General features: G+C 32.1%; 1 protein-coding gene across 1 annotated transcript; it reads right to left on the bottom strand.

Annotated features, from left to right (window-relative positions):
* Positions 1-34,082: 34,082 nt before the first annotated feature.
* On the bottom strand, positions 34,083-95,677 carry LOC139484432 (uncharacterized). Its single transcript, XM_071268165.1, has 14 exons — positions 95,538-95,677; positions 73,014-73,072; positions 69,548-69,625; positions 67,346-67,535; positions 64,334-64,636; positions 54,829-54,889; positions 53,996-54,033; positions 52,937-53,008; positions 48,097-48,132; positions 45,767-45,821; positions 44,422-44,633; positions 35,462-35,751; positions 34,563-34,703; positions 34,083-34,097 (listed from the first exon to the last, which is right to left on the bottom strand). Exons 3-14 carry the CDS (start codon positions 69,614-69,616, stop codon positions 34,083-34,085), a joined length of 1,482 nt encoding a protein of 493 aa, XP_071124266.1. The 5' UTR covers positions 69,617-69,625; positions 73,014-73,072; positions 95,538-95,677.
* Between the last annotated feature and the right edge of the window lie 48,502 nt (positions 95,678-144,179).

The raw sequence follows: 144,179 nt of genomic DNA, 5'->3' as shown, positions 1-144,179 counted from the left end.
GCTATAAAGGGCCCGAAAATTACTAGTGTAAAATCATTCAAACTGGAAAACCAACGGTCTAATCTATATTAAAAAAAACGAGAAACACGTATAAATCACATAAACAAACGACAACTATCTTACATCAGATTCATTTCTCAGGACAGGTGCAAACATTTGCAGCGGGATTAAACGTTTTAATGATACCAAACCTTCTCTCTTTTTCTAAAACAATTGCATAACATCACAACATAGAAAAAACACACGATAAAATATCAATTGACAGGCCTAACTCAATTAAAAACGTAAATTAGTACACTATGAACGACTAAATTTGATCTGCGATATCTGAATGCAAATGCACAGTTAATAAAATATTAGGGACAAACATTCAAGGGTACAAACAAAGCATGGCAAGACACCACTGCGAAATATTTAACCCTTCGAAAATTATCACTTTTGAAAAAAAAAACAAAGAAAAAAAGGTTTTAATGATACAGATAAACCTTGAAGTTTGTACAAATGTAGTAAGTGAAAATTAGAAGATATTCCAAATAATCAAAGTTGGTATATAGACAAGATCCATATTAATATAAAATAACATAAAAAGCATTCTAAACAGTATCAACAGGTCGAATTAACAAGAAAATACGATTTGAGAGTACTCGCAGTAACTGACAGCTAGGTAAAAGCCAAAACCAATTAATAATACAAAAATCCTGCATCAGAAACTAAAATCAACTAAAACACATCCCAGGGATTTAGTATTTTAACGTCATGGTTATATTGCTGGTCAATAGCTCAACAAACTTTATCTGATAATCTAAAAATATTTTTTATGTATTTTGTGATTTACATACACTAAAATTAAACTTATTGCAGAATGCCAAGACGGTTTCAAATCAGAACAAAGCGAACCATATTATCAATGTCCTGAAGGAACATACGGGCGAAAATGTGGTGACACATGTTATTGTGAAGACAATTAAAGGTGCGTTAAAATATTTCTTTTTTTCTTCTTCTTCTTTTTTCTATCTTCCTTATATTATTCGACACTCTGGTTGATTGAAAGTGGCCATAGATATAAACATTTCATAGATAACAGGATTGAATATATACGCCAGACGCGCGTTTCGTCTACTAAAGACTCGTCAGTGACGATCGAATAAAAAATGTTTTAAAAGCCCAAATACAAGTACGAAGTTGAAGATCAATTACTTTTCGTTTATTAGTTCTGTATCGCAATTTTGTTGTTTTTATTTTTAGACATTTGAGGAAAAAAATCTTTTGTATTCTTTTATTATATGATTCTATGAAACATCTTGAGAATCAACGTATGGTAGAAACAATGCTTGTTTTCAACCACAAAAATAAAACATTGCCTTACTAAAACCTCCATCCGTTTATTTTGTGATTTTCAGATGTCATCATGTTATTGGAAGTCTCAATTACATGTGATGATGGACTTTCTGATTGGATTTTCCTCTTAGTTCAGTATTTTTATGAGTTTACTTTTTACACTACAGATCTGACTGTGCAATTTTCAACTGAACTTGCTATAGGTAATCTAACCCAAATGAAATTACAATGTAAATGACAACACGAAAACGAAATATGATATAACAGTACATTTACGGCGTCAAATACGTTTAATAGAATATTTACTGTAAGAACCTGTTGAGATTGCAAACTAATAACGGGAGTGTCCTTATTACTACATTAATTTTTTAGAGTATAAACATATTTTACATATCCGATAATGTATGTATATGCATATAATCTGTTTAATCTTGATCCCTTGTCCTTAATCCTTGGTGTGAAAAGCAACATTTTTCAATTGAATGATGGATAACTGTAGGTTGCATAATTTCGATTTCAAAAACAGATTACTAACAAATAATTACATTAGATGTATGTTTCATTATAATACGTTATTCTGATTGGCGAACTGCACATCACGTGTTGTTCCTTCAGCAATTGCATTACACAATAAAACTTATCATTCATGATAACACGTGGTCCCACAATAAAGTGCTCAGGTAAATTAAATAAAAAAATGATAAAATTCGTGTTTTCGTGATCCAAGCTAAAAAATGTTATTATAAGTATTGAATGCTTCTTTTTGTAACTTCATAGGGTTGTAAAAGTGTTGACCGTGTGCCCATTTTAAGAACGAAGCGCTTCCGCGCTTCATACAAAATGTACTTCGGTCAACGCTTTTACACACCAAAGAAGTTACAAAAAGAAGCATTCAATTCTTAAGGGGGTTCGCGGGTCTAAATCATTTATATAGGATTTCTCTATATTTTTCTATAAATGAACTTTATCTTATAGTTAATAGAAAATTAAAATAAAAAAGTGGGGTCACCGTTCATTTGCGCTCACAATCTGCTTTCGAAAGAAGCATACATTTTTGTAAAGGTGGTTGAAGTAATAGGAAAAATATAGGTAATATCGAAATAAAAAAAGAAATTTATTACAGAAATCGCTCAAATTTTACAATAATTTAGTTTAAGTACAGCTTATATGGAAATTATATTAAAAAATATATGTCACCGATGAGTTAAAAAAGATATTTCAATTTTAAAGCCAAAAAAGGGCATTTTTCCACCAAAGGGAGATAATTTGGAACTTTTTCAATGATGTACACATTTTAAATGTCATCTGGGGCCAACACGAATTGATTGTTTCGAATGATTTTTGTACCATATGATAAAGTAACAACTACAAAAGGTAATAAATAAAATTTGTAGTGAAAAACAAATGTTTAATTTTTTCTGAAATTTTTATACCCTCGAGCCTCCTTAAATACAATTAGAGAGTACTGTAGTTAAGGCCGTCAAAGATAAAGGTCGGAAAGTCTAAACTGCCCCTTAAAAAAATAGGTTAAAGGATAGGAAGAGAACATTTGACCTCCAACAGGCAACAACCCTTAATGACCTGTTTCAAATTTGTGGGTTTTGAATGTGCAGTGAGTTTGGTAATCTTCTTACTTGAAGCATCGTTTTTGACAACCACATTCTAACTTGGCTAGGCTATGAACTGGTACAATCCGTTTAGCCAAATTAAAGGGTAAACACATATTTATTTCCCAGTCCGGGAATGGGGAAGTAAGTCAATTAAAAATGGAAACGTTAATGAATTGGTAAAACTAAAATGACCGTAAATATCTTCTTTGATATCTACAATGAAGCAGGAAAGCTTCCCCTTCCGGAGCACCTGAAATCACCCTAGTTTTTATTGGGTTAGTGTTGTTCAGTCCTAAGTTTTTTGGTGTTTTTTGTACTGATATTTGTCTCTTTGTTCTTTTCTTTTTTACCCAGGCGTTGTAAGTTTATTTTTGATTTTGAGTTTGAATGTTGCTTTGGCATTTTTCTACACCCTCTGCTAACTACTGCTTTCTTAATCTTCATAATTTTAACAAGTTTAAAGTACATTTGTTTTCGAATTTTTTTCATTTCGAAGAAGGTAATCGATAGGATAGTACAGAGATATCTTTAAAAAAATTTGAACAAGTTAAGTACAAAGATGCGGTATTTGAAAAAAATACATAGCTTAGGCCATGTTCCCATTGACGTAAACTCAGTGTGTTGTTAGCGTATTTTACACATAAACTTAACACACTTACGTTCCCATTGAAAAAAACTCAATGTTTATATGTAGTTTAAATCATGCATTGTACACGCAGTCGATAGTCAATGTAGGCTTTGTGTGGGTTAAGGGTAAACAAAAGAAGGTTTAGTTTTAGATGCATGATATTTTTATAAGTTGTTAATCGCTTTGAACTAGCTGTCAGATAACTGCAAGTACTCTCAGATCTGTTCCTAGTGTCTTTTTGTTGTCGAGATGTACAAGTACCCGGCCACGTCCATTTGTATTTTTGTCAATCTGATGAGCTAAGCCTTTTCCAACTGATTTTTATAGTTCGTTCCTATGTTTGTACTGTTTTACCACTGTCCCAGGATAGGGGAGGGTTTTGATCCAAATAACATGTTTAACCCCGCCACATAATTTATGTATGTGTCTGTCCCAAGTCAGGAACCTGCAGTTCAGTGTTTGTCGGGTTTTTTTTATGTGTTACATATTTGTTTTTCGTTCATTATTTATAAAAACTTGATAAATGAGGCCGTTAGATTTCTGGTTTGAATTTGTTTTACATTGTCATATCGGGGTCTTTTATAGCTGACTATGCGGTATGGGCTTTCCTCATTGTTGAAGGCAGTACGGTGACCTATAGTTGTTAATGTCTGTGTCATTTTGGTCTCTTTTGGACAGTTGTTTTATTGGCAATCATACCACATTTTCTTTTTATATATATGCATGTCGAACATAAATTTTGCACTGTATATTTCAAGAAGAAACGTTTTTTGAATGAAGTTGATTTTTGTAACAATTATTAATTAAGTTCGTTACCAAATTATTTGTCTAAACTCGATATATTGCTTTGTTATAAAATAACTAAAGGTAGCTTTATTAACCCCTTATCAGAAATCAAACTCGTGACTGTTTTATTCAAGCAAAACAAATGAATAGCGAAAAACGCAAATATGTTTCAACAAATCATAAACTCGCTTTGATAAAGCGTCTTTGTGTAACTTTCCCCGCCTACATATGTAAATGTAGTTATCCTAAACATATCAATCCTTCTCCTTCGTCTGTTTGCACACTGCTGCAGCCCATGTGTTTTAGTGGTGGCTCCGGGAGTCGAGGTTCTAAGCGTTGGGTCCCCTTTTTTGAACGATCAATGCATTTGAATGGGAACAAGGTTAGAAATCTCCAACCCCCTTATTCTGAGTTTGGAACCCCTTTTTAAAAATGCCTGGATCCGCCCTGGTAATCGAGACATCTTTTGTATCTTTAAAGTACTGCAAATCATCAAAATGGATTTCATATCTGCTAGATAAATTGTCCAATTAATAATAGATGTGAACTAATAAATTTGAAAACAGTGTACATTACATTTAACTAATTGTAAACATGTTTACTGTACATGACATTTGGTGAAAACACGGCCTTTGTTTTAATTGTTTGTTTTAAGGTAAATAAGTAACTACCGGATAAAACTTAAGCTTGTTTATAAGAAATAAACGAAAATATGAAAATAATGTTTATGTTACATTCCATTTATTTAGAATGTATTTAATTCTCAATTGCCAGGTAGTTGCATCCATCATAATAACAAATTCCGATTTCAGTATGTGTAAGAGAATGGTTGCAGAATAGATTGTAAAACAGATACGCAAACATGCGATTTTAGAAATGTAAGTCTAAGATGCATGATTTTGTTGTATTAGTTGTTAGTGGCTTTGCACTAGCTGTCTGTAACTGCGAGTACTTTTCAACTGACTATTATAATTCGTTCCAATGTTGTACTCTCTGTTACACCACTGTCACAAGTCAAGGGGAGGGTATAGATTCCGCTTAAATGTTTAACCCCGCAACATGCTGTATGTTTCTGTCTGTTGCAAGTCATCAGGACCCTGTTATTCAGTGGTTGACGTCTGTTGATGTGTTACATATTTGTTCTTTGTTCCTTTTTGTACATAAGTTAAGCTGTTAGTTTTCTAGTTTGAATCATTGTTACATCTACCATTTCGAGGCCTATTAAAGCTGATTATGCGGTATGTGCTTTACTTATTGTTGATGACCTATAGTTGTTAATTTATGTGATATGAGCTTTTGTGAAGAATTGTCCCATTGGCAATTTTAACACATTTTCTTTTTTTTATATTACATATACTTACTTAAAAGACACAACTTCTTATGCGTTTAGTGTCTGCGTTTTGAGTATATCAATCATATATCAGAGCTTTTTTTTCTATAAGTATTTCCTAGATAGTGGACATCGAAGCTAGTAAATAAGGAGTCTTAGCACTGACATTGAGTTCATCCGTTTGTAAATTTCAGGGGTTTTTTTTCTCACAAGGAAGCTATTACATTTGTAAAGCAAGATCGAGTTCAAAATATATATCAGATGAGGCGAAGCCGAACTATTTATGAATTGTATTAACAGGATAAAAAGGACGACTGAACACTGTGTTGTGAATTCATCCGGATTTTGTTATCTCACCATTTATTTATAGTTTAAAATATAGTTTTAATATAATAGTGTTTTAAGCATAAATCATTAGACCCTATTAACCAAATGTAAGAAAACTTTATTCAGAATATGATCTAAAACTGTACAAAATGAAAAATATTAGGTCTCTTTTTTTGTTTGTTCGATTGTAAAAGGGAGGAAATTCGAATTAAATTAATTCAAAATTGGACTGACAATTATAAAGACAATATCAGCTAATCAAATTGTGAGAAATTACAATAAATCATGAACTGTGTCTAACAAATTGGTGTGATAAGATATGAGCCGAAGGTTTGTTAAAAAAAAGGTGTGTGAATATGAAATGTATTTGAAAACAATTGTTAAATTTGGTAATTTTTTTTTTTTATTTTTTTTTTTTTAACTCAAATCAATCTGTAATGTCCATAAATATGTACCGATAAACATTTTTGGCACAATCATGACATTACCTTACTGCATTATTGTTTCGGGAATGTATCACTTATGCTAAAGGATTGCCGGTAAGACGATTTGAAAAACACATATAAATTTTGCAATTATAGTTTACAACAACAAGATAACCGGAAACATTACAACAGGCCGCAACAACAAAATATTACATGCTCTTGGGAGAGGCAGAATATTGCAATGTTAACTTGTGTATTATCATTCAACCTTTGCCAAACATCGACCATTGGTGCAACACAACAACACAACTTCAAATTCTAAAACAAATCACTTGAAAATGTCTTTACTCAAGGAAACCAATGGAACACAAGTTTGGGAATGTCGTATCAATTGGAAGATATATACTCCGTATGCAAGAGCTGTTTTCTCCAATTAGTTCAACAGACAAAAGCACCTCAATAAAAATGCATGCTTCTTTCGAAGGCAGATTGTAAGCTTAAATGGAAGGTGACCCAATATTTTAATTCATTTAATTAGCAAACCCCATACTTCGTACTCAGCTATAAAAGGCCCATAAATGATAAATTTAAAACAATGGAAACGAGAATGTGGTGGGGTTAAAAATGTTAGCAGGATCCACACGGTATCCTTACCTGAGATAGTGGTGGACAACATAAGGACTAATTATAACAAACAATTGAATAGGGCTAAACTAATCAGATGGATACAAAGAAAAATACTACGCAGAGTGGACGTGGGCTGATATTTGTATACCCCATCAGCAAAGAAACACAAAGTACACATCTGATAGAACTGAAAGTTACTGCTAGCGCCTAATAACTAATAAAAACATGCATATAAGACTAAATTGTTAATAAGTACACATCCAATATTCAATGGAATAAGTGTAAAGACGTCATAAACAGTGATAGAGAAAACATGACCTTGTACAATGCTAAGATACAGATATCGACAGATTGTAGATTCATGAATGTGTATATGTATTTAACAATAATATTTAGTTCTTTTTTAATTTACTAATAACCTAATAATAAAACAATAGTACATTATCTGATGGAATTTTTACTGAATAACTCAACAAATTTAACACTTTTACAATATTTATTTTTTTAAATACATACTGTTGTATTAGTCGATAAAATGATGTACACAATGGATACTTTCTGTTCCTTTTACAATGGTTCCCTTATTGATTATTTAACTACTACAAGCATTCTCGTGTCTTTAGCAAAATAACTAAGATGATGCTAGTTTATATATCACTTATCAGTTATCGTTTTTATCTAGAGATATTTTATTCTAAGTTCGTACTTTTAACTGATTAACTTTTTAGCTAGATTATATAAATAGGGCATGAAAACGTCAAGTAACTTATGTAACTGTGAAAATGTGTTGGGACACTTTATTGACTCAAATCGATAACGTTTAGAACGTATTAACGATATATACAGGGGATGTTGGTCTGCTTGAGTGATTTGCCTTACAAAAAAGGCGGACACGTTAAAAATGGACTTAATACCAGTTTGATTTCGTTCAATTAGAGACATACACAATGTATCATTCGTTTGACGTAGCGTAACCATATTTTGAAAACAACCTAAATAACCACAAGGGAAAGTTTGACTGATATAACAATGATTTGAAATGGTTTAAAATTTAAAATAAACGGCTTTATTGTTTGTCCATCAAATGTAATATTCGGTTATCTTTTTCAAACAGGTTATTACCTTTTTGGCCGATCGATCAAAATTCTGTTTACTAGTGGAAGAGAATGTTAACAAGCTATAAATCTGTAATGAATCTCTCAATATAAAAATGCTTCCATTCTATTCAGGAAACGTGGATTAAAAACAGGAGATAATGATTGTATGGAACGAACGGACGATTGAAAACAAATCAACTTTTTTCATGATAAAATGTACATACTGATGAGTGTTGGTGACACTATTCATATCTTATGACGCTGTCCAATAAGTATATAGTATGGGGTACGCAATGCTTTTTTTTGTTCGGAGTTTCGTAACATTTGTTCTTCTCGTTTTAGTTTAAAACTTAATTAAATAACGTAGTATGTTCTAATTAAGACCACAGATATTTTCACAAACAAAATTGCAGTTCTTACAAATGGCACAAAATAAAAAATAAAAAATATTATTAGTACATCTTGAATGCACTGTGTTTGCACAGACTCAATCTAAATGTGTTTGTATTGGACATAATATTTTCGAGTTTGTTTCTACTTGTGCAAATTGTCGAACAAACCAATGATAAGTTGTAATTGATGCAACTCTCTCTTTTTCATTTTAAGATTCTTCGTTATTTCGTCAATCGTCTGCATACTTCCATTCATTTCATTTGGCATGTTGTCGAAAATACTGTCAATGGCGTTGGCGTATTGTTTGCCAAAGGAGTCTTCAATAATTTTTTGTATATCTGCCTCTGAAAATACTTCTATCATAGTTGTGAATCGCTTTCCGGCCGTTTTTAGACGAAACTTTTTCCCAAATATCAGATTTTTGAATGAATCAGACAGAGAGGCTCTATAATTTTCAAAAAATAATATTAATTGGATAATAGCGGGACCTTTAAACACAGATACTGATGTCGACTTGTTGTAGTTTGCTTTTGGTAACTGTAGTTTTAATCGTTCCATGCTGATTTCACTTTCCGACAGAATTTCATTGCGAGTCGAACTCAATTTTGCATGTGCCTCTTTTATTTTTTCTTCCATAGCAGTGTCGTTTAACCACTTCGCAATAACAAGATTAAGCCGAGACCAGAGAACAGTTTTTTGCTCTTCCAGTTTAACCTTAGCTATAGACTTTTCTCCTTCTGGATTGAAAACCTCTTCTTGTGCTTCCTTTGAGTGCAAATATTCGCGTAACAATTTAGATAACTCGATTACTGCCTCATGTTTGTGGTTTTGTAAATCTTTTTTCTGAAAAAAAGACATTAAACATCTGGAATAATATAATGGATGATTTTGTTGAAAACAATCTACAAAAGGAATGATTTATGCAGCTAACGATAATCAAAGCACAAATCATTACTTGGTTATTTCACATGACTCATATCTACAGTTTTAATAGGGTGAATTTTCAAAATTACTATATCAAAATAAAGTTTGAAAAAAATAGAAATAATACAATCTGAATCGATACACTATTCTCTAATTTTATTTTAAATTCATAAATTTGAACATGAATTTCTTACATACCGGAGTGTAAACGACTTACTTCTTGATATATTAGACCAGAATATTGACTAACGTAGCTACTAAAGCGAAACTTGACGAATCGCACGAAACGGGAGTTGTTGTTTGTGATGTAGACATCTTTTAACATAAACACGCTACTTGACGTTTAGTAATTCGCATCGTCTGCATGTAGATTAAAGAAGAAACTACCTGTACATGTATCTGTGTTTTACTCCTCACACAAATAATGCAACGTTTTTTACAGCATGTACAATAATAGCAAATGGTGCAGACAACATTCAAAATTCTACCTTCAAAAATTAATGTTCAAAAAGATGTTTTGAATGAGTTTCAGGGTACGAAAATGGTGATTGCATTTACATTGAAGTTGACTATCTTTATACTACTGGTGATCATTTTATTATAATTAAGTAAAATCGTTTCAATATTTCAAATTAACCTTAGTTTTGTCATTTGGGACTTTTTTTCACTTTTATTTGGCCGGTGAGTAACATTTTGAAAAAGGGAGGCCCATGTCACCCTAAACTAGACACAATTTTGAAGTGGAATCTGTTATATTAATAGGCTATATTTACAATGAATATATCTCCAAAAGGGGGACCGGGCACCAAAACTGTCAAGTCCCAACCTTGAAGAAGAAAAATAAGCTTAAAAAACTTCCAACGTTCAACCCCATCAGCCCAAAACACGTTTCAATACATTAAGTATTCACAACAAATAAACGAATGTTTACAATTTATATTTTTATTGTACTCATTATTCAATAAAAACCCGATTCTCCATTTGAACTTAGCAAAAGTGAAAGACAATATGTCAGAATTCTAAAATAAACAAAAGTTGTTTTACAAGTACCACCATCGAAATGATCTTATTAATCAAATTGTTAGCTTTCTGAGTATTTTGTGAAATCAATGATTCTTTAAATATATAGATCGGTTAAACGTATTTCAACAATCTACGCAATTGAATGTGTACTAAAAAATATGGAGACGAACTTTGTTTCGGTCCATAAATGTTCCCAAAGTAGCGGGTCTATGAACTTAATAATTGTCATCATATTCAGTATGCACTTAATCATTGTCTCTCCTCTGACATGGTTTTGTATCCATACTAAAATGTGCTTTTTTCAGTATAGATAACAAAATAAGAAGTTGCAACAGAGTTAGCAATTTCACTTGAAATAATTTGAGGTATACGGTAATGATATATCAGTGGTATAAACGTAGAACATTTAATATTTTAAGTAAGAAATAATTAATGGAAACCATACATTTCTTAAATTTACACCAAATCTTTGCCTTCCATGAACTATTTCTATTCTAATAGGACAAATACGGTAATAAAAAAACTGAAGCGAGGGTGTGTATGGGGTGTGTGTGGCTGTTCTTTATTACTCCCTATTAGATTAAGCTAAAGCATTCTAATATATATGTAGATTGCATGACTTATTTCGTAAATAACCGATAGGAAACATATATAACGGAATCTGATGAGACTGTCATTAAAGTGAAAGGGTTAGTGCATTAAAACCAGGTTTAATCTACCATTTTCAACATTTGAAAATGCCTGTACCAAGTCAGGAATATAACAGTTCTTGTCCATTCGTTTTTTATGTGTTTTGTTATTTGATTTTGCTATCTGATTATGGACTTTCCGAAGTGGTTTTCCTCTAAGTTCAGTATTTTTGTGATTTTACTTTTTAATTCTTTTTATTCACAAACCCAAAATTTGCAATTTGTAATTTACATGCTTTTCTCGTTGGCAAACGTCAAATTCAAAGTTGACATTTCGTAATTAGGAGCTGCCATGTTGACTCGCTGATAATAGTAAATATAAGAATAATGCAAGTTATAGAAAATAAAACAAACCCTACCTCAAAAATCTATTTTAAAGCAATATGATATGAGTTTCGATTGTTTACTTAACGGAAAAACCTGCTGCTTTAGAGTCTTCATTTGCAGACGTCATGCTTTACAATTACTAAAATGCGTCAAAAAAGTTAACAGACTTTCGAGGAATTTTATTATATTTTAAATTTGTAGATTTCTCCAAGTTCTTCTTCATAAATTCTTTGTGTTATTCAGCTGAATGAGAACACAAATTCTGCAGTCTTTTCTAAACTGCAATTTTTAAAATAATAAAATCGGCATAGCGTTTACAAATGGGGTTCCATGCATGTGGATTTACGTAGGAGGTATACTGTAACATCCATTATTATGTAGTGATAATTTTATAAATTATTTCAAATCATCAAAGTTCTGCATTAATATTTGTTTCACATTGCAAAAGTAGTCGCTTGACTCGAATATTCTTATATGTACTGTACAATTCATTATGCATTCAACAATATTGTATCGTAAAATAAGTAGCCCCTTCGTAATCATTTGAACGTCTGTCGTTTATATTATGAAAACCTTTTTGGAGTTAAATATGTTTCATATACTTGAACGGCTAAATGTTACTCTTAAAAGTGAACGTGAACTCTTTTATTTAAAGAAAATGCTTTATATTATTAAAAGCTTCGTAAATGAACCGATATTGAATTATTGTATTCCTAGATATTAATTCGCCATCTCTCTGAAAGTAAATAGAAATAATAAATTCTTAAAGATAAAATTGAATACAACACGATATTTAACAGTTGTTATGGAACTTTTTTTTAGCAAATGGGAAGACATGAAAAATATAAAATCAAATGTCATGGGTCTTTCAATTACTTATCTTTGACGCTTTCTACGTGCTTTGTTTTAATTGTTTATCAATGTCACGAGCTGGTAAACTTCGTCAACTCGAAAATTAAGTAATTTATGACCAATAACTACTGAATAAAATTGTGTTTGTTGGAAATACACAATAGATCTAGATGGGTAATGAATATGAAAAAAAAACTTGCATGCAAGACGTAGTTTAGTATATATGCATGCATTGGTTCGATAAATTTAAGATTTCAAGAAACTGGTTTGGTATGAGTTGAGCAATGCGTGATTGCTATCAAATATACTTTAAACATGAAAATATCTTTTCAGTTTCAAGTACGTTTGTAAACATACAATTTCCGCTCCTAATACGTTCGTTCGTCAATATTCTTTTCATCTCTAGTTATAAATATGCATCAATCTGAAAACAATTTGTCATCTATTGCCAGAATTCGTCAGGATGCATTTTCAAGAGAAAGATAAATATTACCCTTTACGTTATACTTATGTTTTTCTTTGCCATTCGTTTAATTGATGTGTTCCAGGTGAGAAATGCATGAGCCATTCAAGTTCATGACGCATTAGTGGTATGGGTATTACTTAATATGAAGACGTCTGAAACAGACATGTTTTGATTATTTGCTTGCAATTTAAGTAGGACTCGTTTAAGATGTGTAAGAAAATATGGGCAATAATGCAGCATTGATATCATAATAACATAACGATCCAAAAGCTTTTAGTTTTAACTTTTTAGAATGATTTTAGTTACATGGGTTTACCCGGATCGTACCTAAGTTAGTGGGCTCGGTATACAAAAGCATAGCAAAAAAAAATATGCTATCACGTTTATGCAAAGTTTTCTACAGTAACAGCTAACTGCCAAACTAAAAACTGTGAATCCATGATGAATTTAGTAAAGAATTTTTAAATGATTTGTGGTAACAAAACTTTGACTTTTTATGTTTATTATTTGTACATAGATAAGAATTACAAACTTATTCTTTATGAAAGCATTACATTAAGGGTATCCAATACAGTTTCAAAGGAGTTAACTCTTGGCGCGTCGTTAAGCGTTCGAATTCCCCAAAACGTCACTTTTTGCGGGACGTAATGCGTGTAATGTTCCGTAATAAGAAACGTAATGTGGAATTTTTATGCTCCAATTTCTGCTCCAATTTCTGTTTCTTTCTCCTGCATGCTAACTTCTACGCCATTAATACAAGTGCATTCGATTCTAACAGGATAACAGTCTTATAACATTATAAGAAATAACACAAATTACTGTTTCTTTGAGATCTTCAACAAAATATCGTATAGTGAGCAATCTCAAGACGACTGACCCTTTTGTTGCATATCAATTATCATTTTTATTATCATTTATCATCCATGATTGACATTTTATTACATCACAAGAAACCAATGATATTTTAAAACTAATACGGAAAATGTAGGTAAACGCCGCTAATATAAACAATGACACACACTTTTATAAAAGAACAAAGTTCTTATTTCTTCCACGTTGCACGTATTTTATCTAACAAAAGGCAACAATATGTTTATACATCCGTAAATATTTTGACGGGACATATTATGGTATACAAATGCCCGCGTCCGTCTGTCCGTCGTAAACATGGTACAGCATATCATTCAAAATCATAAGACGACGGGCGTATCATGCGCTCGTAGCGCAACTGTTTATTTTGGTTTTTTTTAATATTTTTTATAAATATATTAGAGAAATGACGGAATGACAGCAAATACAATGCAATTTCCAATATAATCAATATTTCCGAATGGCATAACTCTTTTAAAGAATAGTTGATATGCACTGATTTTCGAGCGTGTCTATACGATATCAGTTTTATAGAATATTACAAAGAATTGTACACTTGAAAAATGTGATAACCAGAAGGACTGGAAGGACAGACAGAGGAATGGACGTGCGATATTATATGTACGCGGTATATGGTGAAAAAAATATATATTTATTGACCAACGCTATGAGAGAAGGATTTTAATCGCAACTAATCGAATCGTATTTGCCAAATAAAAAAAAATCAAAGTTATAGTTTCATTGTTTGGACAAACGCATTCTTTAGCAAATTGAAGACTTCTCCTTTATAAGATTTTGCTTTTGTTTTCTGACCACATAAAACAGAAGATGTGATAGAATTGCTAATGATACAACTCTCAGCAAGAGACAAAGATGACACAGAAATTAATAAATATAGGTCACCGTATGGTCTTCAACAATGAGCAAATCCCGTATCCTATAGTCAGCTATAAAAGATCACGAAATGGCAATGTAAAACAATTCAAAGGAGAAAAGTAACGGCCTAATTTATGTGCTACAATTTATGTACAAAAAAAGAAGTTCCGTTTGCAGGATAATGCTGAGTTCACACGTAATTGGAATTCGGTTTGCATTACATTCAACTAATTCGAATTAGTTTAATTCGCATTCAAAATGTTTTACGTACTAACGTAAATTCTAATTCGCGTTTATTTTGATTTACTGTCCAAACAACGTTAATTTTTTATTCGTATCAACAAAACCGGATTTCTCAGTGATTCAAACGTGAATAAAAGGATTTAAAGGATTATTTGTAATGAAACAGCAGCCCACCAAACAAAACAAAATAAATCTAGAGGTCGACATACGGTATGAAATAATATACGAGTGTGTACAGTAAATGTACCTGTATGTCAAGTTCTAAATTGCCGAATATTTAATTTTAAAAGCCGTAAAAATTATCAACAGTCCGTAATAACTTTTCTTGAGATGTTTATTTCTCACTTAGACCACAAGCAGAGAGAGGGATTTGTTATTCACATGATTTTATTGCCGGAAACAATATTACCAATTTATAGATAGTAATTTACACATCTTACAAGCAATATTTATACATCTGAAAAATGTCTCCGGTCATTTGCAGAGATAACGTCGAAATTGTCTTCCAGCGACGTCGTGCACTTTAGCACTAACGTTGAGGTTACAAAGGGGGGACGCAATTTTTAGGATAAATCACGTTTATCATGGAATCAAGCACGGTGACCTATATTTTGTATTTGGGATTTGGAGAAATAATGACAAAATGCAATTTGTGCACAAAAATCATAAAAATGACATTTTCAGGTTTAAAAAAATACCACTTTGAGCATCTGGTCCGCAATTACAAGCACGGATTGAATAATTGTATAGTTATTCATGTAGTGATTTATTTTTTTTCCTTTTTGTCACTTATCACAGCTTCAGATTGAACTCGATCTTAATAATTTACGACGAAACATATCTGCTCCAAAATTTTTTTAACATTGCCTAATTTTTTTACAAAATTTCACAAATCCCAAATTTTTAGCCTCAATTTTCTCGAAAACAAGCACGGTGACCTATGTTTTATTTTGTGTTTTATTTTATATCTCTCCAAGGCCTACAACATATTACAAATTTATAAAAATGACATGTAATCGAGAAACTGTATCGGATGCCCTTAAACAAGCCCAATACATTTATTTCAAATTTTTTTTGAAACCAGGCGTTTTATTTATAAAACTTAAGAATCATTGACCATAATTTGCCACTAGTAGCCATATTAAAGTCTGAAACTGTCATTTTGGTCTGATCAAGCATTAATCGAATTAATTTACCGTCAGGGAAAAACGTTAAGACCTGTTCAGACACTTAGACTATTTCTAAATATATCGTGTTCAGTGAGATCAGTCGTGTCAAGATAAGCACTTTTTTTTTACACTTTATAACCTGGTGTTCTTAACGAAAAAAGATGAGAAAACATACCGGAAAGATGAAGAATATAGATATATATATAAGAAAAAAATTAAAGCTGAAACCCTGAATTTCAGCTTTATTTTTTCTTATTTTGTGCACAGCGGGAACAAAATTTAAAAACTTTTCAATATATATATATATATATATATAAAAAATGTATGTATAACAAGTCTTAATTGAAAACAACGTTCAAACCTATAATTGCGTTGGATAAAAACCGCAATTTTCATACGTGTGCATGTAAAATAAATGTCATCGTGGAGAAGTCTAAATACAGCATACATAAAATTTTCAAAAAGACCAAAAAAAGTAAAAGAATATTTTAACAAAATACATTTGACTTGGTGTTTTTGAACCTTGCTGACTGCCACTGACGATTGCCAAATAAAATGATCAGAAAATGTAACAAATAGAAATAGAAAACAATAAACTTGTGGCAAAGATTGTAAACCACCAAGCTATATGTATACACAATTATAAATTGACAACAATGTTCAAACCATAATATTACAGAGCTCCAGATAAGCTGCGTATTTGCGTGATCACGAAATACAAATAAAAAAAAACCAATGCAATTGCCCATTGCAGGGTTCAATAACCCAATTATTTCAAAGGAAAACCCAATTATATGCCAAAAATCATGAGTTCTCAACCCTTTTATTGGCTACCGTTTGCCTTATTTACCCTTATCTGTTTACAGTCTTCGCGTAAATCTATTTTTATCATATTTATAATTGGAAATGTCCTTTCGTTCTAAAAATAGATTCCTGTATCAAGTAGCAGAAATGGGTCCCTTTTGGAATTTTTTGTTGCTCAAAAGGTACATGTGTTTTTGAAAACATTTCAATTTTCTTGGGGTTTATCCAATTAGCGTATGTCAAGATGTCATAGTTTTTCGAATTGCTCGGGATTTATCATAACATACATTGAATTAAAACGAAAGTGAATGTCCGGTAAAAATATTGAATAGAAGCATGTTTTCAGCTTCTTTTGAATAGCTGAGGGAAAGTTATGATGATAGCAAGACTCAGCCAGTGTTTTTAGGAAGCGTCCTTTGAACGCACAGGCGTGTTTGTGTACCTTATCGAGAACATTGCTAATAAACACTTGGTTTTGTCGTCAAAAACGAAACCAGTTGGAAAAAGTGAAAGGCCAAATCAATTATGACATGATATGTAGTTGGAAAGCATCAGAAACCAAAAGTTCCAATGAGGGACAGCTTTCCCAGATTTATGTAAATTGAATAAAACAAAAAATTCAAGTATAATTAGACTAAGAGTTTATATCATTTTTTTTTCTTCATTTAACGGTTAATGTGTGAAAACACACAGAGGCACTATACTCAGGATTTTTTATATACTTGTAAAGGTATATAGGAAAGAAAATATGAGACGAGTGCCTGTGAATACACATATCCGTTTTTTCAGTTTATATAAGTTGTGAGAACATCCAAAACTGGAAGACGTTTGAAACAGGAAACAAATTAAACCAGTGAAATAACCAAATAAAACAGCTAGCACATATACAAAGAAAGAAACATATATAAGATGGAAAAACATCCGGGGTTGATATTGCCTAAATATTCAATATTGTGTGGATGAAAAAAAAAACAATATATTAAGGAGCTTGGTGGCGAAAAACCCAATTTGATATTAACTTGAGGGGTGAATTGGAATTGATAATGCAATTAAAAACTGTATCACCTAATTACATGAGAAAATAGTGGGTAAAAACCCCAATTTGTGAATTCTTATCTGGACCTCTGAAACCATTGACTGCGTTGGATAAAAAAACGCATTTTTTATATATGTGCATGCAAAATTTCGTGGTAGAGAGGTCTTAATACAGCACACACAACATTTTCCAAAAGACCCCAAAAGTGGAAAAGTATATTTTAACAAAACGCATTTGACAAGCATGTCGAACAACGGCTGTTCTAAAACACTGTTTACTGCCAAAACAAATAAATGGATCGCCAGATGTAACAAAATGAATCTTAATTATCAATTCAATACAAAAGAGAAAACAACAAACTTGCGGAAAAATATGGTAAACCGCAAACACGACATGCATGAGATGCACAACTTGGTACACCATATCCAGATTTAATAATTAATGTCTCTTTAGTAAGAAATCAAAAACAGTATTTCGAAGGCCAGATATTTTACCTCAATTTTTGAAGAGTCGAAATAGATAATCAGATCATATAAAGCCGAAGGCAAATATAACGCAAGCAACTACGAAAAAATATAAACACGTCATAATTGAAAACAACGTTCAAACCTATGATTTCGTTGGATAAAAACCTCCATTATAGTACTGGTGCATGCACAACCAACATTTTTCAAATAAAAGAAAAAGTATATTTTAACAAAACCCATTTAACAAGCAGGTTGAACAACTGATGTTCTTATGCCCCACTGACTGCAAACGCGATTTTCAAATAAACGGATCACCAGATGTATCAAAAAGAATCTTAAGTAAAAATTTAGTACCAAACAGAAAAAAAAAAATAAACCTGCGGTAAATATGGTTTATCGCAAACATGAAGTGCAAATATTGGTACACCATATCTGGATTTTTACACTTAATGTCTATTTAGTGATGTTAGGAATCGAGACGGTAATTGGAAGGAATTAACATTTAGCTCAAGGTAGGATAAACTCTGAAATTATGCAGAGTCGACATATAATGAATGGATATATATCGATAAATAAGAGCCCTTGGTACAGAAAATTAAAAAAAAACACAAATCATACCATTATAAATCGAACATTGTTTCTGTTAGCGCTTTCGCTGGATCTCCTACGGTTTATCAGACAGAATTTTTATCGTCAATAGTAGCAAACTGTGGCGTAACCTTAAAGTAACGTATGGCGGTGATTTGTATAGCATAATCCAACAAAGTTAGAAGCACGATTGAAGGTGACACATAATTAGTTACCATTACAAAAATAATGAATTATATTCTTTGTAGACATCAGGCATCAAAACAGAATATTTTTGTTCATGTGCCAACATTTTTTTACAGATGTGTATGCTTTTGACATATAGTGAACAACCAGAAGGGAAATAACGTTCGTTAAAACTAAATGCTTTTTTTCAAAATAATCAAAATATTTTTTTTTATTTTTTTCTTCCTTTACAATTTTAAATCTTCCCTTTTGGCAAAAATACATAGATGTTTAAGAAAACGTAACCATGAATCTTTCATCCTACGTGACTTAAGTAAAATTTACCCTGTTGTCACTTTCGATTTTATTCAAATTTCGTCTTATCGATTGCTCAGTATCTTCTATTTCTTTCTGAAGCGTTATGGTAAGTGCAGCTGTGAAGCAATTAACCTCTTTTGTAAAATTGTGTAGAAAGCTGCAATAAGAGTTGAAATGATTAACAAAATACTGGTAATTATCCTAACCAATTTGTACTCATCGAAGATTTTTCTTTGATAAGGTAAATTGTACAGAAAACCTGCACGGGATGAATACATTTATCTTAAGAAATATTTATTAACTTTCGAAGATAGGTTGCTTACGCGTGATGATTTCATCTATCAAAATCATAATTTTCGTTCACTTTAATGATTATTTCTTTCCAAAAATAGACAAATCTTTCTTTCAGATATATATTGTACAATTTGGAGTTTAGTATGGCGTCCATTGAACTAGTATATATATATTTGTTTCGGGGCTAGATGAAGGGCGCCTCCGGGTGCAGGAATTTCTCGCTGCATTGCAGACCTGTTGGTGACTGTCTGCTGTTGTCTGCTCTATGGCCAAGTTGTTGTCTCTTTGACGCATTGCTGGTTTCCATTCTCAATTTTAGAATTATTAATAATGTATTAATCATGGAGCAATGGTTAAGTAAACATAACAATTATTCCTTTTGGGGATTTTTTTTCTACGCGGTTTGTTGAATACATTTGTTTTAACCTCAATACGAAACAAGTCTTTCAATGTAAGCATTTTAGATATAACAAATCTGATAACTTCTCCAAAAAATATAAAGGAAAAGATTACTAAGTGAAGTTTTATGCTATTCACCATGGAATTACCAATTGAAAACAATGTTTGATTGGGGTAAGATAGAATACAGTAAGACAAGTGTTCCTGTATCCATTATAGTAGCTGTAGTTTCGGTTTTATGCGATATTCAAATGTAGTTTCAAAGTGTGCGTACATAAACACAAAAAAATCGACTGAAAAACAATAATTTCTGTTTTGCTGAACAAATTCAAGGTTTAAAAAATAAACGTATCTTAATTGATAAATAAGGCTATCAAATTAACCATTTATTTGTGATAATCCATTTTATAGCAAAGCTAAATATTAAAAAATGGATTTACAAACATCTTTTTAATTAGTGTAAGAGCACATTCTATATATACTAGTCAACAAAAAAAAAAGATACACGACTTTTTTTCATATTTAAGATGAAGTTTTTCGTTTATAGGACCAATATTGAAGGTAGTAATACTTGATGACCATGGAAATATAAATCGTTTAAAAAAAAAGTTTTGTTTTGCTTTCATCATTGTTCATGACGTCATTTGGCGAAATTTTACTTTTTTGACAAAATTTACATAAAACGACAATTTTAAAAACAGAATTTCCAACAAATGATGCCAACCTCTACTTTAAAGGTGAAGATAATGTTTGCCATTAATTCTTTTTTAAAAATTATACAGTTTCTTCGTTTATTTGTAAAGCAATGTTCGGCCCAACAAAAAAAATCATTAAAATTTATACATTATCATTTGATTTACCATAGACAGTATGTGAAAAGTGAATAAAACCCGGTAACATCTTTAAAACTTATTCGAAAGGTTCCACCCTTACAGTGAGTTGTTTTCATATCTAAAGCATTGATGTGAGACGAAGACATTTTTTTATTTTTTTTTTTTGCATTTTGTGAGATTTAATACTTTTTGATAAATTTTATTTCAAAGTCGTGTATCGTTTCTTTTGTTGACTACTATAATAAAAATGATATCATTACAATCTTTCGTTGACTGATCATGCTGGATACAGTGTGTTTTTTTTCGAAATCAAATTCCAATAATGAATGTATGTTCAAATTCGTTTCTTTATAACATGTACTAGTTCGAGCTCACATGACAATGATGATTTGATTATATATTAAAATGAAACTATGCATAACTATCAACACAAACAATCACGTTCATCAATACAAACAAGCTAATAACATACCCTCTAAAACACAAGAAAATATTTCAAACTTCTTTACTGCTTTCATTTATATTGACACTAGTGAAGACTGTTACAAATGTACATTCAACATACGGTTGAGAAAATATGTATCGGTGACGCATTAATATTGCTGATACAAAATTATTGGTCTGTTACTTCGAGTAAAGTATGTTAATTGTCTAATGAAGAATATTACTCTTTTAAAATTAAAAAAGAAATATCGACCGTAGTTCTAACATTTGTATATTACAACTTCCAGTATATTCGACAAAAATTAACAAATTATAATTTTTGCCTATGAATAATATGTGTTTCAAATACAGTGACAGTTTAAAAATGTACATACAAAAAAAGATAAGATATGCAAAGAGGACATTACGAACTCACAATTAGTAGGGAAAAGGACAACTCACTTTTGCGAGCAAAGAAGACACTCTATCGCCGGCGAGGAATATTGCAGAGTTGAACTCATTCCCACGAAGTGAATCACGATTCGGTGATAAACAAAACTTAACAGAAAACAGATTTTATACAACACAACTACAAGAAAACACTCTTAATAAATAGAATAATAGACAACATCACTTCATTATTTTTCCAACAGCTGAATTACGTGTCCATTTTTTTTCCACTAAATATCCACGCAAACTTGATGTACGTAATCTGTAGATATAGTACCAATATGTTCTTTACTTAAAGTTGGTTAATTTAATTTAAAAAAGACTGCATACAGTACCGCAAATAATAATGCCGGAAGATAATATACAATGTTGTGCAAAACAATAACCATACAATGTCTTTCAATTATCATTTAGCGAAATGATGTTTATTCTTAATTGCACATGACAATTTCAGAAACTGTATCGTTATTGACGGGAAACAAAAAAAAACATTTATATAATATCCAAACATACTTGCCAGTATTGTATTCATCTTAGAAAAGAAATATCCTCAAATCTAACATATGTTATATCAAGAAGAATCCACATACACAAATATATATACGCGCATCCCTGAGTAGTATAAAAGAGCTCCAGATAAGCTGCGTATTTGCGTGATCACGAAATACAAATAAAAAAAACTCAATGCAATTACCCATTGCAGGGTTCAATAACCCAGTTAATTCAAAGGAAAACCCAATTATATGCCAAAACCATGAGTTCTCAACCCTTTTATTTGCTACCGTTTGCGTTATTTACCCTTATATGTTTACAGTCTTCGCGTAAATCTATTTTTATAATATTTATAATTGGAAATGTCCTTTCGTTCTAAAAATAGATCCCTGTATCAAGTAACAGAAATGGGTCCCTTTAGGAATTTTTCGTTGCTCAAAAGGTAAATGTGTTTTTGAAAACATTTCGATTTTCTTGGGGTTTATTCAATTAGCGTATGTCATGATGTCATAGTTTTTCAAATTGCTCGGGATTTATCATAACATACATTGAATTAAAACGAAAGTGAATGTCCGGTAAAAATATTGAATAGAAGCAGGTTTTCAGCTTCTTTTAAATAGCTGAGGGAAACTTATGATGATAGCAAGACTCAGCAAGTGTTTTTAGGAAGCGTCCGTTGAACGCACAGGCGTGTTTGTGTACCTTATCAAGAACATTGCTAATAAACACTTGTGTCGTCAAAAACGAAACCAGTTGGAAAAAGTGAAAGGCCGAATCAATTATGACATGATATGTAGTTGGGAAGCATCAGAAACCAAAAGTTCCAATGAGGGACAGCTTAACCAAGATTTACGTAAATTGAATAAAGCAAAAAAATCCAGTATAATTAGACTAAGAGTTTATATCATATTTTTTTTCTTCATTTAACGGTTAATGTGTGAAAACACACAGAGGCCCTCTACTCAAAATTTTTCATATACTTGTAAAGGTATATAGGAAAGAAACAAATCTGAGACGAGTGCCTGTAAATACACATATCCGTTTTTTTACAGTTTATATAAGTTGTGAGAAAATCCAAAACTGGCAGACGTTTGAAACAGACACAAAATAAACCAGTGAAATAACCTTATAAAACAGCTAGCACATATACAAAGAAAGAAACATATATAAGATGGAAAAACATCTGGGGTTGATATTGCCTAATATTCAATATTGTGTGGATGAAAAAACCCAATATATTAAGGAGCTTGATGGCGAAAAACCCAATTTGATATTAACTTGAGGGGTGAATTGGAATTGATGATGCAATTAAAAACTTTATCACCCAATTACATGAGAAAATAGTGGGTGAAAACACCAATTTGTGAATTCTTATCTGGAGCTCTGGTATACTATTAATATACCTATAATAAACATTATTAAACGTTATATCTGTGTCGTAGCTTGTGGTCTGAAAAGAGTGCGATTACTGCACCTTTAAATAGTATAATTGTCTTTAGTTATAAATATACTCGTAATTTTCATCTTATTTTTAATGGCACTAGCTACAATTCTGTTTTGTATACCATATAGTTCTAACAAGTTTTGTAACACAAGGATTTATATCCCTTTTGCAGAAAATGTTGACTTGTAAAAGAAGTGAATAAATGAAAGAAATATAACACAATTACCAAACTCCAAGGAAAATTTGAAAAGGGCAAATCCATAAGAACGGACAAAGGCAACAACTTTAATCAACGCGCGTATAGTAATATTTTCTTCTATGCTTCTATTCCAAGTCAGGGATATGCCAGTTGTTTTCATACATTTGATGTGTTCAAGCTTTTGATTTTGCATTTTATAAAGGACTTTTCGTTTTGAATTTCCCTTGGAGGTCGGTAATTTTTTTCTTTTAATTTTTTCACTCATATTACCTGGAATAGAACTCGTCTCGCTTAATTCTATTTCTTTTAATGGTTTCGGTCACACTCGATCCGATTCTCTTGAAGTCGTTAGTGTAAAGAACCTTGGAGACACCCTATGTTGAATATACAAAAAGTAAACTGTTTTACTGCAATGTGCAAAGCTACATAATTTTCATTTTTTTTTTAAACTGTTGCGTCAAACTAGTTTACTTTAAACTCAGTTTCTCACGGGGACATCAAATGAAAAGTATACGACAGAAGTGACTTTTTATTGTTTACTATTATCTATTCTTACTTGTATGATACTGTTGATTTTGCCCCTTCTCATGATGCTATTTTGACAAAATGTACCCATTTGTTTAACATGTCCGTGTCTATAGTAATCAATGTAAAAAAAACGTAAAATATGTTTAATTTATGAATTATTAAGTCATGGATTGCGTTACCAAACTTGACTTCAAAATATAACATACAAGTGAATCTTTATTTCCAGTCATATTGATAATTATTCATTTTGCTTTACCGGAAAATTCTTTAAAAATGATTAATTACGTCCTAATTATTACGAAATGTACGATGATCTGTATAAAGCACGGTAACTCAAATATAAACAACGCAAATCCATAGTTCCATTGTCAATAACAACAGCTATAATATGTTTCGATATATATATTCAGGTACAAATTGTCCCTGATAATGAAATATATTATTGCGTAATGAAAACTAAATTAATAAATTACATAGCAAAACTATTCTTGCCAAGAAAGTAACACCTTCATGAGCACTACAATTTATTACAAATAAAGTGATCAACTAAAATTGGCCCTTTATCTTTTTTATTCTATTGTCACTGCACTGATAAGTCTAATGTAGAATGAACGCATGTCGGCGTACAAAATGTTAATTTAGGCTTAGAAATATATGGTTATAAAGGATTATTTATAACTAAAAAACTTAACTAATTTAAAATTGCTGGAAAATATAACTAACAGATTTAAACTTTTTTTTATAGAAATCTGCCAAAATTATCAATTTTTTGGCATTACATGGTCAAAATGAGCATTTCAAAGTTATTTTTCAATTTTGATGCATAAGTGGCATTCTGACTTTCTATGTGACAGGTTTTCGTGTGTCAATATTTGTGCTTCTATGCTTCAAACAAGTTGTATAACTTATTTGTGAACTCTGAATCTGCAAAATGTGTTGTTTCAATTACCCTCATCTTACACCCTTTTTAGATCAAGTTAAATGTGAGGAGTTTGTTATACAAAGGTAAAGACTATGATAAAGATTTCCCTAAAATGTTTATAAAAAACCCACTTTATAATGTCTTTTTAACTGTCTCATTTCACATAATATCTCTATTTTCTTTTGTAGGATAGCAAGTGGTTCAAGTATAAGCCTGTTTGGGCTAAAATTGCATGCAAGTTTTTCAATAAAAATTGATTAAATCTTTGTATTTGAACATACTGTCTGCAAAAATAGTTGAATTCAAGAGTCCCGTTGTGTTTAGATGAATTGTATCATGTAACCTGATTATAAAAATGATGAAATAGACACACATTTTTATTCCCTTTAGCTTCAGTGTGCATTTTTAAATGTAAATATGTGCTACAGCCTAAATTGACCCTAGACTATTTTAAACTAATATGGTATGCTATTTGCAATTTTTCTTTCCATTTAAATTACATTAGATTCATATGTAAGGATTATTTATAACCAAAAAACTTCACCAATTTAAAATTGGTGGAAAATATTACATCTTCCTGTAAGGTCCCGTTTCATTGGAAAAACTTCATTTTTATGCAAAGGCTCATATAAATTTGACTTTTGAATAATTATACAAAAAAAATGAAATGAGTATTCTATGTTTTTTAATACATCAAATATTATATATGAAGGCATTTAAACACGCAACGATGAATATAGAAATTTTTCATAAAGTCTATAATATATAATTTTAAAGTAAAGTAGTGATTTAGTCCAGGTGAAAAAGATTAAAAGTTAGGATTTCGAAAGGTGTCAAAAGATTTCAAGACACCCTTCACATAAAATTGTCAATATTTTCAGTTAGAACCGATGAATTTTGCTATAAATTTGATACAATTTTCCTAAAAGTAGTACAACATACTGTGAACATATTATTAAGAAAGTACAGGTGGGATTTTTCTATTCCATTTATTGTCTAAAAGAAATGCATTACGAAATAACTGTACTTGGACCATGATTGAAAACCTTCCGAGACATTAGAAAAGGCATTATATTGAGTGTCATTATGTAGGAATTCATGCTTTAAATTTTTGTGTTGATTTTCTATGGCAAACATCGTAGTTTGGACAATATCAACTATTTACCTGCTTCCATCTTCTGAAAAATCTCTTGTCATCTTCATCGCCAGTCGACAGTGCATATCGTCTTGTAGACGATTCTTTAGCAATTTTAGATACTATTGAATTCAACTTCAAACCTTTCTTACTTGTATCGTTTTCAAACATTTCGTTATCTCGGTGTTGTTTAATGGTATCCCATTGATTTGTTAGGAAAAATAAATCCCACGGCTCAAAACATGGCATATTTTCGATATTTCTTAAAATATTATTAAGAAATTGTGACACCTAAAAAGATATGGAATTGTGTTAGCATTATTTCGAATGTAAAGAGTTTATAAGGATCAAATAAGAGAATATCTATATAAGATTAAATTAAAATGTTGTCTTCATTACAATATGAACTGTAGTCGTGATAGCGACATGTAAGGGCGACTCTAAAAGGCTTCTAAATATTCGGCATTATACACGTATGCCTTATTCCTTAACGGTTGAGGATAAGATTAGTTCTTCCTGTATTATTAAAAGTCCGCTCCCAAATGCAATTTCTCAAAGGTCGTGTTCATCTTTTCGATCAAAATTAAATATGTATAGTAAGTAGGAGACCTCACTTTCATTTTTCCACGAGTTTATAAAGAACAACTTCCAAAGTAGTGCAGGACAAGACGGAAACATGGAATTGTAAAAAGTGTTGCTATGGGAATTGTGTGTTATCTTGACTACTTTATAACCATTAAATGAAGATCGTCTGTCTTCTTATTTGAAATTTTTTCTTAACTTTCATTTCATGCTTCAGGAGCCTGGTTCAGATTTTTCTGCAGTTTTGCCGAAACGAAACTAAGATTGCCTCAAACTGCTGAATTCAAATATGAAATGCAAACTCAAAGAAAAAAAAAATAACACCGACAAAGCTAGATAATACTATTAATTATCTAATTACTACTACAATTAGATATTAATTAGTATTATAATTTTCACAGTTATTAATATAAGTTAGATTTGTCATACAAATCTAATCCTTTTTAATTTTCGGAACACGTTTTACGAATTCAAATGTTACGTCCCTTTGTGCTTTGCAATGACTTTGGCTAACACGGCAGTGATTTTGTAATGTATTCGTTTTTATTTTATAGCTAGTCACCACTTCAGTTTAATCATGTATATATATTATATAGTCTTTTTATAAAATTTACTGTTTGCATAACTATGTATTATTCTGGATTGCTATACTGTTTTTGTCCAAGGCGGATAACCCTGGCCGTATTTGTCACAATTGTTTGGAAATTTTGATCCTCGACGATCTTCAACTCTACTTGTTTTGACATTCAAACTTTTTTGCATCTGAGCTTAGTTTTGTGTGGAAGTAACACACGCTGGGGTATACAATTTTAACATGTTATGATGGCAATTATTTGTTTGGTTCTCTGTCCTATATTTTCCTCCATTTATTTATTGATGCCCTGTCGTGTAATGTTGTCATTTTAATGTTATAATTAACATTGCCATTAAAGCGGGAGGTTTGGAATGCCGCAAAACTAAGTTCAACCCTCTATTTTTTTTCAAAAAATGCCCTGTACCAAGTCAGAAAAATGGCCATTGTTACATTATAGTTCGTTTCTGTATGTGATACATTTTGATGTTGTGTTTCAGTTGTTTCGTAGTTCTCTTATATTAGATTCGTTTCCCTCAGTTTTATTTTGTATCCCGGATTTGTTTTTTCTCTTTCGATTTCTAAATTTCGAACAGCGGTATACTACTGTTGACTTTATTTTTACCAAAACGCATTTGACTACCATGTCGAACAATTTGTCAAAGGATGTTCTTAAACCCTGCTGACTGCCATTGGAGATTGCCAAAACAATTGATCACAACATGGATCTTAATACTATCTAATACTAAACAGAAAACAATATACTTGCGGCAAAGATGTTATACCACAAACATGAGGTGAAAAAAACATTGTCCACTAGATCCGGATTCCGACTATAAATGTCTATTCCGTGATTGTAGGGATCGAAACGGTAATTGGAAGGGTTATAATTTACCTCAATTTCGGTTAGACTCTTGAATTTGAAGAGTCAAAATAGGATAAAGGGATAATATAAACCGGAGGGAAAATATGATACACGACAAAAGGAAAACATATAAACAAGTCTAAATTTAAAACTACGTTCAAACCTATGATTGCGTTAGACGTGTGCATATGTAAAACAAAAAAAAAGTATATTTTAACAAAACCATTTGCCTAACAAGTCGAACAACTGATGTTCTTAAACCCTGCTGACTGCCATTGGCGATTGCCAAAACAATTAATAAAACCAGGTGTGACAAAATGGATCTTAATACTAATTTAATACCAAACAGAAAACAAAAAACTTGCAGCAAAGATGTTTATATATGTATGAAACTAATATTAATGAAACTGTGCCAATTGTAAAAAAATGTACCGATAAACGTTGTATGACTTGTCCAAATTTAATAGAAGGAAGTTCAATTTATTTCAAAAATGGAAAACATTTTACTGTTAAGCAAAATATGTCTTGTAAAAGTTCAAACGTCATCTATTCTATCATATGTTCAAATTGTGAGGAATTCTATGTTGCAGAGACAAAAAATGAACTGCGGACTAGAATGACTTTACATAGACAGCAAACCAACCATGAAGATTTAACACTCATCAGGGCAAACGACTATTTCCATCGTTGTTCTAATGGACGATTTAAAATATTTCCTTTGTATATGGTCAATCGTCAAAATGATTTTCTCCGGAGGAAGAAAGAAGAATTATTCATAAACATTCTCAACCCGGGATTAAATGATAAATGATATTCTAATTTTAACGTAACATTTTAAAGTCTTAAAATGACATTAGTAGTCTCCCTTGTATTTGTTAACGTCAATCAATTGTTTTATTTATATACAAGTCACATTACCTGAAGATCTGCGGAAGCAGTGAAAGTACTAGTAAAAAAGTGATGCATTGAAACCGTTATTATCTTTTAATAATTTTCTTATATATATATATATATTTTCCTGACGTACTTATGAATATAATTATTTTCTGTGACTGTATCTTACATTAATTTGTAGGATCCTTTACTATAGATAATTTAGCTGATCTGTAACAACAACATCTTCATGCCTTATATATCATGTACTGTAGTACGCCGCTAGATTAAAACTGACGTGGAAAGGTAACACATGCCCACCGAAAGCTCTTTTATTGAGAGCCCAGGTGGTCGTGTGGTCTAGCGGGACGGCTGCAGTGCAGGCGATTTGGTGTCACGATATCACAGTAGCATGGGTTCGAATCCCGGCGAGGGAAGAACCAAAAATTTGCGAAAGCAAATTTACAGATCTAACATTGTTGGGTTGATGTTTAGACGAGTTGTATATACATTATGTACACAGCCATGTATCACCATCATTGATGGCGATCCGATGGATACATCTGTTGTAGGGTTGTCACTGACTCAGACGTACTTATGAATATAATTATTTTCTGTGACTGTATCTTACATTAATTTGTAGGATCCTTTACTATAGATAATTTAGCTGATCTGTAACAACAACATCTTCATGCCTTATATATCATGTACTGTAGTACGCCGCTAGATTAAAACTGACGTGGAAAGGTAACACATGCCCACCGAAAGCTCTTTTATTGAGAGCCCAGGTGGTCGTGTGGTCTAGCGGGACGGCTGCAGTGCAGGCGATTTGGTGTCACGATATCACAGTAGCATGGGTTCGAATCCCGGCGAGGGAAGAACCAAAAATTTGCGAAAGCAAATTTACAGATCTAACATTGTTGGGTTGATGTTTAGACGAGTTGTATATACATTATGTACACAGCCATGTATCACCATCATTGATGGCGATCCGATGGATACATCTGTTGTAGGGTTGTCACTGACTCAGACGTACTTATGAATATAATTATTTTCTGTGACTGTATCTTACATTAATTTGTAGGATCCTTTACTATAGATAATTTAGCTGATCTGTAACAACAACATCTTCATGCCTTATATATCATGTACTGTAGTACGCCGCTAGATTAAAACTGACGTGGAAAGGTAACACATGCCCACCGAAAGCTCTTTTATTGAGAGCCCAGGTGGTCGTGTGGTCTAGCGGGACGGCTGCAGTGCAGGCGATTTGGTGTCACGATATCACAGTAGCATGGGTTCGAATCCCGGCGAGGGAAGAACCAAAAATTTGCGAAAGCAAATTTACAGATCTAACATTGTTGGGTTGATGTTTAGACGAGTTGTATATACATTATGTACACAGCCATGTATCACCATCATTGATGGCGATCCGATGGATACATCTGTTGTAGGGTTGTCACTGACTCAGACGTACTTATGAATATAATTATTTTCTGTGACTGTATCTTACATTAATTTGTAGGATCCTTTACTATAGATAATTTAGCTGATCTGTAACAACAACATCTTCATGCCTTATATATCATGTACTGTAGTACGCCGCTAGATTAAAACTGACGTGGAAAGGTAACACATGCCCACCGAAAGCTCTTTTATTGAGAGCCCAGGTGGTCGTGTGGTCTAGCGGGACGGCTGCAGTGCAGGCGATTTGGTGTCACGATATCACAGTAGCATGGGTTCGAATCCCGGCGAGGGAAGAACCAAAAATTTGCGAAAGCAAATTTACAGATCTAACATTGTTGGGTTGATGTTTAGACGAGTTGTATATACATTATGTACACAGCCATGTATCACCATCATTGATGGCGATCCGATGGATACATCTGTTGTAGGGTTGTCACTGACTCAGACGTACTTATGAATATAATTATTTTCTGTGACTGTATCTTACATTAATTTGTAGGATCCTTTACTATAGATAATTTAGCTGATCTGTAACAACAACATCTTCATGCCTTATATATCATGTACTGTAGTACGCCGCTAGATTAAAACTGACGTGGAAAGGTAACACATGCCCACCGAAAGCTCTTTTATTGAGAGCCCAGGTGGTCGTGTGGTCTAGCGGGACGGCTGCAGTGCAGGCGATTTGGTGTCACGATATCACAGTAGCATGGGTTCGAATCCCGGCGAGGGAAGAACCAAAAATTTGCGAAAGCAAATTTACAGATCTAACATTGTTGGGTTGATGTTTAGACGAGTTGTATATACATTATGTACACAGCCATGTATCACCATCATTGATGGCGATCCGATGGATACATCTGTTGTAGGGTTGTCACTGACTCAGACGTACTTATGAATATAATTATTTTCTGTGACTGTATCTTACATTAATTTGTAGGATCCTTTACTATAGATAATTTAGCTGATCTGTAACAACAACATCTTCATGCCTTATATATCATGTACTGTAGTACGCCGCTAGATTAAAACTGACGTGGAAAGGTAACACATGCCCACCGAAAGCTCTTTTATTGAGAGCCCAGGTGGTCGTGTGGTCTAGCGGGACGGCTGCAGTGCAGGCGATTTGGTGTCACGATATCACAGTAGCATGGGTTCGAATCCCGGCGAGGGAAGAACCAAAAATTTGCGAAAGCAAATTTACAGATCTAACATTGTTGGGTTGATGTTTAGACGAGTTGTATATACATTATGTACACAGCCATGTATCACCATCATTGATGGCGATCCGATGGATACATCTGTTGTAGGGTTGTCACTGACTCAGACGTACTTATGAATATAATTATTTTCTGTGACTGTATCTTACATTAATTTGTAGGATCCTTTACTATAGATAATTTAGCTGATCTGTAACAACAACATCTTCATGCCTTATATATCATGTACTGTAGTACGCCGCTAGATTAAAACTGACGTGGAAAGGTAACACATGCCCACCGAAAGCTCTTTTATTGAGAGCCCAGGTGGTCGTGTGGTCTAGCGGGACGGCTGCAGTGCAGGCGATTTGGTGTCACGATATCACAGTAGCATGGGTTCGAATCCCGGCGAGGGAAGAACCAAAAATTTGCGAAAGCAAATTTACAGATCTAACATTGTTGGGTTGATGTTTAGACGAGTTGTATATACATTATGTACACAGCCATGTATCACCATCATTGATGGCGATCCGATGGATACATCTGTTGTAGGGTTGTCACTGACTCAGACGTACTTATGAATATAATTATTTTCTGTGACTGTATCTTACATTAATTTGTAGGATCCTTTACTATAGATAATTTAGCTGATCTGTAACAACAACATCTTCATGCCTTATATATCATGTACTGTAGTACGCCGCTAGATTAAAACTGACGTGGAAAGGTAACACATGCCCACCGAAAGCTCTTTTATTGAGAGCCCAGGTGGTCGTGTGGTCTAGCGGGACGGCTGCAGTGCAGGCGATTTGGTGTCACGATATCACAGTAGCATGGGTTCGAATCCCGGCGAGGGAAGAACCAAAAATTTGCGAAAGCAAATTTACAGATCTAACATTGTTGGGTTGATGTTTAGACGAGTTGTATATACATTATGTACACAGCCATGTATCACCATCATTGATGGCGATCCGATGGATACATCTGTTGTAGGGTTGTCACTGACTCAGACGTACTTATGAATATAATTATTTTCTGTGACTGTATCTTACATTAATTTGTAGGATCCTTTACTATAGATAATTTAGCTGATCTGTAACAACAACATCTTCATGCCTTATATATCATGTACTGTAGTACGCCGCTAGATTAAAACTGACGTGGAAAGGTAACACATGCCCACCGAAAGCTCTTTTATTGAGAGCCCAGGTGGTCGTGTGGTCTAGCGGGACGGCTGCAGTGCAGGCGATTTGGTGTCACGATATCACAGTAGCATGGGTTCGAATCCCGGCGAGGGAAGAACCAAAAATTTGCGAAAGCAAATTTACAGATCTAACATTGTTGGGTTGATGTTTAGACGAGTTGTATATACATTATGTACACAGCCATGTATCACCATCATTGATGGCGATCCGATGGATACATCTGTTGTAGGGTTGTCACTGACTCAGACGTACTTATGAATATAATTATTTTCTGTGACTGTATCTTACATTAATTTGTAGGATCCTTTACTATAGATAATTTAGCTGATCTGTAACAACAACATCTTCATGCCTTATATATCATGTACTGTAGTACGCCGCTAGATTAAAACTGACGTGGAAAGGTAACACATGCCCACCGAAAGCTCTTTTATTGAGAGCCCAGGTGGTCGTGTGGTCTAGCGGGACGGCTGCAGTGCAGGCGATTTGGTGTCACGATATCACAGTAGCATGGGTTCGAATCCCGGCGAGGGAAGAACCAAAAATTTGCGAAAGCAAATTTACAGATCTAACATTGTTGGGTTGATGTTTAGACGAGTTGTATATATATATATATATATATATATAAGTCTGAAAATTACTCCAAACAGTGTTAGAGTTAGATTTTCAACTGGCAATTTTTTGTTCGTCCCTCAGCGGGATTCGAACTCACACCTTTGATACACTACAGCACCAATCGCTTAGCCTCATGTCCAGCGCTCTAGACCACTCGACCACATCCACTATATAAAAATATAACTTCAATAGTCGTAGTGTTACCTTGTCACGGAAGGCTAATCTAGAGATAGACATGAAACACGTGTTTTTTTAGCGTGTGTAGATGTTATATTATTATTTTTATACACAATGTATATATATATATACAACTCGTCTAAACATCAACCCAACAATGTTAGATCTGTAAATTTGCTTTCGCAAATTTTTGGTTCTTCCCTCGCCGGGATTCGAACCCATGCTACTGTGATATCGTGACACCAAATCGCCTGCACTGCAGCCGTCCCGCTAGACCACACGACCACCTGGGCTCTCTTATGTAAGGTCGTCAGTCTCTATAAACATGATAAACTTTATCACAAAAACAATGTCAGCTCCTCATATGAACAACGATGTATAAAATCGAAAATTCGAAAGAAAAGTTTTTTTATGAAACAATGTAAACACTAACATTTGTTTTTCTAGATTAGAAATACATGGTGCAAAATGACCGAATAAGAGGATTAAAAATATAGTTAACATATATTACCCTGTCTTCATAAATTATTCTTTCGTTCTTTGCATTTAAAACAAAAATAAATGAAACTGCTTTTGGTAACACGCTCAAGAGACTGTCTGCCAGTTCTGTTGGATCTCCATTTTCAGATGTATCAACTATTATTATGTTCCCCTAGATATAAAAACAGTTTTGTAAGGAAAACCATTTAATATTGCATACTTGTATTGGTGTTATATATTTAAAATAATCCTTTAATCGGACTGTTGAAATTCAAATAGCCCGGTTCGGAAACAAACACGTTTTTAAAATCAATACTGAGCAATTCTTATTTAAGATTGATGAAAAGTGACCAAATAACTCCCAAAATAACCGCTTTGTATTCCTTTCATATAATTTGATTTAGAAAAAATGAATATTTTTTTCAATACTCAGATGTTTCTTAAAAGATATAAATCATACTGCATCATCTACTTTTATAATTGTCAGTACTTTTCATACATAAATGAATTTAATCAAATGTTGTTGGGTTTTCTGTAACAACAAGTTACTACTCTATCAATTCTAAGAATCGATTCATTTCTTCATTTCATATCATGTCGGTCGTTAAAATGCACATACATTTAAAAGGTTGGTCTTTTATTTATTATGAAACACGCAAATTAAATTAAAAAACAAAACAAAAAAAACAAAAAACATTTATATTTATATTATGTTCACATATAGATATTTATTTATGACGTTTCCTCTACAACAACCTATTTTTTAGAATGTATAAAACCTACAAATTTTACTCCATCTCAGTAACATTTGGCTAAAAATTGATCAAGTTCTAAATGACAGACCCGATTATTATCATAATAAAAATATAGTTGTTGGTCAGAGAATTTAATTTGTTAAAGAAAATTAGACTACGAAAAAATCATATCTACCTTTAAAATGTGAACAGGAAGATAAACGTCTAAATAAAATGCGGTGTGTTCTATATCGCATTCTGCTTTGCTGTTAGTAGTCAACCTCTTGATCGCAGATTTCATATGCTTTATGTTCTCAATTGGCTGTTCTTCCAGAAGGACTTTACGTTTCGTATAGGTGTTTATCCTCATTTCTGTACTATGACGTAGTCTACAAATTGTTGCCAAATCCGTACTGTTATTTGTAGGGAAGATTTTCTCACCAACAATTTGATTTAGCATTACTAGTTTTCCAGTGCGTGTTCCACCTTGAATACAAAACATAAATGCGTATTAAGCAGTTTACATTTGTATTATTCTTAAATGAGAATGACAATCTTATATTCTAATGCAACAACGTTTGTAACGTTCATTTTGATTAGATAACATCACTTTCTTACATGGTATCAATTGACAATTGATGCTATGGGACGTACGCGCAAGCGCAGACGGCATATGACAGATCTTAAATACAAGTTTTAACGTTGTTTTCTGTCAGTTTCATTAGAATTGAGATTACAATATTGTATTTTAAGCTCCAACGGCATCAAATGGGGATTTGCTGGTCACAAATTCCCGTTTACTGTCTCCGCTAACGCGTCGCCAGTAAACTTAATTTGCGACCATCAAATCCCCAATTGATGCCGTCGGAGCTTAAAATACAATACAGTTATCTCCTAAGTATACGCGTATGTTAAAGCTAATGCTTAAAATATTGCAATGAAAATGAAGTGAATATGCTCCTCGTATAATACTTAATAAACCTGCTTTATGAAATGTTTTATGTCTTGATGTCCTAACAAAAGGCCATCTTACATTGGTAGTTGTTATTATCTACATGGTGTGTTATAACAACTACTGAATAACAGGCTTCCGACCCAGAACAGGCACACATAAATATTTGCGGGGTAAAAAATGCATCTAAGCATGTCTAAGTTTTGAAGTAAGTTCATCGGTTTGGCGCGACTAACACCATATATTTTTTCAATAGTAATATGTGTAATATATGTGATCAGACTTCAGTTAAACATTTGAACCATGTATCATTTGCATTTCATATAAAAAAGGAGCACCAGCTGTATACAGAAATACGATGACTTTAAAAAAGAAGTAGTGACCAGAAATATTCTAATACCACCTAACTTAATGGATATTTGTCTCATTGACAATCATACCACATCTTCTTTTTTATACTTACTAACCACTGTATAAACTTAATATTTTTACACGTTTGATTTTTAACTTAATACTGTCTTGCAATTTTAGATAAAAAAAAAGTAAGTATATTAAAGAGCAGAAGAGTCGTATATGATGCCAAAGGGTTTTGTTTAAATTTTGGGACAACATTCTAGTTATGATAAGTTTTACTTGCCGAATTTTCATTGATACAGGGATATCGCAGTGGGCAAACAGGTGACAAAATACTACCTCCCCTGTAAACAGTGCGCTCTTCTGACTTGAGGTAATCGGTAAAAAACGGATGATTCTGTAATTGTTTAGCTTGTTTAAAATGAGCTAGCACAAACGAACTAAGACGTGTCAACATAATGTGAATATGATAACGAATCAGGTAAAATATTTGTTGTTAAGTTTATCACCACATCGTATCATCATATGGTAGGTAAATGCGTGAATTTTCGATTTTCAGTGTTTTCAGGGATCAAACTTGTAATCATGTCATCCTTTCATTATTTTTTTTAAATACCATCCAATGGTCGGAACACCTTGATTTTCTCCCAACTTGTAAAGTTTATTATGTTGCATGCTATATATTTTTATCGGGGAAAAAATTGATATGCAGCAAAGATTGGCAGTTTTTAATTTGTGTTGCTATGTGAAATGATGGGAGGTAAATTAAAGTATAAGAAGGCGCGCTTTTTCAAATAGTAAACAATTTAATTGATTCAAAAACATAGTATTTTGTCAAATGATAAAGAATATCGTAGAAACTTACTAGAAATTCATCTAATTTATAAAATATATACAACATGACATACTGAAATCTGAAAAGGGGTAAAACCACTATACCTTGAACAAATTAAGTTAAAGAAGGGGAGTGGTGAAAATGCTACGAAATTTAGATTATATTTATCTGGGGTCTACAACCAAAGGATGATGGGACATGCAACTAACTACTTTTTTCAATTTGAGTGTAAAGTAAAATGGCTGTGTTTTTTTTTTTTTTTTTTTTTAGTATCTCTGTTCAAACGTACGTTGGTCTATTATTTTCATGGTTCTCTTTTGATTACCAAATAATATTATAATCACCTAATTGAATGTTCAAATTATTTTTGCAGTGATGTTCTGTATGGAAGGAAGACTGTCATAAAATCCAACAGTTCCGGATGACCCGTTAAACTACTTACATCAATAACGATGTAAGATTCAAGTGTCTGATCCAGCACAAGTTTAGCCAGATTTTCCACACTAGGCATTAAAAGGATATCAGACGGATGTTTTATGAAATGATTCTCACGTACATTTGACAATCATATGCATAGGAATGTGAAGCTAGACTCTTTCATGCAACAATTTCTAATTTCCAATATAAACTCAGAAAAGACAAGAGCATAGAAATGTAAATCAATGAGAAACATTCTTTGTGAATAAAATCCTTCCAAAACTTAAATGTGTCATTATTGTTGCATTATTGATCAGTAGAGATAATTAGATTCCAGTCAGATTGCCAAACTGAAGGTTTTTGTTGGAAATGTTTTGTAAATCTTGACTGTTTTGCAAGACAAGCTTGGCTGTGCAGGTTGATCGGCCGCCCCTTTCAGTATGAGACAATATTTTGTTTATTACTAGTTTATACTTAATCACTGACGCAAGACTGGAGCGGGCCCCCTTTTAGGCAGTTAGTGCGAATCACCTTAGTTTTCAACCATTACATGCCAAACCGGGGGAAGGGGGAAGGTTTTTTCATAATAATAATACATTGAGATTTAATATATACATTCCTATATGTAGTGTTTGTTTTTAAGTATTGCCAACAAAATTCCTCAAATGTGGGATCATAATATTGTTTAAGAAAAACACCTTACCCCCTGTACTTCATAAAAGTGCAAAATCTTCCTTCAACACACGTGCATGGTTAATTCGGATCACATATTTTCTATTCCAATTTTATAAGAATTCGAAGGTTCATATCGTTTACAATATCATTCAACATCTTTCTGGGGTTTTTTTTTTTACTACCAACGTTTAACCTCGAGGTTACATTGTAGTAAAAAAAATCCAATAAAAACGTTGAATGTAAATGATATGAACCTTTAAAGTCTTATAATATAGGACTCACGTTTTTCATAATGTGTTGATCAATTATGTTATGATGATTTTAATAAACTTCACATTAGGCTATTTGTCACGTATATTGATTACATTATATTGAGTTGTCCCAACGATACACTTGTCGGTGTCCTCGATCATACGAATTTACCGACATTCATATAGACAACATGACCCAACTTTGAAAAACTCTTGTGACGAAATTACATTTCGGAACACGTTTAAAATTGGATACTAAGAAAGCTGCATTATTAAGGTTTCATATATATTTTTTTCAAAAAAAAAGAAAAATATGCAGTCAAATCTGGCAGTTTTTTTACACACCCCTATGTTGAACAATATATTGTTAAATTAACAGCATGTTTTTTAATTAAAAATTCACATGTTAACAAATTTAACTTTAACATATACTTTACTTATAGTGGTTGAATAAAAGTTATATAATGGTTTTGTGTTTTAAGAGATATTCATCCCTATGCATATCGGTTTTTATGCGTAAATTGTTTCTCCTTTTTTCTACCTTTTCTATCTCTTTCATAAGAAGAGTGATTTTTTTATTGTTCTAGTGTCCCTGGCAATCCCACTGATCGTTTAAACTGTGAATTAAATTCATTGATGTTAGTTTTGATTGGGAAACAAATTTCCAAATTTTAACTATAATGGTTTGCACGATATAAGCATGCATTTATTGTTAGTGATTTCCGTCATTCTTTACTAAAAATATGATGGATGTAGAAGTTAGTTACATGTTGAGTATATCGACACCGAACAATAAGTGATTTTAAATATATTGACGTATCAATAATCTTTTAAAACACAAGTTGACCTATGACAAATATTTAAATCGTTCAACCAGATGACATGGACGAGTTGGAAGTGGCATTTGCATGAGTAAGCACCGGGTATAAAGTACACCTTGGATTTTGGCAAAAGAAAAACGAAAGGCAAATGATACCAATTATACAAATAAGCATTCATGTTTATTTGTTGCAATAAAAAATATAAATGACAATTACTAAGAACCACAGTTTGAGTTGTAGACGCAAAAACAGTATAAAACAGTATAAAAACCGGAATAGCAACACACCCTATCAGTCTTTCCAACGCTGTGCTAATTTCACCAAATACTTAATATGTAAATAGTAATATTGACGGTAACAAGGTTATTGCACCAGATCTAAATTTCGACAAAAAATATCACGTAAGTGATGTACGAGTCCAAACAATTAAGAAAACCAACCATGATTATCAAAAGCAAAGGAAACGAAAACAATGAACCATTTTATGAGGTATAAGACCAAATGGAGCGTCGAAGTAAAACGAAAAATGAATGAACCATGGAAGTTATAGTAAAAATAAGATCCACGTCACTTGTGATCCTCTTATCCAATCTTTTAAGGAAAAAGATCAGAAAAGTCAGATTCAGAAACGTTATGCACAAACATCGAGTTACGTCAAGAGTTATACGACCAAAAGGAACATCAAGGTAAAAAGAAAAACAAAGAAGCTTAGAAATACAATTGAATAATTAGAGGTCCTAAATATCATCTATCGCTCACCTTGGTCTATGGTGATATAAAAGAAATGGACACTTCCAAACATTGTAGACGAGAATATACCATGACACCAATCTCTGTTTTGGTGATCTTGTATTAATCATCTTTAAGTCTGTTGAACTTATTAATAGATCTTGCCTTGCTAACATTTTTTTATTTTAATTTAGAGTGTCTTTTGACTATAATAACGAGGCATAACAGAAACAAATATTTCTCTCTTATTATCATAGTTTTTATGATAAACTGCAAAAATGAAAACAAAAATCGTAAAATTTGTCAGTTATGGGAAATAACTCCTATTAGAATTTGTCTAATAGTTTTGACGTACATATGGACAATTGGTCGAGGTCATTATTCTGATCATAGTTTTTCCTATTTGTAACAGTACACATAATAATAGACAAAACTTGCTTTTTACCCCTATATTCTACGCTTAGTGATGGCAGACTTGTTGGTTGGTAGACAGGTTTATCTGACATTCTGAAGCTAGATACCTTAATGATGATTGTGGCCAGGTTTGTTTAACTGTGTTTCAGAAGTTTCAGAGGAAACGGTTTTTGTAAAAGATGACACAAAAAGTATAAATGTTGTCTTAAATTGACTACGAAGGACAATAATTCCTTCAGGGGTCAATTGACCATTTTAGTTATACCTAACTTTTTGTAGATCTTACTTTGCAGAACAGTTTTGCTGTTTACAGTTTGTATTTTATAATATATAAGATCATAATAAAAAAATGTAAAATTTCCTAAAAATTACCAATCATGAGACAGTAATCCAACAACAGGTTATCGGATGCGTCTGAAAATTTTAGGGTAGATAGGTCCTGACCTGATGAACATTTTCATACCGGTTAGATGAGCTTTCAGACAGATTAGTTTTGTGTGCTTTAGTATAAGAGCTATCAGCCTATGTTCTATGTTGAACCATGGCGACAATCTTGATTTAAGGGACGGGTCATTGAATACATTTTTTGAACTAGATATCCTAAGGAGGAAATAGGCCAAGTTTGGTTCAATTTTGTCGAGTAGTTTCGGAGGAGCAGATTTTTGTAAAGCTTATACTAATCTACAAAAAGTCGTATAAAGTTGACTTTCAAGGGCAATGACCCTTTTTGAAATAGATGGACCATGTTGGTCGTGTTGACTTATTAGTAAATCTTACTTTGATGAAAAATTTTGCTGTTTATAGTTGATCTCCTTCTTTCATCAAATTCAAGATAATGACCATAAACTGTAAAGTTTCCTTAAAATTACCCCACAACGAGTTGTCTGATGCATTTGAATATTACAAGGCGGTCTTGTTCTGATTAAGATGTTTATCCCAATGTTAGATTTGCTACAAATGGTTTAGTTTCAGAGCTTCAAGCCAAAAACTGCATGTAACCCCCATCATCTATTTTAAACCATGGTGACCATCTTGGTAGATGGGCGTGGTCATCGGATATATTTATTAAATTAAATAACCTTACATGTAGGATGATTAAGACCAAATATGGTTCAACTGGCCTATTAGTTTCAGAGGGGAACATATTTGTAAAAGTTAACAAACAACGATGACGAACCAGATGAGCTTTAAATGTACACAACTTCATTTTAGTCTGCATGGGTCCAAACTATTCGGACAAATTCAGGAATCCAAAAGCAAAATAAAACGAAAATCAGAAATATAAAGCCGCGTCATTATATATAAGGCCAAAATGAACATCGTAGTACACGGACAAATAAAGGGAACATTGCAATATTGTGAATCAAAATATACACAACATCATCAAAAAAAATTCTTTTTTTGAAACACATCCTGTACTGTTTGTGAAGTTGACAAATATTATCAAGATCTTAGTATCTTTCGGAACACATTTTAAGAAAAGAACGAAACTTTTTTGTAAAAAAGCCTGACTTCCATACATTAAAGACGTTTTATGTAGTCTGCGTAACATTTCCGAGAGCTTAACGATTGCATGAGTTGAGAAATTGAAACAATGCGAATGCAATTGGTACATTGCTTCAAAGATGATTAAAATTCATAATTAAAAAAAAATGTATGCTTCTTTCGAAGGCAGATTGTGAGCGTAAATGAATGGTGACCCCATCTTTTTATTTCAAGTTTCTATTAAGTATAAGATAAAGTTCATTTACAGAAAAATATAGAGAAATTCTATATAGAATTAAAACAGATCATTTAGGTTCTGGAGCCCCTTAACTTTAAACAAAAAATAGTGACCTTGTGTGAACCTGAAGTAGCTATTTTGGTACTTTATTAAAAGTATATAGAACCAGATATTCTTGGAATCAGTGTCAAGGTCATAGGTTAATTTGACATTCTAGATTTTGACATTTGCTTTTATCTCATAGTTATACATTATAAAGCCATAAAGCATTTGGTTTCTAATAATTAAGCCTTGTAAAAACTACTGGAAGTGACCTTGTTTGAACCAGAAGTAGTTTTTTGTATTTTATCAAAAGTTTGTAGAACCAGATATTTTTGAAATCAGTGTCAAATAAACTTTCAAATTAGTATTTTTTAAACCGGAAGTAACAAATTATTCCCTTAATTAACATCATTGTAAATTGTATAGAAACCATATATTTTTGGAATCAGTGTACAATAAGCTATTATATGTTGACGCGGAAATGACGTTTTAAACTGATTTTTTCTACTTTCAAAAGACTGATTTTTACCGTTTCACAAATGATATCGGATATGGTAAATACGTCGTAACTACAATCCCCTTCCCTTTCATGAATGTGACCTACCGAATTAGACTATTTACCGGATTTGTTATCACATAAGCAAAACGACGGTTGCCGCATGTGGAGCAGGATCTGCTTACTCTTCCGGAGCACCTGAGATCACCCCTAGTTTTTTTGGTGGGGTTCGTGTTGTTTATTCTTTAGTTTTCTATGTTGTGTCGTTTGTGCTGTTGTTTGTTTGTCTTTTTTTCATTTTTAGCCATGTCGTTGTCAGTTTGTGTTAGATTTATGAGTTTGACTGTCCCTTTGGTATCTATCGTCCCTCTTTTAAATCGGAATATAAGTTGATGCTTTTATGTCACTAAGATCTTTCTTGATGTTGGTGGCTTCGACTCAGTATCATATTTTATTTTTTTAGAAAACTGACTTTGAAGCAATGTACTGTTTAATAGTGAAATGGTTTCTTTCTTAATTGTTTAAAAATACGGGAAATATATATGTAACAACTGGAGTGTCAACAAGTACTCTAATACTGATTCTTGCTCATTTCGGCTGAGTACCGAATACAAAAATGATCATTGACTTATTTGCTTCTGCCAAAACATTTTCCCCTCTTTTCGTATAAGCGATTTTCTAGTGAAAACCGGTCGGATAATAAACCAGCAATCAAGCACAATCATAGTTTAAGGCGATTCGTTTGTTTGTGCTACTGGGTTACTTTTGTTATATTCATAGAAAAAAATCTACTTTTGTTAACGGAACTAGCTTACAGTAACACAATATGGGTTTCGTTGGTAAGGTGTTGCCAGACCATTCGAGCACTTTCTTCGGTAGCATTCTAAATTTTCAACCGTACTCAAACGTTGTCTCACTTCACAGAAGCTACTTGATTTAATTATAAATGATACGTCCTCGTTCGGCATATTCATGACACAGGGTAAATGTCAATCAACGAATGTTAGCAACCTTGATGGTTAGATTTTAAAAAAAAAAACGAAAAACATTTGCTGTTCGTAGTCGATTTTACCTGGCCCTGATATTTCAAATTTAATAAATGTCGGTCATTTTATACCGTGAATACCAACTCAACGTCGAAATTCTTCTGAGATTTGTATTCAGAAACATATATTTAAACATACATTTACAGTTTTATATATGGAATAAATGTATTTATATTAGTATTTCTTTCAATAACTTCGGCAGCTTTTGTTTTGTTTTTGTTTTACTTTCTAACATGCAAATAAACAACATCTCATTGAGTTACTATATTTATACAATCATGTTCAATATTGTCAACTAAGAAATAAGTTTCCATTATATAATTAACGGTAGTATTATGGTGAACTGTAAAGAACGTTTGTGTTAAATAAGGTTAAACTATAAATACAAAAATAGCACATACCAGTTATAAATATTCCACAATTGTCCACCACTAAATAACGTTTTGCAGAGTTGATAATATGTATAAATTCACCATTTGGATATGCTGCAGACCATTTGTCTTTTAAAATGTTCTTAAATTCTTCCATTTGAATGATTTCCTCAAGAGATTCGTACTGCTTTCGACAAATAACTGTATGATCTTCGTGTGGTAATATGTCTATATCACTATAGCTACAATTTTCCTTTATACTTTAAAATATGCTTTTAATTTCAGTGTATTGTATCAATTATGAACTGATTAAAGTGATACTGGTTTGAATAAATTCAATTTGAATATTAAATTAGAGAACATCCGACATTATCAGTTAATCAGTTACTGAATTATGATATAAGTGTCATCGTGATTGAATCATTAGTCTTCGGTTTACTTAAAGTTTAACCTTAGCATTTATAACATCCAAAAAATCAAGCAAAATTTAAAAATTGGAAGAAAACTGAGTAGCTGCTAAAAGGACTATTTCAAGTTAAGATGACAATTCTACCTGATGTGTTACTGTTATCTTAGAACGTTGATCCAGTATACAATATTATGTATATTCCTTTCACAGATGTATGCAAAAATGATAACATTACGATACTGTTGTCATTAAAAATTGTTTATTTTTAATAAATAATCATAAATCTTTGCACTTGTAATAAGTCATTTCATCTGAAACCAGTTGTTGGCTTGTTACGGGTTCTGTTTTTTCTTTGTAAAGTTTAAAATGATATAACACCTTACACCTAAAGGGATAAATTCTGGTCCTTTTCATATAAGGAAGGCATAATATTTCATTCAGATTCATAGAAGTCTGAAACTGGTGTTTCCGTAACTGCTAGTTAAGAGTTGAAATCTAAACAACAACAAATATTTGAACGCGGATTTTTGCGCCTGACCAAAATCCAGATCATCTAGTGTTCTTAAGTCTTAGTCTTATGTTTATTTTTATTTTTTATTTTTTTTATTTGTATATTTCGGAGTTTAGACTCAATTTCATTGAACTAGTATACGTTTTTGTTTAGTGGTCATCAGAATCCTGCTTCCGATAGCGTTGATGACCAATTGGTAGCCTTTGGGTGTTTATGCTCTTTCTTTGGGTCGTGTTTCCTTTGACAAATACCCTGTTTTAATTCTCTATTCTTTATTTAAATTTCGTTTATATACTCTCGCCCTAATGAACAAAGTATTCATCGCATATCATATTTAATAACCGATTGATCAATGAACGCATTAAACAAAGATATCAAAATTCAAGATAGGAGGGAATCAAAATTCACTACTTCTGTTTCCCTTACATATCAGAAAGTAAAAAATGTTTATATACCATATTGAATTAGACAGTTCATCAGAAGTTTTTCTCTGGCATGTGTCTTTTCCAGCTAAAAGAAATAAAACTAAAATGTGAAATATATATGATCGTTTTTCTTGTATCATGTTAATAAGAACAATATAGACATTAGCTCTCCATCGTCTATTTTATTAAAGTGGTTACTCGTATTCTTTTTTTTTCTTTTTCTTTTACAAACCTTGTTCTAAAAAAAAAGGTTCGATGTGCAGAATTATATGTTTTTTTGTCCGGCAGTTGTATAGCATATTAAGGGAGGCTGTGTTTACCGTATCGAGACCTTAACTAATGACCTTCGATTTTTTTTTATTCGTAAAATAATGTGAACTTTGTGAATCCTTTGGCCACTTTGTGTATTATTGTAAGACAATGAGTTGCGTACCATTCAATTTGCTTATTAGCTTGACCTTTAATCGTAGAAATCAAATTAAAGATTTATTTCTGATTGATGAGGATACTTATTCAAGATTGAAAAAATATTAATACACATTTTATGACAACACAAATTAGTTTTTGTTTATGTCTTTGTTTTTGTTTATAATCATTCATGAGTTGAGAAATAGTCTTCATGTTCTCACAAATTAGTTTTTTTGGAAACATTTGATATATTACTTACTATACAAATGCATCAGTAACAGACGTGCATGGACAATTTCATAACAATTTTGTTAAGCTGGAATCTTTCACACGTCTTTGGGGATATTATATTCTTGTTTGTACTTTAGTTCGTTGGTCTGTCCCAAACCTAATTTAAAACACTTAAAACCATTTACCTTTAATAACCAAATTCTGATATGATCACATCACTTGACATCTTCACCAAAAGACATATATACATGTATTATTGCAGAACACAAACTGTATGACTACAACATATACGTTGGTCCTTGATTATTTTTATTTGATCGGTTTTTCTTACTTTTTTGTAAAAAAAAAATAAACATAGCCACCTTTTGTAGAAATGATAGCAATCCAAGTATCAAATAAGAAAAAAATGCCAAAAAAACAATCATTATGTTTATGACTTCCGATTACATATACAATCTGATATCATATCTTTCCGTGGAGTGAATAGATTTGTATATCACGACTTTTCCCAAAAATTAATGTAACGTCAGGTCCTACACATGAAAAAAAATCTTTTGAAAGAATGGACGTTGCTGATACTGCTACTACTACTACATGTTTTGCGATTATCATGATTATAGTTCAACTTATGTACGTTGTAAATCTATATTAATTAGTATTACGAATGGTATAAGGATGGATAATATTTATAAAGAGAGTTGTTGATAACTTATACATTTATAATGTAATTTATCTTTTCTCATTTGCTTTTTTCTCCCAACAAATGAGACTGTAACCCCACCTCCTTTTAGCTGCTTCCCTTTACTACTCGGGGTGGATGTAATAGGTGATTATTAATTAAATATGTTTAAGATTAAAAAACAGAAAAAGCCAAAATTAAAAACAACTTACTTCAGAGATATTTTTTTTATTCATATCATAGATTCGTGATATGCAAATTACATTTGTAATGAACACCTACGGTTGACATACGCATCGTGTCGATTTTATGCATTACACAATTGGGAGATCCTTCGTCCTGCTTTGATCGGCGATTTTAAACCAACAATCAGGAACATATAGGCATATTGCATTTCATAGATAAGGTTTACACCAAAACCTTATATGCACCAAGTCATTTATATTTCCATGACATAGCGTACTCATGGTATATTTAAAAAAAAAAAACATATTATAGATGATTTTGATATTGGAGATATACGCCTATCATATTCCAAAACACACCCATGTGGATACATTTCAAGGCATATACAAAGTGTTGCCTACAATGTGTTTGCATTTTAACATATTTTAAAAATCGTTCATGCAAAACAAATTTCACAGGGTAAAATTCATAAGCGAGCATCGTTATAAAGAATTTAACTCCTAAATGTATCATAACTGAATGGTCTGTGTAAGTGTCTTACATTTAACAGATAAGTGTGTCTTGTTCCGTGCTACAATGTAATATACTAGTTTTAATCGGATGATATTGATGTCTACGGTTTCGTTAAAGATTCTGATTCGTAATTTAGAATTCGATGACATATATGTTGTTTGGTGAAATTTATTATTATTTTGTCGTTTAATTTAACAATGTGTTGTCGCCTTTTTGAACCAACAATAATGCCACTTAATTAGTGAATCCTCGTGTCTTTCATGTCGTCCAAGAATTTTTTAAACGTTCATAAAGATCAATTTAATTAGAATAATAAACGGTTGCGATGTATTTTCTAACTTACCTATAACAATCTGTATAAAAACTGCAAGTATTATAACTGAAAGTTTAAAAAGCTGACATTAGTGATATTTGCAAGAAAACAAGCTTCTGAAATAGTAGTATATCAAACCTTACCATTAGAGGCTTATACTTTTGTAAAAAGTTAAATCACAAAAATACTGAACTCCGTTTCTTTTTACAATGATGCGTGAACAAAATAGACATAATCGGCAAAAAAGTCAAAATATGGTTTCAGCCGTTATCACAGTGTTATAATCTCAAAACAAAACGAAAGAAAAGAAAATTCATTAATTAACTACAAAAACAATACAAAAATCAGTGAGATCAAATGCATTATGATGACCTTTTTTCAATATATATTTTTATTATTTACACGAAAGGACTCTATGAACGAACGAACTCACAGAGAATGCTTTATTAGGGTGAACGTACCAGATATCATATTTTGTATTTTGGAAATTGTTTCTGTTGGATTGAAGTGAAGTTAAGTTTTTTTTTATTCGTAATACAGTTATTTAAAGGGTGTGACCCTCAAACTTGGAAAAATCCAGGTATAGAAGGTTGTATATCAACTATGAATAGGAACAGTCTGAAAATCAGTGCCGATCAATCATTTGAAAACATACTTGATATCAAAGGAATCAAGCTGCAAAAATAATTGTATATGACCCTGTAACCTTACTCATAGTCTAATGACATATTGCATATTTAATATTTAAGAAGTTGTAATTATATTCGGCAGATATAAACCACTTTAATTAAATTATATCTATATTTAACATTCACATTTCAATATTTCCACAGGCATGTTTGTGCCTGATACCTTCAGTTATGATTCATTTATTTTGAATATTTTGAATATTTTATATTTCAAAGTCTAGCTACATTTATTATATCATTTGCGTGTTTTGGTCAAATTTATAAACAGGCAAAACGTTAATAAGTCTAGGATTGCATTCAAAGTTTGATTAGTAAATTTGGCTATACGGTGATATTGTACCGAAAGCGCGAAAATCGCTATGTGATCTGTGTAACTCATCAAACCTTTAAACAAACTTATTAGTAAAGGTTATCTTACCAATGATGTAACTGTATCCTTAAATATAGTTTATCTTGGTACAAATATAGATTTCATAATCAGCATATTAAAACATAACAACATTTGTATTATTTTCAAAACTGTTTTTTGGGGTGGTTTAATACAGATCCATATTTATTTTCTATATAAGGATTACTCTATTTATTTGTAACTTGGATGTGTTTTAGTTGATTTTAGACTCTGGAGTATGATTTGAATTATTTATTGTTTGTAGCTTTTAGTAACTGCTAGTACTCTCATATTGTATTTTCGTATTATGTTTAATTTCGACACTTCCTGTATCATTAATAAGAGTCTGGATTTGTCTCGACCAATTCTTGACTGTCTTCAATTTGTCTCGATCTCTCTTGACATATTCTTGACATTCTTAATAATGTCTGAATTTGTCTTGACACATTCTTGACATTCTAAATAATTTCTGAATATGTCTCGACACAATCATGACAGTCTTTAATATGTCTTGATACTATCTCAGCAGTATAAATTTGGCCTGAAATGTATGCAGATTTATTCTGCATGGTTATGACATTCTATTGTTGTTATATACTTCTTTTTATTATGGCTAAACTAGACTTTGAAGAATCAAGGATAATTTTGATAAAGTAAAATACTCTTTTGGTGCAACTAAGTTGGAATACTTTGAAAATAATCCCCCATGTAGTTTAATTTTGATTTATTTTTTAAACGTTCAATTAATTGCTTTCACTCTGAATATAAGTCAAAATAACTGACAAACAGCATTTATATTTTTGTCATTCACGAAACTGCTAGTCAAATTTGCTTTACTAAGGTATGTGTCTTGTAGGCAGTTTTAAAATGTGACCATGTGTCTCTTTTGGGCCCCACATTTCATCTTTTGGGCTGGTGTGGCTAAAAAAGAAGGAGAGAGGGGGGGGGGGGGTCGTGTAGGCCATAGCATTTTTTCTTATCTTGATTTAAAAACCTTTTTTTTAGAACAACGATAAATATTTTTTATACAAATTTGAGTGTAAAATTTTATAATTTTTTTTCATCAAAAATAAATATTTGCTATAACTCCTTCCTGAAAAGAAAAAAAAAATGTTTAGATTTTTATTATGCATGTCTGTTTGAGATCCATTTCATAAGACCCATTATAAATACATTTTTTATCATGACTGGAGTAGATAATAATATTCTTTAATCTTTGGAAATTATTCAATTTGTTTTTATAATAAAATAAATAACTTCATAATTTTGATGAAGAAAATCCATTTTAATTGATTTTTTTTCAACAAAGTGATGATTTTCATAATTTTCATTTATCAACAAACTTTTTAAATTGTAGTTGCATGGTTGGTCAACTCATAAATTGTATGGCTGATTACAAGTAAATAAGTAATTTCTATTTGACAGTAGCGTGTACTCTGGGGTGTGGAAAACCTTAATTTTATGAGGAACATCCTGTCCATGTGTAATACTTTTAATATATATTCCAACAGATGACATTACACATTTTTTTTCTTCTAATAAATGAATGATTCGTATATCATCATAATTTCCTATTTATATAAACCACATTTTTGTACAATAATAATTATTATATGCCCACTTTTCATTTGTGTAGTAAAAAGTGTAACTGGAAACAACAGTATATTATATGAAGAGAAATAAAGATTAAAGTTATATCAGGAATATAGGTCATGATTTGCAAAACTCAGAATTGTCAAGTAAATTTAAGACACAATTCAAAATGTTCAGAATATGTCAAGTCTAATTGAGAAAAATTAAGAATGTCGAGAATGTATCTAGAAATTTCAAGACAGTATTCAAATGTCAAGAATTTGTCAAGAAATGTTAAGACCATCTTCATAATGTCGAGAATATGTCGAGTAAATTTCATACAAATTTGATATAAATGAGAATTTGTCAAGAAAAATTTAGACACAAGTCATACTTTTGAAGAATTTCGGGTAAAAGTTCATGCAAATCAAGACAAAAACTGGTCTTTTCAGACTATTAGACTTTTGTAGTGCTGGCTGGTCTGAGCCAAAGCTCCGGTTTGAAGGTTATACTTTTACTTATAATAGTTCACTTTTCCAGAAAATGACTTTGGTGTTACGTTGTCTCATTGGGTCTCATATGAAATCTTCTTATAAATGTGATAAATATAAAATGATCTGAACAATACTGGCGTAAGTAAAATGATGGTGTCTATGATGGGTTTATTTACAACTGTAGGGTCGATGTCACTGCTGCCGGAGTTTTAATTCTCCAATGGTATCACCAGCCAAGTACTAGTCAGAACTTGTGTTGACTCGAGTTATCATTGATATGTTCATAATTATAAATTGAATGTTAATAAATTTGATTATTTGAAATATTCAGGCTTTTCCTACCTTAGGAATATATTACCTTAGCTGTATTTGGCAAAACATTTAGGACTTTTTGGTCCTTAGTGCTCTTCATCTTGGTGATGCAATTGTTTTTTTAACATTCGAGTTTTTTTCTAGACAAAATGCGTCAGGCGTAAATAAAAAAAAATCAATCCTGGCATCTATAAGTACGATAATAAACAATTATGATAAATGAATGAAATAATTTCTGCTGTTTTTGTATTGTTTTTGTTTTTGAAACTTCTTACATGTGTAATCTTTTTGTGTGTGATTCTTTAATCAGATGACAAACATGGTTTTTAAACAGGATGGTGTGTGATTCAGTGCACACTCTGATCAAGGAAATTGGCAATTTAATCAGTACATTTAAAGTATCAGATGTATTGGTCCAACATACTGAGAGCATACATTGGCATAAAGTAAGGAGATGTGGTATTATTTTCAATAAGATAAATATCTTATACAGTCCAATTAAGCAAATATTCACATTGCAAGCACATACTTATACAGGTTTTGCCTAGCAACTAACAATCAACATAACCAATATGTAAAGTCAGTATTAAATGACCCAGAGATGACAAAAGCCGAAACACATCAAATCAAAAAAACAAAAATAACTATATTTATGACAAAATGATTTAGAAAATAAAATATCTATTTTAGTTTCTTAGAAAAAGATACGATCATGTGGTATACACTGTGTAACTCGTGTATTTGTGTTTATTGAAAATGAAATTGAACAGCATTTTATGTCAATTCTAAAGATTAAGTTTATTAATCCAAAAATGATCATCATTGAAATACAAATATTTTCATCTGAAAAAAAGCTACAAAATGATTCCTGCTGGCTCATCAAAACTTGATTTGACATAAAAAATATTTTGTAAAAACTTTTCTCCAATCAAATTACAATTTACCATGTTTAAAACAAACAAAAATGTAATAAGTCCATAATATAACTTTAAGATAATCATAAATATTCGTATGTAGTATAGATGATTCATAGTAGGTGAACTTTTTAAAGATATCAAAGGACACTGATACCCAAATTTAAGTAAGAAGGGAGGAGATGTTGAGAACACATCGCATAATTAATAACGGCTTTTAATCAATTTTTATTAATCAGCTGTTTAGATAAATACAAAAAAAACCTACATTTTAGTAGTTTTAATATGATTATTGTTTATTACTAGGAGGCTTAAAATACTGCAAAGGAAATGTATATACTTTTTATTGACATGATAGTTACATGTATCTGACCTGTAAATGGTAAGATTTAACACTGGAAAATATTTGCATTTTGATCAAGTCTTCATTCATGTTTTGGTCACGGTATATTTCGTAAGCAGACTAGCACTTAACAATGCTTAATTCTAAAAATATTATACCTGCTATTAACAAAGTCACTTTGAGTGTGGTAAAATTTCTTGCTTCACGTCTCATTGAACTCTTTTCAAAATCTTTTAGGTAAATAAAAACACAGATATTTACAGACAAACTGACACTTAATAACGTTGTCATTTAGTGGGTTTTTTTTGGTATAAAATGTGCAGGTTAAGTTTTACTGTGTATAATTTTCGCTAATAGTTGATTGTTTTATCATCATATAAATAAAAAAAAAAAATCCGTGTAAATGTGAATTATATTTTAATTTTTGTTATAGTTTTCCAATACTTGCAAAATGCTAGGATTGTGACGACAACCAATAGATTGCCTCTAATGAAATATTCTTCACATCTCACTGATTGCTGTGTTGTCAAAACGTGTGGCATATATGTTCGATTACCTTATATATAGATAAAGAAAGATATTTCTATTATGAAGACATCGATATTGGTATGCCAATTCTTTCAATTCGTCGTACAACACTAAAGACAATTTATAGTAGAATACACGAGACTTGCAAACAATGACAAATCTTTGAATTGGCAAGGATATTTACTCTGGGTCAAATTTTCTAGTTATTACCAGGCCCGGATAAAACAAACATTAAACACACGTATATACGGTATATGGTTATTCAAATTTTTACTGAGGTCTTGGTGATCGCGTGATCTAATTAATCTTATAATTGTATCACTAGTGTGTCCGATATTAGATTCAGATTTAGATTCAGATTGTGAAATCAACTTCGCACGTTGCAGGAGTGCTTGGCCCCAATCTTAATTGACCGGGGTTGTCAGTTTTCCTGCTGACAGTCGGTGGTTTTGGCCAGACACTCCTGTCTCCTTCACAAATGAAAACTCACCGTCGACAAAATAGCTAATAGAGCTAAATAATCAATCAATCTATTGATAAAGTTTTATCATGCTTATAGGCATACTTTTAGATACAACATTTGATGTTGTGTCATTTAAATTTGAGCTGATTGTCAATATAGAAGTCAGAAAATAAAGTCAAATAAACGATACAAAACAATTTTGTATTATGGCTATTGATTATGTTACCTTTTTTATCAGCAGAAATGTCAATTGTATGTCTCTGTCTACAAATAGAAAACATGATGTCAATAGAAGACGAGGTTTGTACCACTGATAAAGTAGATAAATTGACTAGTACTAGTAATATATATAATGCTGACCCAACACAATTTTCTTTCAATGATACTTCAAGAAAACGCAGCATGTTTCACCTTGTTAATCCAATGTCTAATGGAATAAATGGTTACTCTAGTCAAATACAGTGTGTTCTATTCCTTTTAGTAACTTCTTTTCTTGAAAAGCCTTTACCGATAACAAACTAATTTAATTAACAAAAAGAAAGACAATAATTTTATGAAAATACCTATCTAAGTTTTGTGAGTCTAACCAACTTTAAACAAAATGGCTCAACAAACCTAGGATGTCAAATTATGTAGCAACGTTAGGAGTAATATGACCATCAGGTTATGGTCATTTTCAGAAAAAAAAATACAAAATAATTTGTTAAAATGTTTGTTTAATCAAATTAAATGTTTTATAAAAGAAAGATTGAACAAATAATTTGCATTAGGTTGATACAGGATATGCCGTCTTATTCAAGCTGCTAAGTCGATAACAAACCGTGTCTGATGCATGATATGCCTGATGCATGATTAGTCCTAGATGCATATTTTTTATTAGTTGTGAGTGGCTGTGAGTACTCTTAGATCTGTACAGTGTCTTTTTGTTGTTGTGATGTAAAAGTACCCGGCCACGTCCACTTGCATTTGAAGTATTGGCATTTTAATTCATCTGACGAGTCTATACAACAGCAAGCACAATTAACATATTATTTATCAGAATAAAGATGCTAGACCTACCTCATCTGTACATTAGGTTTGCAAATTTCAGGTGAAGGAAAGTCAACTTTACACTGATTATCTGTAATTCAACGATTAATGTTTAATGCGTCATATATTCTGTAATGTACAGATTTAATTCCTGTTATAAAGACTAAATATTAAACCTCTTTTGGCTCAGTAACAGGTCATTCTTCGAAAATTTACAACACCTACAGCATGTACAGTTTACACCATGCATATCGATGGTATGTTATCGTAATACGTTAAGAACATATACATGTAAGTTAAAATGCGTATGGATTTTATTTCCGTGATATCTTTTTCGAAATATGATAAAAAAAATCAAAAATAAATCGCCAATAAGAGTCATCAATATTTTGAATACTCTCCAGCATATTCCTGTGCAGAAAAACATGACTTGATTAAGTAAAAAATAAAGCATACGTTTAATTTCGTAAACCCAGTAAAAAAGCTGTCACATCAAAACTATCCCACTACATGAGGTATTAGAGAACTTAGCGATGTTTCTTCCCTATGACAACATAGTAAAGCTGATCATGGAATATCTGTAGACTGGGCCTCAAATACATTTATATGTGATAATCTTTCTCTTTAAATCATTTCTCAAAGAACAGACAAGGTGACTCTAGTATGTGCATTCCCTCAGTTGGGAAATAAACAGGAGGCTCCTTAGAGCCTGAATCGCTTAACTTTTCAATTTTGATATTCTTACATATAATTTTATCTTTATTGCAATTAGTTATGTTTGCTTATTTGTCTATCTTATTTAGTGACATTTTTATTGATGATAAGGTCATTTTAAATCATTCTATAATCCCTGCATCTGTGTTTGTGTCTAAACTGTCGGTACTGGGCATTTTGGCATATAAGTTAAAAACAAGCGATATCAAAAACCCGAGCCAATAACCTTGAAGAAGACATTTAGACTAATGACAAATGCAGTTGATGACTGTGCCAAAAAAAGGATAAAACGAAATACAAAAAAAATGTTGGGAACGTTTAGCCTAATAACATGGAATATACAGTTAAATTGGCATTCATATATATATATAGATATATTTATACGTACATATCATTCACGACAGAGGAGGTTTAAAAAACTAGAGGCTCTTAAGAGCCTGTGTCGCTCACCTTGGTATATATGCATATCAAAGAAAGAAAACAGATCGTCAGATGGATTCAAGACAAAATTGTGTTTTGGTGATGGTGATGTGTTTCGAGATCTTGCTTTACTGAACATTCTTGCTACTTACAATGTTGTCTATCTATAATGAACTTAGCCCTTTGGTTCCAGAGGAAAATATTTTGTAAAAACTAATGAAAATTGTTCAAAATTGACTATAAAGGGGAATAACTCCTTTAGAGGTCAACTGACCATTTTGGTCATGTCACTTAATTGTAGATCTTAATTTTCTGAACATTATTGCAGTTTACAGTTTATCTCTATCTATAATAGTATTCAAGGTAATAACCAAAAACAGCAAAATCTCCTTAAAATTACTAATTCAGTGGCAGCAACCCAGAAACCAGTTGTCCGATTCATTTGAAAATTTCAGGGCAGATATTTTCACTTGATAAACATTATTACCCCATGCCATATTTGCTCTAAGTGCTTTGGTTTCAGAGTTATAATCCAAAATCTACAATTTACCCCTATGTTCTATTTTAGCCATGGCGGCCATCATGGTTGGTTTGGCGGTCACGTCACACATTTTTAAAACTAGATACCCTAATGATGATTGTGGCCAAGTTTAGTTTAATATGGCAAAATAGTTTCAGAGCATAAGATTTTTGCAAAAGTTAACGACGACGGACGACCACGATGGACGACGACGTCGACGACGACGGACGCCGGACGCAGAGTGATGAGAAAAACTCACTTGGACCTTCGGGCCAGGTGAGCTAAAAACGCTGGATACATAGCCGGATCGTGCAAATGTATGACTATAACATCTTTCTTAAATTAGTTCCACCATTCTTTCTTTTGTAAAAAAATGTTTCAGATATATTGAGAAGAGATATAAGCAACCAGCTTGGATACTTGATCTTGACTAACAGTGCTTTTGTACAAACATGAGTATTGTATATATGTAAGACTTAGATCAACGTCCAGTCTCTTATCGACGTCCAGTCTCTAATCGACGTCCGTTGCTCAAATCGACGTCCAAATCTGACGTCACAATAAAATATCCTTCAAAATCGGCGGCCAATGTTATGCCTATCTAATCGACGTCCTTTTTTTTTGGCTCCTCTAATCGACATCCAATTTCTAGCTACTCTATTCAACATCCGTTTTGGACACATATTACAAAATTGACCAAAACCGACAGTAGCCAAAGCCTTTAGATCTTTAAACAAATTATGTGTGACAGATAGGATTAGACTAAATATGTAAACAGGTTGTGATATCGTTTTTTTTTTTAAATTTAGAGAATACATGAAAATAAGGATATGTGGTATGACATGAATTAAAGTAAACAATTCAAATTAGAAAATTAACGGTCTTATTTATAAAAATAAATCCGAAAAACAAAAATAACAGACATAAATCATCGAAAACCACTGCACTATAGACCCATAAAGAATATAACGGGGTTAAACATGTGTGTGAGCACTCAACCTACAACAGTTGTGTTACAGCACAACATCAAACAATGCAAAATCTTGCGTATCTATTTCACTCCAGGTGTAAAACTCAGCAATTTCAATATATTAGAGTCCACATTATGAAACTCTAAAAACAATTCGCTGTACTTCTTTATTTTGTCTATTGTTGAAGATTGAATGTCGTTTGGTTTGTTTGTTGTTGGTTTTTTTTTTTTTGTCGTTAGGTTGCTTTCTCTTTGACATCCACGTACATGCATGTCATTTATTAACATGAATAGGAATGACGCACTACTATGTAGATCTATTCAATAAACTTTTTATCAAGGTAAACTTTTATATGCATGATACCTATTTCGGGTAGAAAAAATCTTTATGGAAAATATGTATAAATGTTTAATTCCTACAAAACATGTACATGTGTAACATGTATAAGTGTGAATTATTAAGTCCAGTAATTTATCATTTATTCATATTAGAAATCGATTAAAGATGACTACAATTAATTGGGCGTAGATTTGTAAATGCACACCGTCACATCAGACGTCGATTAGACTTATCACATATAATCCTGCTGGCCACGTTATTACCGGTGACCTTAACATTGTTAATAACACTTCTCTACGAAATGTGTTATCGAAAGGTCCCAAATATCGTGAGCCTAAATCCATCAATTGGAAATACAACTTTAAAATTTTGATGGATTCAGTCGAGGATTATGCCAGGCAATGGGCTAAACGCGAGAAGGAAGACGTAGACACTCTTTCCGAATGGATTAAGGCAGTGAGGTCGTTGATACAAATCAGAATTAAGAAACTGAATGGGTCCATCAATAACCATGCTACGTCAATCTTTAAAGACCCAAATGTTGCAAAACACCTATCCGACCTCCATGACAAATATGTTGTTGTCCCTGCAGATAAAGCCCCAAATAACATCGTTTTTGTGTGTAAAAGTCACTACATCAACTGCTTGATAAACGAATTAGGTATTGACAATTCACTTGGTAACTCAACATATACCCTCACGACACTTACCAAAGAGGAAATCCTGGATAATCATAGGTCTGTTCTATGTTCCTTTGGAATTTCAACCAAAGAGGAAGAACTGGATCTTCCATCACTGTATTGGATACCTAAACTACATAAGTGTCCTTACAAACAACGGTATATTGCTGGGTCTTCCAAGTGCTCCACGAAACCTCTTTCTAAATTATTAACATCTATTTTATCAGCAATCAAAGACGGGCTTCAAAGTTATTGTGAAACTGCCTATTCTAGAGGTGGCGTGAATCAGATGTGGATACTTAAAAATTCAAAAGATCTTTTAGAGTACATACAATCTAACTCTCTTTCATCTTGTAACAGTATTAAAACATTTGACTTTTCTACCCTGTACACAAGTATTCCACATTCCAAACTAAAAGACAAATTGAAAGAGTTGATATTACTTTGCTTCATAAAAAAGAATGGACAACGTAGATACAAGTATCTTGTCTTAGGAAGGGATAAATCCTACTTTGTAAAGAATCACTCTGATTCAAACAAAAAATTCTCTGAAACTGATATTATCAAGATGCCTGATTTCTTGATTGACAACATATTTGTTACGTTCGGAGGACGTGTTTTTCAACAGACTGTCGGCATTCCAATGGGAACAAACTGTGCCCCTCTACTCGCCGACTTGTTTCTTTATTATTATGAGGCTGACTTCATGCAGGAACTTCTTAGGAAGAAAGATAAGAAGTTAGCAATATCCTTTAACTCTACTTTCCGCTATATAGATGATGTTCTTTCACTAAACAATTCAAAATTTGGTGACTATGTGGAACGCATCTATCCAATCGAACTAGAGATAAAGGATACTACAGATACAGTTAAGTCGGCTTCATATCTTGACTTACATCTAGAAATTGACAATGAGGGTCGGTTGAAAACAAAACTTTACGACAAAAGAGATGATTTCAGCTTTCCAATTGTGAACTTTCCATTTCTAAGTAGCAACATTCCAGCAGCACCTGCATACGGGGTATATATCTCCCAATTGATACGATATTCCCGTGCTTGCATTTCCTATCATGATTTTCTTGATAGAGGTTTGCTGCTCACAAGGAAGCTATTAAACCAAGAGTTCCAAATGGTGAAGTTGAAATCATCCCTTCGTAAATTTTACGGACGCCATCACGAGTTGGTTGACCGTTATGGAATAACCGTTTCACAAATGATATCGGATATGTTCCTTACGTCGTAACTACAATCCCCTTCCCTTTCATGAATATGACCTACCGAATTAGACTATTTACCGGATTTGTAATCACTTAAGCAACACGACGGGTGCCACATGTGGAGCAGGATCTGCTTACCCTTCTGGAGCACCTGAGATCACCCCTAGTTTTTGGTGGGGTTCGTGTTGTTTATTCTTTAGTTTTCTATGTTGTGTCTTGTATACTATTGTTTTTCTGTTTGTCTTTTTTATTTTTAGCCATGGCGTTGTCAGTTTGTTTTAGATTTATGAGTTTGACTGTCCCTTTGGTATCTTTCGTCCCTCTTTTATCAAAGTATTGGACGTCGATTTGAGCATGTGACGTCAGATTAGGACGTCGATTTGAGAAACAGCCGCCGATTTGAGGAACAGACGTCAATTAGAGGCTGGACGTCGATCTTAGTCTATCATATACATTCCCTTTTATAGACACTGCATTTTTGTACTGTATAAAGAACTACACTGATTCGGAAAACAAATACAAACCAGAAAATATTATCTAAACGCTCATCATTTGATCGACAACATATTTGTTGAATTCGGTAATCCATCAAATACATGAAATAGTCAATACTCAAACGGGTGTTAACTGTGCACCGTTACATGACGAAATTTCCCATCAGTAGCATACTCTCTGCTCTATTGCATTGGTATATCTCAGTGAATGCATTACATTCGTGTATGCTCACACCATACGGACTTCATTTTACGAGTTGCTCTCATTAAACTATTACTGTTCTAACAGATAAGGAGGACAAATTACTGAATTCGGCACTAAAATGGTTTACGGTTTCATAATGAATAGGTTGATCCAGGATTTCCGCTGGTGGTATATTTTTCGCATTTTTCGAAAGAAAAAACAAATAGTGGCAGTTAAAATTCATTAATGTCACAAGAATTTGGCGAAAAAAAAAAATGATTTATCCATGCTATTGTTTATTTTTCACGGATTTTTCGGATTTTATCTGATCAGACAATAGTCGGATCTAACCTTGAACTCATTACGACTTTGGCAGAAAATCAATAATCAGCTGATTGCATTTTATAGCTGTAGACAACATTTGACTTATAAATAAAGATGTTGGTTGTATTTTGTACGAAACTATATGGTTAGTGTAAATGGCTTCACATGTCACATAAAGGATTTCTTTACAACTTTGCACGTGTTTGAAGCAAAGATTAATGTTTCCTCGTTGTTTTTTCTTTAAAGGAGTTAAAGGTCCGGAAAAGAAAACTATTGTTACGACGAAAGCTGTTCAAAAGCAAGAAAAATATTCAAATTCTTAAACGTTTTCATCTGGCTTTGCTGGGGAAAAAATGATTTTAGCGACGCACGTTTTTTATTCATAGTTTTACGTCTCAAATATTTTTTTTTCTTTTAAAGGGGGGCCGGAAATGAAAACATTTGCAAACAATTGTCAGAAAAACCTTTGACTTTAGTTATTTTCCAGCAACTCTTTTGAAAAGTATATGTTAAGTGTTTTGTATATAGATTAAGAAAGACGATCTTTAGAATAATTTGAGACATCACTGGGGTTAACTGATAATTTTTGAGAGAAAAGAAGGAAAATGTTAAAGAATAATATGTGAAAGTTAGTTGTTCATGGATATAAGAAGATGTGGTATGAGTGCCAATGAGACATTGTACTCTCCATAAGAAGATGTGGTTTGGGTGTCAATGAGACAACTTTCCATCCAAGTCACAATGTGTAGAAGTAAACCATTATAGGTTAAAGTATGGTCATCAATATGGAGTCTTGGCCAACACTCAACTGCAAGCTATAAAGGGCCCTAAAATGACTAGTGTAAAACCATTTCAAGAGGAAAATCAACACAATCTATTCAAAGAAAACGAGACACAAAAAACGCTTGTGAACCACATCAGCAAGGTTAACCACTTAACAGCAGGTTCCAGTTAGTTGGCGAAAAATATATTGTTTTGGCGAAAGAGGTGACGAAAAAAAATGAAACCAGGGGAACCCTAGGTTGATCAATATTAATATCGCTTCAGTGATTCGACTTATTGGTGAAATGTTTTCTCGTTTCTAAATGCAATAAAAATGTTGGATCTGCAATGTTGCCAACTGTTTCTTATTTTTGATCTTGACTGATTGTGTATGGGGTTCGTGTATGTATAACAAGAGACGCTTATATTGTTTACTTTTCTGGACAAGACATGTTGGTCTCATTGTGATTACTGCAAGTGTTTAGGTTGATGTTCTGAAGTCGGGAACTACAAATAGGAACTACATGTATTTTGTAGTTTGCAGAATCGTTACTTAGGTACTCGCGTGTACTTTTTTTTTAAATACACCAACAATATTGGAAGCCCCACTGCCTTGTGGGTGACTGTGGAAAGTCAAAGGCTATTGGAGACAACCCAGAAAGAAATCCGGACAGATGCAATTCGTTAGCATAGTAATGCAATCATCTACGGGAAGGACTACCCAGAGAGAAAACCCGGCTCACCAGAGTGGAGGTTGGACGTTGGGCTAACTACCCAACTCTGTAAAAAAGAACTTGTTACAGAAACCAGAAACGCTGAAGAAACCCAAGATTGGTGTACTGCTGAGGAACCAAACATGACACATTTGGGGGAAAGCCGAAAGGAAGCCCAAATGCTGATCGGTTCCATAGTAGCGCCAAAACAGAATATGTATATAGGATGTTGGAATGTTAGAACAATGGCAGACATATCAAAAGCAGCACAAGTAGCGAAGGAAATAAAAGTTATGGTATTGACATACTAGGTATCAGTGAGAGTAGATGGACAGGATCGGTTGAAACCAAGCTTCAAAGTTGAGACACAGTGATTTATGTCGGGGATGATGAACATCAAGTCAAGGGAGTAGCCATAATGATGAACGAAAGAGCTAAGAAATCATTAATGGAATGGACACCAATAAACAAGAGAATGATAAAAGCAAGATTCTATTCAAAGTATAAGAAACTGACAGTTATACAAGCATATGCTCCAACAAATGATGCAAAAGAGGAAGAGAGTTTTACCAACAACTACAAGACAATGTTTCTTCCTGCAATAAGAATGATATGCTTATAGTTATGGGCGACCTGAACGCAAAAGTAGGCAAAGATAATAGCAATATGCAAGAGGTGTTAGGAAAACATGGATGTGGGACAGCTAATGAAAATGGTGAATTTTTATGCAATTTCTGCCAAATCAACGGCTTCATCATAACAGGCTCCTTTTTCCCACATAAGGAAATACATAAAGTAACATGGAAATCCCCTGATGGAAAAACAACAAACCAGATAGATCATATAATGGTACGAGGGGACATGAGGACATCAATATTAGATACAACAGTAATGAGAAGAGCAGATGTGTATACTGACCATTACTTAGTAAGGTCAAAGATCAGGCTAAAACTGGCAAGAAATAAAGGTGACAAGAACAAATGCAAAAGATAGAGATATGACCTAAACAAGCTAAAAAATATGGATGTAAGGAAAAGGTACAACATTGAAGTGAGAAACAGATTCCAAGTACTAGAAGAAGGTAACATAGAAGATTCAGTGTTGAAATATGAAGGTGCAGTAGAGATATACACTGAGACAGCTAAACAGGTATTGGGGAGCAGTAAAAAGATCAGTAAACCATGGATAACCAACAATACATGGAAAATGGTTGACGAAAGAAAAGAAATTAAAAATAAATTAGAAGAAACTAGATCGGAAAGATTAAAAGTGAGACTCAACGAAGAATACAAGCAGAAAAATAAAGGGGTTAAGAAAAGTGCCCCGGAGGATAAAAGGAAGTGGTACAATATGATGACTGAAGATGCAGAAAAAGCAGCAGAAAATTGCAGAAGCAAAGAGCTTTACTCACTAAAATCCTAACAGGTGAAAGAAAGAGGCAACACACAGGAGTAAAAAGTAAAGAAGGAACACTGAAAAGTGAAAGAAATGATATATTGAGTAGATGGGTAGAACATTTTAGTGAAGTTTTAAATAGGCAAGACCCACTTCATCCAATTTCAGAGGAAGATGTAGATATGGCCGAAATTATAATAGACGAGATCGATATAGGAGAATGGACAGAAGCTGAAGTTAAAAGAGCACTGAAGAAGACACAAAATGGGAAGTCAGCAGGAATAGACAGTGTAACACCAGAGCTTATAAAGGCAGACATCGACCTTACAGCAGAGAAAATGGCAGAAATATTTAACAGTCTATGGGAAGAAGAAAATTGGCCAGCAGACTGGAGAAAGGGATTGATTTGTAAGATCTTTAAGAATGGCGATATGACAGATTGTAACAACTGGAGAAGAGTGACACTTTTACCTGTTTTCAGTAAAGTATTCTGCAGAATGCTAATAGAAAGAATAAAAGAAGTAATAGACATTATTCTCTTTTTTTCTTGGTTGTATGCTTTTATTATGGCATGTGCCTCTTATTTGTCTTAATTAGTCAATATAAATACTCCTAAATCACTTGAAGTATAATCAATTGGTGTTTCTCTCATCACACTTAACAAGATGGCAAGCAAAATAAAAAAAATGGATGGGCCTTCAATATTTCGTAATGTACGAACGTAATTTAATCAGGTTTATTGTTTGAATTACAACTGTGCATACCTTTACAAAAGATGTTAAGGATAATTTAAAAAACTCACCGGATAATAGTGAAGCTCCTTTGGGGCAGGTAGCAATATAGCATGAGCAATCTTCCTCCTTTGGTGTGCAGAAACATTGATGCTTTGGTGTATAAAGATATGTGTAGCCTTTTGAATAATCGCAACCACAACTACGATCTTCTTTTGTCGTACCTTCACTGAATATGATTTGGCCTTCCTCGCTACAGGAGGATTTAGCATACGCACATATGCTTAGTTCAGATGAGAAGAATTTGAAAGGTTGATACTGATCATCAGAACAGTTCGTATTCTTTCGACGCCCACTGATTACATACTTTTGACCTGAAAAAGTAAGACGTTATTCCGACTTCTAAATTCCAGAAACACTCAATAATTTACATAAATTAATTTATCTATTTGTAACTTTCGTAAGTTTGGAATAGTTCAAGACTACAAAACAATTTAATTTTTTTTTATCAACACCGAGAAAAAGATTTACTTTCAACCATGAAAATAGTGTTAATTTATAAACCCCTAATTGTTTAATTCTTCAACACCAGTCTATCATAATTTATTTGTCGGAAATGATCTTTAATATTGTAAAAATATTGTAACATCCATTATGATGTATATCTCATTATTATGTACATCTCTGAGTCTGCGCTTAGTATAGATATATCGAGAATATATCACAATGTTGTTTACAACGCAAAAGAAGCACGTCATATTTGAAACTTCAATTTTAATCCATTTAAACGTAATTGATAACATGACAAAGCAGTAGTCATTACAAATCATTCGGTTATTGCCATGACATGTATATAGAAATATTTTAATTTCATGTTTTGTTCACAGAGTTAAGGTTTTGAATGCAGAGAAAAACGTTAAGTATTTTTTTTTTATAAACTTTTGAAAAAAAATATAAAAATTATAATTTTAAATGGTTCGATAGCATAGTGGGAAATGACTGTAATAACGGATCTAGTGAATACTATTGATACGGGTACTTCGTGTGTACACGTATATATACATATAACGTGCTATTGATATTTAACTGGAATATTTTCCAATGTTGGTCACTTCTTGCCAAGCATCAGACTGGACAACCGTAAAATAAAGTTCATTTTCAATTAAATTGTTATTCTAATTTGTGTTTAGTAGGAATTATATATTTTATTTAAGGTGGTACTTAAAACTACAGGGAGATAACTCTGTAAAGCCAGCTAAACGTTTTGATTACGTTGTGTTGTAAATGGAATATTAAGCTTCTCAATCATCAAAATTGGTGTTTGTAAATTTGCTATATAACCAGTGTAATTATTCTGACAGAACGGTTGGTTCAAAATTTTTGAATTTTTTTAAAAAAGATTTAAGGGTCAAAGTAAATACTTTGTCAAAATTTTAGAGAAATTAAACGATCCAAATTAATTTTAGTGAAAGTGTTGGGTACCACCTTAAGAGTTACTAAATCTTTTAGTTATAACGTAAAGTTAGTATATGTACTTTATATACAGTTCAAGTATAATTCTAGAGACGGTCTTTCGAGCATTTGGGTTTGGACAGAGGTTTCCTTCATTTTCCACTTTATTCAAAATGTAGTCTTTTGACTGCAGTTTAAATGGGATTTGACCAAGGTGACTCGTTTTTTGTTGGTTTTTCCTGGCCGGCTGGATCGTTGATGACAGAGAAATATTTTTTAACACAATTTACTAATTATTATATAGTATTCTTTAACAAAACATGTTTAATGAAAGTGAATTTATTTTGCATTGATACCACGTCCACTTGTATTTTATCCATCTGATGAGTTAAACCTTTTTCAACTCATTTTTAATGTTCATTCTTATGTTGTACTGGTATACCCATGTCCCAGCTTGTTGGGGGAAGGATTGGGATCCCTCTAACATGTTTAAACCTGCACCATTATGTATGTATGTGTCTCTCTCAATTCAAGAGACTGTTAATCAGTGGTTGTCGTTTGTTTATGTGTAACATATTAATTTTTCGTTCATTTTTGTTTTTGTTTAACATTGTCATTTCGGGGCCTTTTATAGCTAACTATGCGGTATGGGCTTTGCCCATTGTTGAAGGCCATACGGTGACCTATAGTAATTGTTGTTAATTTCTATGTCATTTTAGTTTATTGTGGAGAATTGTCTAATTGACAATCATACCACATCTTTTTTTCTTTTATATCTATGTGTATTGTGTTTATTAATTATATTTATAATAATGAAATGTAGGTATTGCTGGGATATCGGCTATATATAGAGTATTTAGTATTCATTGAGATGCCTAAAAATAGTAGTTAGTAAAGTTGATACAATAATTTTCTTCGGTACTAAATGCATCATTACCAATTAATAATGAATTGATAGTTATATTGACATTAAATACACTGATTTCGTTTAACCAAAGGTGTTGAAACATTAATACAATATACTGAATACATAATGTAGTGTTCGACATTTTCATTGATACAACCACATGGGCAATTGGTGTTTTGTATCAAATTTGCCTTGCACAAGTCAGAATGCAGAACTCTACATCTGTTAAATAGCCTAGTGTGGAAAACAGAATGCACACCAATGTTGGCCCTTCAATATAAATACAGGTATAACAGTTTGCTCTTTTACACCTGGTTATTTTTATGGTATAGGAGAGTCGTTATATTCAGAAAGTGGAAACAACACTTGATATAATGCATCGGTTTGAAGGTCTTTGATGGATTTCAGAAAAGCCGAATATGTAAACGTGGGAAGATATGAAAACAATACGATTTTAATAGATATAAATGCATAACCTCTATTCTTTTTTAATATAAACATGTCTTATGTGCGACCGATTGCCGAATTCCAGTTATTCAAATGGCCTTTAAAGCAAATGCGGGTAACTTTTCTGGATTGATTTTGCTAGTATATATTATGACATATTTTATGTTTATAGATATGTACAACAGCTTTAACTATGCAAGGTTGTTTTTATCCGGAGGATTTTTCACTTGTTGCTGTTTGTTATATATATTTTTTTTGGTGACAAGAAACTTCTTACCTGGTCTTACGAAATCAGATGTAAAAGAACACGATTCTGTAAATGTTCTTTTCTGCAGATCTAGCATACATGAATAATTTTCCTCTGTAGAATTACATACACATTTTGCTCTTATTTTTCGTTGTGATCTATCTGGACATTTTAAATTGTAACTATCAGTACCAGTTGATGCCAACATAATTGTCATAGCCTGTAATATATTATACTATACATAAGACATACCAAATTGTTTTTATGCTTGATATTTTAGTTTTTCTTGCCATGATTATCTACTCGACTTGAAGTATTCGTTGTTGTTTGTTAAGCAATGTTATACATGCACTCTTGTTATTGTTTGTTGCTGACTCAGTAACACAAGTTCTATAACAACACGAAAGAAAATTCATATAAATTATATAGTAATTCTTGTCATTTTTAATATTACATTTCATCAATGAATTCAGAAATGATTGCGTGTATTTGTTATTGCTGTTTTTTTTTTTTCATTTTGGACATCAATGAGATGTTGAGAAAAATTCTGCTTAATTCATATAAAAAAAATATGAACTTCACTTAACCAATCTCACTCTTAACAATTGGTTGCAATTGATTTCAAGCATTGCTTGAATTATTTTGAATTTTAAAATATCGAACTATCGTACTAAAATAAAATAACTGCTACACAATGTATGTACCAAAAACAATTCTAGAATCAATATGTATGTATGCAGCAAATATTGAATAATATCTTCGCTTTTCTTATCAATGTAAAACAATCAATTTCTAAATGACTATCACAATATGTTTTAATTCCAAATAGTGCATGAAATTAAAGAACTCTTCTTTTAAATATGCAGATAATTATACACACATTGCCTACTGCCTGTCGTATACAAATTAAATTATGTAGGTTTGTTAAAAATAAAACTTTTAATCGAAATATTGTATTGTTATTTTTTTTAACGACCTCAATTCGTAATAATCGTTTAAGAAACATATTTAATTTTCAAATTCTATTTGTTTAATTATATTTTCTAGAGCTATTTGAATCGAATTACTCATCAGTTTTCAAATCTAAAGAGCTGTTGTTACTTTTGGGGCTGGAATGTTGCTTTGCAACAGTAGAGTTATCGTCAGTATGGCTTTGAAAGCAAAAAATGTCAAGGCACTCAGATTTCTGCCATAAGTTATAAGTCTGAGGCGGGTCAATTATGAATTAAAACAATAAAACAAAGTATGTGTGTTAATTCAGTAAACTCTTTATCTGCATATGCTATCAAATGTTGGTACATACAACCTCATATCGGGGCCTTTTATAGCTGACTATGCGGCATTGGACTGTTCATTGTTGAAGGCCGTACGGTGACCTACAGTTGTTAATGTCTGTGTCATTTTGGTCTCTTGTGGACAGTTGTTTTATTGGCAATCATACCACATCTTCTTTTTTATAATTAAGAGCATATTTTGATTTAGTATTTGTATCACATTTGATTTCGTATGCAATATGCCAGAAATGTGTAGCTATAAGTGTTACTCCCTCGACCTATAAGTTTTAGTTTCAATTTTATGTCTTCCATCTTTTTACCCGTTTGTAATAAAGAAGAAAATTATTTGAAAAAAAACACGTAAAGTTATAATTTTACCAATGTAAATTATCCAATACGAAAAGTTTTAGAATGTGTTGAAAATATCAATAATTGTAAGGCGTTGTACGATTATTACATCTATACGTCCCATAGAGCTAAACATTTTAGTCTGAACTGTACATCAATGACATGCATAGTTAATGAAAGTATTAATGAACTTCTGTCAAAATAAAGCATTTGCTTTCAATCAAAAGGAATCAGCATTGTTAAGACCTTTAGAAAGAGTAAAAAATGTAAATCAATGTCTTTCAATCTTAAGAAGGAATTCAGCAGATATTTCGATATGAACAAGTATAATATAAAAAAGTTAAATGTCAGGAAACAATGAATATGTCGTCCGGTATATAACATAATACCTTTTATTCAGTTTCAGAATAATATAATATATTGGTGTATAACATTCATGAATGATACAATTAGTTCCCTGATGAGTAAAGCATACTAAAATCAAAGTTCGGGAAATTTTAGTTTTGCGCATTAAAGCATTGCATTATTAGAATTAAAAGGTTGACTAACTTTTACACAGCCATTAAAATGAAAAAGTGTGTACCTTGTGATTATGTTTAATGATTCTTACCATCATAATACAAATATCAAGTGTCGTGATTTTCTTGTACATTTTTCCTTTTGATTCGTATTCCTGCATACCAACCTACTAATTAAATAGAAGAGGGTATTTTAACAAATGAACATGGTGATTTAATTGTATGAGTTACTTGTTTACTTTCTACCAAAGACATATAAAAATCATTAGCCGTTTTTCTTTTTTTTTTATTAAATTGTTACGGGGTCTTTTTCAGAGTCATTTGTAGACGAAACTCGCACGGTCTGTATCATATTTAACCTGAATTATATGATGAACTTATGAACATATCCCTGTTCTTTGCTATTGAATTACTTTAATGGAAAGATGTATCCATCTACCCAATTTAGATAATATGATAGCATCTAGTTCATAATGTCTAGTTAAGTATTTCCAATTGTGAACTTTCCATTTCTAATAAGCAACATTTTAGCAACAGCTGCATATGGGGTATATATCTCTTAATTGATCCAATATTCCCGTGCTTGTATATCCTATCATGATTTTCTTGATAGAGGGTTGCTGCTAACAAGGAAGCTTTTCAACCAAGAGTTCCAAATGGTGAACTTAAAATCATCCTTTCGTAAATTTTACGGACGCCTTCACGAGATGGTTGACCGTTATGGAATAACCGTTTCACAGATGATATCGGATATGTTCCTTACGTCGTAACTACAATCTCCTTCCCTTTCATGAATGTGACCTACCGAATAAGACTATTTACCGGATTTGTTATAACATGAGCAACAAGACGGGTGCCACATGTGGAACAGGATCTGCCCTTCCGGAGCAACTGAGAGCATCCCTAGTTTTTAGTGGGATTCGTGTTGCCTATTCTCGTGTTTTCTATGTTGTGTCATGTGTATTTTTGGTTGTCTGTTTGTCTTTTTTTTAACCATGGAGTTGTCAGTTTATTTTCGATTTATGACTTTTACTGTCCTTCTGGTGTCCTTCGATCCTCTTTTGTAAGTCTTCTGAATAACAATACTATGAAGTTTCATTCAAAGAATAATACATGCTTGTTTCGTATAATTTACAAAACCATTTTCCTTCAAGATCTAAACAAGCAAACCCTTGTGCGCCCACTTAAAACTTCACCATATAGTTTATTTATCGTTATATAGGATTTACTTCAATACGTTACATTAAGATACTAACCAATAGAATCAAAGGTGCACACAATTTCCTTGCAAACTTTCTTCAGTCAGAAACAATTCAAGATTCACAAGTGTACATATCGTTTATGAAATATTGGAATATGCAATTTACATAATGTAATATTTCGATTAACCGGTCAAAATTACCTTTAACATTTGACTGTACTGCTGGTTTTTGTTATTTTCAAACAGTCTTAATTATCACACGTATATATCATATCTAGCAGAACAGATAAAGAAACGTAGTGTACATATATTCTCATCTGAATTGAACAAACTAGTTTAACATTGGGAATAGTGTACATATATTAATTTTTCAATTGTTCCGAATAATAACTTCTAATGACATAGAATGGCTTATTTATTTTTGTTTCTTCGCTAATGCATTACAAATATATATATGAGACATTCTTGTCATGATCAATTAATTAAAATCTCTTAAGAGAACCTCATTTACGTAATATATGTACGTTTTAGTTTTCCTGAAAATTTGGCTTTAATCGAATTTCATAAAAATTTAAAACCATATATAAAACGGATGTCCGTACTAATTTATACGTATATATTATATTGTTAATTGTTCTGTAAATCCTGTTTCCTGCTTTTGTAGTCATGTGTTATCATAGTTACATTCAGATCTCATGTGATTGCAAATAGTGAAAGTGATTGCTTTGAAGAAATGAAGATAAATCTGTCACTTATACCTCTTTTACTTGTTCATCGTTGCTACAGTGTATCGAGTGATGAAAAATGCGTCAGAACATTAAAGTAAGCATTGATGAGTTAATTTTAATTGTTGGACATGTTTGAGCTTTATCAAATTTATTAATTGAGATGCATCCAATGTTTTGGGCACTATGTACTTATCTTGTTTACACAAGAAACAGTTGCAAGGAGAGTTTATAATTAAAATCAAACCAAAAAAAATAAATGTGTGAAAATGTTGAGACTTATTTGGTAGGGAAAAGGAAAGTACATGGAACTGAATGACCAATGTCAATTAAACGAAAGACGAATGGTACCAAAACATGTCAAACTGACATTCAATCTCATAAGTCGATAATAAACTAACAAGCCAGTAGAATACAAACAAATGACATACAATAGTATACAAAACTCAACATACAAAAATTAAGAGTGAGCAACACGAACCCACCAACAAAAAAACTGTATGATATCAAGAACTACATGTATAGATGTGCTGCGTCAAATGCTTCACTTGTCGTGATACTCTTTTAAAATACGTTGATAAGTTACATCAATTTTTATCTAAAAATCACAACATAGCGGATTTGTAATTGACTCCTATCTGACATCACGAAATTAACAAAGCATCGTAAACAAACTTTACCGACTGAAAGTTTAAGGTTATTCTTTACAAAAAAAGGATGAGACTGCTTTTGTTCTTGGTAATTTTTTGAAATGATTTTGGTGTTTGGTATTTTTGTATGTGTATTTCTTTGTTTGTTTTTGTGCTTTTTTCTTGAAAGGAGACGGAAATCTTCAAATTGATGATATATAAAGAAAAACAATAAATCATAGGTACATAAGACAATGGAAGGTATTGATCAAAATATAATTTTATTTAATTACCTTCCATAATCATGGGAGTTAGTACTTGATACAGACGCAAACACAGTTCAAATAATGACATTGATTATATATATAAAGGTATTCCAATCCATCTAAAACCGTAGTAAGATTTCTAAAACATTGTTATATTTTCGGTTAAAGTAATGGTTTTAAATCACACCAGTAAATAAAAGTTAATATATATGTTGCTATTCTGGTCCAAATTCATGTTTGTACAGTTTTGTACCTGTTTTTTTTTATATATATATATTTCACAAGGTGATTATAATTTAAGCCGTTAGTCTTCACTTTTTAATTGTTCCGCATATTTTCGTGTTGGGGTCTCGTATAACTACTTTTACACTATGTTTTTTGTTATTGGAAGTCGTACGGTAACTCATAAATTAAGAATGGAAATGGAGAATGTGTTTTAGAGACAACAACACGACCAAAGAACATAAAACAGCCGAAGGCCATCGATGGGTATTCAACAGCTTATAGTTGTTTGAATCAACGTCATTTCAACTTCGATGACAGGTTGTCTCTTGCACAATCATACGAAATGTTCTTATTCCATATATATCGTTATGCAATTAACAAAACTTGTTTTAAAACGAAACATGTAGGTGGACTGTACCATGTTTAAAAGAGACAAAAGTTAGTTGTCATCTCTTTTTGTAATAACTGATATCAATGGTTATTCAAGATGCTAATTCATTCTTAACACTAACTTTATGAATATCATTCACTTTATGTGTTCTTCTAGAAACGGCAAGGATGAATTGCATTGCTGTGATAATAGAGAAGAAAAAAATGGTGTTTGTATTGGTGAGGTTTACTCGAAAAATAAATCGTTTAATATTTATTTTCATAAACGTTTATTCTAGATCATCATATAGTATTATATTTGATATTTATGAATAATATTTTTTGTAAGAGGTGGTAATTAGTATACATGCTTTGATTTCATTTGCAAGACATCGTTTTTTTTTATTTGGGTTGTTCTCTCTCTCTCTCTCTCTCTCTCTCTCTCATTTTGGAGTTTGTGTAACTCATGAGTGTTTGCTACCTTGGTTTGGCTTGTTAGATTTGAAAACCAGTAAACTACTGTTGCCTAAATTTGATTGTTCATATTTAATGACCATGACATATGAATTTATGTTTATACTTATCAGATCACATATACCAATATATAACGTTTCGTTTTGTGAAGTATGAATGTGAAAACACCATTTAGCAGAAATAAAAGTGTACGAGATCCAGGGCGCAAATGCATAAAAACAACAACATTTACTATACAATAAATGAACAGTTTGCATACATAATTATAGAAATAGGAAAATGTGGTACTATTGTAAATGAGACAACAACTCTCCATCAGAGATCAAATGACACATAGTATAACAATTATATATGTACCCAGTAACAAAGAACAAAACACATATCGCATTGTAAGCTTTAAAATACCCCGGAATGACAAATGTAAAACATGCCCGTTTTCAAAATTGAGTGATCAAACATTGATATTTGTTTTTATCTCTCTATTTCTGATTATAAGATTAATTGTACAGATATTTAATAACAAAAAAATATATTTAACAGTTAAATAATATAAACGAATTGTAGATTGCTTAAATGGCTTTATGTCTGAAGCAGGCGAACCGTGTCATACATGTCCTGTAGGGACATATGGACGAAAATGTGCAGATATTTGTCATTGTGATGTCTATCAGAGGTACTTAAAGTCTAAATTAATCAGTATATTATATTTTTAGCCATTACATTGAAAAATTAATACGTATACGTAAACTATGTAGAATTTATTTGTCGGGCTAACGATGAAAGATAAGTGAATGATGCCTATTTTATCATTCTATACACTTATTTTCTGATAACAAAAGAACGTGTGGTTTCATTGCCATATCAGAAAAAACATCTGTAACGTCAGTATGAAAATGTAAGGGGTGATTTCAAAATCTCAGAGTTCTAAAAAAAATAAAGATAAGGAAAAATTATTAATTTGTCATGTTTGTGGTAAACAACAAAACTCAAATGAATAGAAACTGTTCTGACTTAATCTTAATCGCCAAAAAATAAACTAAATAAATTTCAAATTTGAACAGACAACCAAACACCTAACTATATCCCTGAAGATAATCATTTATCAAGTTTATGACTTGGGACAAACACATGTATATGTCGCACAACAACCTTATCTGAAAGTGATTAATTGAATATCTGTCTTCTCAACAGTGCAATAATACATTATCTGATCATTAAGATATCATAACTGCCTGCAATGACGTTCAAAATACAACACTAGCACGCAAACTTTAGTAACGGACTATTCTGGGTGAATAAGTGATAAAATTCATCGACGAAATGTTTTGCACATACTGCCTTGAAATCTCCGGCAAACTACTGTAACATTAGGAAAATACAACATAATGTATAAAAAGGTCTGTCTTCGTAAACAATAGACAGTTCGTACGTCTATGTTTCATAAGACTCAGTTTTACAATGGCTCTGACATTGGTAAATATATCAAGCTTTCATCTGATTGCCGTAGCGAAGGAATATATGTAACTGTTTTTATCTACGCCATAATATTAATAAAAATGTTTAAACCTCATTTGATAGCTGTACCGATCTCAATGTTCTGCCTCTGAATAAAAAAATTAGCTGATCAGGAAGTGTGTTGATTTTTCTTTTTTAAATGTTGAATGCCTCCCTGTAGTTTTAAACAGTTCTCTTTCATACAGTCAAATTTAACTGACCTCATATATCTTCTTTTTTCCAGATGCAATAATATTCAAGGATGTCTCAACTACTCCGGCTTTAAAATTGATTCAAAAGGTAACAATATTTGCAAAACTTATATCAAAATTGATGATACATATATTTATCAATGACATAATTTGTATGTTCGTTTACTGCAAATGTTCCTTCATATATATATAACTCGTCTAAACATCAACCCAACAAAGTTAGATCTGTAAATTTGCTTTCACAAATTTTTTGTTCTTCCCTCGCCGGGATTCGAACCCATGCTACTGAGATATCGTGACACCAAATCGCCTGCACTGTAGCCGTCCCGCTAGACCACACGACCACCTGGGCTTCATAATAAAGCTTTCGGTGGCCGTGTGTTACCTTTCCTCGTCAGTTTTAAGCTAGCGTCGTACTACAGTACATGATATATAAGGCATGGAGATGTTATTGTTACAGATCAGCTCAATTATCTATAGAAAAGGATCCTACATATTAATGCAAGATACAGTCACAGAAAATAATTATATTTATAAGTACGTCTGAGTCAGTGAAAACTCTACAACATATTTATCCATCGGATCACCAGCAATGATGGTGATACATGGCTGTGTATATTATGTATATACAACTCGTCTAAACATCAACCCAACAATGTTAGATCTGTAAATTTGCTTTCACCAATTTTTTGTTCTTCCCTCGCCGGGATTCGAACCCATGCTACTGAGATATCGTGACACCAAATCGCCTGCACTGTAGCCGTCCCGCTAGACCACACGACCACCTGGGCTTCATAATAAAGCTTTCGGTGGCCGTGTGTTACCTTTCCTCGTCAGTTTTAATCTAGCGTCGTACTAAAGTACATGATATATAAAACATGGAGATGTTATTGTTACAGATCAGCTCAATTATCTATAGAAAAGGATCCTACAAATTAATGCAAGATACAGTCACAGAAAATAATTATATTCATAAGTACGTCTGAGTCAGTGACAACTCTACAACAGATTTATCCATCGGATCACCAGCAATGATGGTGATACATGGCTGTGTACATTATGTATAAACAACTCGTCTAAACATCAACCCGACAATGTTAGATCTGTAAATTTGCTTTCACCAATTTTTTGTTCTTCCCTCGCCGGGATTCGAACCCATGCTACTGAGATATCGTGACACCAAATCGCCTGCACTGTAGCCGTCCCGCTAGACCATACGACCACCTGGGCTTCATAATAAAGCTTTCGGTGGCCATGTGTTACCTTTCCTCGTCAGTTTTAATCTAGCGTCGTACTACAGTACAGGATATATAAGGTATGGAGATGTTATTGTTACAGATCAGCTCAATTATCTATAGAAAAGGATCCTACAAATTAATGCAAGATACAGTCACAGAAAATAATTATATTTATAAGTACATCTGAGTCAGTGACAACTCTACAACAGATTTATCCATCGGATCACCAGCAATGATGGTGATACATGGCTGTGTACACTATGTATATACAACTCGTCTAAACATCAACCCAACAATGTTAGATCTGTAAATTTGCTTTCACAAATTTTTTGTTCTTCCCTCGCCGGGATTCGAACCCATGCTACTGAGATATCGTGACACCAAATCGCCTGCACTGTAGCAGTCCCGCTAGACCACACGACCATCTGGGCTTCATAATAAAGCTTTCGGTGGCCGTGTGTTACCTTTCCTCATCAGTTTTAATCTAGCGTCGTACTACAGTACATGATATATAAGGCATGGAGATGTTATTGTTACAGATCAGCTCAATTATCTATAGAAAAGGATCCTACAAATTAATATATATATATATATATATATACAACTCGTCTAAACATCAACCCAACAATGTTAGATCTGTAAATTTGCTTTCGCAAATTTTGTTCTTCCCTCGCTGGGATTCGAACCCATGCTACTGAGATATCGTGACACCAAATCGCCTGCACTGTAGCCGTCCCGCTAGACCACAAGACCACCTGGGCTTCACAATTATAAAGCTTTCGGTGGCCGTGTGTTACCTTTCCTCGTCAATGTTATTCTAGCTGCGTACTACAGTACATGATATGTATAAAGCATGGAGATGTTAAATATATATATATTTTTCAATAATTGAGACAAAATAAGCAAAGTTAAATTACTTTGCCTTTCATATGACTCAACTCTTGCCATAACATATTTAGTCAACAAACTTAATATAAATTCAAAAATTCAGTATAAGATTAGCATGACTCCGACTTAAAACTATCTGCTTATCGTTTATTGTTTTTAATCGATGCATAAAAGTTAACCATCAGCTATCGTTTCATCGTGTGTGTTGGTTTAAAATATCTTTAACGGAAGAATGGTTGTCTATCAGGAAATGCATCATGCCGTCATTAATCATATCAATGTAAACCAGACGGATTTCATGCTGTTTATGATTTATTATTAAAACAGATTCCCGTACAAAATGGAAAAGAAATGACTCACGAACGGCATCTGAACCTGGTATATGTACGTTCATTACAGTGAATAGTTTTTTAACATTTTATACTAACGAAACCTAATTAGCTTTTGCATACTTTTTAGCTTTAATTTGTGTCTCATTCACATTTTCTTTTGATCATTGTAATATTTGTTTTCATAAGGAAATAAAGGCAACAGTAGTATACCGCTGTTCAAAACTCATAAATCTATGGACAAAAAACAAAATCGGGGTAACAAACAAAAACTGAGGGAAACGCATTAAATATTAGAGGGGAACAACGACACAACAAGTTGCAATGTAACACACACAGCAACGGACTAAGCATTAGACAAAATCCGATGAGAATAACCAATATAACATCAAAACATCAAAACCAAGGAACGTGTTGTTCGCTAGATGTCAGAAAATTTGAGTTCTTAATTCTGTCGTCGTCAAATTTGCTTGCTTTCCTGTGGTTTTGGTATTACGAGTTTTCGAAAAGGGCGATCATCAGGAACGTCATGTCAAACAAACATAGTCACAGTCGTTTTGTAAATTAGTGCCAAAAACCTCATCAGCGTGTTTATGACCATAGAAATAGAGGATCGCGTTCCGGCTTCTAATCTCATGTTAAACTGTCCCTCTGGTATAGTTCGCCTCTATTTTAAAGCATGTCATTCAGTCAGGCAGGGGCGTTACTTAAACAAGTATTTTTTTAAAGTTACTTTTATAAGTTATTTTCAAAATTTTAAAAATGATAAAATTACTTAAAAGAGTTATCTCAAATGTCAATAGAAGCATGGACTGAATGTAGTTTACATGAATCTTAACATCATTTTATATCATAAAATAAAGAATTAATTAGATTTGGAAGGAGTATAGAGATAAAGTGTTTATCTAAAAATAACATCAAAAATATCACTTGAATAGGTTATTTCATACATTATTATAAAGAATAGTAATAACACTAATTTAAGGAACATATTAAAATGATTTGGGCTACAAACTATAAGTAACTTCAAGTCTTAATTGATTCACAAGTATCTATTTATTTATATCAGTCTACCTTCAATATTTTGGAGGAAAACGATAATGTAATAGTCCCAAGAGACCAATCTGTGACCCAGAAGTGTCGGAATGAAAGATAAGTGCGTCAGAAAGCGAATTAGTGTTTCAGAAAGATTAGATTTTAAATCTATTTCATGGGAAAAATAACCAGATGGCTATGAACATTTGGTAAGAATAGTAAAATCTGTATTATTGGACACATAAATGAAATCGAAATTCAGAAAAGTTACTTGCTAGTAATATTTAAATAGCCTCGTTTTCAACATTACTTGTATGAGTAATTATAATTGTTACTTTTTTAAGTAATGCCCATGAATGTCAGTTCTATGGTTTACAACTGACCCCCTACGGATACGTAGAGGGTTAGTAAAGTCCTTAGGGGTAAGGCTGAAGATTGATTATTCTATGAATTTTACAAACCCTTTATCGATCTATCGATTTATCGCACACGGAACTTTTTTCTTTAATTTACACTGCAAAAGACCACAAGTCTGAAAACACCATTTTTTGCCTGAATTTGCCTGAATGTTTACTCGACATTTTTTCTTTTTCTAAACTATTTTTAAAAATTCTTAATATAGTATAAACTTGTCTTAAAAGTTTTTTGATTTTTCTTGACTTTGGCAGTATTAATATTGTCTCAGATTTCTCGACCCTTTCTGTATCATCTGATGAGAGTCTTCATTAGTCTCGACCAATTCTTGATTGTCTTAATTTTGTCTCGATCAGTCTTGGCATATTATTTACATTCTTAATAATGACCGCTAAAGTCTTGGCATATGCCTGACATTCTTAATAATGTCTGAATAAGTCTTAACATATTATTGACATTTTAAAAAAAAATGTCTGAATATGTCTTGACACATTCTGGAGAATCTGATAGCTGTTTGAATATATCTCGACACATTGCTGGCTGTCTAAACGATATCTTGACACTATTTCAAATGTATACATTTCGCCTGAATTGTTAATAGACACATTCTGCACTGTTTAAACACTTTCTTTTGATGCTAAATACTCATTTTTATTATCGCTAAACTAAACTTAGAAGAATCAAGGATTTGCATAGTACGATACCTTTAAAGATCCCCTAAATGGTAGAAACCTGAATGCCTCCCATCCCCCCATGTAGTTTAATTTTGATTTATTTATCATTAAAATTGAGAATGGAAATGGGGTATGTGCCAAAAAGACAACAACCCGACCATAGAAAAAAAAAACAGCAGAAAGTCACCAACAGGTCTTCAATGTAGCGAGAAATTCCCGCACCTGGAGGCATCCTTCAACTGGCCCTATAACAAATATATACTAGTTCAGTGATAATGAACGCTATACTAATTTCCAAATTGTACACAAGAAACTAAAATTAAAATAATACAAGACTAACAAAGGCCAGAGGCTCCTGACTTGGGACATGCGCAAAAATGCGGCGGGGTTAAACATGTTTGTGAGATCTCATCCCTCCCCCTATACCTCTAGCCAATGTAGAAAAGTAAACGCATAACAATACGCACATTACAATTCAGTTCAAGAGAAGTCCGAGTCTGATGTCAGAAGATGTAACCAAAGAAAATAAACAAAATGACAATAATACATAAATAACAACAGACTACTAGCAGTTAACTGACATGCCAGCTCCAGACTTCAATTAAACTGACTGAAAGATTATGATTTCATCATATGAACATCAGGCACAATCCTTCCCGTTAGGGGTTTAGTATCATACCATCATAACATATATGAGAAGATTATTATTAACTGTTTTCACGTGGAGTATAATGTCGAAGTTTAATACTGAAAAATAGTATTTGTAACTTTTGAAGGTCGACAAACTGCTAGTCAAATTTGGTTTACCAAAACATATGAAGTTTTAAAATGTGGCCGTGTATCTATTGTGAACTTAACCATTCCCCCTGTGCGTTTGTTTGGCTAGAAGGGGGACCTTAATCTTTTGCGTTTTGAACAAACATCTATTTACACCCTGATTCAAAAACTTATACTTTTTTAGAATATTAACCAGATACATTTTTTTTTCGAAACTGAGTATTGTATTAAATAGTTTATATCAAAACTAAATATTTGTTATACTTCTTTGCTATATTCTTTTCTCTCAAGAAATCTAAGAACAAACACATAGATCTTAATTATGCATGTATGTGTAAATAGTTATCAATGGTACCAGGATAATAATTTAGTACGCCAGACGCGCGTTTCGTCTACATAAGACTTATCAGTGACGCTCATATCAAAATATTCATAAAGCCAAACAAGTACAAAGTTGAAGAGCATTAAGGATCCAAAAAGGATTAAAAAAAGTTGTGCCAAATACGGCAAAGGTAATCTATTCCTGGGATAAGAAAATCCTTAGTTTTTCGAAAAATTCAAAGTTTTATAAACAGGAAATTTATTAAAATGACCACATTATTGATATTTATGCCAACATCGAAGTGTTGACTACTGATCTGGTGATACCCTCGGGGACGAAACGTCCACCAGTAGAGTCAGCGACCAAGTGGTGTAAATATCTATTAAATTAGACCATAGACCAATGATTTTTGAAGAAATCATTAAATGAACCCTTTATAAATACAGTTTTCTATTAATCCCGGAGTAGATAATAATTTACTCATAATATTTGGTAACTTATCCGATTTGTTTTAATTTCAAATTATTGAATTTAATTTTTCATATAACATTTCTGTGTGCCCTTGGTTGAGTATAACTTATTTGAAATACCTTAGTTTTCTGGGGAACACCCGTTGCACACGTAATACTTAATATATATTGAAAAGATGACATTAAACCAATTTTCTTTTGTTAAGTCTAGGATTTGTACTGTCTTGTGAAGGACGCCTCCGGGTGTGGGAGTTTCTCGCTACATTGAAGACTCATTGGTTGCCTTCGGCTGTTGTCTGCTCTATGGTCGGGATGTCGTCGCTTTGACACATTCCCCATTTCCCTTCTTAATTGTATTACTATACAAATCTTTGAAAGAATAACAATACAATAATACTTGGCTATTTATAAAAACTACATTTCAGTACAATACTTAATGTTATGCATCTACCATGAACTTTGTATACAGTATGATTGGTTTTAATCATTTATATTGGTTTATTTTAACATACACTGATTTGTGTTGGTAATACTTCAAAATTGATAACATATTTGTATTCATAAATAATATATATAAATATATATATATTTATATCCAAATTTGTTTTATTGACATGCTTAACTTTTGTTCTTGTTGTAATACGTGTAACTTTATAAAAACAGTATAATATATGCATGATATGAAAAGACACAAATATATTGTTATATGATTTGTTAAACTCAGAATGGTCAAATAAATTCAAAACACAATTCAAAATGTTCAGAAAAGGTCAAGCCATACTGAGAAAAAATAAGAATGTCGGGAATCTGCCAAGAAATTTTCAGTTATTTGTTTAAAAATGTTAAGAACATATTCAAAATGTCTATTAAATTTCCTATAAATTTTAAGGCCGTGTTCACATTGACCTTAACTGGGTGTTGTGTTCGTGTTACTCACACGTAAACAAAACACAATTACGTTCCCGTTGATAAAATTCAATGTTTACGTGTAGTGTAAATCATGTTTTGTCTACATGCAGTCGATAGTCAATGTAGAACTTGTGTAGGTTAAGTGTAGGTTAACTAGACATTTAGAACCCCGAATCGACTGGACGTACACGGAAATATTTGCCACTGGTCTTTACTCAAACATCGATTCTGTCATAAATACATTTATTTTACTAAAAAAAATGTGAGGTAAATGGTTTTGTTGTCTAGTATCTCAGGTCCATTTAAATATACTTAGAATTAAAAAAAAAGCATTACTCCCTCCCTTTGCTAAATTCTCACTAAAGAAGAAATACCATTCGAAAAAAAACCAGAGAAGATAGAATTTTGGTGATCCTTAACATCTCAATCCTTTTTCTTCGTCTGAAATCACGCTGCTATAACCTACGTTTTCTAATCCGTAATCGATATATCTTTAGTATCTTTAAGCTACGTACTGTAAATCATCACAATTGCTTTCTTAAAGGAGCAACCACTTAAGTTCAAAAAAAGGGGGGGTATATTTTTTTTCTGAGTCGGAACTATTTCCGCACAAACATTTTTATTCATTTGTGTTTCGATGCTAGCATTTTTTTCAATATTTAGGAACAATTATCTGTAATGACCAACATTAGTTGGAAATGCATGGTTACGGATTTTTTAAACTTCAACATACATTTGAAGGACCTTATAAAACACTATAATGAATGGGGAAACTCTAGATTCAGAATATTTTGTTTTGCATCTGTATGACCAGGATATTTTTTTTTTTTTTTATCAAACTGGGGGTCAGAATATTTTTCATGGAAAAATCCATTCCCCCCTTTTTTGGAAGTCAAATGTTCGTTCCATAATTGCTAGAAAAGTTGTCCGAAAAAACTGCATTCAGTTCTACGCAATGAACATTTAAATTACATATAGTTTAAAAGTGTGAAAATATCTTGCGTGCAGGTAATTAAACAATGTGTATAGATGTGAACAAATTTAATGTGAAACCAGTGTACATTATATGAAACTATTTGTAAACATGTTTACTGTACATGGGGTTTGGTGTGAACACGGCTTTAGTCAGAAGTTGGTAGGAAAAATTTAGACAAAAGTCTTAGAGAATGTCGAGTATTTGTTCATGCAAATAAAGACAAACATTAGTCCTTTAAGATTTTTGGATTTTTGTAGGGTTATGTTTAAAAATTACCAATAAAATACAAGCCCATCAATCGATAACATCATCATTAATAGTAAACGTGACGCCATGCAACCCGTAAGAATTCTACTGACCCATAAGGATTCATAGGGATCATTACATGACGGCGTTTAACCAATCATAACGTCATAATTTATCCGAGATATAGTATTCCTTATGGGTCACATGTGTCCGAGCTATCCATTTCACAGTTTAAATGTTCAATATAACATAATGCTCCATTTGATATTTACTTTTCAAAACTTTCAGAGTGTATTTTTACCCTTGAAAATTTTAATAATAATTGGATTGTTACCCTTTTCAACTTCGATGTTTTTTTATACAGTTTTATTCAATAATCTTTTCCCACTATGCTTCAGTTTTATACATATTATACAGGGATACCTCAGACAGAATTGATTTATGTCATATGCACCAGCGTTCTTACCCTTGCTGTGATCCTGTGTACGCTTTGGTTTCGACATTTGAAAAAAAGAAGACAGAGTCGAAGTGTCCATATAACTAACAATAAAAATACAATGTCACTAAACAGCACGCTAGATGACTTAACTGTTGAACAGTTTCGTACATATGATTACATCGATGAATCTCAAATTAAAGATATAGTGGTACCAATAATGCACACCATGAACACAGACGACATAGAAAATCAAACATCAATACATTCTGAGTTCGAAAGTGCTGACACTGAAACATCGCTTAATGATGGTTACTTAAATCCTTACCAAACAGTGATTTATTCCCCTGAGAGACATAGCTATACTAAACCGGACAACACAGAAGTAAATCACATAAAGACACAACGAGATATAACGACTACAGAGACTGAAAACACTGACAATGAAGTTAATATAGAAGTATTGTCCTCTTCTTACAATCCATATCATGATGCAATATCAGCACAACCAAATACCGATTGCCAAAAAATCTAGCCATACAAAGATGCATCAATCCTTATGTTGCAATCAGAGTCCTGAAAGTTATATGACGATAATACTGTAATTTTGACATGACAATAAAGAACTGAATGGGTTGTATGTGTGTTTGATTAGGATGAAAACAATACTGTAGGCAGTTTTCTGTACCTATAATCAACATTATTTTAGCAATGATAAATATGAGAAATTACTAAAGACAAATCGAGTTAAACCAATTGCGGGAATCTCATGAATTCGAAAAAAGAGATACCAAGGCATAACCGTCATCACCTAGTTTGCATGCATCACCCTGATGCGAATAACAAACACTCAAACAAAAATTGACAGTTTGGAATATCACACAATCGCTTATCACGTTTAATAGACAATCACACGAACAAAAAATAAAAAAAACATACTACATGTATGCAAGTTGTGACACAGGTCCTTTAGTGAATGTTTGTAAGAACCGGGGAAGAGTCATATTCAGGAAGAAGAAGGGAGGAATCTCGGTAAAGAGGAATGGGACATATCCGTCGTCATCTGCGAAACACATATTGCATAAGAGTTAAGGTACCAGTTTTGTATTACAACTCCATTTTCCGGTGCTTGTCAAAACATGGAGGTAAACAAAATAGTGTCTTTTTTTCGAATTTTTTTTCTGAACTCATTTTTTTTTCTGTTGGATTATAGGTTTATGCAGAATTCAAACTTATATACAGACTTTAAAAAATCTTGCATCTTTTGGGGGACATCAATCCAGAAAATTGGAAGGATATCATGTTTACTGGAAGTGTTGCGGCCTATTAAAAACAGCAAACAGAAAGTAGAAAAAAATGTTTTGACTTCAGGTTTACGTAACTTTTAATTCGTCGTGACAAGACCAACTTTTTTTCGATTAAATAATAATTTCACATTAGTACATACATGATATGAACATGTATCATTTTTATTTTTTTTTATTTTCAAAGATCAGCTGTTTTGCATGTAAGCCTATGGAGAAGTCATTTACAAGACTGAAACCTTAACCGACTCGTGGTGGCGTTCGTACCATGTTCGATTGAAAGGTTTCAATTTTAACACTTGAAACTCTTGGTTTCAAAACTCTCGTGTGCGAGGCAAACTTCTTTAAAAAAAATATTTTTTGGAAATGGAAGTCGAAAATGTAGACTGCACATTTATTAAATGGATTGTATCTTTTTCTATTCGAAAATCAACATAGCATATTTTATGTCAAAAACTACATGAAGAAACATACTTTTTTAATAACTCGTCTACATACAATGTCTTCAAATCTTGTCAGGTCAATGTATATACTAAAATCATGAAGATAAAGAAGATTGATATTGTTTGTGTATAAACAACACGCAGCAGATAGTTAATATATTGTAGTATCATAGATGTTTAAATCAATAGACCGCTATGTTCTGGTTCATAGCTGAACTACAATGGTGTGAAATTTTGTTTAAAAAACTGAATCATTTTATCTTATAAACAAAACATAAACAAGTAAAGATAGTTGACGATTCTGCTATCCTCGTTGTCTTTGTTTGGTTTTTTTTTTTTTTTTTTTTTTATATATTTTGCTTTCTCTGTATAACGATGATGTGTCTGTGACTTTTTTTCTCAAATAAAAAGTAATAATAGATTAAAAGCTTGCTTGTAGTTAGTTAATTTGTAGAGTTTACCACCCTAGTTCTAACTTAAGTACATTTCAGAGGGCTTCGTTGCTATTGGGTCTATTTAGGGCTTATCATCAACAGTACTTTGTTTCTAAATACTCAGAAGCTATTTGAATAAAAAAAAATAACAATACTACTTCAACATGTTCAACAGGTAATAATGTTACTACCTGTATTCAAACATATTTCTAATTATCTCTTATATTCAATCCTAGGTCAATGTCAGGAAAATATAAACCTGTTTGTATGAGGCTGAGAAACTGGAGAAGGATGAGGTTCTACCGAGACCTTCTCCAGTTTCACGCCGGGTATAAAAAATGTTTATATTTTTATGACATTGACCTAATATTGTTTTTATACTGCAACGTAAATAATAATACATTGATAGCTTTTTAAATCGTAACACATATGTCAAACTCATATTTATTCCTTAATGAACCTCGGATTGTGGAAAAAGTGTTTTATAATAAAATTGACATTATAAAAACTAGCTATGTTACTATATTTAGGAAATAAAGACAACTAGTTGCAGTATAGATATATTTTCATTTTCACCTTAAAAATCGACCTATATGCTTTAATGCATATATTTGGGAAACTTCTTTAGACAAAGCTGTAAACCATTATGACGACAGTAACATAAAAATATTTATAATGCATTGGTAGGCACTCTGTACGCTAAAGTAACGTCGTTATTTTACGATCTGCCGCCATACAATATTTAGTTTTGTATTGCTACTTGTTATCGCAATTGCAAATATAATTACTGGGTTGAATTAGAAATAAATTAGATACAAAAATAAATGAATATTCAAAGAATTTTTACATGATTTTATATTTATTGATATACAATAAATAAAATGTGCGTCCTGTCAAACAAAACGGTAATTGTTAGACGACGTTACACTTTTTGTTTATTTTATCGGAACAGACTTCATTTCTTTAAACTGGTGCTCCATCTATAAACAACGGATATTGATAGCAGAATACCCATTGTGATGTACTGTCTGATGGTCCTTTCGTTCATGACTACTTTTAAAAAGAGACCACAAAAACAACTAAATTCAAAAATGATGACCAAATAAACAAAGATGCTGCAACAGACAAACAATACTTCATTTACTTTCTTTATTTTCACTTCATCAGGATACACTAATGATTTATCAATAAGCCAGTAGATAACGGTAGTATGTTAATTAAATATGAACAGCAATCCAACAAAAATATATATATAGCTCTCGGTAAGTGAAAACAAAGGCCAAGCTTTAATATCATGTTATCAAAAGAAAATGTGGGCTTTTAGATTTTATTTTTCTTATTACTGATTCTATAAATCTTGAGAAAAAAATATTATAATTTCTGTTTAGACTTAATACCAGCCGCTATACAAAACGCACAAGAATCAATTAATATGATGATGCTATTTGATTTTTAGCTCACCAAGTGAGCTATTCTCATCACTTTGCGTCCGTCGTTCGTCGTCGTCCGTCGTGGTCCGTCGTCGTCGTCCGTCGTTGTCGTCATCGTCCGTTGTCGTCAACTTTAACAAAAATCTTCTCCTCTGAAACTGCTGGGCCAAATTAAACTAAACTTGGCCACAATCATCATGGATGTATCTAGTTTAAAAAATGTGTCCGGTGACCCGGCCAACCAACCAAGATGGCTGCCCTGGCTAAAAATAGAACATAGGGGTAAAATGCAGTTTTTGGCATATATCTCAAAAAATAAAGCATTTAGAGCAAATCTGTCAAAAAAATAAAACTATAAATCTGGTTGAGATGTATCTGCCCTGAAATTTTCAGATGAATCCGACAACCCGTTGTTAGGTTGCTGTTCCTGAACTGGTAATTTTAAGGAATTTTTTTTCTGTTTTTTGTTATTATCTTGAATATTATTATAGATAGAGATTAACTGTGAACAGCAATAATGTTCAGCAAAATAAGATTTACAAAACAGTCAACATGACCAAAATGGTCAGTTAACCCTTAAGGTGTTATTGCCCTTTATAGTCAATTTTTAACCATTTTTCGTAAATCTTGGTAATCTTGTACAAAAATGTTCTCCTCTGAAACTACTTGGCCAAAATAAACCAAACTTGGCCACAATCATCATTGGGGTATTTAGTTTTAAAAATGTGTCCGGTGACCCGGCCAACTAACCAAGATGGCCACCATGGCTAAAAAAAGAACATAGGAGTAAAATGCAGTTTTTGGCTTATATTGCAAATAAAAAGCATTTAGAGCAAATCTGATGTGGTATAAAATTATTTATTAGGTCAAGATCTATAGCTATCTGCCCTGAAATGTTCAGATGAATCGGACAATCGTTATAAGGTTGCTGCCCCTGAATTGGTAATTTTAAGGAAATTTTGTCCTTTTGGTTCTTATTTTGAATACTATTATAGAAAGAGATAAACTGTGAACAGCAATAATGTACAGCAAAGTAAGACCTAAAAATAATTCAACATGACCAAAATGATCAATTGACCCCTTTAAGGAGTTTTTGCCTTTGATAGTCAATTTTTAACAATTTTCAAAAAAAAAATTCCACTGTAAGTACTGGGCTAAATTCATCGTAGAGAGAGATAATTGTAAGCAGCAAGAATGTTCAGTAAAGTAAGATTTATCGCCAAAACACAATTTTGTCATCAATCCATCTGTGTCCTTTGTTTAATATTCACATAGACCAAGGTGAGCGACACAGGCTCTTTAGAGCCTCTAGTTCAATTATTTGTAAGTAGTACTGTGCTTTATATAAATATTTTTTTCTCAATTTATGTATCAAATACTAACTATGTTAAAAGCAAGTTCCCGAGTGCAAAAAAAACACAATATGTAAAGGTGTCCAATTTTTAAGTATTCTGTCACATGAGTGATTCATGTCAATGGTTAATTGGTGTTTAACACGACTTCCAGCATTATGTACTATTTAGGTTTTTATTGGTTGCCTTAAAAAAATAATCCTTGTAGAAAACCAAGATCCAAGATAGTAAAACTGACAAGCTAAGTCAATTCAGATTGTAGTCAAACTGAAAGGCTCAGTTTGTGCTTCAAAATTCACAAAATTTGTGTTGACTGGATAGTAAATAGAGAATTTATTTACTTCAGACCATTCAGCCAATGAAACCAATTTCAATGAAACAGTAACGCAAAAGTGTGGCATAGAAAAACATGCAGTCTTTACCCATAGCACAATTTAAATAACAAACTGCTGAGTTTCCGTTTTCTTACTTTAGTTTGCCACAAACAAATGTTATAAAACGAATAGGTTAACAATGCTTATTACCACACAGATCATGTTTAAGACAGGGTGACGTCACTTTCACCGTTCATGACTTAAGTTCCTTTATAAATGAAGCAATTACCTAATCTGTTGGTTTAATATTCTTCCTCTAGTTTGCTTCAATTAAATGTAATGAAATTTAAACACTATGCTTATAATTACAAAAGGGCCTTACGGAAATTAATCCTGCATCTGTATGCTGAAGTTGACTGGTGAATATTGCTACAGGCAGGGTATTTGAGGCCCCAAAACACATTCTCAATTTAATAAAACCATGTTCATTTACAAGAATAGCCTAGTATAGAAAAACCTCCTGTCTGAAATCGCCTTTAATATATTTTTTTAGATCAACTTTGAATTAATTTGAACAATTAACTAAATTGAAGAAAGCGGGGGTGTTATGTTTTCTTTACAAATCCAATGTATACTTATCCCAATTTAAAAAAAAAATATTCTCAATGCTCAGATTTTGTCTTTTTTTTTCTATTTCCATTACAATAAGGTAGTGTTATAAAATAAAACAAATATAATATAAACAATCTGCCCCACTTACGATAGGAGAGGAATATTATGTTTTTCTGGTATGTTTGTCCATTTGTTAGATTGCCCGTCTGTCCCGTTGCAGGTTAAAGTTTTTGGTCAAGGTAGTTTTTGATGAAATTGAAGTCCAATCAATTTGAAATATATAGTTCACATGTTCCTTATGATATAATCTTTCTAATGTTGATGCCAAATTAGTTGTTGGACAACATGATCATATAATTAAAATTAAAAATAATTTGATAGTGATATTGAAATAAATAACTTTAAATGGCCTTAACAATTACTATGTAGATGTATTCATGTATGTTGTTGAATTATGCTGAAAGTATTAGCTAGTTAATTTGACTGTAAAAAAAAACTTATCAATGTTTCAGATTTAAAAAACAGACTAGACAAATTGCAAGATAGCAATTATGGAAGAGTCACTGTTGAAAAAAACAAAACATAAGCTTCAGATATTTATATATAGAAACAACCGAATAGCACACACTAATTTCAACAATTTTATTTTTGGTATTTTGTGTTCTTTTTTCAGATGTAGAAGTAAAAGAAACAACAGTGAAAAATGAGTGATCATTTTGATAAACATTTAACTTGAAATTGAAATTAATCTGATTTTTCTTTATTATGTATTTCAAATATGAGCATTGGACTAAACTTAAATGAGACAGCAAGCTACCAGCACACTCCCAATAGCTATTTGGATGTCTACTTGAACTGAATGCAAAAATGAAATTTGTGGTTTTTCAATATAAATTAAATTGAAAGTTAGCAACTCTTTGAGTTTTTGTGCAACTTGCACATTTTCAGATTTATAGCTTCAGAACTTGTTTATGTTTGATTCTTTTATTCAACATTTAAGATGGATATATCAGTATACAAAGAAGGAGATGAAGTATAATTGCCAATATGACAACTGATTTTATATGATTTGAAATATCTTCTACACTTGTCTCGTTATGTCTATCAATCAACTTCATATTGAGTCCCTCTGTATAATTATATTGATTCGATGGGGACTGAGTGATATTACATTATATAGATCATTTTACTTTAAATTCTTGTATAAAATAAATCACAAAAATACTGAACTGAACAGAGGAAAATCAATTCGGAAAGTCCATAATCACATGGCAAAATCAAATAACAAAACGCATCAAAAACGAATGTATGTTTTTTATTCAAATAGACGAATTCTTTTGAAGAGTCATTGCATTTAAAATGATATGCATTGCTCAGAAGTTTCCTTGGTATGAAATATTGTTATTTTTTGAACTTCGGTTTTTGCTGATATATGATGTTGGGCTACTGCCACAACTTTATTCATGCTTTGTACTGTCCTGAAACAATCTAATAATTATTCAAAAGTGATTCATTATATGTATTAGAAATTACTTAGGTATGTTAAAAGAGAAATATGCCAATTATTTAGTCTTATTGCCATAGGACCGAAAAGAGCAGATTCCCCCAGAGAAGAAATACGCAAAAGGGGGAGATAATGTCCTTAAAAAACATCGGCTGTACCGATGACAAGAAATAATGTCATTTTTTTACCAGGCAATAAGTATGCTTCAAATTGGTGTACACAAACAATCATCTTCTGTTAGATTAGCGAAGGCTGCAGAGTCACTAGCACTGGTAGAGAAAGTAACCGTTTAATGTATAGTAACTTTTATAATACAATTCATTCTGTGGAAAAAACACAAAATGAAGAAAAAAAAATCAAATAATGCTCTTAAATGGGAGTAGTATATGATTACTTTTTCGACGCGTCTGAAGTTATCCCAAATTTAATGGGATATGATGTTGCTTAGTCTTTAGGTTTCTCTATCATTGCGTTTTGTAGAATTCTACTTGACCTATCAACGTGTTTGCCATTGCCGTCAATTGTTCTTCAACTTATGATTTGTGTTTGCTAAGAAAATTCCTAGAATATCTTCCGCTTTTACCGATCTGTGTTGACATCCAAAATAGATAATAAAGGGACATCAATACAAACAACAAAGAACTAACGTATACGCAAGCATTAATGTTTAAGGAATAATATAAAAGTCAAGAAATAACTAAATTTGTAAGACTTCAGGTTTTTACTGTAAACATTTCATTTACGTATTTAAAGGTACAATAAGCATATTGTTTCAAGAACAAATGATATAAACAAAGATACAGAATACAACCATTATGCTTATGTCACGCTATATCCTGTGTAGCAGTCACTTCTAATGAAGCTGTTACATGTACACGTGCGCTAATATATAGGACGTTATTCGATAAACAAACAAATGGATTTAGGCCGCAGTTTATCAATGTTCAAATCTCATTTCCAAAACTTATCAAATTTCTTTCTGAAGAAGATTATAAATAGTGCATTTATTGTGATATGTTTCACATTTAAAAATAAATATTATTCGTTCTGACATATTTTGCTTAACTATTGCCATATTGATAGTTACATGGTGTTTAAATGATAAACATCGAAGCAGTTCATTAATCTAAATTCAAATTCATTGGTGCATGCAAGAAGTTTATTTGATATAAGTTTGCATACATTATATCAAGTATTTACAAAACAAGCAATGTATTCAGCTGATAAAACATGTTGGTATGACCTATAATTTTGCAAAAAGAACAAATAAATTCAATAATAAGCTAGACTTAACCCGAATCATTTAAATCCGACCATGAGTTCTTTCAATTATTCAACTTATCAAACGTTATAAAAGCTCATTATAATGTGTTGAAAGTTGAAGTTCACGTAATCTTGACTGAATGTTGACGGTTTTCTCTGTAAACTCCGTTTGCTTCCACCAATAGAAATTTACCGCCACGACATAGTGAATAGTGAAACACCAATCAATCCAACAAAATAACATTTGTCCTGTATAAATATTTAATCACCACTCGTCCGAGATATTTATTGGATAGATTTACCAGAAATGCTTATTCCACACAAAAGTCGTTATAAAAACAAAATAACGGTACATTGTATAGCAAAGAGCAAACCATTGATCCTTAGTTTGAGACTTGCACATCCGCATATGACAAAGTCAAAAATCGTTTTAATAGTTATCAAAAGTACCAGGATTATAATTTAGTACGCCAGACGTCTACATAAGACTCATCAGTGACGCTCATATCAAAATAGTTATAAAGCCAAACAATACAAAGTTGACGAGCATAGTGGATCAAAAATTCCTAAAAGTTGTGCCAAATACGGCTAAGGTAATCTATTCCTGGGACAAGAAAAATCCTTAGTTTTTCCGAAAAATTCAAAGTTTTGTATCAGGAAATTTATAAAAATTATCATATAATTGATATTCATGTCAACACCGAAGTGCTGATTACTGGGCTGGTGATACCCTGGGAGACGAAACGTCCACCAGCAGTGGCATCGACCCAGTGGTGTAAATAGTTATCAAAAGTATCAGGATTATAATTTAGTACGCCAGACGCGCGTTTCGTCTACATAACACTCATCGGGTACGCTCATATCAAAATAGTTAATAAGCCAAACAATATAAAGTTGAAGAGTAAAGAGAAGCCAAAATTCCAAAAAGTTGTGGCAAATACGGCTAAGATAATCTATTCCTGGGACAATAACATCCTTAGTTTTTCGAAAAATTTAAAGTTTTGTATCTGGAAATTTATAAAAAATGATCACTTAATTGATATTCATGTCAACACCGAAATGCTGACTACTGGGCTGGTGATACCCTCCGGGACGAAACGTCCACCAGCAGTGGCATCGACCCAGTGGTGTAAAAAGTTATCAAAGGTACAAGGATTATAATTTAGTACGCCAGACGTGTATAGCCAATGAAAGGAAGTCATCTTATCTTCGCATTCTAATAAGAAAGTAAGGCTCTTTTATGAAAACAAACCACAGTACACTAAAAATGAGTGTTGTACCCTTGAGAAAGCGAATGCGTTTGGTGTCTCTACCGTCATAAGTAATATATTACGCAAAAAATAATCTACCAAACAGTGAACATTTGATGATACAGACAAACCACTCAAAGAAAAGAAAGGTGAGTCTTTCGTAGTTGTTACACGGATAAACGGTTTATTGAAAACATTGTGCATAAAATGTGCAGCAGCCAGTGAATGTACGAAGTTGTAATATAGTTTTTCTTTTCATCCTGGTTGAAAATAATAATTGAGGGCAACACATGTAAACTACTATTATTGTTATATCGAATGGATAATAGCTTTAACGCATTAAACAGGTAAAAATAAGTTAATACTATGAAGAATATTCACTTGAACAAACACTTCCAAAAAATAGGAAAAAACGTCTATTCCCAATGCGCCATCAAATAATACGGACAAAAAGCCAAAATGAGTAGCAACTTCTAACGTTAAATGCTATCACGCTTACAAAAACTGTAAATGCAGTAAAGGATAAAGAATTAAGGAACAGGAGTCGATAGAAGCTTACAAAAACACTGTATTTTAGATGAACTAATGTCTTATGCATATACATTTAATTGCTGAAACTAAAAACGAATCATTGCAAATTATAGGAGCTGCTTCTAATTTTGATATAGTTTGCTTATTCTTTCATATGAATGCATTGCACACAATTCGGAACGCGGTGCCTATATTCAAATACAAATTACATCCTATGACGTGAGACAATAAACGTCTCTTCATTAAGGTACAGGTCAAAATGTTTTTTTTTTAAATTACTCGAAGCCAAACATAACATGTAAAACCCCAATATTATTCAAACAAATCAAAGAATTTATAACCCAAAACAATACAACGTATAGCTAACATTAGAGCTTTCCAATAGAATAACATAAAATAAATGAGCCGCGTCCGAATTATTTCTTCTTCATTTAACAGAGAATTTGTACACAAACAACTTTTTCGTGATGACGTACCATCAAAAACAGGTCAAATGTAAATTATATGTTCTTATTTTTTTTCACTTACATCATTTGTACATTTCCTGATAGAATATTAATTGACCTATAATGTTTTACTTTTAGAAATTGTTATTTGGATGTAGAGTTGTTTCATTGGCGCTTACACCACATCTTCCTATATCTATTGAATATTAATGCATATATAAGTGTGTTTTTTTCCGATTTTGAGACGTAACAGTTTCTACCATTGTTCTAGATTTACGAAGAAATGTTTTATTCATCTAGATAATTTCGTATAGTTTAAAATAGGTTTGATGTTTAACTAAAACTACTAAAACATACAATAGAAGTCAGCCTTGTGTAAAAAAAAATGGAGAATAATAGGGTTCTATATGGTTAATAGACTTGAATACAGAATTATAATACAAGTAAATTATCATATTCATTGTCTATTTAAATTAGAGTCTACGTCATCACATACATATACATTGAAATGTAAACATTATTCAATACAATTACTACTTTTTCACCTATGGTAAAATCGTAGAGTATTGATTCGTAAATAATAAAGTAACCCATCGACATTTTTTAAAGTAATTTTCTGCTTGTGATCTTAAGTAAGCGTCGGAGGCAGAAAGATTTATGAAGTTGGACGAAGTTATGTATATGGAACCGTTTAGAGCATACAAAAAGTCTTAAGCTTAACTCAAGGTATTAAGTATAACCCATGCTATCAATCGACGCTTGCAAATGCAACACACCACTTTATAAATTCGATTATAAGGAATGAACGAATTGAAAATACTTCAAGAAATTAATTTCTACTTTTGATTAACAATGAATACTTGTTAAATTATTAAAAGATCGATACTTACATTAACGCTGAACGGTTAAACATATGTCAACTAATTCTGTCTCAAACTTTGAGTGTATTGCTTTAGTTGTCAGCAACATCTGCTTTATGGTACCGCCATATTGAAAATATGTATTTTTACATTGAAATGCGGGATACAATCACGACTTGTATTTAAACACTAACGATAACAATGTTTAGATACACGTGACACGTACCGACGAGAATTGTGTATTTGGTTACGTATTAAAGTACTGTTAATTATCTTAACGCGAAACGGTTTAATATACGATAATCTAACTTTGTCTAAAACGTTCAGTGTATCACTCCTGTGTTCGGATGTTCTATCTTAAACTGTCAAAGCTCTGATTCTTTTCACAGATTTGGCTATACTTTTGGACCTTTTGGATTAAAGCTCTTCATCTTTTATATAAGCTTTGGATTTCAAATATTTTGGCCACGAGCATCACTGAAGAGACATTTATTGTCGAAATGCGCATCTGGTGCAACAAAATTAGTACCGTTAATTTTATTACTACCACTGGGTCGATGCCTCTGCTGGTGGACTATTAGTCCCCGAGGGTATCACCAGCCCAGTAGCCAATACTTCGGTACTGGCATGAAAATACGGATTTTTTGTGTTATTAACATTTGCTGTTACAAAACGATGGAAATTATTATAAATTAAGGAATGTATCTCTCTAATGCAAAGCTCGGATTCCTTTCACGGATTTGGCTATACTTTTTGGACCTTTTGGATTAAAGCTCTTCATCTTTTATATAAGCTTTGGATTTCAAATATTTTGGCCACGAGCATCACTGAAGAGACATTTATTGTCGAAATGCGCATCTGGTGCAACAAAATTGGTACCGTTAATTTTATTACTACCACTGGGTCGATGCCTCTGCTGGTGGACTATTAGTCCCCGAGGGTATCACCAGCCCAGTAGCCAGTACTTCCGTACTGGCATGAAAATACGGATTTTTTGTGTTATTAAAATTTGCTGTTACAAAACGATGGAAATTATTATAAATTAAGGAATGTATCTCCCTCATGCAAAGTTCTGATTCCTTTCACGGATTTGGCTATACTTTTTGGACCTTTTGGATTAAAGCTCTTCATCTTTTATATAAGCTTTGGATTTCAAATATTTTGGCCACGAGCATCACTGAAGAGACATTTATTGTCGAAATGCGCATCTGGTGCAACAAAATTGGTACCGTTAATTTTATTATGTCACATCAGCTTTATGGAAATTAAGTTGTCATATGACCGAATCTTGAAAAAAAGAGTTAATTTGATGCCTAAGATTGATTCGTCTATTCTTCTGAACTCGCTGTAGTTGTATACCTCTTCACCTTTTTTCAGTACTTTAACATAATTGGCTTTAATTGTTTGGATTGCATCATTCTCCATGAAGGTTAAAAGAAAAGTTCAATAACGCCGTAGCCGAGTTGGCTTTCAAACATTTTTAGCATAATCGTAAGTCTGGCCTATTTGAAATCTTTTGTTTCTGGTCTACAGAACCTTACAGAAACATCGGACTCGGAATTCTTTTGAATTAAGTTTTACTGTATGTTTTGCTGTATATTCCTCAAAGGCTTTATATCACCCTGCACGTTTCCACCTGTCCAAAGTAAGGAGTCTCTGGCCTTTGTTAGTCCTGTGTGTTTTTGATTTTTTATATCATTTAAGTTCGTTTATATTTTTAAGACCCATTTATAAAGATACTGCATTTTGAATGTTTGTATACACAGGCGAGTTTTAAAAATACTGACCTTTGTTTTATTTGACAAGGTTCAAGATTTGGAATGATACCAATAGTCGAAAACGTGCATGTATCACTAAGCTATTATTAACAAACAACTAGTAATATTATTGTAAAAATAATGACACTGACGAAGGCTTTTTGTGCATCCGAAATATTTGTCAATCCGTCGTCTTTGTTTTTTTTACCGTCGCAAGGGTGATTGCAGAATCTCCGAAAGGGTAAAAAGACCCTGCTTCGCATCTTGCTCCGTCGTGTTGATTATGCAAGTATAAACTCGGTTATTTCTTTCGAAGCAATAATATCATACTTGGTCATATTAATGTTAGAATTAAAAACACGATGAATATTCAAAACGAAAAAAAAAAAATCTGTAAATTTATTCTTGACGTTTATTATGCAACTCATTTCATGTGACATATTATACAAACCGTATCTACTGATGTTACCTAAATCTTATCTACTCGCACCTTCAGGGAGAAGTGGACAGGAGTGTGGTTACAATTTGAGCAAATCCGTTGTCATCTGTGAGCAGGGTTTCCCCTGGGTCAATTATTTTCTTCGCCACCTCCTTCGCCAAAACAATATGTTTTTCGCCACTTTATTATTTTTTTCGCCAGGTAACATAAATATATTTTTCTTTTAAAATGTACCTATTTTTTCTATTTCCCCCCCCCCCCCCCCCCCTTTTCCCTTTAATAAGATGAATTTGCCCCATTGTGTTTATAATTAATCTCTCAAACTTATTTTAGAGTGTACATTGTACTAAGAAGTGGTTTTTACAACTAAACAAACACTTTTATCAGATGAAATTGATGCCTCATTTCATATGTAGTCATAACATTGAAGGGCTACTCTCATTGGAGGGGCTGTTCCCAACCTTTCGGATAGATTTCTTCATAACGACGTTTTTTTTTTTTTCTTGACCATCGTAAATGAAAAAGTTTAGACGTAAAATTATGCTTGAAACACGTATGTCCCTCAACCGACTTAAAAGTAGTCTCCCTAACCAATTACCTATATTGAAGTCAAAAGATAATTAAAGCTTTATATCGGAGATTTATCATGCTTTTGAACATTTTTCGTCACAACAACAGCTTTCTTTTCTAAACTATCTTTAAAGAGACCGAAGATGTCAAAAGTTTGCTTCAAACACGCGTGTCGCAAAGTCGTAAATAAATTCTTTATGTGACACTTAGCGGAAAGCCATTAAACCATATCATTTTGTCAAACAATTTAATCAACTCCTTTATTAATTAGTCCTTTGTTGTCGGTAGCTTTAAATGCAATCAGCTGATTATTGATTTTCTGTCCAAATCTAAATGAGATCAAGGTGAATTACGAGTATTGTCTGATTGGTTTTAGTCCGAGAAACTTGAAAAAAGGTAAATAAACAAGATGGAGGAAAATAAATCGTTATATATATTTATTCGAAAATGACGAATTTTTATCGCCACAATTATTATTTTTTCGCAAATTGCGAAAATGCGACCGCCAGCGGAAACCCTGTCTGTGAGACAGTTATTCTATAACGGTGAGCAAATTCGGGATGGCGTCTGCAAACTTAACGAAGGAATGAATTTCATCATTTTTAGCATTGACAATCATACATTGTCTGTTATTAGACAATGAGAAACTAACTATTAGTATGGACAGTACGCAAAAAACTTTAAATGTCAATCATTACATTTAAAAAAAATAAAAATAAATTTGATATTTAAATGAACTGATTCCTATCAATGAACAAAACATACAATAGGGTAATTGTTTCGGTCGTTTTGGTTGTACACATTAACTAGTATTTGATTAAATCTAATGTTGCTTTAATTCATTAATATTTGCCGGAAGTTAAAGGATTTTTTTGAAATTTGAACTTAAAATTACAGCTGATATCAGACGTTTGAAACTGTTCTTTAATGTTTGTGAAATGGAAATTATAAAAGTCAATGTTGGATGTATAAGACCACGTTAACAAATTAAATTACCTTGAAGTTAATATAGATAGTACATGTAAATGGTTATATATTACAAACCGTTTCGTGCATTGTCTTTTACAGCAAAATAATTATCAATAATGCATGCGATGGTTTAAATCCATAAAGGATCTCATTCCATAAGGTACCTTTTTGGTTTTTTTATTTGTTTTTTTTTTATTTATTGTTCTTTTTATGTGAAACACGCGCTATATTCACAATGTCGATTTAAAAACGGATCAGATATGTGCTTAATCGAAATTCAAATTCTAATTAACAGAACAAAAAAACTAAACTTCAATACATTCTTATCACATGAAACTTAACATTTATTAATTTCATTCTATGACATATGTTTTTTTTAACTATGTTTCGATCTGCTGTCAAAAATTCATTGTTTAGATTTATATGTATTTAGTATCCTTTGTATTTCGAAAATATTGCTCTTTTGTTATGCAATGTATGACAAATATGTGTTGAAAAACCTCGCTCGTAGTTATAAATTATGTCAGTCATTGACCACTCTCGACATGTGTAACTTGAAGACATATTTTCGCTGTGATCGATGTCTTGGCTGCACTGGTCTTGTATCCCTGATGCGTTCGACTTGATAATCAGCATACACAAGCATAGAAAAAGTTGGAACTCCAAGGCGGTTGGGGAGCAAGGAGATGCAATTTTGGTTTATTGTGTATCAATGGTACCGCTCAATTCGCGATATGGGCCGTCTTGACCTTGTTGTAGGGTATGAATGATTCGTTCATTTTTGAAAACCTCAAATAAACTGTCAAGATGAGGAACAGGAATAAAAGCCCTTTTCGTTGATATTTGTTTTAATTTTTATATGTTTTTTGGCGATTTTGTCCCATGTACATTTACTCCATGTTCTTTTTATTCCAATAGAAACCACTGCCACGTCATCACATCAATATAGTTAACCTGATAGATATGTGGGTTACTGTTTGTTATGAAAAAGAAAGACACATAACAAAAATATGTTCTATCTATATGATGCAAGACTAAACATCCCACATTTCCAAATTTGCTGAACTTTGTAATACTTGTAACTACGTTGTCATGTAGATGCTTATTTGTGGTATCATTAATATGAAAGTACACTTCACAATGGGCATTTTACAATAGTAATATCGTTTGTTTACGCCAAACGTCATCATATTAGTGGAGTGTGCCTAAAAGATTTTCTTGTTGATATAAGACGCAGTTTTACTATTCATTTTTATTATCTGTAATTTGTACATTTTTCCTTTGATGTGTACTCGCTGATAATGTCAGATTCAGTGCACTGGTCGTGATTATTGGATCAGTATGCAAATGACATGCGCGAATGCAACGCGTAGGGATCTACTTTCCCTTTTTCATTCACAAAATTGCGCGTGATTATTTTCCGCAGAAACGCACGAGGTTTTTGGCGAATGAAACACTTCACTTGTCATTGTTTAAAAATTTCACAAAGTTAGTTGAGCCTTTTTAAACGATTGTTGTGAAAACGTGAACAGAAAAAATGTACGAAAACCCAATAATCTTTAAAAAAACAAAAAAAGCGTTATCTACACTATTATTGATATATGAAGCTTTCCTTGCTATTCACAAGGACGTACAATTAACATATCGTCCATGCTGTTCCAATCTGAGTTTTTATTCATTCAATACATTGCCTGGTGCTGTTCTAAGTATAGTTTTCTTTTTCTGTTTCTTGAGAAGTATTTGTTTTACCTGTTCAGTCACTATAAAGTGCTACAATTCATATTTAGACACAAGACATAAATAGCAACCAAAACGGTACTGCTAGTCGCATAAGAAAAGGTAGGGAAACAAGAATGAAATGTACGCATTTTCGACATTATAGTGGGATCATTATAATTATACAATTTTAAAAGATGTGGTTTCATTATCAATATAAAGACAGATATTCATAGAAAAAGAACAATATAGTGAGCATATTCAAATACAGATAAATTTTAAACAGGGGTAACCGGAGGGGGGAGGGGACCAAACTAGACAACGTTTTGTGTGGAACACACATGTCTCAAAAAGCCTTTAGGTGTAACACCACTAATTCGGGCCCGGCCAGAAAGCACATACCAGAAAGTAGTACATATTTAACACAAAATAGTTCCTACGCATGGACATAACTTTCAAAATATTTAGAGTATTTTATTAATTTTGGTATCAAATGAAAGCTGCATGACTGGTGATCATTGTAGAACAATTTCTGACTGATAAATTTGAATAATAAAAAAATGACATGAAATTTAAAAAGGAGGGTACATTTTGCCTTTTTGTCAGATCGGAAGTACCTGTTTTGGTACATCCTAAGTTGCGGGACCCAGTTCTTTCTTATATGCAATGTAAGGTATGTTGATTTTTTCAGTACAGGACACCAGAAGGTGTTGCTTTGACATGCAATGATTGTCACTTTATTTGAACTTAAGATAAAAGAGGTGTGACCACTCGAAATTGAGGAATTTAACATAGAAAGCAATGGGGCCATTAATTAGTGGTGTACTTCCTATTATAGAGAATCATCAGAAATCCAATTTTTAGAAGTTGTATCTATTCCAATGAAAATAAATCAAATTTGATGCTAGTAATCATGTTTCATCATCTTTTTTTGGTGAACCATCCTGTTTATAGGAAATGTAAGCTCTTAAATTGGCATACTCAAGTATTTTAGCCTTTTATGGTCATACAACATGCATGCAGTTAAGACTTGACTCCAAGTTCTTATTTTTGCATTTTTTATGATTGAAATCAATGAAACATCTATTTTATGACTTGCATATGGTACAACATAGCTCTTGGTCAAAATAATCCTATGATTTTTCAAGTTTTATTGTGTTTCTTATGGTAGCCTTTTACAATCTAGGCAAATGGTATATACTCATATAAGAATTCCAAAATCTCACTGTACATGCAATTTTGAACCAGTTTAGCAAGTTATCTAGCTGAGGGATATATAAACTGCTCTTAATAATCTATGTTTTACCACAGAAGTAAGGTTTATACAAAAAAAGGCCATTTTTTTATTTGATGAAAAAAGGGGAGACAATATTCTCAATTGTGTCTCAAGTTTGGACTAATAAATTTTCATTTAATGAAGAACCTCTGCTAAAAATATGACTATTGGTTAGCACAGAGCTTTCCTAATAGAAATTAATAAATAAAACAATAATATTGAGAATAAAAAAGGATTTTGGCCAATATACAATATCCATATGCAGTTTCCTTTGAATAACCCATATATTACTACCAGTCCAATTTGAGCTTAAAATTAGTAAAATAGTATTTGGACTAAAGCTTTATATGTTTTTTATTGCTTGGAATAGATCATAGAATGAAATAAAGTAATGCTCAAGTCAATATAACAAGTTTGGTTCTGTTATAGGTGTAACACCACTAACTCGGGCCCGGCCAGAAAGCACATACCAGAAAGTAGTACATATTTAACACAAAATAGTTCCTACGCATGGACATAACTTTCAAAATATTTAGAGTATTTTATTAATTTTGGTATCAAATGAAAGCTGCATGACTGGTGATCATTGTAGAACAATTTTTGACTGATAAATTTGAATAATAAAAAAATGACATGAAATTTAAAAAGGAGGGTACATTTTGCCTTTTTGTCAGATCGGAAGTACCTGTTTTGGTACATCCTAAGTTGCGGGACCCAGTTCTTTCTTATATGCAATGTAAGGTATGTTGATTTTTACAGTACAGGACACCAGAGGGTGTTGCTTTGACATGCAATGATTGTCACTTTATTTGAACTTAAGATAAAAGAGGTGTGACCACTCGAAATTGAGGAATTTAACATAGAAAGCAATGGGGCCATTAATTAGTGGTGTACTTCCTATTATAGAGAATCATCAGAAATCCAATTTTTAGAAGTTGTATCTATTCCAATGAAAATAAATCAAATTTGATGCTAGTAATCATGTTTCATCATCTTTTTTTGGTGAACCATCCTGTTTATAGGAAATGTAAGCTCTTAAATTGGCATACTCAAGTATGTTAGCCTTTTATGGTCATACAACATGCATGCAGTTAAGACTTGACTCCAAGTTCTTATTTTTGCATTTTTTATGATTGAAATCAATGAAACATCTATTTTATGACTTGCATATGGTACAACATAGCTCTTGGTCAAAATAATCCTATGATTTTTCAAGTTTTATTGTGTTTCTTATGGTAGCCTTTTACAATCTAGGCAAATGGTATATACTCATATAAGAATTCCAAAATCTCACTGTACATGCAATTTTGAACCAGTTTAGCAAGTTATCTAGCTGAGGGATATATAAACTGCTCTTAATAATCTATGTTTTACCACAGAAGTAAGGTTTATACAAAAAAAGGCCATTTTTTTATTTGAAGAAAAAAGGGGAGACAATATTCTCAATTGTGTCTCAAGTTTGGACTAATAAATTTTCATTTAATGAAGAACCTCTGATAAAAATATGACTATTGGTTAGCACAGAGCTTTCCTAATAGAAATTAATAAATAAAACAATAATATTGAGAATAAAAAAGGATTTTGGCCAATATACAATATCCATATGCAGTTTCCTTTGAATAACCCATATATTACTACCAGTCCAATTTGAGCTTAAAATTAGTAAAATAGTATTTGGACTAAAGCTTTATATGTTTTTTATTGCTTGGAATAGATCATAGAATGAAATAAAGTAATGCTCAAGTCAATATAACAAGTTTGGTTCTGTTATAGGTGTAACACCACTAATTCGGGCCCGGCCAGAAAGCACATACCAGAAAGTAGTACATATTTAACACAAAATAGTTCCTACGCATGGACATAACTTTCAAAATATTTAGAGTATTTTATTAATTTTGGTATCAAATGAAAGCTGCATGACTGGTGATCATTGTAGAACAATTTTTGACTGATAAATTTGAATAATAAAAAAATGACATGAAATTTAAAAAGGAGGGTACATTTTGCCTTTTTGTCAGATCGGAAGTACCTGTTTTGGTACATCCTAAGTTGCGGGACCCAGTTCTTTCTTATATGCAATGTAAGGTATGTTGATTTTTTCAGTACAGGACACCAGAGGGTGTTGCTTTGACATGCAATGATTGTCACTTTATTTGAACTTAAGATAAAAGAGGTGTGACCACTCGAAATTGAGGAATTTAACATAGAAAGCAATGGGGCCATTAATTAGTGGTGTACTTCCTATTATAGAGAATCATCAGAAATCCAATTTTTAGAAGTTGTATCTATTCCAATGAAAATAAATCAAATTTGATGCTAGTAATCATGTTTCATCATCTTTTTTTGGTGAACCATCCTGTTTATAGGAAATGTAAGCTCTTAAATTGGCATACTCAAGTATTTTAGCCTTTTATGGTCATACAACATGCATGCAGTTAAGACTTGACTCCAAGTTCTTATTTTTGCATTTTTTATGATTGAAATCAATGAAACATCTATTTTATGACTTGCATATGGTACAACATAGCTCTTGGTCAAAATAATCCTATGATTTTTCAAGTTTTATTGTGTTTCTTATGGTAGCCTTTTACAATCTAGGCAAATGGTATATACTCATATAAGAATTCCAAATTCTCACTGTACATGCAATTTTGAACCAGTTTAGCAAGTTATCTAGCTGAGGGATATATAAACTGCTCTTAATAATCTATGTTTTACCACAGAAGTAAGGTTTATACAAAAAAAGGCCATTTTTTTATTTGAAGAAAAAAGGGGAGACAATATTCTCAATTGTGTCTCAAGTTTGGACTAATAAATTTTCATTTAATGAAGAACCTTTGATAAAAATATGACTATTGGTTAGCACAGAGCTTTCCTAATAGAAATTAATAAATAAAACAATAATATTGAGAATAAAAAAGGATTTTGGCCAATATACAATATCCATATGCAGTTTCCTTTGAATAACCCATATATTACTACCAGTCCAATTTGAGCTTAAAATTAGTAAAATAGTATTTGGACTAAAGCTTTATATGTTTTTTATTGCTTGGAATAGATCATAGAATGGAATAAAGTAATGCTCAAGTCAATATAACAAGTTTGGTTCTGTTATAGGTGTAACACCACTAATTCGGGCCCGGCCAGAAAGCACATACCAGAAAGTAGTACATATTTAACATAAAATAGTTCCTACGCATGGACATAACTTTCAAAATATTTAGAGTATTTTATTAATTTTGGTATCAAATGAAAGCTGCATGACTGGTGATCATTGTAGAACAATTTTTGACTGATAAATTTGAATAATAAAAAAATGACATGAAATTTAAAAAGGAGGGTACATTTTGCCTTTTTGTCAGATCAGAAGTACCTGTTTTGGTACATCCTAAGTTGCGGGAACCAGTTCTTTCGTATATGCAATGTAAGGTATGTTGATTTTTTCAGTACAGGACACCAGAAGGTGTTGCTTTGACATGCAATGATTGTCACTTTATTTGAACTTAAGATAAAAGAGCTGTGACCACTCGAAATTGAGGAATTTAACATAGAAAGCAATGGGGCCATTACTTAGTGGTGTACTTCCTTTATAAGGGGTGACTGACCCGGGTCGCCTTCCCCTAAATTTGCTTCCGAAATTAAAGGTAATCCGTAGGGCCTTTAAACTAAAGTTTAATATGTCTGGTCAGTGTTGAAAATAAATGAACATGACTTTGAAAAAAGTAAAATGGTAATCTAAATGTTGAGTGATGTCTACCAAAATTGGTGAAATAATTATGAAGTCGACAAGAAATGAGCTTGTTCAGATACTTTACAGTCAGCTTACATTGCCTCCTGAAATGTCTGCTTCGCAGTGCTAAAAATAATTTGAAATCAATGTGATCGTTTTTATGATGAATACTTAGCAAATAATGACAAGATAAATGTAGTTTTATCCACTATGCTAAGTAACATATGATTATAACTTGTCGTTAAATTTAAAAACGATGAAAGTGCTATAAATCCGTTGATTCATATCGTATCAATCTATAATTTATGACTATGCTGATGCTTTGTGAAAAATAAATAAATTTGATTAACCGGTATGCTACCATTATATTTGGCATTGTTAGAGTCATGTCCAAAGCAGAATATTAATTAAACGCATGCAATAATTCCTTTTCAGTACTTTTTGCAAGAGAACGCCATGTTTACTGCACTTTGACAAAATTTCAGATGACGTACATTTCGGTAATGCAACATGTGACGTCAAGTGTGATTCGCCGTGATTCGACGAGAAAAAGTAGTTTGTGTGTTGTTTTCTCTATTTATAATGTTCTGATTTTTATTTCTTTTAAAATTACCGATAAACAGAATAAATGACTTTTTGTTTTTTGATACTGACTTTATCACAGTAAAATATCAGGCTCGCCCTTTATTTTATATTTATCAGACATAAAATAAGATACACTGTATATCCTGCAATTACAATTCCTGATAAAATAAAAAAAAAATCTATGACGGATATTTAGAAAAAGTGAATTTTTATTTAATATAAAGTTCATATTTTTGATAAAAATAACTCGATTTAAATAAATTGATCTATTTCATTCCAGCGAAAAGTGTATCCTCTTGTGTAATCACAACGACTTCTCTTGTAAACCCATTGTCATAAATAAAAATATAAAACAACACGTTTAATAATTTATTGCGTCCGAAGCGATTTTCTGGATTTACCTTCATCAGGAACGCTCAAAGCCAAACATTTGAAATCCGAAGATGTATAAGTACCGAAAATCGTTGAAGAAGTATATATGTTAAAAATACCTAAAATAAATAGCCAAATTTATCTAAAGCCAACTTTGACTGAGGGAGTTGAAACCTTAGTTTCATAATAATTTCAAAATTTATCATGACCGGACAATTTTAATAAAGTTTGTTTCATGTCAGTACCGAAGCACTGACTACTGAGCTGATGATACCCTCGGGGACTGATAGTCCACCAGCAGAGGTATCGACCCGGTGATGTGAAAATATAAAACAACACGTTTTATAATTTATTGCGTCCGAAGCGCTTTTCTGGATTTACCTTCATCAGGAACGCTCAAAGCCAAACATTTGAAATCCGAAGATGTATAAGTACCGAAAATCGTTGAAGAGCTATATGTTAAAAATACCTAAAATAAATAGCCAAATTTATCTAAAGCCAACTTTGCCTGAGGGAGTTGAAACCTTAGTTTCATAATAATCTGCCCTTCTTCAATACATGATGATTTGGAAAAAGCACATATGTTTGTTTGTTATATAAGATACCTGCCTAAGAAAAAAATCTCAGTTATAAACATAAAATGTAAATGCGTCATGCTTGTGCACTTAATATAACTGAAAGGTTTAGCTAGCTATAAAATCAGGTTTAATCCACACCTTTTTACAAAAGAAAATTATTGTACCAAATCAGAAATATGACAGTTATTATCCATTCGTTTGATGTGGGTGATGTGTTTGAACTTTTGATTTTGCCATTTGATTAGTGACTATCTGTTTTGAATTTTCCTCGGTGTTCAGTATTTTTGTGATTTTACTTTTTGCTATTTGATACAGCATTTGACGAACTTTCGAAGAACATAATATAAAAAAAATCCAGAAACGCTCTCACACTTTCAAGATGCAGGGTTCCTCATAAAAGACATACTTTGAGTAGGAACATTGTTGAGATGAGTATTTAACTGTGAAAAAAATATCATAGACAAAACAGCACTGTAAAATGTTGACAAAGTAGTAATTAACAGTAAAATATTTCGTAGAAAAAGACACTTTTTCAAAATGTCCTGTACAGTAATTAATTATGACTTTAATCCCAGGACAGCATTTCCTTTTATTTACTAACCGATATATAACATGTCATTAGAGGCATTTTTTTAAAAGGTGTATGATATATATTTCTACTCGTATTGTTTATTTGTCAAGAATTGAATAGCAATTCCATGATGATAAGTGTGTTCCTTATAATACAATTACTACTTAATTCTTTTCATGCTTTTACAAATAACACTGTTCATGCGTATGTGTTTCTTGTACATGTTGGATTTGATACGAATATCTGTTATTTGAAAAATAATTCGAATGTATTTTGTTAGGCCAACTAAAATTAATTAGTAGATTTTCATCCAAAATTTCGAAAAAAATGGGGCGGGTGGGAGAATTTTATTTTTTATTTTTTATTTCTTATGAAACCCTCTGGTGACGTGTTCTTCATATATGCTAGTGTAACAAGTAAAACTGTGAGCTACTTCTCACTGAGTAATACACCTGTCTCGATATTTTGGTAAACAGGAAGTTGTTCAGTGATGAATCTGAAAACCCATCACAGGATATAGCTGACTTATATAACTCTGAAACCAAATTTCAGAAAGCCTTGTCAAGTAGTTCCTGAAAGACACTGTTCTACATGTCATTGCTGCTTTAAAAACCTATTTTTAGAAAACAGCAAAAACATAGAGAAATGCTCTCTTCAGTTGGACTACCTTTACAGAATGTATTTGCCTTTCTAGGCAATATTTTTTTTTGTCTCCATAAAATGAAGCAAATGCATTTGTACGCAACACAAGTATTATGAGTAGATCTACAGAATAAAATGAAAACTCAAAAGTTTTGAAAATATTAGGGTTGGTGCTTTTCTGATTCTTCTTCAAGATGCAAATATAATTATAATGTAAAACATGAACTAAAAAAAAGAAGTTTTTTAATGACTCTATTGAGGGTATTGGGACTGAGAGTGTTTGCTGTTTGTCAACAACAACAAAAAAAAAACAATCGACAAGGGTAAAATTTTCTAAGTGAATAGTTGCCGACTTTTTGAACTCAATACATTGTCATAAATCTAACAAGTTCGTGCTTGTGTAAATTTGTTTAATCAGTTATGTTTTTTTATACCAATGTGTTCCACGATTCTTGCTCTTTGGGCACACAGTCCAAAATTCCTGACACAAAATCATTTTATTAATGAACAAATCAACCGTTTTCTTATCACAACAATTTGTGTCATTCCGTGATTTGCAGAGATGGACACAGAGTATAACTTGAAAGCCTATTATTTCATGCCCTTCTCGTAATCAATCTCTATTCTCGGTAGATGATTTTGTCATCATAGAGCTGCAGAATCATTTCAAGTTACTTGAAGAAATATGAAAACCGAAATTTGAAACAGGAAGTTAAAATTGAAAGGAAATGTTGACGGTTACCGGAAACGGATATGAACAAAATCCGGAAATCGTAAATTTGTAAAAAATCAAAACAAAATCGGGGCGGGATGTTTCAGAGGGGCGGGCGAGGATGAAAATCTATCAATTAATTTTAATTGGCCTTAGTGCATAATACATCAGCATGTAACAATAGAAGACCAAAGTTAATGAAAGGCGCACAGGAGCCCGACTTTCACTATTGCTAACATATTCAATTTAAAAACAAAAAGTATAAGAAAGTTGCAATTAGTTCTGATATAACAAGAGGTTATAACATCCAAAGAAGTATTTGATCCTTGGATAATAAAATTAAAAATATTTGCAAGGTTCACAAAACATTACATGTATCTATTGATATTATATCAGACTATGCTAAAAAGAACTCGAATACTTGGTATAAACTTGATGCATATAGCTCAGAAAATATTAATGATTGAATCAGTTGTATCTGTACAGAACGTTATTAATGGTACAGTTGCAGTTCTCCGACGTATCATTCAGTGTGTGTGTGGTGGAGGGAGGGGGTGGTAGGCATGGCGCATTAATTTATCAGTAACATATATTCCCATTGATCAAGATCAGTATATCAATTGCAATTGAACAAAAATTCAAAATTAAATGACAGCAACATGGTTAACATCATTTAAAGAAGTCAAGATAAGTCACAGAGGTATTTTCACTTTGTTGAGTTATATAGTACCTGATATGTACAGATCTAAATTTGGTCGTTATGACATTTTGTAAATTAAATAAAGTGACTAACAAGTATTATGGAAAGATCACTTAAGGTTGCAAGACTCACTTTTGTCGACAAAAATGTGGAAAATCCACATAAAAATTACACGAAATGAATTCGACACCTGGACAAATGCTGGAGGAACTTCCGAAATAAAGAAAATTTGAGAACCTCCGTTTTGTAAATTTTAATAAAAAATAAATAAATATATCGAAATATGAATTAAAAGAAGGAGCACTATGGCTCAAATATAACGTGATTTGACAACAGGTTAACCAGACGTGCCATAATCAGCCAAAACATATATTTTAGGTGATTGAAATATACCTCAACAAAGTACAATAAGCTTACATAATGTCATAATGTATGTTGAATGAATGGTAGATAGATGTTTTATTACTATTGTGCTCTATATGTGGGGTTTTTAACAAGGGTTTATATTTATTCTCGTAGACATTGTAGTATTCTATAACCAGATGCAGTGATGTGCATAGATTGAATCTATTTATTATCTATTAATCTGTTTATCATGTTTATCGCCAAATTAGGTATTTCCATTTAAGCCTTTGTGTGGTTGATTGTATCTCACTACTGTCCTTAATCGATAGCTTTGCTTGATTACCTGATAATGATGCTACTTTATCTGTATTTATCATTTTATAATACCTGAATGTGCAAATATCCTAATAACAATTTGAATGTCATATTGGTTTACTTTCAAGTTAAAGTACACACATTCTTTTTATAATTACTTTTGTTGATCTCGAAATGTACGATTTCAAAAGTTAAGTCAGTTTCAAATTTGATACTTGTATAAATATTGAGTGATTGGTTGATTTCTAAAATAGATCTTTTACAGAGTTAAAGTTACGTCTTGCAAAAAAAAGTAAAATCACAAACCACGAGGAAAATTTAAAACGGAAAGCCCCAAATCCAGATTACATTTGGTAGCTATTTGTAGATAATTTGCAAATCATTCGGTTAATACTTTAGATAATAAAGACTGTGTTGTTCGCTATGTTCAAAAATAAAAAAAAAAAATAAAAAATCTATCAAAATTAGCGTTGTATGGTGTGAAATCTATAATAAACCACACAAAGGAAAAGGAATGCATATACATTTTTATATACGAATTACTTTATGTACGCAACGTTCAATGCTTGTTTCAAAATCACATATAAATCAATATATGTGTTTAATTGCGCTGGTAAATATATTCATATGTAATTATTTATATGCTTAATTTACGTTTGACCTCGTTCTACTTGGATAGGGAATTTGTTAATTACTCTTCAGACATTCGTCATTCGTTATTTTTAATACGTCGCATATTGTATATTTAGTTACTATACACATAACGAAACATGTCTTACCTTGATGCATACCGGAAGTCTAAATCATATGCTATAATTAGACAATTGTGTACATTTCTGTAAAAAATAAGCGGCTTGTTTACAATTTGAATTTATATACGACTATCTTTAACAAGTGCTCTTTACGGATTTGTTCGACATAGATCATACCATGAAGATGTGTGTCTTAATATTAAATTGCTGGTTTTAATTATCACCATGCATATTAACAAATTATCAAACATGTTGAAACAGTGTTTAAAGGGGCATCAGCTTTCACCGATGTATACAAATTCTTTGCAAAAATAATCAATGTAAGTGAAAAATAAGTATAGTTTTAATATTTTTTATTTAGGGGGGGGGGGGAGGTAATGTTTTGTAATTGTTGACTCCTTTTGTAATTATGAAATAATCTCTTATTTTAGCATATTTGGGTGTGATCCAGCATGTATGTTTTGTGGGCTAAAGCTTTAAAGATTTTTTCTATAGCGATTGCATGTTGTTTAATTTATATTGTTGGTTTTACATTCAGTGGCAAATAGTTTACGCATGATATGGACGAGATTTAAAATGTAAAGGAAGGGGTTGTGAAAATTGGCCCGAGATTTACAAAAAGGAATAAATCTAGCTGATCAATTAGTTGATGGATTTAATAAATGATATCTGTTTTACCTTAAAAAAGTTTCATGACGTCACAATCTTCGGAATCTACTGGTTTTATCCATGCAGTGCCCTTTCAGATTTCCCCCCATTAAAACCTATTTACTTTTCTTAAATTAATTCAATTGAATATAGTTTAAAAGGCCATATTTGAAAATGATAAAGTCCTTGTTATTTTTCCAGAATTGATGAAGAAAGATTATGCCTATGTTAAATATATGAAAAGTCTAGAGATAATTATATCCCGCCAAATTCCTTTGATTAATATCTTGATAACAAGCACACAGACCCTTGGTTTTTTATGTTTTTTTAGTTACTATATTTTGAAACAGAGTAGCAAACATCCTTAGAATATTTAATTCGTACATTCTAACTGTGGCATCTTATGCTACATATATCTAAAGTAGAATCCAAGTAAATACTAATATTTGTTATACAACTCAAACGATCGAACTACAGTTACAGAATGATTATAATCCTAATAAAAGCCTTATTAAACTATGTGCAGATAATGAACCCGTGTGTGGTCGAAATGATAGATACATAGAAACTGTCACAGTATCAATTATCAGCGGATGTAACTGTTTATATTAATGTCACTACACACCTCCATCCTTAGATTTCACATAACCTTAATGTTTATAGTTCATTTATCACTGAATGAATGAAAAGACAATCAGCTGTTTTTACTCTAAATTTATGAATGCAATTCTGCACATATATTTATCTATAGAATTTTAAACTGAATGAACTTTTACAATTATAGTGTATTTCCTAAATCCTTCTAGAAATTGAAAATAAGCAATATGTAAATCTATTTTTGCATGCAAAACAAAGAATAGATGGACTGCCTTATTTCTTTGTATAAAATGGTTATAAGGGATTATTCTGCCCTTTAACATTTTAACCATTGCCTTAACCAAAGTTCGTTCAATTTTAATTATACACAAAATCTCCATATCTATTTGGCGGTTTCCGTGTTCTGGTTAGTCTCGGAGTCTCAACGGTAGGTTTTATAACAGATTTTGAATTGTCACTCGTGTCCCTAGAAACAGACGGTGTTTCTACATCTGAGTGATTGTCGGATACGACTGGAATCGGAATATCTGGAATCTCAGATATATCTGGTAATTTATTGTCACTATACTGATCATATTTGTGTCTGATCTGATTCTGATGCATTTCACAGTTCTGCCATCGTTTAATTCAATAACAAACGAAACTGGTCCTGTTCTTTTAATTAAAGTTCCTGTAATCCATTTAGCTTCACGGTTGTGACTCAAAATGTACACACTATCTCCTACATTAAAATTTCTCACTTGAGCTGTCTTATCATGATATTGTTTTTGTCTTTGTTGTTTCTGTTGAACACGACTGTTAATGTTCGGATTTGTTAAGTCTAGCAACGATCTTGGTCTCTGTCCCATTAACATTTCAGCTGGAGCAATAGCGGTTGTGGCATGTGGTGTTAGTCTATACGTAAATAAGAATTTCGCCATTCTTTTTTCTATACTTCCCTCGGTAACCGTCCTCATTCTCTCTTTAAATGTCTGAACAGCACGTTCGGCCAACCCATTTGTGCTAGGTTGATATGGTGAAGAACGAATGTGCTTAATTCCGTTTCTTTGAACAAAATCCTGGAATTCCTGACTAGCAAACGGTGTTCCATTATCACTCACGATGCTTTCTGGTAATCCATGAATTGCAAACATAGTGCGCAATTTCTCGATATTGTTTGCACTGGTTGCAGAGTTAACTACATGTACATCCAAATATTTTGAATGTGCATCAACACATACTAAGAACCCCGTACAGTGGTCCTGCATATTCAATATGTATCCTTGACCATGGGTTTGACGGCCATTCCCAAGGATGCATTGGAGCTTCTGGGGGATCATGTCGATTGACTTGACATTTGTGACATGCACGAACTGTCTGTTCAATTTCTGCGTCCATATTTGGCCACCAGAAATAACCTCTCGCAAGTACTTTCATACGTGAAATTCCTTGATGACCCTCGTGTAGTTCTTGAAGAATAATTTCTCTTCCAGGGTTTGGAATAAAAACTCTATTTTCCCACAATAGACAACTGTCAAATACACTTAACTCTGTTTTTCTACTAAAATATGGCTTCATTTCATCATTGTCTCATTAATTTGGCCAACCTTTCAAAACATAGTTAGTTATTTGTCCCAATATCGGATCCTTGCGTGTCCATGCTTTAATTTGCTGGGCAGTAACAGGCGTAGAATCCATGTGATCCATTAGCATGATCATTTCTGCGGGTACTTCCGTTTTCTCTTCTCGATTTAACGGTAGACGGCTTAATGCGTCAGCGTTAGAATTTTTCTTTCCTTCTTTGTAAACTATCTTATATTCATATGCGGACAGTGTCAAAGCCCAACGCTGAATTCTTGCGGCTGCAATTGGTGGAATACACTTATTTTTGTTAAATAATCCTATCAATGGCTTATGATCTGTATAAATGGTGCATTTTCTATCAAACAAATATTGATGAAATTGCTTTAGTGCGAATATAACGGCTAATCCCTCCTTCTCAAGAACACTATAATTCCTCTCGGCGGGTGCTAGCGTGCGCGAAACATTTCCAACCGGTCTGTCACATCCATCTTCCATTTTGTGCGACAGGACGGCCCCTATATCATATGTTGAAGCATCACACGATAGAATAATGTCCTTGTTCGGGTCATAATGAACCAACACTTTAGAAGACTTAAGTAAAGTTTTTGATAGTTCAAAAGCCTCTTGTTGTGATTTTTTCCATTCCCATTGTTTTTGCTTTTTCAACAGTTCATGCAAGGGTGGTAGTTTTGAAGATAAATCCGGCAGAAATCTGTTGTAGTAGCTAAGTACGATTTTAACTCGGTAACATTTTTAGGTTCCGGTGCCTTTGTGATCGCTTTGACTTTGTTTCAACAGCATATATTCCATATTGATCAATTCTATGACATACATACACTACTTCAGGTGCTAGAAATACGCATTTGTCCTTGTTGAGTCTCATTCCTGATTCCTGTATCTTGCCTAATACAGTTTCTAAATTGTTTAAATGTTCATTCCTTGAACTTCCAGTGATAAGAATGTCGTCTACTCTCACAACATCTCTCTGAATTCCTTGCAACAAATTTTCCATTGTTCTTTGAAATATTCCTGGTGCGGATGAAACTCCAAACGGCATACGATTATACTGATACAATCCTTAATGCGTGTTGATTGTTACATATTTACGTGACTCCTCGTCGAGTACAATTTGTTGATAAGCCTGGCTCAGATCTAGCTTGGAAAAAGCTTGTCCCCCACTTAATGTTGCATAGAGATCATCGGTTTTAGGGATCAGATAATTGTCAAGTTTAAACACTTGGTTAATAGTTACTTTGTAGTCCCCACAAATCCTTACTGATTTGTCCGGTTTTACTATTTGCACTATGGGAGCAGCCCATTCGGAAAATTCAACCTTTTCGATATTTCCCCCTTTTTCCAATCTATCGAGTTCTTTTTCAATTTTTACTTTGAGTGCGTACGGCACTGGCCTTGCTTTGAAATATTTTGGTGAAGCACCTTTATCTACATAAATCCTTGCTTTAGTCCCCTTTAATATACCTAGTCCTTCTCTAAATACTTGAGGGTACTTACGTAACAAGTCTTGTAACTCCTCGTCGCCAAGTTATGTGGCATCTTATGCTACATATATATAAAGTAGAATCCAAGTAAATACTAATATTTATTATACAACTCAAACGATCGAACTACAGTTACAGAATGATTATAATCCTAATAAAAGCCTTATTAAACTATGTGCAGATAATGAACCCGTGTGTGGTCGAAATGATAGATACATAGAAACTGTCACAGTATCAATTATCAGCGGATGCAACTGTTTATATTAATGTCACTACACTAACGAAAATAATAGTTTCACTATTCCTCTAAAGCTTTCCGCTTATTTTACTGAAATCTTTTTTTTTTATATTTTATTATTAGGTCTTTCCACTTTTCTGTGGAAAGACCTATTGTTTTTCTTCTGATTATTTTTTTTTTCTTCCGCCTAATTTTGTTCTTGCGATAAATATTTGTTTCGCAATATGTCGCTTAGATATTTGGTATATGATATCGAACAGTTTATGCGCTTTTGAAATTTACCCTGCGTAACCAAATACTTTTCTTTGTAGGAGTTATCTCCCCAAACACTGTTTTCCTTGTGATCACGACTCCTTTGCAACCATAAAAGATTACGACAAATTTATTTTATAACATTGCTCGTTATATCCTTCGCATGATTCGTCCAATTTCGACTGAAGCAAAATAAACGCTCCATATGAGAGTTATTTCCCCTTTTTTATTTGAAATTTTGAAATGTTTTTTAAACTGGAAAACCATAAGTGATAGAGACCTAAGATCTTTTGATTTGAGGTCATTGGTCCAAAAAAAATGAAAATTAGGTCAAGATCAAAGGTCAAGGTCATATTCTAATTTTTGAATTTGTCTTATTTCACTCATTTTCATTAAACTTATAAGATATCGACAAATTATTTTGTATTAATTGTTAGTTGCGACATGTGGTAACTAAATAATTTAGTTGAAAGGGTGCGTAAACAATGAATGGGAGTTTTTGCCCCTATCATATCTTAAATTATGTGTAAAGTGATATAACTTATTAACCATACATATTAGAGACCTAGGGTCTTTTAATTTGAGATCCTCAGTTTGTGACCTTGAAATTGAGGTCAAGGTTATAGGTTAATTTGACGTTCTAGATTTTGACCTTTGCTTTAAATTCATATCTATAAATCATAAAGCCATATGAACTGACATTTTAGACTGATTTTTTATATTTTAATATCAAAATAGATATTAACTGGTGGAAAGACCTTCAATTGTTCTCTGAACAATTGGTTTTTAATTTTTTATTATATTGTTTAATAATTTTTATATCCCGTTAATCAGGGTTGCGCGTTAGTTATATTTAGTATATTTGATTCAAATCTAATTATATCCGTATATACAGTGAAGTGACTGTTTGTGATGCAATGAACATAATTTTATAACATATCTATCTTCTTTTTGTATGTGGTTGATTTTATCAGGTGTCCCCAGGATCATCTTAAATGATGTCATGAAAATGGCACATGTGCAGTCTTCTGAATCCTTATTGTACTATAAAAATTCAGACAAGTTTGAATATATTCGGCCCTGTACTGTTCAACTTTCAGATATTTTAGATTTCAATGAAAACCATCAATATTGCTCTACATGTATTTCAAAATGTAACCGTAAAAATTGTAAAACCTGTGATAAACTAATAACTGATACTCACTTTCAAAGTAATTTAACCACCAAAAATTACAATACGCATAGTCATGAGGATTTGAATTGCACCGCTTCCAATATTGTATACGGTATTGAATGTACTCTTTGTGGATTGGTCTACGTCGGGGAAACTCGACAAAGACTCAATTTTAGAATGAATATTCATCGATCTAATGTAAATGATCCTAATAACAACAAATTTCTGTATAAACATTTCAATCAGCCTGACCATTCTATTGTTTTAATGAAAGTCTGGATTATAGGGAAAATATATCATCTAACTAATGACCCCATATTGAGTACACCATATCGTTTACAAAGAGAAGACTTTTGGATAAGAAAGTTGGGAACAGCCATTCCCTATGGATGCAATGACAAAATTGATGGTGTAGGTATTTTGTCTAGTCCCAGATGTAGTACCACCAATACATTACAATTATTTAATATTTCTGCTCGACAGAATAGAAGTCATAGTCAAAGAAAATATATACCACCTGCTGTACACTGTGACAATTGATAGTCTATTAACGTCTGGTCAAAAACTTTTAGGAATTCAATATATTAGAACTAAATTATACTCCATTCCATTGTCAAAACTTTCTTTACTATTTCAAGAAGCCCAAAATACTTCCGTTACTGATTTTCGTTCTGTTTTGTATAGACTAGTTGCAATAATTATGGACATTGCTAACCATAGACTATTTAAACCCGTATCGACTACATCCAATAGTGAGGAAAAACGTTATTTCTTTAGGGTAGAATTCGTCAATAAAGGTTTAGATGCTGTAAATATTAGCAATATTTTCCATTTAAAATCTGTACATAAAACTATACCTTATTACTTCAAAAATAAAGCTACACCTGGTTTTTTATACTTATACCAAGTCTATTGCATCCAAAATTATCAACCACAAGAGAGTTTTAGAGGCTTTTAACATCAAAGATACGAAATTCAAGCCCCCAGATTGCTCATGTGCATCGTCACAACACAATTATAGTCTAGCTGGTCATGTTATTACTGGTGACCTTGGTATCGTTACAAATGAACAACTAAGAGAGTTGTTAGCCATAGGACCAAAATATATATTCCCCCAGCCTATCAACTGGAAAAAGAATTTCAAGTTACTGATGGATGCAGTTGAGGACTATGCAAGAAAATGGGTAACGCACGAACCAGACACACCAGAACTGGACACTTTGTCTGAATAGATCAAAGCTATGCGATCATGCATTCAGAGGCGCATACAAAAACTACGATGTGATATGCGTACAAGAGTTACTAACTTTTTCAAGAATCCGGATGTTGTAGATGCTTTATCCTCTTTGCATGACAAATATGTCGTTGTTCCAGCAGATAAAGCCTCCAATAATATTGTCTTCATGTGTAAAAAACATTATTTTCAATGTCTCACAACAGAGCTTGGAATAAATAAAACTACTGGCAACCCTACATATTCTTTAACATCATTTACCAAGGACAAAGTTTTACAAAATCATCAATCTGTCCTTCTTTCTTTTGGTATTAACATCAAAGAAAACGAAGAAAACTTACCTTTATTATACTTGATACCTAAATTACACAACATTCCATATAAAGAACGATACGTAGCTGGGTCTTCAAAATGTTCGACTAAACATATTTCTAAATTACTGACTACTATTCTTTCTATAGTTATCGATGGGCTTCAAAAATATTGTGATGAGATATATTCTACCAGTGGTGTTAACCAGATGTGGATTCTTAAAATTCGAAAGATCTACTGCTTAATCTTCGATTACAATTTTTTTTAATTTTGCAGCAACATCAAAACTTTTGATTTTTCACCCCTGCTGGGCGCTTTGTTTTTGTATGAAGCAGAATTCTTTCAGAACTTTCTTAAATACAAAAAAAGCACCTTGCGAAATTCTTTAATTTAACTTTCCAATATATTGATGATGTTCCATCATTGAATAACTCATATTTCAGCCAATACTTACATCTCATATATCCCAGTAAACTTGAAATTAAGAATACTACTGATACTAGAAGGACTGCTTCACACCTTGATCTTTTCCTCAATATTGACGCAAATGGACGACTTCACACGAAAATCTATGATAAACGGGACGATTTCAACTTCCAAATTATCAATTTCCCATTTCTCAGCAGTAACATACCCTCTGCCTCTTCGTATGGTGTTTACATATTACAATTGATACGTTATTCTCGTGCTTGTTCACACTATACAAACTTCATATACAGGAGTGTGCTCCTTACGCAGAAACTGCTCCAACAAATCAAAGTTGACACTCAATAAATTTTATGGACACCATCGCCAATTGGTGCATCCATACGATGTGTCTTTGACCATAATAGCTAAGGACATTTTTACTACATGGTAGATTGTGGTTTTTTATTACGTCGTTTAATCTTTTACTTACCAAACGTGAGCTATTCCCGATTATTTAATATTCCTGCTCGACAAAATAGAAGTCATGGTCACAGAAAATATATACCTGTCTTGCTGAGTGTGAATTCGCATTACCATAAGACGTGTTACGGTACTTATCTATCCCAAATTCATGTATTTAGTTTAAATGTTTAATGTTATATTTGTGACTCTCATCGGATTTTGTCTAATGTGTTGACGTCCTTTCTATTATATTCATATGTTATGCATGTTATGGTAAAGAAGATTAATCACCGCCTTTATTTATTAGATTTGATTTTGTTCAACGTAATCTGTACGATATTTTATGTTTGAAGTTTGAACAAACCGGACATAGCTATATAATACAGTTAATTTCATTAGACGCAGAAAACTAGATGAAAATCGTATTTCAAGGGCAATAACTTCACCAAGGAGGTCTCGCACGATTTTCCCCATTTGTTTTGATTTTATAACTAGTCAAATTGATAAGTGTTGCTTGTTTATGTTTCTTTCTATCTATTATTCCTTTAAAGATAAAAGACCAAAAAACCCAATATTCTATTTTAACGTATAATATGCCTTCTTGGTTGACAGGTTTGGTCATCGGACATAATTTTAACACTCAATACCCTAATATTGATGATGATCAAGTTTGACTATACACAGCAGATGTGGCCTGTTACTTGTACATTTCAACAACGAAAAGACACTAGGTACAGATCTGAAAGAACTTGCAGTTAACGACAGCTAGTTCAAATAGTTATCAAAAGTACCAGGATTATAATTTTATACGCCAGACGCGCGTTTCGTCTACCTAAGACTCATCAGTGACGCTCAGATCAAAATAGTTAAAAAGCCAAATAAATACAAAGTTGAAGAGCATTGAGCATCCAAAATTCCAAAACGTTGTGCCAAATACGGCTAAGGTAATCTACTCCTGGGGTAAGAAAATCCTTAGTTTTTCGAAAAATTCAAAGTTTTGTAAAAAAGTTTTATAAGGTTTATATCCAGGCAAAGGCACTTACAACTAACGAAAAAAACATGCATCTACAATAAAGGCTTTTATAGATTGAATAGCAAACAATGAGTCTCGGATGCGGGATTTCTTCCTGTGTGCAGGACCCATTCGTGGCCTTCTGCTGTTGTCTGCTCTTTGTTCGGGTTGTCGTCTCGTTGACATAATCCTCTATTTCCAATCTCGATTTGATTAATTAGTTTGGATTGGCAACAGATGGTATAATAAAATTGCATTTATTTATGATAAAGATTCGAGTACGTTAAAGTAACTTTATAATAAAACAAATGCTTGTACTCATTTAAAAGTACTAAATTGCAGATAACTTTGATGGTTTTCTGTCTTTAGAAGGCGAACCATATCACCCGTGCCCTGTAGGAACAAACGGGAGAAAATGGACAGATACGTGTACTTGACAGACCTATCAGAGGTACGAAAACATCAAATTGAAATTATATATACCCCCCAAAAAAATAAAATTTAAAGTAAATTGGTTTAATATAGCGTATATAGAAACCATCGTTCGTAAAAACAAAACCCTGATTCAAGAAACCATTTTAGTAAAATTGATATGATTAAGGTAAATGGGAAGTCTTAATTTAGATTCATAGAATGTTTCAATAGATACTCAAAAAGTAGTTTTTATCATCCTTTTTTCTCAAATATAATACAAAGTATGGGTCACCGGATTTTTTTATGGTACAGGTTGTGCAATATTCGAAAATTTAGTGTAGATTATGCATGGTTAATCCAATATTTTGTGATCAAAAGAAAACGTCCCTTTGAATTCCTAGATCAAATTTGAGACGATAGCTCTTAAAACATGCTTTAAAACGAGGGGGGAAAATGAATAACTGGACTTTTTGTTAACTGTATATTAAAAAAAATCAATTGATAACACGTTCTATTATAAAAAAAAAAATATTTGAGTTAAATTCCCTATCGTCTAAGTTATTTCGTCGTAGTTAACGAATTCGAAAAAATAAAGATATAGACCAATTGTTATTTTCTCCATCACAATCCAAGATGGATGAAGACAGCCAAGACATGTACGTATTTGTATGCGAGTTGTTTTAATTAACAATCGGTATTTAAATGGAAACAAACTATTATAATCTGTTTTTTGTTACTAAAAAGATGTCCTTCATTTTAATATTTCAAAAGTCTGAGACTAAGATCTCAACATCTATCCTTTTTTATCTGGATATAAACCTTATAAGATATTTAGTTACGTGAACCTCATAGTTTGACACACATATAGAGATGTACAACTGTTTAAAGTTTTCAAATGTGAAGTTCATTTTTTTTACTAATTATGATGCAGCTACTTTATGTATAGCAATATATCCAAGTTCCAGAACATGCATATCATTTTCTACCATTTTTGATAGAGATTTGCTGCTTCCTATAACACTATTGCAATAAGTGTTTAAAGTGGTGATGTTTAATAAATTCATCAATTCGAAAGTATAAAGGACACCAACATGATTTTGGCAGTCGTTATTGAATATATGCATCCTATGTACTAACTAATATGCTACACATGTCGAAGCCATATCCATCTCCTGTTTTTCCCAATTGTGACATTTCCGAAAACTTCACACAATGCCAGACGTTTACTTGCATTAGCAAAAGTACGGGTCTTGCAATTTGAGTAGAATGTTTACCCTTCAAAAGCAGCTTTATTAGTTGACCTATTTAAATGAGGTCGTGTTTCTCAGTTTTGTGTGGTCATTGTGACCTTTTTCCTTTCTTTTGTTTTCACTTGTTTCGTTTGGTCTATTGGACTTTTCTTGTTATGCAATTTTGAGTTTTTACGTAGTATTTTTCTCTAATTTGAAGACATTGTAACAGACATTTTTAAATTTAGATTTTAATATAGATTAACTCTTACACGCCATTGTCGATTGTGAAATTGCTGTACTCGTTCGGTTTCGTGCTTTGCTTAAATCGACAAAATGTTAGTCCGATTACCAATTAATTGGTTAACGTGTTACTTGAATGAAAAAATGAGTGATGCAGTGCTTTGTTAAAGACTGTTTTCACAATAATAAAATATTGTGTTTAATCAAATAAGTTTTCAAAGTTAGACGTTAAAGGGAAAGTTATTCTAATAGTAAACTTATACAAAGATTTTTTTCTGTTTTACTAATACCTGTAGTATCAAGAACACAAGCTCGGTGACACCATTCTTTTCTATATTTTCTTAAAGCATGTTATAAAACCTATCTTCTCATATTCTTTTTCAAAATTCTATCTAATAGACGTCTTCAGATTTACGACTTGTAGCTTGATAAAAAAAGAACGGGGACCCATACATGTTATTATGTTTCTGAAAAAAGTGGACAAAAAAAAAAGTGAAAAAAAACTACACAACAGCAAAGTATTAGAACATTCTTTCGAAGGAAATATTTACTGATGATCAACTCGATGGGCAATTTAGATTACATTTGCTATACCAAGTAGTACATTGACTAAAAATTAGTTAAACAAAATGAAACCAGCAAAAAGTTAAAAGCCCCCTTCATCGTTTTTTATATCATGATTATGTAACAATAAAACTATCGATTACTCCATTGTTTTTCTCTTCTTTTTTTTTCTGCAAGCTAGAATGTCATTAAATTTATCTTCTCATATTTTATCATTCTATTGTGTAGTTTCTTTTCATTGTTCAAACCAATCTTGAAGTGACCTTTTCAAGGCGATAGGCGGAATTAATTCCTATAGTAAAATATGTATTCAGAAATTTACCTGTTTTACGTTTACCAATTTTTTTTAATACACAAAAGTATATGTTCTTTTAAGCCTAATATATACAAAATTATGCTTGACCTGCTGCTTGACAAAAAACGCGTGACCAATACTTTTGATTAAATTTTAGGGAAAAACATGATATTATTAACATGATGTCAAATTCTAATTTAGGACCAGCATCTATTTCAATGAAATGAGACATGAACTGCTTCCTGTATTGACGTAACCATTCCTCCTGTCCGAAACAGTCTTTTGAGTATATAGCAACTTTTTGTTTCCTTTTTACATAATAATGTTTCGCTTTTCTCTCTTTAACGTCATGAAAATAAGTAATTATGCATCTGGAAAATACAATCTTCGTTTTGAGGGTCATTACGAAAGAATAACACGGATTAGGATATAAGATAAAAACATTTTAAACAAGAATGTGTCCATAGTACACGGATGTCCCACTTGCACTATTACTTTCCATGCTCAGTGGACCGTGAAATTTGGGTCAAAGGTTTAATTTGGAAAAAGAAATAGAAAGATCATATTATAGTGAAAATGTGTACTAAGTTTCAAGTTGATGTGACTTCAACTTCATCAAAAACTACCTTCACCAAAAACTTTAACCAAAATATTAACCTAAACTTCGCACTTTCATTTTCTATGTTTAGTGGGGTCAAAACTTTTATTTGGAATTAAAATTAGAAAGATCATATCATGTGTACTTAGTTTCAAGTTGATTGGACTTCAACTTCATCAAAAACTACCTTGACCAAAAACTTTAACCTGAAGCGGGACGAACGGACGGACAAACGGACGGACGATCGGATGGACAAACAGACGAACGAACTAACGGACGAACGAACGAACGAACGAACAGACGGACGAACGGACCCACAGACCAGAAAACATAATGCCCATCTAATATCGTAGGTGGGGCATAAAAAACAAGAACCACCACAATATCTAGACGTATTAGACATATCTCCACTCTGGATAGATAATTTTGAAATGTGTACACGCTACTGATGGCGATTGTTTTCGATATTCATACTAGACAAATTGTCCGTTGCAATGATATATTATTATATTATCGTTTTGATGATTAGGCGTTTCGATGTTGAATGTTGAACTCCATTAGAAAAGTGTTTGATGAATTGCTCTGTTAAAGTTTTTGTGACTCTGATTTTATAAAGTTCACACATACACAACAACCGCTTGTACAATCGTGTATTTTGTTCTTCCAATAAACATAAGATTCATTTAATCACCATTGTTATTATACAACTATATGTTTTGACGAAATATGATAATCTTCTAATGGTAAAATCAAAACCATATGTTTAGCAATTGGTAATAAATTTGTAATATTTTGTATCCATACACATTTGTTATTTATATTATACAGGGATGAGTCAGACAGAATCGATTTATGTAATATGTACCAGCGTTCTTACTCTTGCTATTATCATGGTTCTGCTTTGGTTTCGACGTGTAATAAAGAAAAGACGCAACCAAGACACACATGTAGTACATTATGGACAGAAAGTATCGAATAACACAAAATTGAATCGATCGGAAAACAATAGTACTACTCCGAAAAAATTTGAAGAGTATGAGTACATAGATTACTCTTTAACTTTGGATATATTGAAGCCACTAGTGTAATTCTTAGAAACGTTTCAGACGGAAAATCAAAATTCAAGCCATTCTAAGCTTGATACTACGACACCTCTTAATGATGGATATATTTAAATCCGTATCATTGAGTTGTTTCTTCACCTGACACTCAAGGAAATTCTTCACCAGTCAATTCATCAAATTGTGAGCTTCACAGACATCTAGACATTAAATGGTCAAGCAAATGCTTCATAAATTAAGATGACGTCAACAACGTGATAAATATTATTATTACCAGATTCATTTGCATTTAGATTCGAAAATAACCTGTCATGTTTGGGTTATTCTTTAATACACAGTTTGTTATTCATCCATCTTATTTATTTAGAACAGAACACATACCATGCATACTTTGTAATATATTTTCAACTATTAATGAAATCAGAAATCATTTATAGGACTGTTTAATTGTGAAAATTAAAATCCATAAAATATTGAACTCCGAGAAAAATTCAAAAAGCCAAGTCCTTATTCAAATGGAAAAATCAAAAGCTCAAACACATCAAACGAATCGATAAAAACTGTCATATTCCTGACTTTGAACAAGCATGTTCTGATGTAGAAATGGTGAATTAAACCTGGTTTTATAGATTAGTTAGTTTTAACAAAACCTCTCATTTGTATGACAGTTGCATCAAATTCCGTTATATTGACAACGGTGTGTGAACAAAACTAACAAACATTAAAGGTAACAATGTCAAAATAGGGGTACGGCAGTCAACATGAACTACAAAAACAAACAAATATGTAATAAGGAAGAACAAAATGGCATGTATACCAAGCATATTTGCATTTAATTGATTGTGTTATAAAGTGACAGTTACATTACAGTATCATAGGAAATTTAACAAATGGGGTCAAAATCATGTAATACTGATGTTCTAAAGTAAATTGTTCCGTTCTGTGTTTTAATGTTTTGTTTATAGAGTAAGGGAGCTGCTAAGGTATGTAACTGAAATGTTCCTTGATTCCGTTTTAGGATGAACTTAGGTGAGGTTTTGGAATTTGTGTCAAATGTTCGGACTCCTTGGTGTTTTTCAATAAAATTCAATGTAAAATATTTTGCCCCATAACCCCAATTTATTTTTGTTCAAATAAGACTTTATAGCTCATGAACGGTCGTTTACCAAAATTTAAGAAGATTCTTGATTTTCTTTCTGTTGTTTTGAAACCTAAATAATACCAATGCAAATATAAGGTAAAAGTCCGAGTTAGCCTTTTCTAGCAATATTTTAAATCTGAAATATCTCGCAAAAGAGGTCAATGACCTATCAATATTTTTAGCTTATATGTATCCTTAACGAATGCTCTACCGGCTTAAAGTATCAATTTTAAATTCTCAATTTATTAATTTTCACTTAATCATACCTAAGTGCATCCTTGAGAAGAAAAGAGTATTCACTAAATAGTTTATTGCCTTTACATGCTAATATTTCTATCCGTCTAGAGAAAAATGCCAGAAGTTGTCGTTGTAAATTAGTTTAAAATTTCCATCTTTATATTACTGACAAATCCTTAGTTGTCTCCAGTAAACTCATTTAGTACTGTCCTATTTAGTGTTGAGGCATTCTAGTGACAATGTGTCTGTTTTTTATCCCGTTTTTGGGGAGTTTTTGTGTTAATTAGTTTATTTCATTTACCAAATACATGTATATACGTTTGTTTTTGATAAACATATTTAATATGTTTAATACGTGTAATAGTGTCGATTTAATTTTATACATCGATGAATACCGTTGACATATCTATCGCAATAATTTAACACCATATTGAACATGTTGAATTTATAATATTTTTCATTGCATGTAAATATTTTACTTTGCTTTGATTGAGATTTGAGATAAATGTAAAGTTTTGTAGCAATTTCCTTTAAATCACATGTTGTTTTAGCCACTGGAAAGTTTGGGTAAGCGATGCAATGTTGATCTTTGCGTTTTCACTATTCACACACTCTTAGCAATAAAATTAACGGTACCAATTTTCTTGCACCAGATGCGCATTTCGACAATACATGTCTCTTCAGTGATGCTCGTGGCCAAAATATTTGCAATCCAAAGCTTATATAAAAGATGAAGAGCTATATGAAACAAAAAAAGGGTATAACGTTGATGCAAGAGGGTCTTGTCTGGCTTAATGTTGTGGCTACACAGTAAAAGAGTGGCGATAGATACCAAAGATACTTTGGATTCATTTAATTTCGTGGGTACACATTTTCGTGGATTGAGGAAAACTTGCATATTCTTAAATAAATATTAAGTCGTGGTTTTGGAAAATTTTGCATACATTCCTTTAGAAAAGTTGTATTTCGTTGAACATTTGAATTCGAAGTTCCCCTGTTCCCACGAAATCTACAAAAATTGGTATCCAACGAATATTTATGAATCAAAAGTAGATTAAAACTCTTAAGACAAAGACAGACTGACCACGCGAGGACATAAAAAGAAATATGACTAAACAAGTCAAGACAAGACACAACTTTACAAAAAAGGATATCTAAAGACTTTGCAACTCGAACTCATACACAATTCTGGAGTAATATCAGGTGATCCGAACAGTTATGCATATTTTGATTAAAAACGAGGCATACTTATCTTTTAAAGATCTTGAAGCCTTCTTGGTGTCATACTCTTATCAAGAGACGCTTATCATACATGATATTCGTACAGAAATGGAATCTGTAGAAATCATAGAAATGGAAGTCAAGATCTGATAAATGTGTATAGTAAAAACAGGTTTTATAGTAACTTAAGCATGAGCATTTTACAAAAATAATTAAACCAAGTCGTCATTTCTGATCATCTTACACACACTGAAAGTATTTAATGACGTTAAAATACTTCTCACCTAAGCAGTTGTAACTCATAAACAGACATCTTCAATATTTGTTTGTTTAACTTTTCTGAATTTGAAAGGTTTAGCTAAGCAGATCAAGCACCTACATAGTGGCCTGCAGTCCTGCATTTGCATTCCGAAACTTAAACCATTGTCCAGTCTATTAAGTGATGTAAGAAATCAATCGAAGAACAACTGTATACATGTATATAAATAGAAACAAAACTTGTGTTTCAGAAACCCATCTGTATTTTGTGGTCTTAAATGATAGCTGCCAAAATAACATTTTTGGTTTGTGTCGAGGACTTTCGTATTGTTTCCAAGAGTATTGCTGACACTTATAAACTTGTATCTATAACTTTTCCGGCGTTTCATTTTGTATATGGATTATTATGCCTTTGTATTGACAACATTGAGCTCTACTTTATCTTTCTTTTTTATTTTGATAGATACAAGAACTGTGTGTGACTTCCATATTTAAATAAAACGTTCAGCGTTTACTTTTCATGTGAAATGTTGACAAATTGTTTTGTAAATACTCGTAATAGGACTTTTTGTTTGTTTGATTAAATACAATGCGTTGACATGATTGTGAAGATAAAAAAAAAATTATGTTGTTATTGTCCTTGCTGCCATCTTGATTTCATGATTTGAAATAAAGATTTGAAATAAATCATGAAATCTGAAATCGTATAGTTACTAACAAATTTGTGAAAATACATACTTATGCGATTTATAAGAATTCAGTTTAGACCAAAACCGTTTTTATATTTGTAAAGTTTATCTTTTTCAAAGAGTTGCAAATAACTTCAAGATGTAATATATAGTTTATCTATTTTTTTGTGCTATTTTTACATTTCTTCATCGGAGTGAGAAAAATATTTCTTCTAACTAGTGAAAAAATTTGTACTCGGCAAATGATTGGTCGAAATTTGATTGTGACGTTACATTTTCTTGGTTTCTTCTGAATTTTCCTATTGTGATGTCATGAAAAAGACAGCCATGCATGATGACGTCACATCAAAAGTACACAATATTCTAAAAATTTTAGAAAAAGAAGGATAACAATCATTTGAGAAACACAGCTATAGCTCGTTTCTTACGATATTTCTCGACTCTCAACAGTGCATTTTTTACTATTTTAAAAGCTCGGCATGCCTTTGTTGTATCTAGTCACTTATTTATAAAAACATTGTACTTGGTTATGTGCATCGTTTTCGGTCAGATGTCTGTCATTCAATTTCGTCGAACCATATTCGTCGTAGTATTTTCATTCATTGTCATTGTTTAATGATAAATCAATATCAGAGATCGATTGTCTTTTTTATAAGTTAAATTTCACGAAAATGCTGGATAACAAACGTCGTTATATATTCTTACATGGTGTGTTATTGTAATTGTGTATTGATGCCATAATTATAATTTACATCTCGAAACAGCCATTAGTTAAGGAAATCTAATATATAGGTTCATTGAGAACTTCCTGTGGTCAATGTGCATCATATACTGCAGATTTATGAAATGCGTCATGACTGCCATTATTGTTATTACTATTATGCACAGGGTATAGATATTTTTAAGTCTAACGATTGAAATGTTGGTTTGGAAAGCACATTTTTTTTTTAAATTATTCTGATCGTCATCGTCTGCTGAACGAAACAAAATGGTTATTGTTTTGTGTACAACTTCGTGCATAAAATATTCGTAGGGTATGTATACATAAAGGCAACAGTAGTATACCGATGTTCAAACTCATAAATTTAGTTACATAGGACCAAATGAAGGACGAGATTGAAACTACTAGTATCAGAAATATATGTTGAATATCATCAGTAGCCTTTTTCTAAGCAAAAAATTACAAAACATTCTAAGTTGTATGGTAACATGTATACACTATAAGGTAAAATAATAAATTATTAACACTGATTAAGCTCACAAAACTATGGGAAAAGTCGTGAATCAATCTATTTTGCTTTTAAAAATCGACATTAAATTGTTAAAAAGGATGTAAATCAACAGATATGAATTAAATGGTCGGCTTCTTTTCTTTTTCCATAAATTAAATGATATAATTACAATGACTTAGTCAAGAGCAGGTTAAATATTAATTACACCTATACTCTGTGATATACACGCCTATACACATTATTCATAGACATACATTTGAATACTTCGTGTGAAAGTAAGTCTAGATACGTTAACGTGGAAATGCAATTATCGTGCACAGAACTGCTTGTATGGAATTAAATTCCCTTTTGTCGACAACGATATGCGTGAACAAAACAAACAGGTATAATAGGAAGAAATGTGAAAATAGGTTATTTAAGATTGTTGTTAAATAGTTTTTAAACAGCTCCATGTAACTACGAGCGTTGAACACTGCATGATACTTTTAAAATGTATGAAAACTTAAATAAAACTTTCAAAACCAAGCAAACTTGTTTGATACTAATGCTGTCAAGTATTTATTTTTTTTTGTGCATTGGTGGTTTACAAATGGAAGTTCAAATTAAATCATCTGACAAACTAACTGTCAGAATATATTTTGTTTCGTATTTTTTATACTGAATATGTTGTATCTAATGAATAATTAGAAATGATAGGGTGAAGTTCTTACAAATGGTTTTGCCCATAATTTTTCTAATATGTTTGTAATAATGATGATGAAATACTTAACAAAAGTTAACAAGACAAATGTACTTAAACATGCATTCCAAACTCTCACGTGTATCATATTGCAGAAATGACATTGTTGATGTCAGGATGGTATCAAAAACATATGGAAAACTGCAACGCGTGGACATACTATTTTTAATTATATGATAGTATCTACGATGACTAGGACATGCGTATGGTATGCTACTCATCTTTACAATCATATACTGTACGAGGAAATATTTTCCTCCTAAAGTTGATTTGTGGTTCGTTTGATGTTGTTTAATTAGAACTTGATAGGCAGGTGTAGACATTATTATCATGTGAATTTGCGATGAATTATTAGTAGAAGGTGTGTGATGTGTGCCAATGAGACAATTTCCCTACTTAATGCCTATAATATAATTATTACATCACAGAAAAGATCATTTCTGATGTTTCGATTGCAAATATAAATCATTATTATTAAATGTTGCTTCCAATTTTGATACAAATAAAACAGACTTGCTGATATCATTTATAAGAATTGCTGTTTTCTGTCATAGTACTTTAATACCACTAGATACAGAAGTGAAGTTCTTCTGAGGGAAACGCTACATTTCAACATAGCATTCAGATGTTAGACGGATTTGTGAAAATAGGTTATTTAAGATTGTTGTTAAATAGTTTTTTAACAGCTCCATGTGACTACGAGCGTTGAACACTGCATGATACTTTTAAAATGGATGAAAACTTAAATAAAACTTTCAAAACCAAGCAAACTTGTTTGATACTAATGCTGTCAAGTATTTTTTTTTTTTTGCATTGGTGGTTTACAAATGGAAGTTCAAATTAAATCATCTGACAAACTAACTGTCAGAATATATTTTGTTTCGTATTTTTTATACTGAATATGTTGTATCTAATGAATAATTAGAAATGATAGGGTGAAGTTCTTACAACTGGTTTTGCCCATAATTTTTCTAATATGTTTGTAATAATGATGATGAAATACTTAACAAAAGTTAACAAGACAAATGTACTTAAACATGCATTCCAAACTCTCACGTGTATCATATTGCAGAAATGACATTGTTGATGTCAGGATGGTATCAAAAACATATGGAAAACTGCAACGCGTGGACATACTATTTTTGATTATATGATAGTATCTACGATGACTAGCAAATGTGTATGGTATGCTACTCATCTTTACAATCAAATACTGTACGAGGAAATATTTTCCTCCTAAAGTTGATTTGTGGTTCGTTTGATGTTGTTTAAGGGGGCTCCTGGGTATAAATGATTTTTTTTTTCTAATATAGGATTTCGCTATATTTTTTCATAAATGAACTTTATCATATACTTAAAAGAAAACTGAAATAAAAAAATGGGGTCACCGTTCATTTAAGCTAAAATCTGCCTCTAGAAGAAGCATACATTTTTGTTAATGTCCTTTTTTTCTGTTGAACTAATAGGAGAAAAAGAGGAAATATCGAAATAAAAAAATAACCTAATATAAGAAATCGCTTAAATTGTACAATTATTTAGGTTATGTACAGCTTATTTGAAAACAATAATAAAAAATATAGGTCACCGATGAGTTAAAAAAGATATTTCAAATTTAAGGCCAAAAAATGGCATTTTTGCACCAAAGGGAGATAATTTGGAGCTTTTTCAATTTTTAAAGTCATCTGGGGCCAAACCAAATAATTTTTTTGGGTTTGTTTTTGTACCATATCATAAAGTAACAACTAATAGTGTAATAAATAAAATTTGTAATGAAAAAATAAAGGTTTAATTTTTTGCTAAAATTTTTGTACCCATGAGCCACCTTAATTAGAACTTGATAGGCAGGTGTAGACATTATTATCATGTAAATTTGCAATGAATTATTAGTAGAAGGTGTGTGATGTGTGCCAATGAGACAATTTCCCTACTTAATGCCTATAATATAATTATTACATCACAGAAAAGATCATTTCTGATGTTTCGATTGCAAATATAAATCATTATTATTAAATGTTGCTTCCAATTTTGATACAAATAAAACAGACTTGCTGATATCATTTATAAGAATTGCTGTTTTCTGTCATAGTACTTTAATACCACTAGATACAGAAGTGAAGTTCTTCTGAGGGAAACGCTACATTTCAACATAGCATTCAGATGTTAGACGGATTTGTTATTATTCTTTTTACTATTTCACTAAAAGATGAAGTGCTCGCAAATTCCTGTGAAAATGACAACCTCCGATAGACATACCTTTAATCACAAAGCTTAATGCAACTCTGAAAGCGGAATTGGATATATCTGGTCTCACAACACAACTTAAGGAACTTATACAAAACGGGGTGGAAAAGGCTGTGTCATTAGCAATGAAGGACCTCGCTGAAAATATTGTGGATAAAAGAACTCAATCTGCCCTCGAAATCTTACAAACTAATAACAATCGCACCATTTCAAGTTTTATACAGGAATTGGAAGGTAAGACATGAAGAAATTAAATGTTACTGGTTCAGATTCAATTATGGTCCTCTTGTTTTATTTCTTTTAGCATGTGTAGTGCAATCAAGTTGATCGGTTTTATGGAAGTCGTTTGAATTTTTTCATATTACTGTTGCTAAAATATATATAAATATCCGAATAATGAGCCTGTATCAAGTCAGGTCTACCATGTTTTTGATTGTTTTTGTTATATATATTATTGTCTTTTAAGTAGTAAGATGCCGATTGCAAACCTTTGAAAGTGTATGTTGAATGTAAGAGTCTCGCAATTCTTATGTAGTCGGAACAATGAGAGATTGCCATATTAAACAGACATTTTCAATATTCAATGATTTTTTGTAATATATCTTTTAATATTTTTTTGTTTTGTTATTTGATTAGCTTATGTATCACGTCTACGATTATATATATACCATATACATGATATATAACAACTTCTATATATCAAATTGATAAAAGAAATAAAAGGATCAGATCATATTATTTTTTTTCTAGAAATTGATTTCAATCCAGTTGTTAGAATCACTCTTTAAATTTTCGAATTTCACTGGAAACTGAATATTAAAGAAAATATATAATTGCATATTGTGTAATAAAATTAGAACACAGTTACATAGTCCAAATGATGTTCACAACCACTTGTTGCTGTTGAAGGTACATCGATTCAAAACTGAAAATTTTACATGTGTTGTCAAACTTTGCATTGAAGGACTTTGCCAATACAAATTGATTGATTCAGCTGAAATACTTTTTGTCTCTATGAGACTTGTTTTTTTAAAGTTTATTTGATGTTGAAAGATTTGAACAATGAATGTCCATCTTTGACAGCCTTATTAAAGATTTGTAATGCTATACGAGTGTTAATTGTAATACAAGATACAAAATAATTCAACAGGGTGTAGTAGATTCAAACACAATTCAATATAGTAGATTTGTTGTTCAGAGAGTACAGAATTAGAGCAAAGTTATCGAGCAATGTTAAGTATTTGTATATTGTACTGCGTGCTGTTTGTCTTGTTTGCTTTTCTTGTCTTGTCTTGTTTCGTCTTCGGCTGCTTCATTTTTATTACCCTATTTTTCTTTTCTTTATAATATTTTAATTTAAAATAAACCTAACTTATTACAGATGAATCTATGAAGACAACTAACAAATTAACTGAACTCGAAGTCATAATTGAGACTAATAATGAATAGATTGCGCAACAAATGAAAAACCAAATTAAAACAGACTTAAAAATATGATCTATTGAATCTGCGGTTACTAAAAACAGTGAGAAAGGTTAGTTTGTTTAATATTTGTGTTAATACTGTAAACCAACTTATTTTCGCGAACACTTTCTTTCACTTTTTGTCCCTTTATTTTTCATTTCACGGCTATTCAATTTCGCATTTTTTTAATTTACTTAGTGTAGTTTTATAAGTAAAAATTTAAATTTTGCAGATTCGTGACAAATTAAATCTGCGGTTTTTTTCTACTCGCGAAAATTATAATTTTGTTTCATTACAGCCCTAATCCTAAATGTGATATTGCTGTTTACTAAAAATAATAATGAATGTATTTTTCAGTTGCGATAACAGCTTTTTTGTCAAGATCAAGAAAAGTTGATAGTCGTTCCGTCGCAAAGTTTGACGAAGTTGTATTCAGCGTTGGAATCAACAGCCTGCCAACTTCAAAAGTACTGGAAAGTTTGTATGCGAACAGAATGGATTATATATGATGTCTATGTCGATTGCGTCTGATACATATAGTGCAATTTTTCACATTTACCTAAATGGTAACAGCATATCATCAACACACATCGACAATCATAGAGGTTGGTGGCACACCGCAACAGCTGTTGTAGCTGTTCAACTCAAAATCGATGACAGATTGTAGGTACAAACGAATAGCATAACATGTACGCGAAATCTATTCCGATTTAACTATCATTAAAGTTAAATGACTCGTTTTTTCTTACTATTTGTTGACGTTTATATTATACTTGACTATCTCATGTATACGATGTATGTAATAATAATCTTGAAAAACAGTGTTATATTGCATATCAATTTGATTTAAGGGAAATATGTATGCAAATAATTATCAAATTAAAATTCAGAAAGTCTGGCAAATTAAAACCAAACGCCATATTTGTGTTGATTTTTCTATACTGTCTTTGTATACAGTTGTTTGTCTTTGGTCTTTTTTTAATTCTTGCTATACAGTTGTTAGATGATTTTCGGCTGATGTCTTTTAATATTAGTTTGGTATCTTTCGTGTCTGCTTAATACAACGTATATGTTTACATCACATGCCCGTTTGCCTTCCTCAAATATGTGCATCTATTATTCATGCTGTAGATTCTTTTTTTATACTTTAGCCTTGTTGAGGTTTGCTATGTATAGTTGCTGTCTCATTCAGCCATACCCCTAGATCTAGTAGTGTATGGTTATTTGTAATCGAAAGTATCAAACCGTTACTTTTGTGCATGAGCATGTTAATGCAAAATTGTTAAAACATGTTGAATAAAATTTTGCCTGCTAGAATACCACACATACAATGGGAAATGGAAAGAGCAACGGAGGATAAACAATCAATATCCCCAGTATTTGATTTTGAGTGATATTTAAGTTATTACAAACAAGCTATGAATACTAATTTCATAATTGAATTTATACTTGCGTCTGTCATTTTGTGAAATCAAATTTTTCTAAGAAGTTTGTAAGGACCAATAAAGTATAAATTTGAAAAAATCTACGTAACTTATTTTTTACTTGTCAATCATAAGAAAGAAAATCATAGTTAAAAAAAAAACATATATCAATCAGTCACACATATAAGAGAATCATGAAAAACAATGCCATTGAATTATTTGCTCTCACCAAATGATACACTGAAGTCGGATGCCCTACCACTTTGAGTCTTTATTTTAAATATTGTTTGATAATTTATCCACACCTAGAATTGTAATGATCGTTCATAATTTGCATGAAAGCGCGAACGGACATCGAATATATATTTGTTTTAATTTTTGTCATGTCCTTTAGACTTCCGTTATCATCCGTAATGCGTTCGTCCATAGCCGTTTCATTTTCGTTAAGCGTCTGTTTAACCTGTCGAAGTCCGTTCTGATCGGTGAGCATGTTCAAATCTTTGAAAGGACGTTCAACGTATGGAGTGTCCGTTAAGGATGCTCGAGGGTATAAAAATTTCAGAAAAAGATTAAACATTTGATTTTCACTACAAATTTAATTTGTTACCTTTTGTAGTTGTTACGTTATCATATGGTACAAAAATCATTCAAAACAACCACTTCGTGTTGGCCCCAGATGACTTTTAAAATGTATAGATCATTGAAAAAGTTCCAAATTATCTCCCTTTGGTGGGAAAATGCCATTTTTTGGCTTTAAAATTGAAATATCTTTTTTAACTCATCGATAACCTATATTTTTTAATATAATTTCCATATAAGCTGTACTTAAACTAAATTATTGTAAAATTTGAGCGATTTCTGTTATAAATTTCTTTTTTTTATTTCGATATTATCTTTATTTCTCCTATTACTTCAACAGAAAAAACCCACCTTTACAAAAATGTATGCTTCTTTCGAAGGCAGATTGTGAGCGCAAATGAACGGTGACCCCACTTTTTTATTTTATTTTTCTATTAACTATAAGATAAAATTTATTTATAGAAAAATATAGACAAATCCTATATAAATGATTTAGACCCGCGAACCCCCTTAACGTGCAGTGTGCGTCTTATCTTACGATACTGTTTCGTTCCGTTTTCGTATTGTATCCGTTTCTTGTTCGTAATGCATCTGTTATATATTAACGGACTTATGCCGGGAGTTTTACAGATGAAATTGGATAATGAACTGATGTGAAACGAACATGAACGGAAGCCTAATGGATAAATGATACGTACCGAATGTAAAACAGATAAATGCCAATTTCAGTTGGTTATTACAAGAACGGAATCCCAGCGAATAAACATTTTGTAAACGGAAAGCTGTGCTTCATCCTTTCATCGTCCGTTTGGGCTATCTTTGTTTACCTTATTTCAATTGGAAAATCCATAGAAAAGAGTATTTCAAAACTCTATTTGTAGTATTTTTAATTATGAAATCTGCTCCAAGTATATAACTATTGAAAGTAACTACGGAATTGTTTCATATTATCGGTTTTGACATTTGAAGGTTTACAATACAGAACTACGTCAATCCTTTACAATATGTTGTTCTACTGTTGCTTTAGAACGTGTATTTTTATTACACTAGTAAACCTTTTTTTAACTAAAACGGTCCTTATTATATGAATAGCTCTAAAAAATACTGAACATTTTATAATGTCATTTTCACTGTCTTTGTTTATTTACAGACTAACCCATTGCAGTATATGAGTATAGTACTCATTTGACATTTTGCTTGAATTCAATTGCTTTCTGTTCAGTCTGTGTATATATCATATAAGTAATTAACGATTTTTTCAAATACATAACGAAATCGACAACTTCAACAGTTTGACCATTACAAACGTAACAAGTATAGATAAATACAGCTTATGTTTAGTTTGCTCTGACACATATGATAAAGATGTATATGTATATATATGTTGTGTACAAGTTATCATGTCGTACAAATTTTAATTTGTGTTTTGATTCTGTACAAATTGTAATTTGTATAAAACGTGCTTGTACAAATTACAATTTGTACAATATTTGACGAAAATTTGTACAAAATGATAACTTGTACACAACATATCTATGGATACGATATCGTGTCTTATATATTCTTCAGTTTCTCTTCATAGATACTTATAATTTCTAACTCGTTTGTTTACGACGATATTTATGGTTAATTGTAAATTCATTAATTTTCAAACTTTGTTGCAACATGTCAAATTATCAAAAAAAAATTATCGAACTCCTTGAAAAATTCAAAATAGAAGTCCTCTATCAAATGACAAAAGCATTTCCGCATGCAGAAAATGGAGGTTGAACCAGGTTTTATATTCAGTGAAACCTCTGACTTTTATGAAAAAGGGTCGAAAGATAGAAGAGGGACATTAAAACTCATCGATCAAAAACGACTTGCAATACCATGGCTAAAAAAGAAAAAGACAAACAGAAAAACAACAATACACACGACACAACATATAGATCGTAAGATTAAGCAACACGAGGTCTATATATTCCATCGTCCACAAATGACTCCCAGTGACGCCCGAACATAAAAAAAAGTAAGAATTATATAATAGCCAAATCCATATTAGGTCAACTTTGCCTGAAAGAATTGAAACCTCAGTTCCCTTAAAATCTAAAAAAAAAAATAACTATCATGTTGATATTTAAAAGCAAAAAAAAGGATAATACAATTTAACAAACACTCGAGAGATGGTAAATTGATTTTCAAATGAATGCAACGGTCTGCAGTATACCGCGTTTCGATAGTCACACCTCGACTAAGCGAAACAAATCCTCAAACGGGTTGATGAGAATCTGAAAGGCAATGGTAATTAGATGAACAAAAATATCAAAGATAAATATGACAATACATATTATTAACTTTTTTTGTTTATTTTTGTAATCGAGATACCCATAATTTATCACACGTACTTCCTATAAATTGGAAATTTTTTAAATGTCAGATTGTGTTGCAAATCAAGCTGCCCTGGGTTATGCACAATTAACAAGTTCTGAAATAAATTGGACATATACAATATGTTCCAAAGAGTAACTTAAAGGGACGGGCAAATAAACAAAAAACGATTAGTTGTACATATCAATTTTTATATGAAATATATACTATTAAACAGCATGACCAACACTGTGTCGTACAATCCCCATCGCAAACCCCCATCCCTTAGTTGAATTAAAGTGTCGATGTTGCATAACACTTTTATAAAGATGGTATCACCTCGTACAGCATAATTATTATTGGTACACAACATAACTCAGCCCATGACACTAAACAAAAATCATGTTTATAAGATTTAAATATCAAACAGTAAACATCTGACAACCAATTGTTTTTGTGTTAAAACGTTGTTAACAGTCCCATTAACACGTTCTCATGTAAAATTAGATATTCTCATTAACGGTCATTTGTCATAATTCGTACTCAAATTGGTCGAATTATTGCTTATACGAAATAATTATGCAAAAACGAGAATATTATACGAAAAACATGTTTTTCTTTTAATCAAGCACATGAAAATCGTGAATCTCGCATATTGAACACCTGGTGTATGCTGAAGTGAATTGTAATAAACTAACTTGCATTTCTCAGGTCTGTATGCCAGCATACGAACCTGGTGTATGCTAAATTTTACATTTGATTTATACATTGTATTTCTCTGGTCTGTATGCCAGCATACGAACCTGGTGTATGCTAAATTTTACATTTGATTTATACATTGTATTTCTCAGGTCTGTATGTCAGCATACGAACCTGGTGTATGCTAAATTTTACATTTGATTTATACATTGTATTTCTCAGGTCTGTATGCCAGCATACGAACCTGGTGTATGCTAAATTTTTCATTTGATTTATACATTGTATTTCTCAGGTCTGTATGCCAGCATACGAACCTGGTGTATGCTAAATTTTACATTTGATTTATACATTGTATTTCTCAGGTCTGTATGCCAGCATACGAACCTGGTGTATGCTAAATTTTACATTTTATTTATACATTGTATTTCTCAGGTCTGTATGCAAGCATACGAACCTGGTGTATGCTAAATTGTACATTTGATTTCTACATTGTATTTCTCAGGTCTGTATGCTGTTTCTTAAGTACTTTAATTTGTCTGTTTGTCTTTATCATGCCATAGTGTTGTCAGTTTATTTTCGATTGATGAGTTTGACTGTTCCTCTGGTATCTTTCGCCCCTCTTTAATTTACTAAATTAGAGAATGATGGGTAATGATAGTTTTACAGTTGCTAGCATACAGACCTAACCATACTAGTATCTACATAGTGAGAGTTTAGCATACACCAGATCGGTATGCTAGCATACAGACCTGATAAATACTAGTATATGCATAGAGTGAGAGTTTAGCATATACCAGGTCGGTATGCTAGCATACAGACCTGAAAAGTTCTAGAATACGCATAGTGATGTTTTAGCATACACCAGGTTGGTATGCAGGCATACAGACCTGACAAATACAAGTAAGAGAAAAAAGACTTAATTTAGCATATTTTTCATTGAAACATCTGAAATAAAGATGGGTAAATGCTACGTTATGTATATATTTCAAAAATGGCATAAAAGTATAACAAAAATGCAAAACGAGTATCTTTTTAACGTTTATTTGCTTGAACTATTTCCTGGGTGTTGAAATAGTTCATTCTAGCATCCTATGAAAAAGGTTTATGATAAAATGATGAAATTTTGGATTAGCATTTACAAAAAAGACCACAAATCTTGCCAAAAAATGACAAACAAATATTATTAATGTTATACAGTGACTTTTTAACGCGAAATATATCAATCATCCCAAAAGATGTAGCTTTTTCGCACAAAAATGAGTAAAGTTGCATATGAGAATTTCTAATTTTAGATGAGAACGTGTTCATTTTATGGTGTAATAATGATATAAGACAATGGCCGTCCATTGGCAATCATATCACAACTTCTTTTATTTTAATTATACGAATAACAGCAGATAATTTCAAGATTTTTATGGTGTATTATTTGCCATAAATACAATTTTATTGTCATATAATAGCAGTATTTTTAACATTGCCTATAAGAGAGAGAGAGGTTTGGCTTGCCATAAAACTAGGTTCAACCCATCTCTCTTCAATTGTGTAGATTCACAATATTACTTCTATGATTCAGTGTAACTCCATTTACCGGTAACTTTCTCTGCCAAAAAAACCAACACCTTTCTCAAACATGGATTGTTTTAACTCTACGAGCTTACCATAGAGCAATTTCATGGTTGATTCATTTTCACCATTTGGTACATGTATATGTCCGTGTTCAAAGCGATACGTACATGCACATGATGCAGGACAAATTATTGTGTTGAATGAAATCGAATGCTAATGGGTGCCGTAGGAGAACAACTTAAGTTTTGAGCAAGAATTTCTTGGCATGAAACAGATCGAATTCCCGGGGTTATAATATTTCATAAAGTTGAGAATGGAAATGGGGAATGTATCAAAGAGACAACAACCCGACCATAGGAAAAACAACAACAGAAGGTCACAAACAGGTCTTCATTGTAATCAGAAATTTCCGCACCCGGAGGCGTCCTTCAGATGGCCCCTAAACAAATAAATACTAGTTCAGTGATAATGAACGCCATACTAATTTTCAAATTGTACACAAGAAACTTAAATTAAAATAATACAAGACTAACATTGACCAGAGGCTCCTGACTTTGGACAGGCGCAAAAATGCGGCGGGGTTAAACATGCTTATCAGATCTCAACCCTCCCCTTATATCTCTAGCCAATGTAGAAAGTAAACGCATAACAATACGCACATTTAAAATTTAATTCAAGAGAAGTCCGAGTCTGATGTCAGAAGATGTACCCAAAGAAAATAAACAAAATGACAATTATACATAAATAACAACAGACTACTAGCAGTTAACTGACATGCCAGCTCCAGACTTCAATTAAACTGATTGAAAGATTATGATTTCATCATATGAATATCAGGCACAATCCTTCTCGTTAGGGGTTTAGTATCATACCATCATAACATATATGAGAAGAACATAACCCGTATTATGCCAACAACTGGTTTTTGAATAAATGTGTTTATTTTGTATATTCATGTATATTTTGAACCAAGGGAGGATTAACCCGGCAACCATCATGTTTTGAATGGTAGTTCCACTGCCATATTCGATGTTTATTCTGAGTCAAGTGTCTGTGCGGAAATTCCTAAGTAGACAAAATGCATGGGTATAAGGCCATAGCAGGCTTTTCTTATAACATAACGAGTGTTGCCTGTCCGGAATATGAAAAGATCGGTTAGAAAGCAAGTTTTTAATTTTAGTTAGATTTAAAAGCTTGATTCGAGGGTTGAAAATTGTAAACGCAAAAAAAGGAGGTTGGGTTGTTCCACTGGCAATATTTTTATTTCATAAACGGTACATTAGAAAGGTTTATATATTCTTTTATTTAGTCTTTCTAATTACTAATAGATGTCGTAGGAGGTCCAACAGAGTTGTGAGCAAGGATTACTTGGCATGACCAAAAATATGTTGGGCCGAGAAACGTGAACACTCAAACCTGACCAACCTTGAATTTCTACTGACCAATGTCCTTACTGAGTGAAAGATACATACAATATTAACATAAAACGAAAATTTTGAATGTTGAACTTATAAGGATTATTACTTTAAAAAATAATTGAGAGAAAAAAATTCGAGTTTCATTTTAAAATATTAAAATTAACGGGTGTACGGGTAGACACTGCCTTTACAGAAAGGCAGATCCCGGATTAATTTATATTACAAGCAAAGTTTTATGCGTACTTTATTTACTAATACATGGATATGTATTTGATCTATATTGTTTATATTACCATGATCACGGAAGTCTTACTTTTATATATTAATTTGCAATATTGTGATCAAAATTCTTTTTTTTTTAAACAAATAATATTGATTCTGCAAATTACAACATATTCGTGTACATGATATAGTTTTGGTGATAGTTGATAAATCGACCACAATTTCTATCATATCAACTTTCAGTATATTCATGTTCATATTGTTCAAATACAGTTCATTAAAGTTAATCTTCTTTTTCCAACAAATGAACATTTTTTTGAAATCATTACGAATGTCCTTTGACATAATGAGAAAAACAGCAAAATCTGTTAAACTGTTCAGAACTCGCAGAATGTTTCCACCAAACATAATCAGTTTCATGGAATACGATTTGATATTTAGTCCGGTTTCTGAAAACAGATTTGCCACTATAATAATAACAGAATTCGGCAAAAACGCAAACATGTTGGTGACGGACAGAATAAGAATATTTTACATAGTCTAGATTGTAGTTATAGTTTTTGTTCTATCCTGATTAACTGATAAAGCCATCGAAAGTTTGTTTTTATACAACACGTGAACAATCATTCCATTTATGACAGTAAAAAACATGATCTGCACAGGTCCGTCAAGAAAACGAACGATAATCATCAATTTTCCAAAGTAGTCCTCATTCTCAAGGTAAAATTCTGTAACGGAATGAGTTTAAATCGTTGCATTCAGTGCATTTTCATACACAGGTATCATTTCAGTAAACAATGGTGTTACAACCGTCGCAAACATGCTTACAAAAAAAATTGATTAGATTTGAATGGGTTGCTGTAATCGACAAGTGTAGTTTCAAATGGGGTCTTTTTTGCTATTAAACGTTCAAATGACAACACACAGAAAACATTTAAACTGAATCTTCGAAAAAGAAAACTCAAGATGTCGGCATTCCAGAAATACATGTCAACTGCTGTTTCATAAACAGTCTTAGATCCATTCAGTTGAAGATGTCTAGCCAGAGGAAGAAACAAATCAGAAATTAGGCTTAAAATATCTGCTAGCAAAATAAAGCCCATGTAAATAAACGACGAATTGGCGTTCCTTTTAGAAAATAAGTTGTTTGCTACAAACCCGTTCCCTATTATGCCAATTGGACACACAAAAGGTATAACAAACACATCTTGTGCATATAATAGTTTATCATATATGCCTTTAAGTTGGTCTGTTTCTTGTTCAGTTATCGTTGCACTACCAATCGTCGTATCGTATAAGTTTTCCCTTTGATCACTGAAGGACAACTTCGAAGGTATAGTGATGTTGTTTGAACTATTATA

Source organism: Mytilus edulis, chromosome 8 (genome assembly GCF_963676685.1).
Source record: "Mytilus edulis chromosome 8, xbMytEdul2.2, whole genome shotgun sequence".
NCBI lineage: Eukaryota > Metazoa > Mollusca > Bivalvia > Mytilida > Mytilidae > Mytilus > Mytilus edulis.
This window is presented reverse-complemented; position numbering and strand designations above follow the sequence as displayed.

What these genes read in the sequence shown, in the direction of transcription:
- LOC139484432 (XM_071268165.1), bottom strand. Translation starts at nt 69,616, where the DNA reads ATGCAGGAATACGAATCAAAAGGAAAAATGTACAAGAAAATCACGACA. An exon ending in AGGAGCTTCACTATTATCCG is followed by an intron (nt 54,890 to 64,333) that starts GTGAGTTTTTTA and finishes GTTGAATTACAG; the next exon opens with ATAATCAGTGTAAAGTTGAC. An exon ending in TTCCTGTTCACATTTTAAAG is followed by an intron (nt 34,704 to 35,461) that starts GTAGATATGATT and finishes TTTTATATCTAG; the next exon opens with GGGAACATAATAATAGTTGA.